The sequence below is a fragment of the Podarcis raffonei genome, chromosome 11 (assembly GCF_027172205.1).
Source record: "Podarcis raffonei isolate rPodRaf1 chromosome 11, rPodRaf1.pri, whole genome shotgun sequence".
Lineage (NCBI taxonomy): Eukaryota > Metazoa > Chordata > Lepidosauria > Squamata > Lacertidae > Podarcis > Podarcis raffonei.
The window spans coordinates 49,253,442-49,382,871 of NC_070612.1; the positions used below are offsets into that span (position 1 = coordinate 49,253,442).

General features: G+C 41.4%; 1 protein-coding gene across 2 annotated transcripts; it reads left to right on the top strand.

The window, feature by feature from the left end:
- Positions 1–5,760: 5,760 nt before the first annotated feature.
- MEGF10 (multiple EGF like domains 10) lies at positions 5,761–119,826 on the top strand. Of its 2 annotated transcripts, none has more exons than XM_053407941.1 (25): positions 5,761–5,868; positions 33,403–33,536; positions 35,664–35,765; positions 39,544–39,644; positions 46,711–46,803; positions 67,005–67,251; positions 69,017–69,137; positions 70,494–70,630; positions 76,240–76,452; positions 82,694–82,868; positions 85,037–85,157; positions 87,180–87,343; positions 88,685–88,787; positions 97,577–97,723; positions 102,655–102,789; positions 103,111–103,239; positions 106,051–106,179; positions 109,126–109,254; positions 111,251–111,379; positions 113,783–114,019; positions 115,222–115,349; positions 115,906–116,029; positions 116,395–116,439; positions 116,814–117,020; positions 117,484–119,826. In XM_053407941.1, the coding sequence occupies exons 2-25, from the start codon at positions 33,421–33,423 to the stop codon at positions 117,642–117,644; spliced, it is 3,393 nt and encodes a 1,130-aa protein (XP_053263916.1). In that variant the 5' UTR covers positions 5,761–5,868; positions 33,403–33,420; the 3' UTR covers positions 117,645–119,826. The 2 variants fall into 2 exon arrangements, with proteins under 2 accessions (XP_053263916.1, XP_053263915.1); XM_053407940.1 differs by having other exon boundaries at positions 5,761–5,853; positions 33,399–33,536.
- The last annotated feature ends 9,604 nt before the right edge of the window (positions 119,827–129,430 follow it).

Here is a 129,430-nt window from a genome sequence, read left to right on the forward strand (position 1 = left end):
ACACATACCTCTAAACATTTTGTAGATCTTTGTACTTTGGTCCATTTACTGAATTTATTTTCCCCAATTTGAACAATAAAATGGTGATTTTCTTGAGTCAAAATGAGAGTACATATTTTAATATAAAAAAGCACTGTCCCTACCTGGAGATGTTAGGGATTGAACCTGGAACCTCCAGCTTGTGAAACAGATTGCCTAATGCTGTGTATTATGCATTTCATATTGTATTTAAAAGGAGATTAGGGTGGTTCTCTTAGAAATCAAGATAATCTGAAATGGAGATATGAATATGAACAGAGATGTTTCAACAAGATGCTTCAGACAATCAGGTGCCTCAAAGTTCTGAAGAACTTTGAAGACTGAGGAGCAGTGTCCAGGTAGGTGGGTTGTCAAGGTAACAGGGACCTGCCCTCCTTTGTGACATCTTTTTCAATTCTGGCGTAAAGGTCACAAACCAGAGGTGTCCAGTCCAGGAGTCAGGAGTGGTAGGAGCAGTGTGAGAATGTGTCCATGGGCGTGTGAGAGAGGAGAAGAGGATTTATATTTTGTTTTGATATTTACACATTTTCATCCATCTTTTTATTTAATGCTTCCCATAGCCTTGTGTGTTTTTAGACTGATATTTAGGGGTAGGGGTTGGAGTAGCTTACGTGGGCTTTACAGAGGTAGAAAACATAGGTTTTGGTTGTGTGTGTTAAATTACCTTTCTACAGAGAAACGTCATAACGTTAAAAATGTAAGTAGGATTTCACTGGGTTAAAGACATCACTTGAAAGCTTGCCATGTATTACATTATATAAATAAAAGCATTGCATTCGTTCCTCGACATGCAAGCAAAGCTGGATGGCAAAGTTGGATGAAGACTATTGCAGACAGCAGATGGCCCTGTTTTCAAATACATTTCTACAGGCGTTTAACAAAACACAGTTATTTCTCTTTGGCTGATTTTTCATAGTAATGACTTTACCATTTGGCTTTCGATTAATTTTTTTCCAAAAAAAAAGTGTCCTCATTTGCAAAGCTGTTTGCATTCTAATTATTTGAATACTCTAGATTGATGCTACTGATATATAGAGAAGCCAGTCCCCTGAAACAGCCCATGGTGGTCTTGCCCTTGTAGAAGGGTTGTGGGTGAGTCAGAAAGTTGGCTGAAGTTCTCCTGTGCAGATAAACAAGCTTCCAGTTCCAAAGAGGTGGAATGTGCCCGCGTGTATTCCCTGTGAATATTGGGTAAATACTGTGTTCCGTCTACATTCCTGTGCTCTTCTCTTCTTCTTCTCTTTGGCGATCACTCGTAGCCGAGTAAGATTCTCTTCCATGAACACGGTCTTAACAGTGAATCAACAAGTGACTGTGGAGGCCAATTTTGGATCCACATGTCCTTCCACAGTGGGGGCATAGGTTTCTGGGCGGGAGTTGATCATGCCAAGCGTGCCTTCTTCTTAGCATGTTTCTCCCTTTCATTCAAGAGTTTGAGCTTCTTCAAAGCCCGTGACACCTTTGGTAAAAGGCTGTTCCCCAATTGGAGCGCTTGCAGGCCAGTGTTTCCCAATTGTTGGTGTTTATACTACATTTTTTTAAAAAACTGCCTTGAGAGAGTCTTTGAACCTCTTTGTCGACCACCAGCATTTCACTTTCCATTTTTAAGTTCCGAATAGAATAGTTGCTTTGGAAGATGATAATCAGGTATCCAAACAACTTGACCAGTCCAGCGAAGTTGATGTTGAAGAATCATTGCTTTGACACTGGTGATATTTGCTTCTTCCAGTACAGTGGCATTAGTTTGCCTGTCTTTCCAAGTGATGTGTAAAATTTTTCTGAGACACCGTTGATGGAATCTTTCAAGGAGTTGCAGATGGCGTTTAGAAGTGGTCCATGTTTTGCAAGTGGGACGCGGGTGGCGCTGTGGGTAAAACCTCAGTGCCTAGGACTTGCCGATCACATGGTTGGCGGTTTGAATCCCCGCAGCGGGGTGCGCTCCCGTTACTCGGTCCCAGCGCCTGCCAACCTAGCAGTTCGAAAGCACCCCCGGGTGCAAGTAGATAAATAGCGACCGCTTACTAGCGGGAAGGTAAACGGCGTTTCCGTGTGCTGCTCTGGTGCTGGTTCGCTGGAGCAGCTTTGTCACGCTGGCCACGTGACCTGGAAGTGTCTGCGGACAGCGCTGGCTCCCAGCCTCTAGAGTGAGATGAGCGCACAACCCTAGAGTCTGTCAAGACTGGCCCGTACGGGCAGGGGTACCTTTACCTTTACCTTTACTATGTTTTGCAAGCATACAATAAGGTTGGTAGTACATTAGCTTTGTAAACAAGCATTTTGGTTTCCCTGTAAATGTCCTCAAACACTCTGCACTTCAGTTGGGAGAAAGCTGCACTCGCCGAGCTCAGGCGATGCTGGATTTCGGCATCAATGTTCACCCTTGTGGAAAGATAACTATCCAGGTAGGAGAAGTTTATTTATGCATACTTTCCTGGGAGCAAGTCCCACTGTATTGCCAAAAAAATAGAGTCAGAAAAGAACAGTAGTGGAACAAAATGATGCAGAAATAATTAGGTGGTCGAGTATAAAGTATAAGACATTCCTACACAATGGTGTTGAATGTATTAGTTATAAGCAGTGCTTTAATCTGCTGCCTGACCTCCTTTGGCAATCCTTCTAGCTTCTGTAGATGTAATTTGGCTAAAATTGGTGGCCAGGAGTCCGTTGGTGTAAACTTATGTAAGGGCTCCCTCCATTTCCCCCATAACTTGAGCAATGCCTGTTGGAATGGCTGTTCAGTTAGGCAGCTACAGTAGTTTTGATCAGAATAACTTTATAAAATATAACAAGCCTATATTTCAGTATGGTATCCCATTGGCATGAAATCTACCGTGCCAAATCTTATGGATTCAATCTGGCCAAACAGAAAATTCTTATGAAGGATGACTGAGTTATAGCAGTTCAAAAACGTTGCTTTTGTGTTGTTGTTTTTTTGCGTGTGCCCATTTGTGGGGAACCATCCCAAGGGCTGCATTCCCTCATGGGCAGCTTTCTGAGGACCACATGCCAGTAGTGGTCTGGGCAAGGGACAAAAGTGAGTGAAGCAATGGAAGTGATTTTTTAATTTTGCCCACTCCTGCCATGCAAAACCCAGGTGTTTCTGCATTCTCACATCCATCCATCCATCCATCCATCCATCCATTCTCCACCAGGTAAGCAAGAGGCATTATCATAGTTCAAGGACACTGGCAGAAGCACTTGAGGAAGGTGTAATGAGGTTCCTCACCTCTGGTGTAAATTATGTTTAAAACAGAAGAATGCGAGTCTTCTTTTTGCTGGTTTAGTGTAAATCTGTTGTGTAATCCTAAAGTTTCATGGTATCCATTTTAATCGGTGATTAGGCTCAGTGCAGCTTATTCAGCTATGCACATGCGTGTTTCTCTGAGGCAGAGTGATCTGGATGCGTTTGTGAAATAATAATAAAATAATAATTTATTATTTATACCACGCCCATCTGGCTGGGTTTCCTCAGCCACTCTGGGCGGCTCCCAAAAGAAGACAATATGTGCTGCTTCTATATACGTTTGCTTGTAATTTGCTGCAGCGTGCTGCTTTTGATGTGCATTGTGCTCATATTTTCAAAGCCTACTTCTGCCTGTCCTTGTCCATAATTTTTGCTGCTACTGGTGTTGGCTCGCGTACTACAGCTGCTCATATTAGTTTGTTAAGTGGTCTTCCTGTCTTTTCTGTTACGTGGCATTGTCATGATGTGCTACTGCATGTTTGCTCATGTGCCTGGTTGTAAGCAACAAGCTGCTGCCTGGCAGTATATTAATTCACTCATGATGTGCTCTTACCTCTGTTTGCCAGTGTATGACCATATTGTGCTTTCTGTGTTTGGCCTGACACACATTGCTGCCCATGTTTTCTTGTGCTGTGCTAATGCCTATCTTTGCCTATGACATTCTGATGCCTTATTATTATTATTATTATTATTATTATTATTATTATTATGCTCTGTTGACCCATGATGTGCTGCTATCAATGTACTAAAGCCCATGTTTGCTTTTGTGTAGTGTTTGTCCAAGATGTACTGCTGTCCATGTTTTCTCATCGAAAGATCTACCCAAGTTTTCTTGTGATGCCCATTTACCCTTTTTTGCCTATGACATCTTGCTAACAACATTCAGATCTGTTGCCCATGTTTGTGTGTCATGTTGCTTCTTATTATGTGCTATTGATTCTCATGTATATCTACGATGTGCTGCTTCCAGTGCTTGTCTAAGATGTGCTGCTTCCCATGTGGGGCTGACTTTGTGTGTTCTTGCAACAAAATTCACCTCTTGTTGCTGAATTTCCATTGCAAGAGAGTTTTATTAGTAGTCTGCTTTCACTGTTAGTATTGACGGTATTTTAGCAATTTTGGGTGGGCTGCCTAGTTCATCAGTTGCTGGTCTCCCCATTTTATGAACATTTTTATTGAATGGTATTTCTGTATTTTATGATAAGCTGCCTTAAAAAAGCTTCCTCTCAAAGGAGGCATAGAAACTATTTTTGTGTGTGCCCAGGGCCCTGTTGTCTACATGTGCTGCTGTCTGGGATATGATCTTGCCCCTGTTTATCCAAGTTTGGGAGTGACGTGGTACTGTCCATGGTTAGCTTGTGGTCTAAACCACTGAGTCTCTTGAGCTTGCCGATCAGAAGTTCACCGGTTCGAAACCCCTATTGAAGTGTCAAAATGATTGTAAAATGTATAAACTTGACAAGTATAAACAAAAAAACAAAAAAACTTGACAAGTATAAACTATATCAGGAAGAGTGGATTAAATTTAATGATTACTTAGTTAAATATGTTAAGTTAAATTAACTGAAAACAGCTTGCAGATACTTAATTGGCTTAGGATTTTATTTATGTTAAGAGGTGAATTAATATGTTTAATTTCATAATGTGAATATTTAAGGATGTTAAAGTTAAATTTTATAAGAACTGTGATTTGGAAAACCGTTAAAAGGATATGCAGTGAAATTCAACCAAGGGGAAGTGAGGAAGTCACTTAACAATGTTAATAAGTGTAATTTTTAATAAGGCTATGATTTATGTTTGTTTGTCTTATGTGCTCGTTTGTTTATAATGTTGTGAAAACCAATAATTTTTTTGGGGGAAAAAAGACAAGTATGAACAAGAAGAACAAAAAAACTTGACTAGTATAAATAAAAAAATTTAAAGGGGGGGGGGAACTTCTTAGTTTCCCGCCATCGACCTGAGGGAACTTGAGGCAGGAGGGTGTCTCCCCCACTCCCGCCTCCGCCCCGCGCATGCGCAAAGTTGGCCGCGCGTGCTAACAGGCTCCGCCGCGACGGGGCGGGTCGAGAGATTTCGCCTTCGCCTCACGACCTCAGGCGGCGACACCTGTTCCTTAGGCTAAGCTAAGCGCGGCGGCGGCGACATTGGCATTGGTCGTTCTCGCGCTTCTCACTGCCGTGTCCGGGACGGAACTTCCTCGGCCGCCTCAAGTTGGCTGCGGGGCAGCCTCCGCCGCCGGCCACCTGCGCTCAGCCTCGGCCAGGGAGGAGCTGGGAGAGGCGCGAGTTTCCCCCCGGAGGCGCCGGTCGCCGGCTTGGCTCGTTTGTCCCCTCCGGCGCCCCGTCGGTTATCGCAGCCGCCTCAAGAGTCGCTTCACCTCAAGGCGGGCAAAGTTGAGGCTCCGGAGCGGGATTGTCGTCGCTCGGACCGGGCTCGGGAGGAAGCGCCATGGCGCCTCTGGCGAACGGCCTGTAGGGGAGCTGGGCTTTTTGGGGGAAAGGAAAGAAGTCGCTTCGCTCCGTCCGTCGCGGAGGAGCCTGAGGAGACGAGTCCGCCCGGCGCGCCGGCAGCTCCGCTTATAGCAGGTGAGGGACTGGCGAAGGCGGGAAAAGCGCAGGTGCCTCCGCCGCTCGCTTCGCGCCTGTCCGGAGGGGGAATCGCGGTCGCGGGTTGGGAGAAGACCCCACAGAAAGGGGGAATCCTCAACCCCACCCCGCACACGGGTATCGCGTGCGGAACTTTGAGGCCCCACCACTACCCGATCGTCCGAACAGAGCCGCGGACCGACGCGTGGACGCCACAAACACGCATCGGACTGCTGCTGCCGCCGTTCATGCGCACGGGAGCTGTCCGTTGGAGGTCAGGCGACGGGGCGTACACAGGTATTGCGTGCGTAACTTGAAGACGGCGCGCGTGTGTGTGTGGCGTCCACGCGTCGGTCCGGGGCTCCGTTCAGACGATCGGGTCGGGGGGGATGTTGGGAGTGCTGCGGCCGTTCACGCGCACGGGAGCTGTCCGTTGAAGGTCAGGCGACGGGGCGGAATTGGGGTGGGGGGCTAAGGTTCGGGCTAAAACTATGCCGGCCTCCCCTGGCGGTTGGTTGTCTGAATGAGGCTCGTTTGGGCCCGTCGGGAGAAACGCGGTAGGGGAGGTAGCGCTGCTTTGCGCAGGGGCGGACATCGGGGTGTCAAAATTCGGGGCAACCTCCCCCCCCATAACCATGGATGCAAATCTCATTACAAATTTGAGTGTCAAAATTCGGTGCCACACATCCCACATGGTGGGGGGAGGGAGCAGGGGGCAACTTCCTCCCCCCCCCAAAAAACAAAGGAAATAAATAAAAACGCCTAACTGAAAGTAGAAATTGTAGAAGGGCTTTGACAGGTGTTTTTTCTGAGCGCTTAGGGTGGGAAGGAAGTAATTTAAAACTGTTGCTTCCTGGCTGAGTTGGGATTTGAACCCAGATCTCCTAGGTCACAGTCCAACTCTCTTGTAGCCAATATACTGCACTGGCTCTCCCCAGAGACTCTGAGAAATTGTGCATGCATGTTCCTCTGCTGAAAATTTGGGTGTAATGTTCTGGTGTTTGTATTTAAAGTTCTATGACAAAGAAATAAATGTAATAATTGTAAGCACAGTAAAATAATAATAATAATAATAATAATAATAATAATAATAATAGAATTGTTGCTGAGCCATTTCATGCTGGATCCCCCAGGCAGTGCCAGACAGAGGATGGTGACAGGTGGGTGTCTTGCCTCCCTTAAATAAATCTTGGCTGTGCCAATGTCCCTCCCCCCGCCTCTCTTGCTCCGTTCTGAATAATAGTTGTGGGGTCCACCATGGTGCTCAAGGTGTGGTAGGGGTTGCAGGGCCACATGGACAAGCCTCGACCCTTGATGTCCATGTGTCCAAACTCTTTTGGAAGCGGTTATTTTGGTGTGCACCTGTGGAGCTGCTCCACGGGAGAAGGGGCCGCGGTGCGATAAAGGTCTCTCCCTGCTTGGAGGGACTCTGTGCACAGACCTTAGTGTGCAAATAGAACTCCTCCTGTGTTTTGAACACTGAGGAATGCGATTGCGGGGCATAGTGGCGACAGGAAGTGAAGCTTGCCTGCTGGTCCCAGGACCCTCTCCACATGTTTGGATACATGGAGGAGGTCATTTGAACCCCGCCTAGTCAACTGTCGAAAGAGACATGTATGCCGTTGGCACACACAACTTTCACACTAAATGGGACATCCCTGTAGGAACGTCATTGTGGGCAAAATAGTCTTGTGAAATGAACTTTTTTTGGTAAACAAATGGAGCACAGCGGCCTATGTATCTCTTCAAGTAAATCTGATAAATAATAGTTTTGCCTATAAAAGCTAATTCTCTACATTTCCAAGGCGGCACACTTTCTACTGCTGTCAGTGTACTGGGTGCGCTTTGCCCATTTGTCTTTGTTGTTCCACTTTTCCCCGTATCCATTGCGACTTTTCCCTCTATTTAAATGAGCTCCTTCTAACAAAAGGCTTGTTTTGAGAAAGAAAACTCCTTGTCCCCATCTCCTCACCCCTACCTTCCTAAGTTCGTGCAGGAATGTCTTCTACTCAGCATGCACTTTGCGTTTCTTGAGGGGTGGGCTGTCGGTCTGGGTTGTTTTGCTGATAGTTCAGCACTGGGTTTTAAATGCCTGGCTAGCTTAACATCCTATACAGCTGCTGCTTTGCTCTAGAGCTGGAGAGAGAAAACTTTTGACCGTAGCTGTAAAACTTGTTTGTTTTTCTTTCATGTGATCCATATATTTCTTGCTGAGAATGGCCTAAAAGGAATACTTTAATTTGTGGAAGCGTTGGTTTCGTTCCAAACTTTGTTGGCAATGCTTGTGAAATAATTAAAAAGAAGAATTCTCAGAACAAGTGCAGAATACCTTTTCCTGACCTAATTAAGTTCCAGGATGGAAAACAAGGTTATCTAACTACTTTAAGCCCCAGAACCCCTCTCTCTCTATTTTTTAAATTAAACTGTCTATGTATGTTGTAGTCTGGTTCCCTGCATCAAAACGTATCTCTGTCTTTTAACTGAAAGCTGTAAATGCTGCTGCTGGGTTTTGGTTGTTTTATCTAAATTACAGTACTGGGTTTGGTTGTATTTGAAAATATTTTTCCTGGAGCTAGCTTACTTTAAACTGGTTGTCTTATTGTACTTATGCCGCTATTTTGCATAGATGCTAACAACCCACTGGTGTAGTTTATTTGATTTTACAAGTAATGTAGACTTGATCAAACACTACAAAAGCTATCTGAGTTGTCAATGCCATCTATGCTGCATTGAGAATTACAACTCTATCCTTTAGTCTAATAGTGAGCAGCTGATTTCCCAGTGTTGATCCTTATGTAAACCAAAGTGCCAACATCCACACATGAGGGAAATATCAGCAGTCTTGGGGGAACCCCAAACTTTTCAGAAGTACAACAAATATAGGGAAAGCCCACTGGTGGCAGTGGGGAAACCACCCCAAACTGCCCATTGAGGACTGTGTATGCTCAGTGAGCAAGGACTGCCAATTGACTGCAAGGGGCAAGTGCAGAAACTCAGGGAGAGCTAATGGAGTATTCTGGAAAAAGTACATGGTTGGCTGCCTTGAACCCTGAACAGAACACTCCATACTGCAACATTTTGTTGCAGGCTTCATTCTAATAGCAGTGTGTTACAAAGTCAGAAGGTTTTAATTGCCCCAAGCACCACTCCATTGGCAGTATTAACCTTTGTATATGTGGCATGGTGTAGAGTTAGTGCTTAAAAACTATGAGTAATCATATACAAAACCAGGAATTAATGGAATGCTTCCACTGTTTCCATGGCCATTTATAATTGATGCATAATCAATCACATGAGCCAGCGGACTGCATAAAACACAGAGCAGGATGTGTTTTTCTTTCCTAGAGGTCAGGGTGGGAAAATGTCAGTGCCTTTCCCCTCATGGGACTGCTATATTGGAACTCTTGCACATCAAGCAAGAAAGAAGAGTTTGGATTTGATATCCCGCTTTATCACTACCCTAAGGAGTCTCAAAGCGGCTAACATTCTCCTTTCCCTTCCTCCCCCACAACAAACACTCTGTGAGGTGAGTGGGGCTGAGAGACTTCAGAGAAGTGTGACTAGCCCAAGGTCACCCAGCAGCTGCATGTGGAGGAGTAGAGACGTGAACCTGGTTCCCCAGATTGCAAGACTACCACTCTTAACCACTACACCACCCTGACTCTCTGTAATGTTTTCCCATTCTATGCTGTTTTTTGGGGGTGGGTGGGGGTTGTTGTCTCCTGAAGATTGATGAATAACAGAAAAACATGTTTCATAGTCAAGATCTATTCACATGGAGGATTTGCAGCAGGGAATAGATATTTCCTTGTTACTCAGACACATGCTGGGGACAAATGCGGCGGTGGGGGCAGCTGTAGTGAGAAAGCTAAGGTCATTTCTCTGTCCTACTACAAGCCTGCAACACCAACAAGCTTCTTTTGTGCCCCTTTCGCTGCCTGGGGCATGAGGCCTGGGCATCCTGATGGATGGCTGCACACAGTACTTCTAAAAGACTGAAAATGTGCTCCTTTTGTTCAATTGTAGATCTGGGTCAGGGGAAAAGGATCAGGGAGAGGTGTCATACTGTCTGTTTCAGTCTTCCTCTCTGAAGACCAGAAGCCCATTTCATCCAGTATCTTGTTCTCAAACAGAACACAGCCACTATAATTAGTTGCCACTGAGTCCCGTTAGGGGAAAAGGTGAGGTATGTATGAATTAATGAGTGAATGGTAGACTTTTTCTCAATCCATGAATTTTCCCAGCCTGCTTTTAATAAAACTATCCAAGTTGGTGGCTATCATTTCATCCCGTGGCAGTGAATTCCACAGTTTAATGATATAGTATGTGAAGAACTGCCTTCTCTTGTTTGTTCTGAATCTTCTAATATTCAGCTGCATTGGATGACCCTGGGTTGTAGTGTTAGGAGAAAGAGAGTAAAATATCTGTCTACCCACTTTCTCTGCATCACACATACCTTCATCATGTCATCACCCCCCCTTTTTTTGGAAACCAATGGATGGTGATGATGGGAGCCAAGAAGACATTGATCTACCTGGCCTCCCTCTTGCAAGTGCTTTGGTAGGAGATGCAGAGACATTAGCCCTGGTAGGGTGTGATGGTGGAGCTCTTCTCCAGCCTCAAGCATGAAGAATAGGGAGGATTCCAGAGGGTGGGGAGGGTGCTCACCAACTGATAATTGAGGATAAAAGAGGCACAGCAGTCTGAACTTTTATTGAACAAGGTTGGTTGTTAAGTGAAGACCTGTGCAGGTGTTGCACACAATTAGAATTGTATGAGGAGAGAGCAGAGTATGCTAGCTACCCAGGTGCCCCACCACCCTCTATGCATTGGAGGGCAAATGCCTGCAGTGAGGTGCCTGCTGTGCTCGCTGAGGTTTCTGGCATGATTTAGATCTCTCAATTATGCACCTGCAACATGTGGAGAGTGCTGGCATTGGGGCTATGATGCATAGGGTGGCTAATGTGTTCTTGCTCTCTCCCTGATCACAAGAGGAGGAGAATGCCTTCATAGGAGTGAGTTCTGAGAGTATCAAAGAGACAAACAGGTGCCAACATTTTTGTTCATTGAAAGCCTCCATTATGGCTGGCTTTGGGCTGTTATGTTGGGCTCCCCATTGATTTTGGTGGGAGCATTTTAATAGATGCCACTTTTGTTGTTGGCGTGTGAAGTTTGCATAATTTGGGCTAGGACTACTTCTGACTGAGAATAGGATCCCGATCAATTCCCCTGCCATGCCCCTTCATCCCTCTTCTTCTCTTTGCACTAGCACAATAGTCTTAAACCTATTCAGAGTCAGGTCCCACTTTCAACCCAAACACTCATTTGGTGACCCATTTCTTAACCTTCTATATATTGACATGGTGGCAGTGCTCCTGTTGCGATCCAACTTGGATGAAGCTGTGACCCACTAGTGGGCCCCGACCCACTAGTTAAAGACTAGTGCCCTAGCAGACTCCTGACAGTGCAAGGTTCAAGCCAGTCATTGCTTCTCCTCTGTCCAATGGCATGCATCTTTCCACTGATATAGCATTGTGCTCTGTTGGAATAAGGGTTTTATGAGCAATCCTATCCTGCCTGGTGGCTTTAAGATAGGACAGTGCTATTCATTTACAACTGCCTTCACCAACTAGGTGCCCTCCAGATGTTTTGACTGCAACTCCCATCAGTTCCAGTCATCACAAACTCTAGGCTTCTCTGTCTGGCCCTCAGGACTCTCTCCAAGCCATGCTTCCTCCTCAGCCACACCCTTTCCCTCGGTTACAGGTAGGTAGCAATTTGGTCTGCCCGTAGTCGAAACAAAATACAAAAACTCCTTCCAGTAGCACCTTAGAGACCAACTAAGTTTTTTATTGGTATGAGCTTTTGTGTGCATGTGCGCATGCACACGAAAGCTCATACCAATAACAAACTTAGTTGGTTTCTAAGGTGCTACTGGAAGGATTTTTTTTCTTTTCCCCTGGTCACATCTAGACTTCATTGCCTGATAGAGTGGAATGTGTCCTTGGTTGGCTGGATAGAGGATAGCAAGAGCTATGAGAGCAGCCTGCTTTACAAAGGCTTTATCAGTGACTGCTCCCAGACTTTGGCACTCTCTGTAGGGAAGCTAGACAGACTCCCTCCTAGCTGTCCTTCCACAGGTAGGTGAAGAATTTCTTGTTCTAACAGGCTTTTTGGAATTGGACTGCTTTTCATTAAAGGGAGGATCCCATGCGGTTTTTATTGTAATTATCTGTACGTTTTAAACAGATTTTATATGTGCATATAATTTAAATTCTATCACTGTTTAATTGTGTTTTAATGTTTGTTTGTTTTCTATGCTTTTGGTGTTTCTTGCCGGGGTGTAAACAAATATAATAATAAAAAAGTTTACATGTGTTGTTTTGCCCTTTTTTGCCTCTAGCAAAACAATAACAGTCTTCCCTCAAGGGCCAAGGCACTACTCTAGCCTTGTCTCCAGTCTAGCCGACCTTGCTGAGCATAGCTAAGAAACTTTGCAATTTTGATAAAACCAGACTGAGTTTGCATATTATGTGAGCTGAAATGCTCGTAGAAAATGATCTGAAATCCTGTGTCCCACTAAACTTAACTAGATTTATTTGGGGAAGTTGGCTTTGGGAAAGTTGTTCAGATGATGATGTGGTCTTTGGTCTGAAAAAAGTTCCCCACCCTGGAATAGACTTACTGGGTTGTATTCATCATAAAGGTAAAGGTAAAGGGACCCCTGACCATTGGGTCCGGTCGTGGCCGACTCTGGGGTTGCTGCGCTCATCTCACTTTATTGGCCGAGGGAGCCAGCGTACAGCTTCCGGGTCATGTGGCCAGCACTAAGGAAATTGCTCCACCAGCTGATGGAACAACCTCTCCCGCCTCCTTTATGAGTAGATTTGTGGAGGGTGCAGGGAGAAGAGTCCCACTGTGAGAGTGGGCATCATTGTGCTGGTTTCCACTTGTTCAGTGATTTAGTTGCATATGACCCACTGAAATCAATGAGCAAGTATACTGTATTAAGTTTCATAGATCCACTCTGTGTATTACTTAGGTCGATAGCACCCTATATTCTGGTGACACTCATGGGGAAGCTTACATTTGGCTCCATCAGGAGCAGGACCTTTTTTGTAACAGCGCTTATGCGCTGTGTTTTCTTCTGGAAGAGTCCATACAGCTTCCACCATGCTCTTTATGAAGATGCGTGTGAAACCCTTGCTTTTTTAGGTAGCAGCTGAGAATTGTTGATGAACACTGCTATGCCCCATTAACTTAGTACAGTCGTACCTTGGATCCCGAACGCCTTGGCTCCCGAACAAATTGGCTCCTGAATGATCGAAACCCGGAAGTGGCTTCCACGGCTTCCGATTGTCTGCAGAAGCTTCCTGCAGACAACTAGAAGTCGTGCTTTGATTTCTGAACATTTTGGAAGTCGAACGGATTCTGTTTGACTTCCAAGATACGACTATCAATGTTTGTTATGTCATCACTTCTGTTTAATTGTTGACTGGGCTCATGTATTTCATTATTTTATGGTTGATTTTTGTTGTGTTTTTTTTTTGAGAAACAGTTGTATAGAAGTATTAAAAAATAAAATAAATACTGGTTGAATGCAAATAAATCTAGTTAAGTTTAGTGGGACACAGGATTTCAGGTCAATTTCTACGAGCATTTCAGCTCACATAATATGCAAACTCAGTCTGGTTTTATCAAAATTCTTAGCTGTGCTCAGCAAGGTCAGCTAGATTGGATACAAGGCTAGAGTAGTGCCTTGAGGGAAAACTGTTATTGTTCAGCAACTTGGGATGGTTAATGACAAGTCTGGAGAAGTGAAAGTGCTCTGCTTTCGCACTGGATAAGCCACTCTGTTTTGTTTAAAAGAAATGTGTCCATTGACTGAGCTCTATATTTAATGCAAGACTGAAACTGAAAGCTGGCTTCACTCTTCATTTTTCCTTGTAAATACCCCTGAATGCCCAGTAACACAATTCAGGAAAAGAGCACACTTAATTAGCTATGTTTGATCTTCCTGATGTGCATGCACTATGGGATGCAACTACTGTAACTGGATTTAGGAAAATAGTAAACTGAGTCGCCAGCATATATGTTCTCTTATGCTGCTGAATAACTTGTTTACATCTTTCAGGCTCAAGTTAGGAATGCCAGTTGATTGGCTATGCTGTAAACCTTTTTATCTGAGTATGCAACATACCATGGACCATATTTTCTCAGGGTGCAGATTATAACAATCTGTACTCTTCAGCATGTGTTCTAGATTGCCAGTGAAAATTAATAGTTGATTCCATGTTTTTATTACATCCTAAATAGTATTACTTTGTATACTTTTATAAAATTATGACCTGTATTAAAACAATGTGGCTAACAATATTTCATTATTGAATAACTTTGTAAAACTGGCAAGTTTGGCTTTTAATTTCATCTTGAGCATAGTGGTTTACGTCTGTATTTGCCCATCACGTCCAAAATGAGCAGCTGCTAGTTATTCCCGGTTCTGTATAATATGACTAATTTGTCTCAAGCTTGTTCCCACCAAAGAAGCTTCTACATCATGTGACAGGAACTAATTTTGGTGTTATTTGCTTCAACACAGTAAATAAAAGAGAGAACATGGATACTCTTCTTTGTAGGGTGGAAATGGTAGTACTGGAGAACACAGAGCAAAAACAACAATCGTAGTTCATTACAATTTTCTGTGCCTGTTTCTACAGTACTACAGTTGGCTCAGGGTCCTTTTTTTTGTTGAGCAACAGCTGTTGTAAATAGCATGGGGTGACCCCACATTCTCAGGTTAGAGGAGAGAAAGGAAAACCTCTATCCATTTTATTCACTTCATGCTTAATTTTGTAAACCTCTGTCATGTCCTCTCTTGCTCATATTTTACACAATAGTCTGCATCTTATTAACATTTACAATGTTCAGGTTTTCTAATGGTGGAACGCAGTTTAAGTACCTGGCTTAGCTATTGTTCCTGTTCAATAATGTGATGCACTATTAGTGGCTGACAATTAGCCTTATTCCAGTGGTTTTACCACTTCATCATTTATCTCCTTCGGCTTTTCTTATATCATTGAAACATGAATTGTTTGTAAGTCCCCTTATCTGAAAGGCAGAATATAAGCTTCTCTTTGGCAAACTGTGTAGTATGTAAGGCATTTTGTTGAAGTCTGTAGGTTGTCTGGGTGAGCTTCTTTGCAGTTGTTTCTGTACGGTGTCACATAAAGCCATAAGGCTGTGAAAAGTCAGTTTGTAATATTTATTATTTGATTGATTTTATATGAATTGAGAGTTGCTGTTACACAGCAGACTTTCTTGATTTCCTTGCAGAAATCAAGCAGGGGTAATTCAGTCAGTAGAGCACGAGACTCTTAATCTCAGGGTCATGGGTTTGAGCCCCATGTTGGGCAAAAGATTCCTGCATTGCAGAGGGTTGGGCTAGATGACCCTCGTGGTGCCTTCTAACTCTATGATATTCTATTTTTTTGTTTGCTTTTGTTTTGGAGCTACTTGTTCTCTCTCTCTCTTCTTGAGAAAATGTTATTTTAGCTTTTCAAACAAAACTAAGACCCTCTCAACCTTTTTGGAGTAATTTGGACCATTCTTGTTTCCAAAGGATATGATTGCCTACAGCAGGGGTAGTCAACCTTTTTATACCAACCACCCACTAATGCATCTTTCTTCATAGTAAAATTTCCTTACCGCCCACCAGTGCTCGATGGAAGGAAGATTCAGCTTGTGCCGTAGAACCCCCTACCGCCCACCTAGAATACTGAAATGCCCACTACTGGGTGGTAGGGACTAGGTTGACAACCCCTGGCCTACAGCATCAGACAGAGTCTATTTCATAAATCAAATTAAGCATTTCTTAAATGGACATTTTACAGAGCTTTCTCAGTCAGTGGTCTCTGGTCAGAGAAAGTGGGTGTAACCTTTAATTATTTCCTGGTACCTCTCAAGAAGCAAAACCCACTTGTGCTGTATTGAGCCTCTCTTTCACAGTGTTACATGGTTGTTGTGTGTTTTTTTAACGGATATAAATCCGTATGTATACAAACGTATACACTATTAATATTTAAATTTTTCAAACTTAGGAGCTACTTTTAACTAAACTCTGGAACTTAAAACCTGCTTTTCAATTTTTAAACTTTCAAGTCAGTGTTTCTGACTTTCAGACGGGGGTCAGCAACATTTCTGGGCTAGTAGGCACTTTAGAAACTGTAGAAACTGTTTTGAGCACCACATGCACACACTACACCTTTTAAACACTCCTTTCTGTTTGCCTGTTAAAAGTGCAGGTGGCCTTCCTTCCTTGACATCTGGTATCATCCTATTTATATCAGTGCTACAACTTCCTTAGGCTGGGTTACAATCTGCTACTTGAAGAACAGTGGTCAAGGAAGCTTAGTCCTGTAGAAATATAGGAAGCTTCCTTACACTGAGTCAGACCAATGTTTCCGGCTAGCACAGTATTTTCTACACTGACTGGCAATAACTTTCCAGGATTCACACAGGGAACCCTCCCAGACCTACCTGGAGATATTAATGTTTGAATTTGGAACTATCTGCATGTAAAACAGACACCCTTCTTCTTAGCAATATCCTTTCCTTTGTGCTTAATATTCTTAGTAACCTGAGCCGTCTTTCCCATAGGGCTTAGTGGTGCGTTGCGCCAGGGTGCCGGCCTCTCAGGGGCCCCCCAGTGAGTGGAGGATATTTCCCTTTCCCTGCATGCCCACCTGCGCCCCGCCAACTGTATGGCTGGCAGGCATGCAGCTTCGTTCCCAAGCCTCTGCGGGGATTGCTCTCCTGCAGCAGCATGGGGGAGAGTTGCGCCCCCCCATGTCTGGCAGTGCACAGCTTCGCCCCCCCCCCACTGCCTGTGTTAATTTGGGGGTGCTGGATAGATATTTGCACCACAGCGCTGCATCTGCTAAGGATGACCCTGCTAGTAACAGACACATATATTTTTGGAAAGTTGAGATACCATAAGCGTTTAAGACCACCTGAATCGTAATACATAATCAAAGGGTGAAGAAGTCAGCTGTAGTTCTGAAATTCTTGTTTCTTCCACTCGATTGTATAATGCTTGTACACAGCATGTTGCTTCCTTAACACTTGAAATTTTGGGTCTCAGGTACAAAAACACAAGCCTTTTTATTCTGAGTCATTATAATCATGTTAGAAACTCCCTGAATTATCAGAACCGTTTTTATCACAGTTCTCCAGAGCTGCATTAATCTCCTAAACTGATTAACTATGAAAGGAGTACAACAGTATTAATTATGAAACACAGAAGTAGGTGGTCTGTTGGAAAGCATGCTTTCCATTTTAAGCCTGGAGTAACAATCATAGTAACACAACGCTGCTCATGTGACAGCTAGACAAAGAAGCCATTATGCATGGCTAGCTGGAGATGCAGCCCGCTCAAACCTATATTCAGGCAAAACTTGGCAGATCCAAGCTTAGAAAGTCTACTTTGTTAACACTCTTCCTTCTTCCAGGCAGTTCTTCCAGAACTCCTGGGTTTCTTTTCCTTGAGTTGACAAAAAAATGGGAGACTTACAGTATCCTTGTAATATTTGCTTTATGCAATATATGACATACAAATAAAGACAATTGAGATTTTTAATCAAGCAGAGGTCTAAAAGCTAGCAGATTTTCAGAGAGCAACTTGTGTGGCCACCCCCAATGTTGCATCCTTTGTTCCAGCTAATTCCAGCTAGAAGCTTTTAGCTTTCTCTCATCTTCTGCCTCTGTCTCAGTTTCAAACTCCAAAGTTAATTATTTCTTGCAAACTGTTTTAAGACTACCATAGATAGTCATTAAGAAATATTAATGTTATTTTGTCAGTACTCAGATCAACGGTGATCAAGGCAGCTAAACTCATAACAATATTATGGGATCAGTCACAGATTAAACCAAAGAAGTCAAGATTTGCTTTAATTATCCTGCTCATAGTGAGATAACAGGTGCAGGTCATATGCAGTAAGTTAGCCAATGAGTTACATTTTGATGTTCCATGTTCCATTTTTACCCTTTAATTTGATACTGTCTTCATTGGCTGGCAGTCTCATAGATCAGGCAATGAAGGGATTATCAAATGAAAGGTTAAATTGGAAGCTGTAACATTAAAATGTAAGGCATTATTGAACTTTTGCTTTGCTCCAATTTAGCCTTCCCCAACCTGTTGGCTTCCAGATGTTATTCCTGATCATTCCATCATTTCTGATCATTGGCCATGCAGGCTGGGGCTAGGAATATAAGAAAGCGGTGTTTGTTTTACTTCCTTTATGTTCAGCACATGCATCATTTTTTTCCATTCCACTGCAATTCAGCTTCTGACAAAAACTGTGTTATTCCTCTTGCTGTCTGCTGTGGTGGAATTTTATGTGCTTAATTACAGTTAATCATGCTACCTGACCCTGGTCCACCGCATTACAAATGGGGGTGGATCATCATTTATGTATTGTTTTGTGGACTGAAAGCGCCAGCAGTGAATACCGATAGTATTTGTTCCAGAAGTAAAAAATAAAAATCAACAAACACTGGCAATTTCCACTCCTATTTCTGTTTCCTTTGGAATTATCCAACATCCCTAGCTGCAGTTGATGGGAACTGCCCTCAAAACATACCATGTTGAAGATAGCTGCTCTTTTTTTATCCCAGTAATGAATCTCAGGGCAGTGCTATTTAACTTATCCTGCCATTTCTAGCATTTGTATTTTTGACTGTGTGTAAAACAGGCGTTATATGTGTCCTTGCATTCATGCAGTATATATTGAATCACCACCTAACAATGATTCCAAAATATAATTGGCTGGCCTATCTACGGGCATATATATTTGAAAGCAAGCTTTCATATCCCTAGCTCATTTATGTGCATTTGATATTTGAACCTAAAAAGCATGCAGTGAAGGCTACTATGTGATGAGATCATAGCAATAACACAAGAAGGGGAGAGAAAAATTCATTCATCCTGGATCCCCTGGAAAGATGACCAGCACAGTCTTCAGTGATGATCTAACTAGGGTCACATATAGGCAGCAGTTTACTGTTGTGCACATATACCGTTGGATTGGAGCCATTGAGTCCTTCCTTGCTTGTTGATTCTGACTTCTAGCCTGTCTCATGATTCCTGGCTCCTGGCTCACCTCACACTGTTGTCCTCAGTCCAGTTCTGACAGACACCATAGAAGACAGAATCAATACTCAAAATGATAGTCTGGAACTCTGAACTGAAACCAGGAAGATGAAACACTCTGGAGATGAATGCCATGCCTTGCATTTACGAACAAATAAATGAAAAGCCCTACTATAGTATGAAGGACACTGAGCTTGTGGCAGTGCACACAATCTAGGTGACTTAGTGGAATACAAGCTGAACATGAGCCAGTGGTGTAGTGCAGCTGTTAGAAAAGCTATTGCAATCTTTGTCTGTATCAACAGAAACACAATGTCTAAATTACAGGAAGTAACAGTCCCCCCCTTTTTTTACATACATATGAAATACTTTATCAAGTTCTGGGTGCCACATTTTTGGAAGAATCTGGATAAACCAGAGCATGTCCAAAAGAGTGGTCTGGTAACCCATGAAAAAAAAAGCCTTGTAGAAGAGTTGAAAAAGCTGGGTATGTTTTGCCTGCAGAAGAGAAGATTAAGAAGTGAGAGTCTTAAAATATCTGAGTGGTTTGTGGACATTTTGTACTACATTCAATTAGCCTCCGTTCTCTTTCATTCACTTTCCAATAGGTCTTTGCTGAATTTTCAGAGGAAAGAATGTGGTTCCACAAGTTGTGGAAAAAGGAGGTCCAGTCTATAGTTCCTCATTTAAATCTTTGACAGTTCAAAAGAGAAAAGATCTCACTCTTTAAACCCCACCATCCCATCTAGTCATAGAACTAGACTAGTTATGTTTTAATACTTGAATCAAATCTGATCCTATACACTTGCAGAAATGTTATCTTTTATTTAGAGTCACAATATCCAAGATGTAGTCAGAAATATTATTCTACTTTGTTCATAAGTTTTCATCTGGGGATTTGTTGTTTAGCTTTCTGGCATGGGAGAAGATAGGTTGAAAAACTTTGTTAAGCCTCAGCAACTTGATAGCTTAAATCAGAAGCCTTGCTGGGCTTGCTTGCAGGATTTGAATGAACTAGCAGCTCAGATTTAGCGAAGTTATCTTAATTAACCCTGACTTACACTACATTAATTGAATAATTGATGTTATAACTCACAAGGGTGTTTGCAGTGGTGAAAGGAAAACAAAAACAGTTTCTTTGTCATTGCCAGTGGAATTGTGTTAAATAATTTATCTTGTTTATTCAGTTAGCTGTCACTAATCTATTAAAAAAACTTTATTTATTTATATACATTTGGAAAAAGGTGTCAACAAAATTTGCTTCCAGGAGGATCATATAATCCACTGAGAAATCTGAAACTCTGTTTTGCTGTTTAGTTGTGTTACAATTTATAAGAGAGGGTGATAGCCAGGTAAGGCATATTCAGAATAGACCAATTGAAATCAATTTATATCAATTAAACTACTCAGTTATTTGGCGATATCAAACTAAGAGTAGTTTCATTTAAAGATTCTACTTTTTATATCATGAGCATTATTAAGAACAGAAATATGAGTTCTTACTGTTGTAATCACTACTTCCTATATTCTACAGACAGCACATAATTTAACACACTCTCCTAGATTTACCATTTTGGCCAACCTCACTTTTACTTATAATGACTGTAAAATATGATTAAAGTAATGCATGTTGAAATATGCAAATTTCCCAAAAAGCCTTACAATTTGGAGCTACTAACACACTTGAATCAAGTCAGTGCAAGTCTCTAATGATTCCTGAGAATTGCCATCGATGATTTCTAACTAGGGAAGTAATCATGGTAAAACACGTTCAATAAATTTTTGATCATTGTCAGCGGTAAAGGAAAAAATTGAGGAGAATGTTGACACACCACCAGGCCTGAACCCAGAAACAGAGCCTGTCTAGGCTATCTGCTTCAGACATTCTTTCCATTGACTAGATCCAGCCTCCTAGGAAAAGTGATCACTGTGACAACACAGCTGAATGGGTTAGAGTCGCTGGACGAATAAAGGCTTCACAAGTGTAGGGCTGAGCTAGACAGCCTGTTTCTATTCTGTAAGAGGCAACTTTGAAGAGAAGGAGCTTTATTTAACCATTTATTTTTTTAAAAAAACACCCTTGTTTCTGAGTCATGCAGACATGGCGGGTGGGGTGAGTAAAAGGCATTGTGTTCTATTAGAGAAGTACTTTGAAAGTGATGCCTTGGAGCTTTTCATGAACTATTGTTAAAGGGTGTTCTTGGGCTGCAGAACATCATTAATGATTTTAGTGGATTTTAATTATTGAGGGTTTTTTTCTGCAGATAAGTCACCTTCATTAAAATAATCACTTTTTAAAAAATGACAGTCACATAAAACTGGCTATTTAATGTTTGTAAGATAGTATGGGAGAGCTGAGCAATTATTTTTGAAAATTACTCAATATAGTTGTTTTCTAGTTTCACCATTGCTCTATTTTTATAGAACAGTACTTAATAGTTTTGGGTGGAATCCAGTGTTGTGCAAGCAGATTTCTGCTCAGGAGACAGGCTTTCATCTTCTCCCTCCTGCAGCCTTTGTGTGGCTGTAAAATCTGTTCCAGAGGGTCCCCCAGCCCTCTGGAGCAAATTTTGAAGGCCCACAGGGGGTGCAGTGGGTAGAATAGAAAGATGAAGTCATACTGCATGCATGGAATTACATTCTGCATGGGCAGCAATAGATAAACCCATGCCATTTAGACATCTAATTGCTATTATAGGAGCATAAAATCCAGCCATTTTTATATTTATGGTGTATAGTTGCAGAGATTGTTGGTGCATACAGATAAAACAAAGCAGTTGGCACTGTTTTTCTTCCCATAGAGCGAGACTGGAGTATTCCCACTTTCCCACTGCATTTACTTCCTAGGAAGTATGTTAGGGATTCCTGTCCAAAGCAGAATAATGAAAATACTACATAACATATTAATAGTGCCTATCCTTTGCGTGTTGTCTCAGAATTAAGATGCATTTGGTTCAATGGAACTAACTTTCAGATAAGTAGTACTACAGTCTATGAAAGATTCCTTAACATTTACACACATTTACACACTCAAAATGTGACTGTCGCCATGCTGCAGTTTGCTTGGTCACAGAAAACTACAGCCTGATGACAACCTTCAGAGAGCTGCCAGGCCTTCGCAGTAGTATTGGAGGGCAGTGTTGGTGGCAGGAAGCCCATGCAATCTGCAGAGGAACAGTCACAATAGTCCTCGGCAATTGTTCTGCTGCCACCACTGTCCACTTTACGGATGCCACCAATTGATCCTTCACTCCCAAGTAGGACTCCATGGTTGCCTGGGCAACCTGCTGCCATCTCTTTCCTCTTCATGGGAGGAAGTCTATAGGGGGTTCCTCCATAGGTCGCCTGGACTGCCCCCACCTCACTCGTGAGAGAAGGTCTAAAGGGGGGGGGTTCCTCTCCGTGGCTCATTTGGGCAGCTGCCAACTTCTTCCTTTTCACAGGAGGATGTCTAAAGGGCAAATTGCTTAATTGGCTCCCTCTCATAGATATTTTGGTATTCTAGATTAGACTGTGATAAGGATATGAACTCCACTCATTGAACTGTTACTGCAGTACATACATATGCAGAAAACCGTGAGAAAAAATAACCGTGTTGAAGTACATCATGAATGATATGCCAATCTCTTATGACGACTGTCTGCTACTCCAGTGTTGTAATCAAACATGGTAGCCATAGGTGACAAATGAGTAAGCTGGTGGAGGAGGGACAGAATACTCCATTCTACTATGCAGCTATCATAGAAACCAAGCTTGCCACCGGAGAAGGGACACACACTTTCCCCAGCATAAAAATGCATCGGGTTGTCTCAAAAAGGATGGAGCTCTTTGTTTCTCTATCAGTTCCCAGCAGGCTAGCAATACTTTGGTGGGCTAATTTGAAAGGTGTACCAAATGGAAGAAATGTGTGTTCACTAAGTTCATAGTATGGAGGCATGCTTCACCTATTTAACAAAGATATTCTTTTAAAATATGAACCTCAGCATTTGAATTTTCCTTTAAACTCAAAGCACATTTTCACAGCTGTATGTCATAAATTTGCACATCTCTCCTGTCATACACATCTCCTTCTCACAATGCTGAAATAAAAAAGCTTCCAAGGCCCAGTACACACTAGCAAAGCTTTGACAAATGCAAAAAAAGTAATCTTGCTAGCCAGATTGGTACTTTACTTGTTTAAGCTTTAGTAGTTTTAAGGGACAATTCATTGGATGACAGAGGCCTGTGTGTAAATTGAAGATACTGTGCCCATTGAAAGGTACATTTGGAAGGTAGTACTTCCCAAAACATTTTTTCTCCCACATAACATTACATTTATCTTGAACTTTCCTATGCATTATTTATATTCAGCCTGAGAGTACACAGGATTAATCACAGATTTTGGACTGTTTTCAATTGTACTTAAAAGAGACCTTTCTCTGTGTGCAAGATACGGAAACCCCTCTGAAGAGAGTGTCAGATGACAGAATTTACCAGTGTCACAGGAGTTTGGTGTATAAATTCACTGTTTAGCCTACTTTTATAATAGAGCTTTATTGCTACTTTAATCCACACCACATGCAGATGACCTGAGCAAACCCCACGGAAAGACAGAAGTCTTGTTGTGTGTATGTGAAACAGTTGCTCAAAATCTGATGCACCAGCTGTGGCTTGACTAGTTTGGAAGTCAAGGGAAACTTGATCTCTTAATCTTTTTTTTCCCCACCAGACAGATATTGTAAATAACAACTGTTTCCTAACTGTATTCTGTCAGTTAGGCAGAATACAAGGTTTGAATACAAGGCTTTAAAGAATCATGCTCAATGTGGTCAAAAAGTTATATAGGAAAAGGGCATTAAGAGAAAAGAAATTTATCCCCCCACCCCCAGCAATATTTTTGTCTGGGTTTATTTGTCTTGTTCTGTAGCAGCGGCTGAATATTATGAATGCAGTCCAAAATACAGTGGTACCTTGGTTCTCAAACTTAATCCATTCCAGAAGTCTGTTCCAAAACCAAAGTGTTCCAAAACCAAGGCGCGCTTTCCCATAGAAAGTAATGCAAAATGGATTAATCTGTTTCAAACTCTTGAAAACAACCCCTAAAACAGCAATTTAACATGAACTTTACTGAATAATGAGCCCATTGATCCATAAACTGAAGCAATAATCAATGTACTGTACTATAAAATAAATGACAGTATTGTAGATGATTAAAATTAAAATTATTATTTTTTCTTACCTGCACAGATGATAGTCATTGTTTGGATGGGGGGCATTTATCCATTTCCAGTCACACAATCAGTCAATCAGTCAGTAGCTGAACTGGGTTCCCCCCAGTCACAAAAACAAATTAACTGAAAAAGCCTCAAAATCAAAAATGCAAAATAAATAGCAAAAACAAAAGTGCCAAACTTAATCCATTCTGGAAGTCTGTTTGACTTCCGAAATGTTCAAAAACCAAGGCACAGCTTCTGATTGCTGCAGGTGCCCCGGAAACAATAGCCGACAGCCGCATCGGATGTTCGGCTTCAGAAAAACACTTCCGGGTTTTTGGTGTTTGAGAACCAAGGCGTTTGAGAACCAAGGTGCCACTGTATTAAGTGTGCTTGTGCTCCTGTTGAAATCAATGGAACATTGCTGGGTGATTATATTCTCAAATCCCACAGATGTATCTGGCTCCTACCCTATATATATATATTAACTTTAATGTACTTTGATGTAATAGGGACCATTAATGATGGTTTCTGAAGGTAGTAAATTAGGGTAATCGGCAACAAAAAGCTACCCAGCAATCAGTGTCTTTTAAGTCTTTCATGACAGAATCCATGCATAATATCTGGGTAGCTTTCAATGACTAACAGTATATAATGTGAAAGAAACCATTAATACCGGTTGGGATGTAAAGTCTGCTCATGTAGTATGTAAGCCTTTTTTTGGCACAGAGTTTGACACACACACACACACACACAATTCACACCCTCTCTCTCCAGTCAATCACTGTAAAGTGCTTCATAACACATGTTGCAATTAAGCTGTAGAACTTTCTCCCCCCCCCTTTTCTCTTAATTTTTACTATAGAGAATAACTTTAACAAAGTGCCTCATTAAGTCCATAGCCGCAGATTTTATTTTAGGAGAAATGGAATTGAAATAGCTGTAAAACTTGGATTATTGAATGCAGTATAACTCCTAGGTGCTTCCTTAGACAATGGTACCAATGACAATCCATTTTTGTAATGACAGATAAGCACCCTTTATCAGTACTATCCAGTTTCAAAAGGGGGTGCAGTCAGATTTAAATAATTCAATAAGTACTCTATAAGGAACATGGTTAAAGGACTGAAATCTTTTTTTTTTTTGCTTATGTTAATAAAAATACACTCATCATTCATTTCCCTTCAAATTACTGCTCACAGCAAGGAATTAGCTTCCAAATTCACTTTCAGAAGGTTTCAGATAACCTGAAACCAGAGCCAATTTACATATTTTAATAGGATGATTTATCTTGGAAAAAATATTAATTACAACAAAAAGTCTTTGATTGTTAGGGTTTCTAAGGCAATGCCTTTGTTGGATCCTTTTAATGATGAAGCAGGCTGTCTCTAAAGCAGATTCTGTTCACATTAAAGGAAATGAATGTGAGAGTTTAATGACATGGGGCATCTTTTTTCTTTTTTTAAAGTAGCATTAAGAAAAGTTAGATTGATATGAATAACAATTGAAAACTTTGATATCAAATTGGTATGAAATTATCAAAGTGTTTTCTGTGCATAATGTATAGGTTTGTTTATCACTATTAAATTAGTGTATATAGCATTATTTTCTATTTTAAATGCCAAATATCAGATGCTGTTTTAAAAGTAATTTCATTCATTCACCGGTTCCTCATTGTGGAATGAGGAAAGGTATGTACAGCAGGGCAGAACATGCTGTAGTGATGACATATCCCCATTCTGTATACTTTCATTGCATTTGTAGGCTCTGGATCATGAAATGTGGTGTCTAGTGGGCCACTTTCTTCCATGGCTTTCTGTAGTAGATCATGCAAGGAAAAAATGGCCTGGCTATACCCTTTGAGAATATGTGGAGTCTATTTTGAATTTTTTTTTATAAAAGCACAAGGTATGCTATCTCTGAGGAGGATGAACTCTGTTCTGTTAAAAGAACTGTTTGGGGAAATCCCTAGGTCAAAGCTTTTCAAACACTGTGTCGTGACACATTAGTCAGTGTGTTTTGCGAATGCTCCCCCACACTCCTTCCAGAGCTAGAAAAAGGTTAGTTTAACCCCCAGTTTGCTAGTAAAACTGAATTACTGTGTCGTGAAATGATGCATGTCTAAAAAGTGTGTCACCAACATGAAAAGTTTGGAAAGCTCTATCCTAGGTGAATTCATCAAACCAATTTTAATGTGAAACTGATGTAAAACATAATCCAAATAAATATTCTGAAAAGCTCAAACTTTTATATTGATAGGTTTGTTTTGTTTCTGCAAGCAGTAATTAACTTTTAGCTCTTTCATAAAATGTTTATTGCAGGTCTCTAATGTTATGTATAGCCTAAATTTCCTAAAGTTGCTAATACTTTTAACATAACTTCTTTTGGAATGCCTAGAAACAGAAGGACTAGTCTCTGTTTCTTTTCTGATATAATACCTGTTTTTGTTTATGTGCACCACAGTCTTCTATTATTTGTGGCCAGCATTTTTTAAAAAAGAAGATGCTATTGCATTTATAAAGAATATTACTCCACGGCTCTTCAAGTATACTGTTGTTTTAAAACTATTTTTTGAGCTCTCTTTTCTATATATTCATAGATAAGTTAGCTTGCATTTTTTCAAAATACAGTTTTGACATTTGATGCCTTAGCCTTCATTCTATGCCCTTAAAATACTCTTCATTATATTAACTTTATCAAATGCTTAAGGTATATTTTCCTTTATTTGAGATCGTCAGTAAAGAGCTAATGCTGGTTATGGCAGTCCTCCATACCCAATGAGTTAATGATTTGCCTTGCAAATTTATATTCTGCTTTATGTGCCATGAGCCAGATTATAAGGTATGTGACAGAATGCGAAAATATATACATGTGTGAAAATGATTTCCTAGTGCACTGCTCCTGCTGCATTTAATGCCCGTTATCTATTAACACTGCAAGCAGAATCGATAAAAGCAATCAAGTTTATTCATAGCCACAAGTTAACATGAGACTAATCATTGCTGACAAGATTGGGTCAGATACAAGTTTTGATAAGGTCAGCATTGGTTGCTTTAATTAATGTTTCTGTCTGTCAACAAAAGATAACATTTTTGTTTTTATGTCCAAAGTCCCACATTGCTGCCTTGTGTTCGTTGTTTACTGTCTAAGAATGCATTATGAGCAGAGATTGTGTACAGCAAAAGCCATAGTGAGGTTTCAATACCTGTGGGACCAGAATGTATGAAAGTGTTAGCAATAATCGTTGGACTGGTCCTGTCCTATAGACGCTGAGCATTTAGTGACCTCACTGCCCGCTGCTGCACGTTCTGAACCAGTCTGTAGTACATTTGCACATGCTTAGAGCTCCTGCCATGGGGTTGAAAATGCTGTTTGATGGGGTGTAGATGTACAATAATGTGGGGTGCTGGTTATGCCTCTGGATGCTGATGCATGTCCTAGGGATGCTGGTGGCACTGTGGTCTAAACCACTTAGCCTCTTGGGCTTGCCAATCAGAAGGTTGATGGTTCGAATCCCCGCGACAGGGTGAGCTCTCATTGCTCTGTTCCAGCTCCTGCTAACCTAGCAGTTCAAAAGCACGCCAGTGCAAGTAGATAAATAGGTACCACTGCTGCAGGAAGATAAATGGCATTTCCGTGTTCTCTGGTTACCACCACGGTGCCCCATTGCACTAGAAGTGATTTAGTCATGCTGGCCACAACACCTGGAAAGCTGTCTGTGGACAAACACTGGCTTCTTTGGCCTGAAAACGAGATGAGTGTCGCAACCTCATAGTCGCCTTTGACTGGACCTAACCGTCCAGGGGGCCTTTACCTTTTTTTAACCTTTACCTGCGTGTCCTATGCATGTTCCCTGTCTTTGCATTTTTTACCTTAGTTTGAGGATACCTGTGCAAGTACAGGTGTATGCACATAGAGTTCTCTACATCAAGTGTGGGCAACATTTTTCAGCCCCAAAGGCAACATTCTTTGGAGGGTAACATTCCAAGGGCCACTTTCCAGTGGGGAATGTGGGTGAGGCAGAAGCAAAGGTGGGAAAAGAAATGGATGTGACTCCTGCATTTGTACAGTATTGCAGCTATACAAAAGTCAGACGGGTTTATAGACATGCTTTGACATGCATCCCTCCCATCTAGGCAAGCAGGCTGGAGTGATTATCACAGTTCAAGGACTCATTCCAGCTAGGCAAAAGGACCCATGAAGGGTTTGGCCTGGGGAGAGGGCGCATAAACTGGAGGGCCAGAGGGAGAACCCTGGAAGGCCGTTTTTGGCTTATGGGCTTCAGATTCCCCACCATGAGGGTGAGAACACTGACCGGGATCTTCATCTCTGTGGAGGTAGCCCTGTGTGTGCGTATATCTGTGTTTGCGTAGTCTTGCTTTGAACTTGCATGGCCACCCTTCTTTGGGAATGATGCTGAGCATTCTACACTGGCTCCCAGTACGTTTCCGAGCCCAATTCAAAGTATTGCTGCTGACCTTTAAAGCCCTAAACAGCCTCAGCACTGTACCTGAAGGAACGCCTCCGCCTCCATCGTTCAGCCCAGACACTTAGGTCCAGCTCTGTAGGCCTTCTGGCGGTTCCCTCACTGCGAGAAGTGAAGTTACAGGGCACCAGGCAGAGGGTCTTCTCGGTAGTGGCACCCTCCCTGTGGAACACCCTCCGATGTCAAGGAGATAAATAACTACACAACTTTTAGAAGACATCTGAAGGCAGCCGTGTATCAGGAAGTTTTTTTATGTTTGATGTCTCACTGTGTTTTTATATTTTGTTGTTAAGTCACCCAGAGTGGCTAGGGCAACCCAGTCAGATGGGTGGGCTATTATTATTATTATTATTATTATTATTATTATTATTATTATTAAACAGGGAACATGATGCCAGCTTGTGTGTGACACAAAGGGAGCAGGGCTAGTCCACATATTCTTGCTTTCCCTTTCTTGTATTTAGTACCTGTGGTTACTGTATAGCAAGCAGCTAAATATTCTGATATAAAAGTTGTTTACTATTCCACTACCCTTATTGCACAAAAAGAAAGCTGTATGAAGAACAGCTTATGCCATTTCATACAGTTCTAGCTGTGAGATGCCTTGCGTATATTGTGGGGCTACAACTTGCATCAGCCTTAGCCAGCCTGGCCAAAAGCCAGGGAAGATGATGGATGTTGTAGTACAACAACATCTGGAGGGTGCCAGGTTGACTACCTCTGTTCTAGTGGGTCTGTAATAGCCCACCCCAAACACATTGTTGTTTTTCCCCAAACCAGTTTAGTGCTGATCATTTTGTAGGCTGCTCTGTGAGCAGAATAATCACCATTCTAAGTGGATGAAAACTTTAAACCTGCTATTCTTGCAGCTGTCATATGATGTGCAGCTGTTTAGATGATAGCTGGGCTCTGCGGATCATGGAAACACACTCCCATTTATAAAGTCCTTTAGCACACTACTGGGATTTCAGCTTCTCCAAAGTGCTTTTGAGAACAGAGCACCATTTCAATATATGATTAGCAAAGAAAATATTAAAATTGCACTAAAAAAGGTATATATGTGATCACAAAGGTAGACTGGTATGAGAATAAATTGTCATTGCTAATTAATTTTTTTTTGGGGGGGGATTCTTATTTTGAAAGAGATCTGGAGGGGTCAGCCCAAGGAAGTTTTTACTGTCCTATAATTTCCTTTCCCAATGGAAATATGTGGTGTTTCTTTAACTGTACAGTTTATTTTCCAGGGATACTAATGGAAAATCTAAACCAGTAATTTCTTTGCTTTTCTGATAATTGGGTGGATCCAGATAGCTGCCACATGCCAGACTAAGACGCCCTCGGGTGTCTGCCAAATCCCATGGGTTCCTGTCCACAGTCAGGACAACGGTAGACTTTAACTAGTGTTTGCAAATCCACTTCACGTTCTTGATTGTACTTTTGCTTGAAGCTAACCATGGTTAATATTAACAATGGTGCAAATGCAATGCTTTTCAAAAAAACGAATTTCAAAAAATGCAAACTCACATTTAAGAGGGAGGCAAAGAGTGTGAAAGCCCACAGTTCACTCACAATATCTCAATCCTGCTTATGGGACTGGACATGTTATATCTGCACTAGGTTTCATTCAAATCCAAGAAAACTAGGAAATCCCTCAGTGAAAGAGATTAGCGAGAGTGTGCCAAGCTAGTATCCTTGAATAAAAACCATCCCCCACCCATTACCTTTTTGTTGATTATTATGCAAGAGTGTGTCATCTCATTTCAGATCCTGTCCTCTTTTATGCAACTATCTACCACTGCCAGATTTTTTAAAGATTTTTTTTTTTACTACTGCAACTATTTCTCATAATCTCAAACAATGCTATCTTTCCACCAGTTATAGTGGGATAGTCAGTAGTTTGTCTCTAACTAAGTTTTACTCATAGTAGACTCATTGAAATTAATGGAGCCAGGTGACACGTCTATTAATTTTCAATAGGTCTACTCTGAGTAGGACTAACATTGGATTCTACCCAATACCTTTTATAAGGTAAAAGTGAAAGACCCCTGGATGGTTAAGTCCAGTCGAATTCAACTATGGGGTGCGGCGCTCATCTCCGCTTTCAGGCTGAGGGAGCTGGTGTTTGTCTGCAGACTTTTCCAGGTCATGTGGCCCGCATGACTAAACCACTTCAGGCGCAATTGAACACTGATGGAAGGTAGAGCACACAGAAACGCCATTTTCCTTCCCACTGCAGCAATACCTATTTATCTATTTGTGCTGGTATGCTTTTTAATTGCTAGGTTAGCAGGAGCTCAAACAAAGCTCTCAATAAGTATCAGCATTTACCTTGACATGCCATTTCTACTGTGACACTCGCTTATGTAATCTTCCATCTGGGGGTCTTGAAAAGTGGGTATCTTTTTAAAAATGTTCTTTATAAACAACATAACTGACATATGAAACTTTCAACCCCTTTATAGTTTGTGTTGTCAGTGTTGTTCATTCAGTTATGAGGAATCCTTGAGACCTTTATATTAATGGATCATTTAGAAATGTATTTCTGCATACTGTAGATAGAGTTAAATCTTCTACATTTTTTTTGCTAATATAAACACTTTAGCAATGCTAATCAGTTGTACTGATTTTCTGTTTTGATTTTCCTTAATAATTAAGCAAAAGAACTAGGATGCAATCAAGTTGTACACTAGGGGGTTCATGCAAATAGTTGAGTCTTCTTTTTTACATTAATCTTTTTTGTTAGAGGCATTCAGTAGGAAATTTATTGACATTTTAAGAAAAGGAAATACAATTTACCTGAATAATCTGCTTTAATAAGGGAAATCACTGCTTCATTGGAAATTAAACTGCAAGTGCACAACTTTTCATTCCTGGTTAATATAGCTCATTGACTACCACAGTATTAATGCTACTTAAGGAGCTTTCAAATCTTGACATGCATAGAACAAAGGGCTTGTGTAGCTGAGAAGTGCAGAAACCCATGAATGCAATTTAGCTCAGCCCAGTCTTATGCTGGTTTTTCCTCAACTGTGCTCTGATAATGGAAGCAAATCTAGAATGGATATTGCTGCTCACAGGATATTTGCAGTTCAATGGCAGAATGTTTGCTTTGAATGCAGAAGATCCCCGTTTCAATACCTGCCATCTCTAGATAGGAATGTTGTCTGTCTAAAATCCCAGAGAGCTGCTATTAGTCAGCGTTGACAATACTGAGCTAGATGGACCAGTGGTGTGGCTTGTTATAAGGTGGCTTTCTATGTTCCTAGGCAGCAGTCTTGCTTGCTGTGACTACATTGGTGTCTTGTGCAATAAACATAAACTTCTAAGAGCAGAGTCACAGCCCATGCACAAGCAAATATTTACCAGTGATCTATGGCCTGTTGGAGGGATGCGGGTGGCGCTGTGGGCTAAACCACAGAACCTAGGACTTGCTGATCAGAAGGTTGGCGGTTCGAATCCCCGCGACAGGGTGAGCTCCCGCTGCTAGGTCCCAGCTCCTGCCAACCTAACAGTTCGAAAGCACGTCAAAGTACAAGTAGATAAATAGGTACCGCTGTGGCAGGAAGGTAAACGGTGTTTCCGTGCGCTGCTCTGGTTTGCCAGAAGCGGCTTAGTCATGCTGGCCACATGACCCGGAAGCTGTACACCGGCCAATAAAGCGAAATGAGCGCCGCAACCCCAAAGTCGGTCACGACTGGACCTAATGGTCAGGGGTCCCTTTACCTTTACCTTTATGGCCTGTTGGAAACAAATGCATCTTAAAGGCCATTCACTGTCCCTCTCCCTCTGCCCTGCCAAGGGCTGTGTTAATCATCTATGAGTTCTGTTGATTATGTCCCTAGAAGCAGAATTAGAGCAGTGAAGGAAACCCATTTATAAATAGTCAGTGGAAAGTTGATTGAGGCTGCAGTCCTGTCTCTCTCCGTATGAACCTACCTGGACCCTGAGAACATCTTCTGAGGCCCTTCTTTGTGTGCCTCCTCCATGAAAAGTCCAGAAGGTGGCAATGTATCTTTTTCCATTTGTGGAATGCTGTCCCCAGGGAGAATCTGCTGGCGTCTTCATTATACACCTTTAGGTGCCAGGCGAAAGTGCTCCTCTTTAACCAGGCCTTTGGCTGATTGACATCCAATGACCTTTTAAAATGTGTTGTGGAAGGGGGGGGGTAATTGGGTTGTTTTTGTTACGTATTCTGTGTTCTTATAGTGTGATTTAATGTTGTGAACTGCCCTGAGACCTGTGGGTATAGGGCAGTATACAAATTAAATTAAATTAAATTAATTATTAATAGTTATTATGCTCAGTAGCTGGAAGTAAGTGCCACTTAACTCAGTGGGACCTACTTTTGAGTAGGCGTGCTATGACTGCACTGCATATTAAATAAACAAAAGTGACCTGTGTGATCTAGTCTGTTGCATCCGAGAACTGCATCCTAGAACATCCCCTACCTTGCTGAAGAAGATACTAAAACACAATTCTCAACTCCTTCATGTCACTGGAAGTATGAGTTCTTCCCCACTTATACAATGATAACCTGTGCCAAGTTTATTGTGCTTTCCACCATTCAGACACCAATTCTTATTTTCATATGTCCACTCCTATAGTCCCATCTGAAACAGGTTGCTTCATCCTCCATCAATGTAAGGTTGGACTTGGTTGTAACAAGTACCTAACAGTAATATTAGCAATTGTTTTCTCTTTTCACACAGGGCTATTCTGTGAAAAAGATGGTTCTTTATTTGGATTGGTTTGTTCACTTCCCTCTCATACTTTTGTACCACTGGGTGACCGCAACTTTATCCCTAAATCTTGAGGATCCAAATGTCTGTAGCCACTGGGAGAGGTAACATTTAAGAGCTATTTTGCTAGTAGTTTATGTCCATGTTTATGTTTATTTAAAGTGCATACTGCATGTATGAAAACAGATCTGTGTTCTCTATATCCCAAAGCAGCTATATAGAAAAAAATGCATCACTGAGACACACACACGCACATTCTACTTTTAAATATATCCATGCCTAGAATGGGAAATAAAAACCGTAACAGTGGTACCTTGGATTACAAACACTTTGGGTTACAAATTCCACTAACCCGGAAGTAGTACCTTGGGTTGAGAACTTTGCCCCAGGGTGAGAATGGAAATCGCGTGCCAGCAACGCTGTGGCAGCAGGAGGCCCCATTAGCGAAAGCATGCCTCAGGTTAAGAACGGTTGCGGGTTAAGAATGGACCTCCGGAATGAATTAAGTTCGTAACCCGAGGTACCACTGTATAAATACCAGACACACTATAAATGGATACCTTTAATCCAATTAACTCTGTGGGAGAATGTGCATATTCAAATTAGCCCTATTGGAAGCCATCCCGGTGTAATTATGAAGCTTTTAAAATCTACCTTAGAACTTGTTGGTTTAATTATTTTCACATGAGAGGAAAATACAGCTATAATTTCACTGCAGTGTGTCTTCCACTGGCAGCTCTGTGCATGCAAAGGGATGTGTGCACAGATCTGTCTCCTTTGCTTAAATGAATGAAGGAATTACATATACAGGAGGAGCACAGCATATCCACTGGAGTTCTCATGCATACAAAGAGTTGAAGGGCTGTGGGTGAACATTATCACCATACCAAGCTTGCAAAAGCAAATTCAGATGCTGTTTTTACTCATTTTGGAGCCTTTAATTTTTTGTGTCTTTTCATCTAAACATCTGAAGCATTGATTGCATGTTGTTTGATCCAGCGTTAGTTGTGCTTAGAGTAGACCTACTGAAATCAATGGGATTTACCGTAAGTTTGCCTAAACTTAAGTCTCATAGATTTCAAATGGTCTTCTCTAAGCATAACAAAGTCTGAATCTAGCCCCTAAAACTAGTAGAAACCATCATTTTATATATATATATATATGTGTGTGTGTGTGTGTGTGTGTGTGTTTGACTAGTGATTATTTCGAAACATAGTATTCTTTCATTCTTCTTCCAATATTTAGGGGTGTGGCAAAAGGGAAGAACATATAAACCACCATCTGGAAAGTTACCATACCACTAGCAGTTGCACTGGAATAGATGGTAGTCAACAAATTACACTTTTTTCTTTGGCAATGATAAACAGAAACAGCTGGCCTGTGTAATTCATGTAGGTGCTCTCCAAGGAACCTTTATAGTTACTGTATTTAGACTTTTCATACATATTTCTGAGGGGTATTCATTCATTTATTTTATTAAAAAAACAAAACAAGTTTATTCAGATGAGCTCCACATAATGAAACTGCTGTAGATTTGGAATTAAGGAAGCAGGATTTCAATTCTCACATATTCAAATCTAAGTGGCGAGATTGCTTTTCTGGGTGCAAATCACATTTTCCCACATTTTGTGGTCATCATTTTCACAGTAAGAATATTTGTATGGATCATCCAACTGTAGCACCACATTTGCTATATTATTGGAAATTTTATTAAAATGTTAACTATGAACAATAATGCAGAAAAGCATTCTGGTTCACAATCCATTTCTAATGTTTGTTGTGTTTCCCTCCTTTATCTGTTGGGACACTTCTGAACACAAATGGTAGAAGGTGGAAGAAAACATTGCCTTAAAAAGTGGAAAACTCCTTTAGTAGATGCTGGCTGAAAACAGGCACTTACTTTCTGGGCTGTGACAAAACATTAGATGAATATATGCACTTAGATCTGCACCAAAGAAAAAAGTTTGCTGCTCATCCTCATAGTTTACAATACTTTTCTTCAATCAGAGATGTAACTACTGTATAGTAAGCAGATAGTATTTGATGTAGAACAACTTAAAGAGTAATTGATTGGTTTTGTCTGAAACATGGTGAGTATTCACTTGCACAGATAATATCTCTGAAATGTTGGTAAACCTATATATTTGTTTCCCTCATAATTATACTTTATTTAACTTAACAATCATTCTAGTACAGTACATACTTAATATTTTTGTTTTGTTTCTGTGCAGCTATTCTGTTACAGTCCAAGAATCCTATCCACACCCTTTTGATCAAATTTACTATACCAGCTGCACAGACATTCTGAACTGGTTTAAATGCACACGACACAGGTGATTCGCTTTTAAACAATAAACTATGTTCTTATATTGCTTTGCTAGAATAATCCTTTGTAGGTGATTAAAGATTGTTTCACGTTAAAAAGAGTCTAGAATAATTTATATCAAGCACAAATGAGATCGTATGAGTGCAACCATAGTTTGCATGCCGGCATGTGTGTGCTTCTGGGTATAAGTTATCCAAAGTAAGACTATGAGGTAGATAATCCTCTCAAGTGCTCACTGTATTTTACAAAGGATTATTGGGCTGTGGAAGATTGTGTGAGGCACTAGTGTGAAAATATGTTCCCTTTCTTTAGAGAATTACAGAGAGACTTAGAATGTTGATGCAGTGGCTTATTCAGTTTTTACTATCTGAAAATAGGAATTGATCAAGCAGTTCTGTAGCATGCCTGCCATATATTTTGATGGATCTTGTTATATGGGATATAACCATAGAGGGTGGTCATTTTTCAATGCTTCTTGAACAGTAGAGAAATGAGGCCACTTCAGATTTTATGCTTGTACTGATGGTGCCATGAGCCACTGCAGTAACGTATGCTGTGACTCTGGCATGTGTTTTTCTCATGGTGGCCCCAGTTCCCTGGAATTCTCACTTTATTTTCTGCCAAGCCTCCCCAAATTACTGTATTTTATATCTGTTCTTAATAATGATAGGATTAATGTTTTTTCTTTCTTTCTCTACACCACTCAGGTATTCCTTGAATGTAGAGCAGTTACTAAATTCTGAAATAAATAAATTCCTCTTCAAGTTCAGCTCAATTAAATTAGTGGGTATAAGTGCACAAATTCTGCTGTGTTAACCCTGTGCTGGATCTTGACACCCTAAGAGGTAACGAATGTGGTGTTCTCCAGATGGTGTTGGATTGCAGCTCTCATCATCCTAAACTATAGATCCCCAAGCCAAACGGAGGACATAGATGATGCCTTCCTGGAACAGATGGCCAAGCATGCAAAAGGAAGGGAGATAGTAATAATGGGGGACTTCAATTACCCGGATATTTGTTGGATGTCAAACTCAGCCAAGAGCATAAGGTCAAACAGATTCCTCACTGGCCTTGCAGACAACTTCATTGTCCAGAAAGTGGGAGAAGCAACAAGAGGAACAGCCATTTTAGATCTGGTCCTAACCAATGTTGATGACCTGGTTAGTGGGGTAGAAGTGGAAGGATCATTAGGCGCGAGTGATCATGCTCTTCTGAAGTTTACTATACAGCGGAAAGGAGCAGCCAAGCATACTAGGACTCAATTTCTTGACTTTAAGAAAGCCGACTTCATAAAACTTAGGGAAGTGCTGGGTGAGATCCCATGGACAGTAGTACTAAAAGGAAAGGGAGTTCATGATGGCTGGGAGTTTGTTAAGAGGGAGATAGTAAAAGCACAACTTCAGGCAATACCAATGAGACGGAAACATGGAAGGTACCTAAAGAAGCCAGGGTGGCTATCTAAAGAACTTTTAACTGAGTTAAGATTAAAAAAGGATGTGTACAAAAAATGGAAAAGGGGGGAAACCACCAAAGAGGAATTCAAACAAATAGCCAGCACGTGTAGACACAAAGTCAGAAAAGCTAAAGCCCAGAATGAACTCAGGCTTGCTAGAGAGGTTAAAAGCAACAAAAAAGGCTTTTATGGGTATGTTCGTAGCAAAAGGAAGAACAAAGAAACAGTGGGGTCACTCGGAGAAGATGGTGAAATGCAAACAGGGGACACAGAAAGGGCTGAACTCCTCAATGCCTTCTTTGCCTCAGTCTTCTCCGATAAAGAAAACAATGCCCGACCTGAAGAATTTGGAGCAAATGATTCAGCAGAGGAAACACAGCCCAGAATAAGTAAGGAGATAGTACAAGAATACTTGGCTAGTTTAGATGTATTCAAGTCTCCAGGGCCAGATGAACTGCATCCAAGAGTATTAAAAGAACTGGCAGATGTGATCTCAGAACCACTGGCAGTCATCTTTGAGAATTCCTGGAGAACAGGCGAAGTCCCGGCAGACTGGAGGAGGGCAAATGTTGTCCCTATTTTCAAAAAGGGGAAAAGAGAGGACCCAAATAATTACCGCCCAGTCAGTCTGACATCAATACCAGGGAAGATTCTGGAGCAGATCATTAAGCAAACAGTCTGTGAGCACCTAGAAAGGAATGCTGTGATCACCAATAGTCAGCATGGATTTCTGAAAAATAAGTCATGTCAGACTAACCTGATCTCGTTTTTTGACAGAATTACAAGCCTGGTAGATGAAGGGAACGCAGTGGATGTAGTCTACCTTGATTTCAGGAAGGCATTTGACAAGGTGCCCCATGATATTCTTTTAAAGAAGCTGATAAAATGCGGTCTTGACTATGCTACCACTCAGTGGATTTGTAACTGGCTGACTGACCGAACCCAAAGGGTGCTCATCAATGGTTCCTCTTCATCCTGGAGAAGAGTGACTAGTGGGGTGCCACAGGGTTCTGTCTTGGGCCCAGTCTTATTCAACATCTTTATCAACGACTTGGATGATGGACTCAAGGGCATCCTGATCAAATTTGCAGATGACACCAAACTGGGAGGGGTGGCTAACACCCCAGAGGACAGGATCACACTTCAAAACGACCTTGACAGATTAGAGAACTGGGCCAAAACAAAAAAGATGAATTTTAACAGGGAGAAATGTAAAGTATTGCACTTGGGCAAAAAAAATGAGAGGCACAAATACAAGATGGGTGACACCTGGCTTGAGAGCAGTATATGTGAAAAGGATCTAGGAGTCTTGGTTGACCACAAACTTGACATGAGCCAACAGTGTGACGCGGCAGCTAAAAAAGCCAATGCAATTCTGGGCTGCATCAATAGGAGTATAGCATCTAGATCAAGGGAAGTAATAGTGCCACTGTATTCTGCTCTGGTCAGACCTCACCTGGAGTACTGTGTCCAGTTCTGGGCACCACAGTTCAAGAAGGACACTGACAAACTGGAACGTGTCCAGAGGAGGGCAACCAGAATGGTCAAAGGCCTGGAAACGATGCCTTATGAGGAACGGCTAAGGGAGCTGGGCATGTTTAGCCTGGAGAAGAGGAGGTTAAGGGGTGATATGATAGCCATGTTCAAATATATAAAAGGATGTCACATAGAGGAGGGAGAAAGGTTGTTTTCTGCTGCTCCAGAGAAGCGGACACGGAGCAATGGATCCAAACTACAAGAAAGAAGATTCCACCTAAACATTAGGAAGAACTTCCTGACAGTAAGAGCTGTCCGACAGTGGAATTTGCTGCCAAGGAGTGTGGTGGAGTCTCCTTCTTTGGAGGTCTTTAAGCAGAGGCTTGACAACCATATGTCAGGAGTGCTCTGATGGTGTTTCCTGCTTGGCAGGGGGTTGGACTCGATGGCCCTTGTGGTCTCTTCCAACTCTATGATTCTATGATTCTATTCTATGATTCTAAACCATTGGCCATGATGATGGAGTCTTGTGGGAGATGGAGTCCAACAACATCTGGAGGGTATTGACTACCTCTGGGGTAGATTGGTTATGTCTGATCAATCCAGTTTCCCACATATGAAGGATGCATTGCTGGCTTGAGTTCTAATAATTATTCAGCTTGTTTATGTTTGTATCTGAAAGTCTTAAGATATTTTTTGAAATAGTTGAACAGTCCAATATAGAATTAGTGAGAGGAATACTTAATTAACAAAGGAAAAGGAGGGTTGATTTATAGGTCAGCAATATCCCTAATTATCCATAGCTGGTTATATTCAAGTACTTGTTAACAAATTTTGCTTTCATGTGTTTTAATAGAATCAGTTACCGTACTGCCTATAGGCATGGAGAAAAAACTATGTACAGGCGGAAATCTCAGTGTTGCCCTGGATTTTATGAAAGCAGAGAAATGTGTATCCGTAAGTAAACTGATTTTTGCTACTATCATGTTAGAATTTGTTTAAGTAATCAAGATTTCAGTTCTATGCATACAACTCTTGGAGAAGTGTATTAGTGTTTCCCATGACTATCTGATCTCTGAGAACGAGTCCAAATGACCATTGCCTGAGAACTCAAATGCTTCTTTAAAGAAATGTGAGGCTGGTTTGGTGATTTGCTGATGAGTATCTTGACATCCGCTGTGGGGCAATTGAGGGGAAAGCACACAGTACCTGACGGGAGGCAAGGGTAGAGTCAGGGGCTGTCTTCATTTGGCACTGTGCAAGTGAGAAGTTGCTGACTGTCTATCAATCTGTGGCATTGACTGCTGACACTAACAGAGGCACTTAATCAGTTAGCAGTTTGTTTCCAAGCCCAATTCAATACACTCACATTAGTGTTCAAAGTCCTTAAACGACTTACGCCCCAAGTATATGGAGGGGAAACACCTCCTTCCCTACATATATTCTCAGGGTACAGATCAGCAGAGGGAGGTAAAAAAGGTAAAGGACCCCTGGATGGTTAGGTCCAGTCAAAGGCGACTATGGGGTACGGTGCTCATCTCGCTTTCAGGCTGAGGGAGCCGGCATTGGTCCACAGACAGCTTTCTGGGTCATGACTGAACTGTTTCTGGCACAATGGGACACCATGACAGAAACCAGAGTGCGTGGAAACGTTGTTTCCCTTCCCGCCGCAGCGGTACCTATTTATCTACTTGCACTGGCATGCATTCGAACTGCTAGGTTGGCAGGAGCTGAGACAGAGCAACGGGAGCTCACCCTGTTGTGGGAATTCGAACTGCTGACCTACTGATCGGCAAGCCCAAGAGGCTCAGTGGTTTAGACCACAGCGCCACCCGCGTCCCATCTTGAGGGAGCCATCTTGGTAGCTCCACTGCTCTAATAAGTTCAGTGTTTGTGTGGCTTGGGAGAGGGCATTTTCTGTGGCAGCTACTAGATGGCGGAATTCCCTTCCCACATAGCTATGCCTTGCACCTTCATTGTAAGGTTTCCATTGTATTTTAAAGACGGACCACTTTGCCCTGGCATTCAATACCTGAGATATACTTCTTCAGGACCCACCCTATTACTATGATTATAATTTGTTTTAAACTGTTTTAAAAATTTGATTTCAAATTGTTGAACCTGCCTTGGGACTGTAAGATAAAGGGCAGGTAAGAAATTGAATAGATAGTAGTCGCAGTACTGATATTTGTATGGTTCTGCTAAATGCCCTCAGCCTCCATCATTGCTTTCCAATTGTTTCTTGTAAATGACAATCTTTCCCCTTCTCACTTTATTGCCCCGCAAGGGCAGCTGGCAATTCCAAATATTTATTTTTCAGATGATTCCAATAATGGCCAGATAATAAGAAGTGGGCCTTCAGTAGTTGAACATTAAAATCTGGTAAGCAGGTTGACCTCTGTCTTGGCAGAATAGTCTATATCTTTCATACAAATAACCTCTTCAGGCAGACTTTTCCATGTCTGAGAGCACCAGTGCACACAAAGTAATGTGATTTGCATGTTTGGAGTTGCCTCTAACATGCAAGAGAAAATGAAGCTCATGTGTGAACCCTGATGGAGCTTTGGAGAGAAAAGTGTTTCGTTGTCAAAATTTTCTATTTTTCATGTCCAATATCTTCTTTGGTTTAAGGGCTAATGTAGTGTATCATTGCAGTACAGGCACTCATATCTGAAAAGAATATTAACTTTGCAGAGCTGAAAAGTATGTGTTAATTAGGGATTCAATTACAACTGCTAATACCTAATAGAATTCAGATAAAATGTATTGTTTGGATTATATACTGGATGACAGCAGTTGTTTGTCCTCAGGTAGCAAAGGAAGTATCACAGAGCACTTAATCGTCAGTGCTTCCCATCTTTGAAAGTAATTCTAGAATTCATTTAGTTTGGTATACTTTTTTTAAAGCTAGTAATCATATAAATGTTCAGTTCTAAAGAGGCTTGCTACAATTAAGTCTTTATTGGATTATAGCCTTAGTGTGTATTTAACTACAACATTTTTTAAAAAAAGATTCTCAGCACATAGTTGAGATTCTTAAGTGAAAACAGAAAAGGAGTCAGAAAAACAGGTCTAACATTATTGTGTTGGAGTTATCAGTATGCTTTCATATAGCTGTAGGATCATTTCTTTATGGAGCCCAAAAAGCATTGTGCCTGATGGAGTGACACCAATTGGTTACTGCTACATTAATCCAAACTTCAGTCCATAGTAGACCTTCCTGTGCAGGTGTCTTAGGGGCCTGCACGTCTGTCTGTCTTGACTTCAACAAGAAGATTTGATAGTAATTGAAAAGGCTGTATTTTAATTCACCCTCTCTGAATTCCTTTTCGTTGTAAGTGCCAATGCTGATGGATGCATAACTCTTCGACCGACAGCTCCAGTTGGCAGTTGTAAGTTCCTGTCTAGCATCTCTGGTGCCAGGATTAGAAGAGCCACTGATTATTTCTTCAGCTGTCAGTCAGCCAGGAAGATCCTTGTGTGCAAGATTAAAAGTGGACAGTGGCTTTCTCAGGCAAAAGGGAACAAAAATGTGGTCTCTTCCTGCAGAGGAAGGGATGGAGATGAATGTCTGAGATTCCATGAACATTGGCCTTGAGAGTGACATGACAATAAAGGGATTATTCTCAAGGTCCATCCTCCCTGATGCTTCCATCCGCTTGCCATTTCAAAAAATAAAACAAAACTCACTTTATTTCCTGGGTGCACATGGAATTTTTGTTGCTGGCTTCTGGCTTGTCTTTCTGTCCTGCTCTCTGGGATGGACTGAGATGACTCCAAATGTTGTCATCTCACTGCACATACTTGATTTGGATAATGAGCTTCCCTGGGGAATAAACTTTCTCCAGCTGTATTTGCCCATGTGCCCTGATAGTAGCAAAAGAAGCAGAAAACATATAGAATGAACACATAGATAATAACATTTATTGTTTGTTTCCTTTTTTCTAGTGCCAACTTTTCATGTTGGTCTTGTAAATAAAAACAGAGTGGTTTATTTTATGTTTTCCCTGGCAATAGCTGGTATTGAAGAAAATTACAACTTCTTGTGGATGTTTTAAATGATTATATTTGGCTCAAAGATCCTTTCAACTAGAAAGTAACCAAAGAGTGACTAGTTGAAGCCACTGCCCTACTGCTGCTGCCTTTTATTCTTCTTATACAGTGGTACCTTGGTTCTCAAACTTAATCCGTTCCGGAAGTCCGTTCCAAAGCCAAAGCGTTCCATAGGAAGTAATGCAAAATGGATTAATCCGTTGCAGACTTTTAAAAACAACCCCTAAAACAGCAATTTAACACAAATTTTACTATCTAACAAGACCATTGATCCATAAAATGAAAGCAGTAATCATTGTAAAGGTAAAGGTACCCCTGATCGTTAGGTCCAGTTGCGGATGAATCTGGGGTTGTGCACTCATCTCACTCTGTTGGCCGAGGGAGCTGGTGTTTGTCCGCAGACAACTTCCAGGTCATGTGGTCAGCACGACTAAGCCGCTTCTGGCAAACCAGAGCAGCGTACAGAAACACTGTGTATTGTACTATAAAATAAATAAGACAGTATTGTAGATGATAAAAATTAAAAATATTTTTTCTTACCTGCACTGATGATAGTCATTGTTTGGATGGATGGCTTTTATCATTTTCCTCAGTCACACAATCAGTGAATTAGTAGCTGAACTGGGTTCCACACAGTCACAAAAACAAATTAACTGAAAAAGCCTAAAAAACAAAACAAAAAACAAAATAAATAGCAAAAACAAAAGCGCCAAACTTAATCCGTTTCGGAAGTCTGTTTGACTTCCGAAATGTTCAAAAACCAAGGCGCAGCTTCTGATTGGTGCAGGCGCCCTGGAAACAATAGCCAACAGCTGCATTGGATGTTCAACTTCTGAAAATCATTTGAAAACCAGAACACTTTGGGAACCAAGGCGCTTGAGAACCAAGGCATTTGAGAATCAAGATACCACTGTAATTCACTCAGTATTCTATAGGAGATACCAATTCCACACTCCCCCCCTCTCATACAGGCCCCCTTAAGTAGGTATTAGGATTTTCTGTTCAAATGGCAAACTATCCGGCATTACCCAGTAGTATCAGCAAAACAGAACATGCTGTCTATACAAATGCAAGTCTAAAGCCATTGTTACCTGCAGAAGAAAATATAATCTGCAAATAAATTAATTTCTGCACACTTTTAGCATTAAAGAATTGATATTGACATGTTCTCCTTTGAGAAGGGAATACTTCGTAACATCTGTATCTGACAGATGTTTATAGGTGGACGGGCTTTAGAGCACCATACTAACAGTCTCAAATTCTATCCCCAATGTCTTCAGGAAATTGCAGAATGCACTAAAAACATACATTTCCTACACAAGAGACACAAAACTTTTTATTCCTAATTATGCTAAAGCTATCCAATAGCAGCAATAGAAAGAAACCTCTTCCCAAGTTCCTGAAGACACAACACTTGCCCAACACAAGATATTTTTCTATAGATTTACAAAAATGATCGGATGCAGAAAAAGGCAGATTCTGGTTTCCCGTCAAGAGTTGCAATAATAATGTTTATAACATTGTTCTATGCCTAGCAGTAATTTTCCAGTCGCTTTGAGAAAACCACTTTATTATGTTATTACAGGCAGTTAGATAACGCAGGTCAGGCTAGCCTCCTGATGCTGCAGCTCCTTGTATTCCTAATAGAAAACTGGACTTTAAGGCTTCAGTCCTCTAACCACACACCTGGGAGCAAGCCCCACTGAATGTATTAAGATATACCTTCGGGTAATTGTGTAGCATTGCATTGCAAGGTACACTAGGCTTTGTACTTCAACATTTTCCTGCATCTGCTCTTAAAATTTCTTGGCAAGCCATGATACAAACACATCCCCTTATACCTTCCTAAAACTCTGCAAGTCTTTGAACTCAGTCCAAACATAAATATTCTTACAGCTGCTTCTAGTGTGTGACATATCTCCCTAGCAGCTGTGCTATTATTTTTTTAATGTTTCCTAGCATATGAAGACCAAAATTTAATCTTGTTTTAATCAAAACTCTTCAGAATGCCATGGCCTTAGAAGCATGCTTAATATGCAGATTGGCACCATTTTACAAAAAATGTCATGGAATGCTGTGGTAGGAAGCAAGAGGGAAAGCACAACAGGGAGGACAACAGGAAGAGGGGATAATGACCCAGGGAAAAGGGAGGGTTCTATCTACTGTTTCTCACATATGTTCATGTCAGTTTTTAGGTACTTGTATTCAATGGATAGGGACGTGGGTGGCGCTGTGGGTAAAAAGCCTCAGCGCCTAGGGCTTGCCGATCGAAAGGTTGGCAGTTCGAATCCCTGCAGCGGGGTGCGCTCCTGTTGTTCGGTCCCAGCGCCTGCCAACCTAGCAGTTCGAAAGCACTCCCGGGTGCAAGTAGATAAATAGGGACCGCTTACTAGCGGGAAGGTAAACGGCGTTTCCGTGTGCGGCTCTGGCTCGCCAGAGCAGCGATGTCACGCTGGCCACGTGACCCGGAAGTGTCTCCGGACAGCGCTGGCCCCCGGCCTCTAGAGTGAGATGGGCGCACAACCCTAGAGTCTGTCAAGACTGGCCCATACGGGCAGGGGTACCTTTACCTTTACCTTATTCAATGGATAATTGCCCTTTTAACACCTTATACAGGGTAAAGTGTTGAGAGTAGGGGCTCTATCCCTTACATCTACAGTGGTACCTCGGGTTAAGTACTTAATTTGTTCCGGAGGTCTGTTCTTAACCTGACACTGTTCTTAACCTGAAGCACCACTTTAACTAATGGGGCCTCCCGCTGCTGCCATGCCGCCGGAGCACGATTTCTGTTCTCATCCTGAAGCAAAGTTCTTAACCCGAGGTACTATTTCTGGGTTAGCGGAGTCTGTAACCTGAAGCGTCTGTAACCTTAAGCATATGTAACCCAAGGTACCACTGTATTTGTTATTTTTTGGACTGCAACATTATCTGCAATGCTGATTGTGACTTTAGAACCAGGGATTAATTGTAGAGACCCATAGTAAGGATGTTCAACAGATACAAGTGTTAGGGGAAATGTTGAACTCACCTGCCCTGTAGGAAAATCTGATAGCAATCAATGCCACCCTTTTCATTCTTTACACCACTGGAATCTTTTTTTCAATGTTGTAAGAGAAGCTGTTGTATATATATATTTTCTCTTCTCTTGCTTTTACCTCTGAATGCAGTAGCCACAGGCTATCATATTCACCGATGATCATGACTGCAAAAATATGAGACTTACTGGTAAAATTAAGAAAAGACCAATAAATGGTTGCCAAATAAATGGTGTATATCACCCGCGTATGTGACACACAAAAAAGAGAGAGATAAAACAAGAGAGCAGGAACAGAAGGGGAGGGTAATTATGATGCAGCTTAATCATCACCGGAGAAGATGAATGCTTCTAGAGATGGCAGGGGGGCTCTCCTGTGGCAGAGGCCTGAATGGATAAAAGCTCAGAAATAGGGCACTGTGGGAGCAAGGGGCCAGAGGCTATGAATCTGTGGAATTAGAAGCCATGTGGATCATCCAATGGAGCTGGCACAGCAAAGATGGACAAAAAAACCTGTCCTTATTTTTCATCCTTACCAGCAGAAGTCAGATGTGGGTGTGACTCCCCAATTCTTCTCCTCCCTGACCTGGTTACGATTGCTCTGTCAAACACCTTTCCTCCTGCACGCAGTTGCTAATATAGAGTCACTAAAGGACAAGAGCTGCTTTTTCCTATCTGGATAGATGTATAAAGTTGAAGCAGCCATGGTGAAATTCCTTCCAAAATTCTGAAACTAGAGAGGACAATCCAAGGATATTAAACACCCAGTAAATGTGGGGAAGTTATTAAAAACTTTAAATATGCTAAATAAGTCTTTGTTTTTTAGGAGAAACCAGAGACAGTATAAAACAGCTGGATTATGGAAAGTAGGTGGTTTTAAAAAAATCAGTATTTATATTCTTTCTTTCTTTGATGATTTCCCTCTTTCTCTGACAGCTCACTGTGCTGATAAATGTATCCATGGTCGCTGTATTGCTCCAAACACCTGTCAGTGCGAGCCTGGCTGGGGTGGACCCAACTGTTCCAGTGGTAAGTCTACATCTGCTACTGTCTGTCTGTGGCTCTGTCTGTTCTGTTCCCCTTCTTTGCAGGGAGATTTTAAAATCTTGTGCCAGGAATCCCCAGTGCCTGTCTGAAAAGTTAGCTCTGATTTACATGAAGGTATAGGATCTCTTTGTGTATGATTGTTTCTCTGTTTTCTCTATATTAAATTAGGAAGTGCCAAATGTCAGCAGATAAAACCCTACATTAATTTGTTTCCTGGCACACAGGACGTGGCTTTTAGCACTTGAACAGATGATATGAAAAGCTGCTATTGCAACAAAATAGTTTGAACAACCATACCCTTTCAAACATCTAATAAATTCAGGAGAATATGGTTTCATATTTAGAAGCCAAAAGAAAGATGCAAGGGGGAGATTAACCACAGTTCAAATATTTTCAAAATTATTGTGTGTAGTATTTTAGTACAACTGATGGACAAATAAGAGATACTACAGAGTTTTGGACGTTAAGAATAAAAACAAACGTATTTTGGGGAAAATCCATCAATTATTAAAAATGACACAGAGTTAAAGACTACATGGTAAAATGGGCCCAAAATATTGGAGAAAATATTAAGTTGATGTGTGGGGAAAGCTTTCGTTAAATGCATGTACGGTAAGTTCTCCTTGAATATGGGCATAAAAGAGAACTGCTTTAAATTCTTGTCCAGATGTCACATCACCCCTGAAAAATGCATAGAATAAATAAAAACTATCTAGACATACGTTGGAAATATAAAAAGAAGGGTGCCCCCCCCCATGTGATAGAAATGTGAACTGGCAAAAAAAATATTGGAGCAAGATAAAGGATCCTCTTTGGGTGAAATGGCAACCAATTTCTCATGTTTCAGATCTAATTTATCAATGAATTTTTTTGCACTTTTGTTTGTTAAACTCACTGTGTAAAATGCTACATTCTTGTATACTGAAACTACTAAGTAACATAGATAAATATAGCAAGGACACAGATTTAGTTTTGTTATGGTGATACAAGAAAAAAAAGAAATGAGTAAACACAGCTATTTCACTTTAACTTGAGTATCACTAGGTGAATTCACGTTGTTATTTACATAAATTCTTGTGATTCATACTTGACAGTCAAAAGACCAAAAACTGGCATTAATTGATCATCCTTCTTATTATCTTATCACTTAACCCGTGAGTGTGATGAGCTTGTTGCCTTATTACTTTAACTCAATGTGCTTGCTCCAAGCAGGACAATAACAGGCCAATTATGGCACTAAATTGTATTTGAGTTTTATGTGAAGTGGGACCATTGAAATTAATGAACCTACATTTGCCATGCCGATTAATTTTAATGGGTCTCCTCTGAGTGCAACTAGTGTTGGATGCAACTCAACCACTCTAGCAACAGTCAGTATATGAAACTATCCCCAAACAAGGCACAATCGGCTAGTGGGCCAATCCTAAAATATGCTCTCAGGAAGGTATTTAGAATGTGGGGAGATCTGTGTTATTCTAGTAAAAGGGTAGCAGTTTGTTTGTTCTGGCTCCCTGGAGGTCTAGAGGAAAACACAAGTGTGGGTTCTCATGTGCATTTCTTTCATGCTGTTTTCTTGGAGACATTTTTACTGTTCCTTCAAATATTATTAAAACTGCAGGTGAAACTCAGTAGAATATGCCTATGTATACCTGCAAAATGGGGCTTTCGTTCTTTTTCCTTTGCTTTTCTAATACAGAAGAAAGCATAACAATTTAACCAAATTCAATTATCCACTGATTGCATTTTGAGGAACGAAGTCTTGTTGCTATGTTCTCCATAACTATTTTCTTCTTCCTTTCATTTGTGCTGGTGCTAAAGCTCTTTCTTCTGTCCCTGCTTTCTCTCTGTTCTTTTGCCACTTGCTGCTAATGTCATCGGGTTCAACAGTGCAGATACTGTGTTCTTGTCTCTGTGCAACAGAAGTCATGTGAAAGAGCCCTTGTTGCCGAGCCTGTACCTTGAATTGATAGATCCCCTGGGATGTTAGTGATCCCCTGTAAAAAGTTTTTGCATACGAATTGCAACTAACTTGGTGCTTAAAAAAAAAAACCTTCAGAAAAATTATACTTCAAGGACAGATTAGGAAAGAAAAAGGCATTTTGTTCACACGCAGTTGAGGCAGGGTTTGGGGAGAAGCAGCCTGGGCTTTCTGGCATGCCTCCATGTTCCCCTAGCAGACAAAAGAAGAATGAGATGCTGCTTTTATTGGATTGCCCTGCTGCAAATCAAATTGGCCATAGTCAAAACGAAGCAACGCTTTTAGCTTGCATAATTTGAGCTATGCTGTTTGTTATTATCTGAGCTGTAAGGCATGTGTGATTTTCTCATCTGTGTTGACAAATAGAGCTTTTCATTGTGAAGTGGTAGTAGGATTCTCACCAAATAAACGAATGAGTGATCCTGGGAGAAGGTGTGTGGACATCTACTCTGTCCATCTGTAATTGGTTCAATGCATACATAGCATATTAAAACTTCCTTTAAGATTTTTTAAAAAATAACTAGGCGACGTGTTCTGTCAAGCAAGACTGAACATTATTATCCTAATACTTGTTCCAATACATGGCAAATATAATCCTTTTTTCATCAAACTTATTTTCTTATCATCACAGTGTATAAAAATGTGTTGCTTTGTTTATAAATTCAATTGTATATTGTGCTTTAAGCCATTCAGAAATTGTTGGAGCAGCTGCTTCCACGTATATTCTTTTAAGTCAAACATATTTTGGGGAGATAAATAAAAGACCTGCTACTTATACAAGAATAGCTACAACTTTTCTTTTTCAAACATATTAACAATGTGATTTTGAACATGTCTAATCTGTTAGAACCCTATAACTATCATAGGTATTCCTAATATCTGTTTCCATGATACGTAGCTATAATCCAACTAATCATCACCATCATACACAACTTTTTAACATGTCAGAAAGCAAACTTTGATTTTAAGCACACAAACACATACACACACACTTTTTTCTTTACATCTAGTTTGTATTTTGTTGCTTATCGGTCTTGTAGATGATCATTTTCTCAGTTACTGGATAGCAAGTGAAGTCACATCAATTTTGAGTTCAGCAGAGTTCTCTTTAAAAGTACCAGGAGTTAGGGCCAAATGATTCATATACTGTGCTCAGTTCATCATAATATCTCCCAACACGCACCCTCCCACACCCAACAAATTGGCAGTCCCAGCCCAGCAGCTGTATTTTGGTTTTTGAAAACGTACATAAATCAGGAATTCCAATTACAGATCTCTCACATAATCTGTAGTATGGTCCTTAATCCCAGTTTCGGTTTAGTAAAAATAGCGCACTACTTCCTTAGGCTGCAGTTCTGGTGCAGCAAAACTGGGCAGGGTGGTGGAGCCTCACCAGATCCATAGCTCTCTAGTTATGCTGGTCAGGATGGAAGATGGTGGTAGTAAAAATTGCTGATGTTTGCTGCACCAGCTCTAGGCTTCTCCAAATGGAAGTCCCAGATTAGGTTTAGGCTAATCTCCATGTTTCAGGATTATTGCTGGCAATTGCTTTCACCCACCTGCACTTTTGGTAGATGCAGAGAGTATCCTCTGTCACTTCGCCACAGAGGATTGGGGTTAGGATTGCTCTGTTAATGAAATCTTTATTTACTATGCAGCTGATATGCAACATGTCTGAAACTCTTATTGTAGACCTTCTGATTTTTTGTACCCTTGCAGCTAAGGAAATGATACAGCTTTTTTCTTCTTCTTTTTGCTCTGGCACTTTCTTTACGAAAACCCGCTTTATAATGCTGAATTGGAACGAATGGTGTTATGTACTGAGTTGAATAGGATCCAAAATGCAGCAGTCTGATTGGCCCTAGAACAATAGGATTCAGAATGCAGCAGTCTGATTGGTCCTAGAACAATAGGATCCAGAATGCAGCAGTCTGATTGGTCCGCAGGAGCCACCCAATCCAACTCCGGGTGGAAGTGAATCCGCAACCTGATGGGCCTACAGGATAATCCCAGAATTAGCCAATCACGTGGGGCCCATTGTGTAAATAATTTATATAAAGCAGACATTTCGGGGGAACTTCCATTCCTCACTACTCTGAGCTGAATAAAGAGCATGAAACCCACACTCGACTCTGAGTATATTTCAAATGGTGATTCGAGTTTTCCATGGGTTGCTGCTTGCTCCTATTAACTGGCAAAAAGCAGGTTTTGTGGGGCCAAAATAAAGTGCTCGGACACAGTGCTTTAAAGCTTGGACCTTTGCTTAAGAACGCAGCACCAAAGGGAGTCTGGATGAGCCCTAACAGATAGCATGAAGCGTAATTAAAGCTGAGCTCTTACGTAGGTTGCAGCTATGTAGAGGATAAAGGTAAAACAAAACTCCCTACTGCCTTCCACCAACCCCCCCACTATGGAAAACACTTCCTTGTGTTGAAGTGGGGTAAGGTAAAAAAAAATGCTTGTTGTGACTGATAGATAACATGAGGTAGCTTACAATAATGAATGATGCATCGTGCAACAAAATTGCTGCTTTCTCATTGAGGGTCCCTCCAGACGTCATTTTTATTGTGCAATTATGATTTGTGCTCACGATAGTATCAGGGTGGTAATATATGATTCCGCTTTCAATACTGTTTGGACCTGCAAAAGTTTCAGAGTGAACATACTGCTTCATTCCCAGTCAGTGAATGTCCTGTAGCTTCCTGCTGAAATTATGTGACATGTCATATCACATACTGCAAAATTTTGTAGTGCAAAATTGCCCCTCCAACAACAATATAGTAAGCAAAATAATCACCAAACAACTAATAATGTTGATTGATGTGTGGACAGCCCAGTATAAACACACTCTAGTGCACTATTTTTGCAAGATGCATCTGCCGGGGCTGTTCACCTCTTTTCACTGCAACACCAGAGCCTTGTATTTCATTAGTCCTAGCAGAGAGCCACCTGATGTATTTTGCTTTCCTAGTCTCTCATTATAAAATGATTTCTAATCTCTTATCTGTTACGCCTGCATCCCTGCTTTACACATTATGTGTTTTTTCTTAGGTCAGCAAACATCTCGCTATACAATGACCTTTCTGCTGCTTCCAAACATTGCCTCTCCTACACCGTTCACAATTTCCCCTAAGCAACTCCAAGCACACAATTTTCTCCTTTGCCTTTGTTTTGAAATGGTAATTGCAGTAGTTTCATATTCACAAAGTATGAGATATCCACTCTGAGTCAAAGATTTAGCAGAGACGTCAGAATATGACATGCCATAGCATTCTCCAGAAATTATCATAGATGAAAAGTGATACTTTAGGCTTTTTTGTTTTTGTTTCTGTCTGATCTATCTTTGGCAAACATGTTGCCATAATAGTGAGTGTTTGTATTGCCTGAAGTGTATTTTGATGAAAATGGATGAAGGGGTGGAAAAGACACGTTACATTATGTAATGGGATATACACCTACAAAATATTCTCTTTTCAGCAAGAGGCTTGGCATTCATTGGAACTAAATTAAAGGATTATTGAGTGAATACTGTAGACAGATCGCTGTCATTTGAACTGGACACAAAACAAGTTGAAGCTATCCCTTGCAGCTACAGAATCAGCACAGCACACTGTCAGAGTCACGTCGGGGAAAATTGTTCACGAAGCTGTAATAGTATTGATTGATCTGTTTGTTTCCAAATAATATGAAGGGAAGGGAGATGGTTAGAACTGCAGTGGAAGCAGTTCTGTGGATCTCAGTCTTAATAAAACTGACTTAGGAAATGCTTTGTTTTTCAAAGCATTCAGATCATGTGAGGGGATTATTATTATATGGTGAAAAGGCAATGGCTACTCCCCAACTCAGACTTTAGCATTCTAAAACATTATTATTATTATTATTATTATTATTATTATTATTATTATTTATTTATTTTTTAAAAAATTATACTCCGCATATCTGGCTGGGTTTCCCCAGCCACTCTGGGCAGCTCCCAACAGAATATTAAAAACACATTATAACATCAAATTTTAAAAACTTCCCTAAACAGGGCTGCCTTCAGATGTCTTCTAAAAGTCAGATAGTTGTTTATTTCCTTGATATCTGATGGGAGGGCGTTCCACAGGGCGGGCGCCACTACTGAGAAGGCCCTCTGCCTGCTTCCCTGTAACCTCACTTCTTGCAGTGAGGGAACCCCCAGAAGGCCCTCGGAGCTCGACCTCAGTGTCCAGGCTAAACAATGGGGGTGGAGACGCTCCTTCAGGTATACTGGGCCGAGGCCGTTTACAACCCTTGGTTATACGGCTTCTGCAGCACCAACCTGGGCCTCCACTGCTCTCATCACCCCCAAGGGCTGATGTAGTGGGTCCCCTCCTGTACCCAGGCCTGAATGCTCCTCCCTAGTGGGTGGCAGCAGCATAGCCCAGTATTCACCTGTGATTCATTGTCACTATGCAACACGTTCCCCACAGTCACAAAAACAAAACAAAAAAGCAAAATAAATAGCAAAAACAGATAGACCTCAGTGTAACACTCAAAACGGAAGTGTGGCACTCAAATTGGAAGCCTAACACTAAAAACGGAGCACGTTTGGCTTCCAAAAAAAGTTCGCAAACCGGAACACTTGCTTCCGGGTTTGCAGTGTTTGGGTTCCAAGTTGTTTGAGTACCAAGGGGTTCGAGAACCAAGGTACCACTGTACTTTGCTCCCCTGATTTAGTGAGAGTGTTTGGCCAAGAAAAAGGGGGAAAAAGGAAAGACATTTTTTAAACTTGATATTTCATGTTGACAAAACAGACATGACAGATCAAAAGCAAAAAAACAAACCCTCCACATCTTTTTACTTCTGAAATCTACACGTTTATTATGGAACTTTACAGACACAATCATCTTGCTTCCCTGCAGTGCCATTTCCCATCAGGAATGTCTGTAAAGTTTGCAAGTTCCATACTCACAGTTATGTTTCTCACAGGATCTGGCAGACGCAGAAGAGAGGAGAAACAGGATCCCTTGGCACAATCTCTGTGGGATATGCACATGAGATGCAAACACTGCCAGATTCTCAGAGAAGCATTTAGTTTTTAATCAGCCCCTGAAAGTCTGAAGTGAATTGACATCCCAAACCCAGGGAATGCACTCAGCTAACTCAATAGGAGAATAACCAGGGAATCAAACCAAATCTGAACTTGAACTCAAAGCTGAATCTTGTTTTTAACTGAACCAGAACTGAACCAGAGCCATTATTGGAAATGTCTGTTGAGTAAGAAGTGGAGCAGATCCTTAAAAAAAATGGTTCTAGGACAGAAAGAGTTACAATTACAGTTGTAATACTTGTCTAATGAGAATTAATCACATGCCCTTGAACCAAATATTTCAGCGTTTTATTAAAAATTGTATACTGCCCTATACCTGCAGATCTCAGGGCGGTTTGTCCATATCTGTATGCTGCTGTTCTTCTGGACTTGGCAGCAGGAGACTAGATGGGAGTCCGATGCGACAGGGCAAATAAGTATTTTGATGTACGAATGGAAAGATGGCTACATTTATATTCATTATAAAAAGAATGCACTAACTATAGAGCACCTCAGCCATGAGGTAATGTTCAACCCATTTCTCTAACTTAAGGTCATTGCAACCCTTTCTATCTAATCCTTGATCTGAAGCTCAAAATACTGTATAGTTTTATGTAAACTGGTTACAATTTTATGTAGATCTTGTAATATATATATATATATATATCCTGGACCTAATCTGAGTTCCTCAGGACTCACAATTTTTAGATTCACATTTTGAATACCCAGTATTCAAACTTCAAGGGTTTTTACCCAAGGCTAGCATTTACCCAGCGTAGATTTATTGAAATTAATTGACCTTATTCTTTATATTGGGTTTTATAAACAAGAATAATGTTATACAGACAAATTTTATCATGTCATTTGTATATCACAAAAATAGCATAATAAATGTGGAAAAATATCTACAACATTTGTTTCATTATTAGTGGTCAATTAATTGACCTTTCTTAGTCAGGTTTATTAATTTCAGTGGGTCTACTCTGAGTAAACTTAGTTGAATATCACGTCAAGATAGGAAGTCTTCAGCTGACTTGAAGGAGAGAATCCAGCATTCAGAGGATAGGTGGAATAATCGGAGTAAGGAGTTTAATCTCTCTCCACCCCACCCCCCCATTTAAACATGGCAAGCTTGGCAAGCTCAGGACCTGCAAGAAAATCTGCTAGAGGGTAGAAAATAATGTTGCAAGGAAAAAACCCGTTTGTATAAAAAGAGACAAAGAGACATATTTTATAACACAATATATTATAAAGCATAGTATGTTATAAAAACATACACCATCCTTTTGCATCAAGTTCAAGTTTACAGATCTTCAAGTTCTGAAAACAAATTCTGTGTTTGATTGCATTCAACTGGAAGGGACAACTTAAAAAAATACAAGAAAGCCCAATATACCTAAATTTGAGATACAGTGGTACCTCGGCTTAAGTACTTAATTCGTTCCGGAGGTCTGTTCTTAACCTGAAACTGTTCTTAACCTGAAGCACCACTTTAGCTAATGGGGCCTCCTGCTGCTGCTGTGCCGCCGGAGCATGATTTCTGTTCTCATCCTGAAGCAAAGTTCTTAACCTGAGGTAATATTTCTGGGTTAGCAGAGTCTGTAACCTGAAGCGTATGTAACATGAAGCATATTTAACCCGAGGTACCACTGTATAGCATTTATGTTTCCAATGAAATCATTCATTTTCCTTCAATATAGGAACAACTATTTGTTTTGTTTGGTGCATATTCATATTACATGCAAGTCATTATCCCCAGTTCATTTATATCAGAAGGTAAACCAATTAATCAGTGACATATTGTTTAATCATACACAATAAGTATGGAAGTGTATTTTCATATTCTAAAAATGGTGGTGGGGTTCAGGCCACCCACTGTCATCCACACCAGCCTTGTGAGCAGCACGAAAAGTAATTCAGGTAGCCTTCATGGGTTTCACTGTTTCCTTGATATTGTGTGTATGTGTATAGCATCAACAATCCTTAACTTCCATTAAATAAAGAACTGTGAGATAATAAGAAACTTAAGCAGGGGAAAACCCGCCACAGATTGTATCTCGGTGATGAACCACATTCATATTTGTGGTTTTAAGTTTCCTGTCGTCATAATTATTCTCCAGTGTATCCTGTTTTTCAGTATATGAATAACAAAAAGAACTATCCGAACTTGCTTTAAACAATTCTTCAGTTCCATGTATTATATTCCAAAATGCCTTAAAGTGTCTTGTGAAATATATAGTGTCTGAAAGAAATACAATTGAAGTGTTTTTATACCTCTGAGCATTACATTTTCTCTTTTCTTCTACTTCATTGGTCAAAAAGCTTTTACAAAAGAAAAGAAAGAAACAGGGGAGGGGGAAGCTTAGATTCCTGAATACAAATTATTTCTTTATATACAGCAGTAATAGGGAAATGGCAGATACGCCAGAAGGTCGAAAGCCAACAGTGTAACATATGAAAGTGAATAGAAGGGGAACTTTACAAAATATGCAATTATTTCTGGAACAACAATAATTTTAATTTTTTTTATTTATTATTCATAGGCAAAGGCTGCTGACTAAAAAAATAAATAAATCATTGCAAGCAATGTATCACTTTCCAGTTATATAATATCAAACTTCCTTGCTTCTCAGTTTGCCAAGCACTGCAAGTTTAGGAAAGTGTAAGACTGGATCTCAAGTAGTGTACATTAGAGTTGGATTAGAATGTGAAATGCATCTTCAGATGTGCAAAAGTCCGAAGCATGATGTCTATTACATTACAGCAAAGTTTTTTTTTCTGGAGGAAAGTTTTGGTAACTTGGGATTGTTTCTGTGTATAAAGTTTTCATTTGTCATTGAGCTTCAGAGAGCATTTATAATTTGCCTTTGTTGCTGTTGATGGTAAACTGGCATTGGCTTAGAGTACTGTGCATTTTAATTGTGTTTATATAATGCAATATTCTTAGTCCCAAAGGCATCTTTTTCACTTGAGATGTTGTTGTAAGTGAAATGTTCTATATTTTGCATGATCTGCTGAATATGTACTACAGAGGACTAGAGCAATATTGCTCCCAAATGATCTGAATGTTTAAGGGGGGAAAGTGAACAAAAATTTAATCAAATGTTTTTATTTTCTTATAATATACTGTATATTATTTAAGAACAGTGTCTCTAAGGGGCTGTACTTGAGGTGCAGAATGCAACATTCCTGTAATACCTCAAAATCCTATTTTCCCTGAGCATTAAGCGGGAAGCACTTTACTGTACTTAAATAGGAGGAGAACATATAAGTTGTTGCCATGTGCCAAAATAATGGGTTGTTCTAGGAAAGAAAGCACGGAAAATAAAAATTGGTATACAAAGGGCCTGTTCAGATGGATGTATTTTCAGGAGGACTCTCATACTTGGCACAGCTAGGCTGATAAAGAAAAAGTGATTTATATGTGTTGTACGTGTGATATAATATTGTGCCATCAGATGACAATGTGGAGTCCCATTTTTCTCAACCTGTTTTCCCTGTTAAAATTTACATCGCTTTAAACTGAAACGCTTCTTTGATGTGTCTGGATCCAGCCGCTGTCATTCGTTTTGAGACTTTGTAAATTTCCTTCTCCTTCTTAGGTTGGATGGACTGGACTATACCACATTTAGTTGAACATGGCTTTAACTAAAGTAAAGGTAAAGGGACCCCTGACCATTGGGTCCAGTCGTGGCCAACTCTGGGGTTGCGGCACTCATCTCGCTTTATTGGCTGAGGGAGCTGGTGTACAGCTTCCGGGTCATGTGGCCAGCATGACCAAGCCGCTTCTGGCGAACCAGAGCAGCGCATGGAAATGCCGTTTAGCATCCCGCCGAAGCAGTGCCTATTTATCTACATGCACTTTGGCGTGCTTTTGAACTGCTAGGTTGGCAGGAGCAGGGACCGAGGAAGGGGAGCTTACCCGTCACAGGGATTCAAACCGCCGACCTTCTGATCGGCAAGTCCTAGGCTCTGTGGTTTAACCCGCAGTGCCACCTGCGTCCTGACTTTAACTAGGGCCACTTTATTAAGAACTTAGGAACTGCATAGGGGAAATGAAACCATATGTGGGAAATACCGTATTTTTCGTCCCATAGGACGCTCCGTCCCATAGGACGCACCTAATATTTTTTTTTGGGTGGGGGAAATAAAGGAATTCCCCCCCCTTTATTCCCCCCCAAAACCAGGTCGGGGAACAGTGGGATGGCGGTGCTGCACCTCCCCGCGGTCCCCCGAGCTTGTGGGGCTGGCCGATGTCTGCCTGGCACGCTCTGCTTCAGGGCGCCTGCGCGCCGGACAGCAGGCTGCTATCCGCAGCCTGGGGAGCCCTGCGGGAACGCTGCAGATGTCTGCCTGGCACGCGTGGCGCTCTGCTTCAGGGCGCCCTGCACGCCGGGCGTCAGGCTGCTATCCGCAGCCTAGGGAGCGCTGCAGGAACTCCCGCGGGCTCCCCAGGCTTGCTGATAGCTTCCTGAAGCCTGGAGAGCGAGAGGGGTCGGTGTGCACTGACCCCTCTCGCTCTCCAAGCTTCAACGAAAGCCTGTATTCGCCCCATAGGACGCACACAGATTTTCCCTTCATTTTTGGAGGGGGGAAGTGCGTCCTATAGGGCGAAAAATACGGTACTCAATTCTCTTTTTAGGCTCCTAAACCTGTCGTGATTAGGTGGGCCTAACCTGCAGGTGTGCCTTAATGCCAGCTCCTTACCTATGCATGCCACACTCCGGTCAGGTTTGGGGGATGTCTTCCTGGTTCTGCTCCCTGAATATGGCACCCAGCTCCAAACTGTTTAGGTCCCTCAATGCCCACCCTATTCACCTTCACCATTGCCCTTTCTACTGTATCCAGAGGAGGAGGAAGAGAAGGAGATGGGCAGGGATTCCTTATAAATCTTCCTCCCATTCATCCCCAGAACTATTGCACCCTTCGGGAGAGTGCTGGAAGTGGCTTTTTGGCCATCACCGTTCCTGCAAGTGAACTCCCAACTTGACCCCTTTTTGAGCTGGACAGAGATGCAATGGTGTGAGCTGGAATGCTACAGCTAATCTGTATGTTTTAGTAGAACCTAATTAGCATTGTTTACAAATGATTTTCATGAACACTATGAACAGATTGCATATTTTGCATACTTAAGCATTACAGTCGTACCTTGGAAGTCGAATGGAATTGGTTCCGGAAGTCTGTTCGACTTCCAAAACGTTCGGAAACCAAGGCGTGGCTTCCGATTGGCTGCAGGAAGCTCCTGCAGCCAATCAGAAGCCGTGGAAGTCACGTTGGACGTTCAGGTTCCAAATAATGTTCGAAAAGCGGAACAATCACTTTCACTTTTCGATCGTCTGGAAGCCAAAACGTTCGGCACCCAAGGCATTTGAAAGTCAAGGTACAACTGTATTTTGCTTGCATCTGAAAAACATGTCAGGTTTTTGAATTTTTTCAGTGAATACAATGAGGTATCAAAGCAGCTAAAGTTAATAAGGAACATTGACTGTTTTCCTTAAGGCGGTTTATGGTTTCGTTAGGAAACATTACCATAATCATGATATCTAGAAACTAGCTTCCACTGCCAATTTTAGTCTGTTTCCTCACATTTCTTGGCCCCATACAACTGCCCATGAGAGCACTGGGGGCAGGCAGTAGGATTGGGTCCACATGGAGATGCTGGTTGGGGTGGTTGGACAGGCGATGGAGGGCTCACATAAAGCCACTACAATTTACATGATAATGGTACACAAACTGCAGCAGCATCGCACCCACTCTGCATGTGAAGGTACTCCACTGTTTCCGTGAAATCCTGGCTAGATCAAAGAGCTCCTTCAAGGCCTTGCCAATGAAAAATCTCAGCCCTGTGATTCTCAGGATTCTAACAATATCCCCTGTTATAGAAAAGTGCTATGAGATCTGTGCACCACCTACAATCATGTAAATGTATCTACATTTTTTTTTAAATCATCAGCATTAGCAGTTCCACATTGTTCATTTTTGAGAGGCATGTTCTCATGGGTATTTTGGAAAAGCATAATGTGTTAATTTATAGGCTGTGATAATTCAGAGTATTTGTTCTTACAGCACCATGTTTTGTTCATAGAAAATAGATGCCCAAAAGGCAGCCCAAATTAATATTTGATCTGAACTATCCCTTCCAGTTGGTGCAAAAATATAATTCAATTAGATTGAACACGTTAGTTCACAAATTCTTCCTGGAGAACAGATTGGGTGTAGGGCCCAAGCTAGTAGACCTTCTTTCAATTCAGGGGGGAAAGAATATGGACATCATATCCGTGGCTGTCAAAATGTGGTGTTTATTGGGAGGCGGGAGAAGCAGAAGAAGGAGCATGTAAATCCAAGGCCTATTCTGAAAATTTGCCTGGGAAGAAATTCTGAAGCCAAAGTATAATATGGACTTCTTTTTTGTTTTCATTTAGGTCTGAATAAGAATAAGAATTTTATTATTTATACCCTGCCCTTCTGGCTGGATTTCCCCAGCCACTCTGGTTGGTTCCCAACAGAACACTAAAAATAGAATAAAACATCAAACATTAAAAACTTCCCTAAACAGGGCTGCCTTCAGATGTCTTCTAAAAGTCAGATAGATGTTTATTTCCTTGACATCTGATGGGAGGGCATTCCACAGGACGGGTGCCAATACTGAGAAGGCCCTCTTCCTGGTTCCCTGTAACCTCACTTCTCGCAGTGAGGGAACCGCCAGAAGGCCCTCGGACCTGGACCTCAGTGTCCAGGCTGAATGATGGGGGTGGAGACGCCGCTTCAGGTATACTGGGCCGAGGCCGTTTAGGGCTTTAAAGATCAGCACCAACACTTTGAATTGTGCTCAGAAACGTACTGGGAGCCAATGTAGGTCTTTAAGGACCAGTGTAATATGGTCTCGGCAGCCACTCCCAGTCACCAGTTTGGCTGCCGCATTCTGAAATCTTTCCCATGAGGTTTTAAAAATCATTATAGTGTTATAATTTGTAGAAGTTACTTTAAGTGGTGCTTCTCTCTCCCCCCGCCCCAAGTGACAAATTTGCATTTACAGTGTGCTCCTTCTTGACCTCCTTTAAGCTTGACTTGTAATTTGCTACCCTTAGCTTAATAGAAGTTAGGTTTTGTTTGTCTCCTCTGCCTCCCCTGTCTCTTACCTTGGAACAGCAATGAGTCACTATGGTACATATGCTGATTAACCCGCTGCCCAACAGTCTGTAACCTGAGGATAGTCATTAATTTGAAGACAGCCTGTTTTCAGCAGATTAACAGCCGTGCTGCTTCCATATGCTTTTTAATGTTTTAAATGCTACGAGATGAAGTAATGAGATAAAGCAGTGTTTTATTCATGGAGGTTTTTTTAGCACATGTGCTAAATAATAGCTTTCCACTGCAATTTTGCTCATATTTCTGTAAGTTCAAGTAACTATTCTTGACAGATCTCTTCAACTTGTCATCTCAGACCTTTTAAATGTGATTCCTGTATTGCAGAGACTTAAACTAGATGGCCTATAGTGTCCCTTCAAACTCTACAATTCTCTGAGTCTGTGAAGTCGTTCAGTATTAGACAAGAAACAACGTGACTTACTTGTCCTCTACAATAATATTATTTGTTCCTAGCAATGATGCAGGCTTTTTTGTACATTAGTCATGATACTTGGGTAGATAATGTTTCTTGGCTTTTTGACTCCACAGGCCAGATCCGTATCAGAATCCTGACAGGTAGATAGAAAGGCAACCTGGTGTGTATGGTTGCAACCAGGCTAGAACAAAGAGGTGGGACAACACAAGTGATAGGTTGAAATAGGGCCACATTTTTAAAAAATAATATATGCAGGTGAAATGAGAAGTATGGGAAGATACCCTAAACCTCAGCTTTGGACAAGCTGAACCCTACACTTTCCAAGCAGCATGACGAAGCATATCCCCAAAGTCCAGACATTGGGAGGCCTTCCTGCCCCACCCTCTCGTGTGCCCCACAACTCCAGGTAGGTGCAGCAGGTGAACCTCAAGAATATTCCATATCCAGGCTAAGGTACTCACAACCCAGGAGGAGCTGACCTCCAAGAACGTCCTTCACCTTCAAAGGCGCCGAAGGATGCTTATCTGCTCGCTTAGTTGACCTTAACCTTTCCTACACTTCCCTGCTAAGAATGTGATCTAATTCACCACACCATCAAATTAACTTATTTAACCGCACCCACAAACTGACACCCCCCCCCCAATTCACTGCAGTAGAAGCAAAAACACCTTGTCCAGCTCAGCCAATTTGCAGGTGGGCAAAAAATTGCTACTCAGCCCCAAAGCAAGTGGAAATCCTATACAAGAACAGAGGGTGGTGAGAAGACCTATCCAAGAGGCCCATAGGAGTGCAACAAATGCCTATAGGTCTGTGGCCACGCTCCAGACACAGGCCACCATGCAGGTGTATGCACATCAAGTAACCTCATCCTGCCTCCTACATGGTCAACCACGACAATGCTCCCAAAAGCAGTTTTGCGCAGCTGATGGGTGGACATGCTTTCAACTTGAACATTGCCAATTGTCCTCGTTAGAAATGCTCTGAAACTACTAAATGTCCAATGATAGATTCATATAAATTAACAGAAGGCTGCAATTCTGTACATACTTACCTGGGAGTAAGTTACATTGAATTCACTGAGGTTGAGCTCATACCCGTCTACTGCCCCAGAAAAACCGGGACAACTCTTTTCCCCCCATGAAAGTACAACGGCCATTTTGGGCCCCTTGCTCTTGCGCGATTTCGGTCCAAGATCACTTTTTCAGGTCTTTGATATTGCTTTGGTCATGTGACACTTGCAGAAATTCGTACCCAAAAGATGGTGTCTCAGATTTGGGCTGCATTGTATTGGAAGGTATGGCTCTGAGTACACATGCACAGGACTGCGCTGATAATCCTGTTGATTTCAAAGATATTAAGATATCAAAGATATTAAGATAGGTAAAAAGAGAGAATGCTCTGTTTCTTACACGCATTGCAAAAATAGGTAGGTATCCTTATGTACATAAGATACCTAGACAACATGTAGAACAGCTCCACATCTGACATTTGTTAACATGACTCTGAAGGGGTGGGGCGTTGAGTAAACTATTGCTTGTAAAGATGCCATGATAATTTCTCTGCATGTACATAATTGTAATGAGAGTTGGCATACTGTATTGTAGCCGCTAATTCTGTACTGTAGGCAGAATAATCCCTCTCACCCTTAGGCCCCCATATGCAATATGAACATACAGTGGTACCTTGGTTCTTAAACTTAATCCATCCCGGAAGTCCGTTCCAAAACCAAAGCATTCCAAAACCAAGGCACACTTTCCCATAGAAAGTAATGCAAAACAGATTAATCCGTTTCAGACTTTTAAAAACAACCCCTAAAACAGCAATTTAACATGAATTTTACTATCAAATGAGACCATTGATCCAAAAAATGAAAACGATAATCAATGTACTGTACTATAAAATAAATAAGACAGTATTGTAGATGATAAAAATTAAAATTATTTTCTTTTCTTACCTACACTGATGATAGTCTTTGTTTGGATGGGGGGCTTTTATCCATTTCCACAGTCACACAATCAATCAATCAATCAATCAATAGCTGAACTGGGTTCCACATAGTCACAAAAAGCAAAAACAAAAGCTCCAAATTTAATCCATTCCAGAAGTCCGTTTGACTTTCGAAATGTTCGAAAACCAAGGCGCAGCTTCTGATTGTTGCAGGCGCCCCGGAAACAATAGCCGACAGCCACATCAGATGTCGTTTTCCGGGTTTTCAGCGTTTGGGAACCAAAGTGTTTGAATCCCAAGGGGTTTGAGAACCAAGGTACCACTGTAATAATATCATTACAGGTTTATTGTGCTGTAAAAATTACAAGATTAGGTCTGTGAAGTTTGTTGAACATTCAAAGTGTGATACAAATATTAAGTATAAGTATTACGAATGTGTGTAGCACCTTTCTGACTTATGTACTTATGGGAAAATGAAATTCATGCTGTATCTCTCAATTCAAGTGATACTAAGCATGTATTTCCTCCCCTACACTGAAATGATATTGGTGTTGGGGAAAATTCATATGAGTAGCAGCCCTGATTCATTGATGACTTATAGCTAGAATGTTCACGGACCTGGAAAACTTGCCAGCAGCCACCTGCTTTATCTTTTAAAGGCGTCTACAATCACAATGAGCTACGCGCATCCAGGAAACCAATAAATTACATTCCTTTATTCAGAAAGATGATCCTACAGCTGAAATAGTTTAAATTTAGACATACGGCCATGCACAGTATACAACTCACCTCAACAACAGCAGTAAAGAGACAGGAACATGGTTTGGCATTTTGAAAAATGTCATGGGCTCAGGACCTATAGTTTATGTAAACCAGCCTGTGTTCTGTCTGGTCTACGTTAATACCATAGCAAATGTGGAGTGATATAAACTTGCTGTGGTAACTTTCCGAATGATTAAGCTGTCCCTCTAAACATCTGCATGACCATTGGTGGCTTGCATCAAATATCTTGCTTCCAGCAGTCAGTAAAACAATATGTGATGGGCTTTATGAGCCAAAAGAATTGTTTCCCTCTGCTGAAGTATGCCGAACATAAAGATACTGGGCCAAGTTCATACCTAGTACAGATCTACCCCAGGGATGAAAATGGTCCATTTTATTCCATGTCTGATGGTCACTTTTAAATTCTTCAATTCTCTATGGTGGTTTGTTCAGACATTCCAAGACATTGGAGTTCATTTTTAAATCTCTCTTGGGAGACTGGCTGAAACAGTCTTGTTCCACTTGAAGGGGGACTGTAATCTGAATACGCTAGGAGGTGTAAAGCAAAATTAGTCTGGTGGTCTTTCTAAGGTCTTTGGGGAACATAAGTCTGTCTAATAAACGCAATGCAAGCATACATATGTCTCAGAGCATTTTGCTTTCTGAGATGTAAGGACTGAATAAGTGTAAACATAACATTTTCTTGTCTGCCCAGACCCATTCAAAGGGCTTTATTTATTTATCTTATTTAAAGATACTAATCTTTAATTTCCAAGCCATAAAACTTTTCACAGTTTTTGAGAGCAATGTAATATCTAATTGTAGTGTGTGTGCATACAGTGTAGAATACAGAAATGAATTTGAAACTTGGCCAGTCTAGGGAGGAAGCATTTCAAAGTATTTATGAATGCTATAAGACCTTATCTAATGTAAGGAACTATCTGCCATAGTGGATATAGATCCAATTATTTCCATTGCACATTACAAATTATAAATGCCATTAGAGGAGAATCTTGTTCAATAAGAAATGGTCACATCAAGGTAATCTGTGATCTTATGATATATCTAGGTTACCAATCACATACGGGAAATGATCCTTAAAAGCGCCTGTCCTTTTTTATTTGCGTGGTCTGAATGGTTAAACCTTATGCTAGAGTAGTTTTCACCCTGAGGAGATGTCTTGAGTTCTTTGTGTCTCCTTTAAGAAAGTAGGTCTGTTCTCTGCCTGATTGCTCTGCCTCAGGAGAAGGCAATGAGAACAATAGCTGTCAGTCACTAAGCAGGCTGAGTGTGTATGATCATAAAGTAGTTGCTCTGGAATTTTGCCACGATACTATTGTTATCAGAACAACATGGAAATAAAAGGCAGATGCTCTGAGCGCATGTTTAGCAAAATCTTGGTGAACTCCATATGACCTTTTTATGGGTTACTTCTAATGCTTCCATTTTTATTTCTTTATTTAAAAAAACCTTTTATATTTTCTTGTGAAAGGGAGCAAATAGGAGATCTTAGGAGGTACTTACTATTCATATGTCAGCTTTCTGTGAAAGAATGGATTTGATATAATACACATTGACAGTGCACATTGACAGATTATCTATCACCTTAGGGCATAATGGAGCCATATCACTGGATGGAATAACTGCTTTTGGATGTTTTTAATTGTTTTTAGAATGTTTAAAAGAGTGTGTTTTTGTTTTTGATTGTGGATTTGTTTGCTGCCCTGGTCTCATTCTGGAGGAAGGGCAGGATATTTAATAAATGCAATAAATGATAATAATATTTAAGAAGTTTTGAATAAGTTCACAAAAATAATTTCAAATATGCTGTCCTATATTGATAAATACAGCCAAATAACTAAAGCAGTAATCAAGATAAAATTTTCACTTATGGGAAAATTTATCAAAGTTGTTACAGTTGCAGTGACTTGGTAGGGAATGATGAAACTCATCATTCCCCTTGTCATGTGAGCTGCTACCTTTTATAGGATTCAGAACATTTTGAAATTAACAATAAATGGAACAATGCATATAGAACATACTGAAGTTGTATTAAAGTTTCTCTTGAGGCCTTGCTAGAGGTTACACTGCGGCAAAAAATAATCACAATACATCAAAAAATTGAGGGTTTATTTTAGTCTCAAAGACTCCAGGGTCCATGCTTAAATCTCTCATTTAAACCAGTGAGACTGAAAGCCCCCAACTTTGAATAATTTTTACCAGTGTTAGCAATAAAATCTCTAGGGGGGGAGTCAACAAGAAAATACAAAGAAACTAGATTTAAACTTGTACACAGACATGGGTTCTTATTTCAGTTTTCTTGTTTGGAATATTTCTCAACATTTGCTTTAAAATGATCATCTTCATTGGGTTAATATTTCCTGCAATAAAGCATGGATTCTCTCTACATGTTCTTCCAGAGAGGTGTTTATTGTGGGATTGATAATCCTCATGCATGCAAATTTTTTTGTGTGTCCACGTGGCATTGCTGCCATCAAAATGTGAGCCCCTATTTCCTCTACCCCTTTAGTTTGGATTTCTGGGGAGAATCCAATAAATTTAAAAATCCTGTTTACTGTATGTCAGTAACCGGTTTGCAATAATGAACTGGATAAATATTGCAACTCCCCCCCCCCAGCCCTCTTTTTTATACCAGCACCTATACTCGAGGAAAAGTAATGCACAACTCAAAAGCTTACGTTTCCAACGTTGGGAACATTTATCAATCCAATGAAAAATCACATGGCTTTTTTAAAAAAGAAAAAGCAAGCAAATCACTTTCGTGTTGCTAATTTCAAATTGCTGAGTCGTAATAATTTAAGTATTGGGGAATAAGTGATTAAGGGAGCCCTTGTCACCCTTGCTTTCTGCTTTCCACTCAGCATGTGACAGTTACCACTGGGGACCGCACTGCAGTAGTCGCTGCCAATGCAAAAACGGAGCCTTGTGCAATCCAATCACTGGAGCCTGCCACTGTGCTGCTGGATTCAAGGGATGGCGCTGCGAAGAACACTGTGACCAAGGGACATATGGAAATGATTGCCACCAGAAATGCCAGTGTCAGAATGGAGCCACTTGTGATCATGTGACTGGAGAATGCAGATGCCCTCCTGGATACACCGGAGCCTTGTATGCAACAGTTGTATTTGTTATATGTGTGGAATAGCAGCATATTTCACGATACACGTCATTTATTGGCGTGGATGACAAGACGATCCATACTGCATCAGTGAGGGTTAAACAACTTGCTCTGTGCTTATGGTTGGGTTGGGAGTTGAATTTGCCTCTCAGTTCCAGGTCCAACTTGCTAAAACATAAGATAAAAATTAAGTACATTTGTACTTTGGAAGTTGAACAGAATCTGTTCCGGAAGTTTGTTTGACTTCCAAAATGTTCGAAAACCAAAGTGCGGCTTCTGATGGGCCGCATGAAGCTCCTGCGGCCCATCAGAAGCCGCAGAAGCCCTGTCGGATGTTCGGCTTCCAAAAATCGTTCAAAAACCGGGACACTCACTTCCGGGTTTTGATAGTTTGGGAGCCAAGGCATTCAAGATCCAAGGTACGACTGTAATAGAAATATGGCAAAAACAACAAATCTTAAAGACTGTTGCAGATTAAGCTTTCACGATCCGCTGCTTGTAGTGTTGGACTGGGACCAGGGAAGCATGGGTTCAGCTCTTTGCTCAGTGATGACTTTCATTTAATTATATTGAGCCAACCACAGTCTTTCTCAGTCTAACCCAGTGGTTCCCAACCTTCTTTTGACCATGCCCCACCTAAGCATCTCTAAAATCCTGACCCCCCCTCAATGTATAATTCGTATTATTCAAAAAACGAACTCATATTCACGTGGAGGAAGCCTAAAAGGCCATTAACTTGGTCTAACTCATGTTCGGAATTGCTCCCCTTAAAAATCAAATTGTCCCCCTATGTATGTGGTGGGGGGTGCCCCACGTTGGGAACCAGGGGTCTAACATATCATACAGGATTATAGTGAGTGGGGGAAGATGTTCTTAGTTCCTTAGAGAACAGTAGTGAATTTTTCTGTGGGCAGCCACTATGGCTGGCACTTTTTTGTTTTGAAGCTTGTACTGTACTTGTGGATCCCAGAGCAGAAGATATTCAAAATGGGTAAGATGCCCTTTGCTGAAACAATCTAAAGAATGATAACTCTGGCCACAGTACTAGCAAAGTATCCTCAGAAGACCAAAATTAGACAGTTACCAAATAATAGGGAATTGGGATTGTCCATGGTAAATTAGGATACTTGGAGCATGTGCTGATTTAGTACATACCTTCAGGGGAATCCAGGCTGATAAATAAAAAAAGCTGATTGCCCCAGGCACAAATCCGCCCCCCCCCCGTTCCTCAATGCACATACTAAAAGAAAAAAGGTAAGGTACTGAAAAGCTAGCTTCTCCTGGGGCACAGATAGAAGCACTGTACAATTTCTACACCAGCCTTAATATTTTTCATACAATAGGGCTAAAATCCTGCAAACATTACCACAATTAGATAAAGGGGCATTGCAATCCAACTAATACAGTTAATGCCGGCTAGAATTTTAACGTCCTGTCCCCCCCCCCCCCAGTGCAACTCAATTATAAATTGGACCAGAGAAGAAAAATTTGTAAGGAAGTAGACTTATTTCTGCAGTTCTTTAATTGCTAACATAGGGACAATTTACCAAGAATTACGTCTGCGTTCTCCATTGTAAGCTGGGGAGTTGTACTGCTTATGCAGCAAAACTCTTGGTGCAATGCTCCCTTTGTTTTTACGGATTAGTTTTGCATTCTTTAGCTGAAATAAATGTGTAGCCTATTAAAAGCACCAGAGAAATGCCAATATACTTAAAAGTATCTGTAATATTTAATATGCTTTTCTTTCTTTTTTAGTTGTGAGGATCTCTGCCCTCCTGGTAAACATGGGCCACAGTGTGAAGAAAGATGCCCATGTCAGAATGGTGGAGTATGTCATCATGTAACTGGGGAATGTGCCTGTCCTCCTGGATGGATGGTAAATATACCTTTATAAAAGAGTATAATCTTCCGTTACTGCGGGCCTCTGGAGAAAAATGTAATTGGAACCACAGCCTAACATCAGGCAAGAAAAGAGGAAATGTGTCAGCACACAATACTATCATAAGGGATCAGAACCCAACCATTACAAAAACATATGGTAATTGGCATCTACCAATTCGCATGAGCCTAGACAGGAAGAGAAAATGTATGCTTTCTGTCCCACACAAGATGAATCACTTAAAGCTCTACCAAGTCAGTGACTTGTATTTATCTAAATTTCTGTCCTTCTATAGTTGTATCGGAATTCATGCATGCATTTATATTCTGTTGCTCTATCCCTAAGGCTACGACCACTTATACAAATATTTACAGCTTTACATTTTGTACAGAAGACGAGGACCTAAAGATAATTCCCCTATATACTCCATGAATATCCTCTAAACACTTCATTGTAATTACAGAAAGCACCTGGCTTTTTGCTTTTTGCTTTTTTGGTAGACCTCCACATGGAGGAAGTTTTTCCAAAGTTTGTAAGCATCTTCCAAGAATGCGTCTCTTTTTGCCTTCCATTTTGTATTTTATGTTTAGGGAAGTTTTTAATGTTTGATGATTTATCACTTTGATAAAATCATCATCATCATCATCTGTTGGGAGCCAGATGGGTGGGGTATAAATAAATTATTATTATTATTATTATTATTATTATCATCATCATCATCATCATCATCATCATCATCATCATCATCCAACTTCTCTCTGAGTCAGCATACAGTTTGTTGTCCTCAGTTGTTTGTCACCATTGCTGTTTAAGCTTTATAGCTGCCATTCCATGAAGCCAACATACTTTTTAGAAAACGTTGATTAGATGAAGAATCTTACATATGCCAGGGGTCTGAGCAAAATCTGTGCAGCAGGGTTTTTTTAAAAAATAAAAATAAACTTTGACTTTAAAATTAACAATTGAAAACAAATTTAAAATAAAAAGATTGATGTAACAAGTTATCTTTCCCTTTGAAGCATTTTGACTCTAAAGTATCTTCTTGTATTACAATGTATGCATGAACGCAGAAGAGCTATATTTAAAATATCTAAATGTTTACTGTTGCTTAGAAATTAAATCTAGGATTAGATTTATTTTACAGAATGAACATTCCAACAAATTAGCACCCTAACACTTGAGGCAAACGTTTGTTGTGTTGCAAGCTAAAACGGTATCTGGCATTTTTAAGATGTGCACAAGCTGTCTGGTATACGAACATGTTAATCTCCTTGCTTCCTTCAGATCCCCCCTCGTCTTTCCCTCTCGCAGCTGCACTCCCAGGCATAAAACCGAGATTCTGTTTCCAAACAGGGCACAGTCTGTGGTCAGCCTTGTCCTGAAGGGCGTTACGGAAAGAACTGCTCTCAAGAATGCCAGTGTCACAATGGGGGGACATGTGACTCAGCTACAGGGCAGTGTCACTGCAGCCCTGGTTACACAGGCGAACGGTAAGCAGATATAACTTCGCCACTTTGTACTGTGGCTACTGAGCAGAAGGGAGAATTCCAATACAGTGGTACCTTGGTTCCTGAATGGCTTAGTAGTCGAACAAATCGGCTTCTGAACGCCACAAACCCAGAAGCAAGTGTTCCAGTTTGTGAACATTTTTCGGAAGCCGAATGTCTGATGCGGCTTCCGCTTGAGTGCAGGAAGCTCCAGCAGCTAGTCGGAAGCCGAGCCTTGGTTTTCGAACGGTTTTGGGAGTCAAACAAACTCCTGGAACAGATTAAGTTCAAGAACCAAGGTACCACTATACAGTGGTCCAGATTCAGTGGGGATGCTCAGTGGAGATTCCTCTTAAGTTCTAAGATTCAGTGTGTCCTCAAAATTCAGTGGAAATGCCCTCTAAATCCAAGATTCAGTGTGTCCTCAAGAGTTATTCAGTAAACACCTGTTGACTGAATTCCTGTAGTGGATGGGGGGGGGGCTGATACCACTTATCTGACCTCCTGGCTGCAGAGTTGCTGCTTACCAGGAAGGGAGAGTATGATGGCCAAGGGTGTTGGGAGGTTGGCTCTCTTCAGGTGCAGCGGCAGGAGTGGCATATTGGGATGCAGGTGATGCTGAGCCACTTGGGCTTGCCGATTGGAAGGTCGGTGGATCGAATCCCCTTGACGGAATGAGCTCCCACTGCTTTGTCCTAGCTCCCGCCAACCTAGCAGTTTGAAAGCACACCAGTGCAAGTAGATAAATAGGTACCGCTGCGGCAGGAAGGTAAACAGCGTTTCCATGCGCTCTCGTATCTGTCACGATGTTCCGTTGTGCCAGAAGCAGTTTAGTCACGTTGGCCATATGACTCAGAAAACTGGCTGTGGACAAATGTTGGCTCCCTCAGCCTGAAAGTGAGATGAGCACCGCAACCCCATAGTTGCCTTTGACTGGACTTAACCGTCTAGGGGTTCTATTGGGAGTCTATTGGCTCCCACTGTTGCTCCTGCTAAACAGCAGTGACTCCGCTGCTGGGAGCTCAGGAAAGTGCAGCCATCCCACTATTGGAGAAAATATATATATACTCTAGCTACTATAGATTTCTTTTTATAAAGTATTTTAAAACTGTTGTCCTGGAGAAAGACTGATTACATACTGGCTAATTATGACATCACTGCTCTGCTCCCCCTGCTGGTTCTGAGAAAGTTTGCAGCTCTACAATTACAATTTCACTTACCCTATTTTTCGCGCTATAAGATGCACTTTTCCCCTCCTAAAAAGTAAGGGGAAATGTGTGTGCGTCGTATGGAGAGAATGCAGGCTGCACAACTATGCCAGAAGCCAGAACAGCAAGAGGGATCGCTGCGCAGTGACGGGCTGCACTTCTCCCTCCTCAGGGAGAAGCCTGCAAGCGCTGCACACATGCTCCGCGAGGCTCATGAAAGGGAGCGCTGAGCAGAGCCTAGGATGCATACAGGCTCTGCTCAGTGCTCCCTTTAAAGAATATTTTTTTTCTTGCATTCCCCCTCTAAAAACTAGGTGCGTCTTATGGTCAGGTGTGTCATATGGATCGAAAAATACGGTATTTTCTGTTTTTATGGCTCATGTCAGGACCCAAAATCCTGGTTAGCAAGTTGAAGTCTTTTAGAAGGAAGGAAGGTGGGACCTGTTTTTCCCCCCAGCTACTGAACTGCAACTCAGCGTGTGTTTCCTTCCTTTTGTGATCAATATGCTGTTGCATTTTGCAGGCCACAAAAATATCGACTTGCAACGTTAGGCCTTTTGAGAATTAGAAGCTTGCAGTACTTATTTGGATGGGAGATGGAAGCACTCTCTCTTTCCTGACAACTAACATTTAAAATTCAGCAACGTTTTAGAATTCAAAGCTGACTTCTTGAATTTACAGAGTCTGCTTTTGAAATCTGGTGCTGAACGTATTAAGCTGCTTTAGGTGAATCTGAAGCATTTGGTCCTACATCTGCCTACTCTGACTGGCAGAGGCTCAGCAGGTATTCCCCTTGTACCAGAGAGCTTTTAACTGAAGATGTTGTCAGTAAAATCTAGCAAGAGCTAACTGGGAAGAGCCCCAAAGAGATGAGCAAGATGCCATATTAAAAAACCAAAAAAACTAAAGGGGGAGAAAGGGATGCTGGAGGGGGCCCTGAATGATGGATAGCAGAAAGCAGGAACTCCATATAGTGGTGAGGGCTTGATTGAAGCTCTTTTTTTCCTAGCCAGCACACATTTTTAGGCCACCTCATTTTTGGGCACTTCAGTTGTGGCTCAAAAGAAGGATGTAAGAAAAGCCCTGCTAGATTAGACCAAGGACACAGATAGTCTTGCATCCTGTTTCCTACATTGGCCAACCAGATGCCAAGGGGAAGCCCACAAAAGCAGGAATTGAGCACAAAAACAGCAGCCTCTCCACATCTGTTCCCAAGCAACTGGCATTATATGCTTCCCCAAGGTTAACAAAACATGACTAACAAAACCAAAATGAAACGTCTGGAAAAAGAAATGTCCCCAAACTGATGAATGCAACAACAGAAATCTACTAAAGTGGTACCTCAGCTTACATACGCTTCAGGTTACACACTCCGCTAACCCAGAAATAGTGCTTCAGGTTAAGAACTTTGCTTCAGGATAAGAACAGAAATCGTGCTCAGGCGGCGTGGCAGCAGCAGGAGGCCCCATTAGCTAAAGTGGTGCTTCAGGTTAAGAACAGTTTCAGGTTAAGAACAGACCTCCGGAACGAATTAAATACTTAACCTGAGGTACCACTGTAGAAATATTCAAAACCCTTTTAGAAATATAAATAAACATGAAAAAGTAAAACTAACTTATTTTCCCCCAGCAAACAACCTTGTCAGATGCATGAAACTTAAGGTTATGTATACTCCCCTACCCCAGATACTGGAAGTGAACTTGTCAGGTTGCATCTCAGAGAAAGGTTTATTTTCACAGCCCCATTTGTGAAGGAGGATCTGGAAGCACCGTCCCTTATCCTCTCTCAGCTAACAGAGTTTTGGTCTTCTGTGTTCCCTGCTTTCTGTGTGACATACCATCAGGAATCACTGTCAGAACTGGAGGGGAGGAAAAATTCTGACAACTTCCCCAAGTGGGTTTATTTGCATCCTTGCCAAAGAAGGAACTTTGGCTCTGCTCCTTTTCATGTCAGTAGAACTTGTGCAAGAGAACTTCCCAATGGATTATTCCCTTTGCTACTATGTACTAAGAACTCCCTGTGCTCCCCATTTATGTTTCATCAAATCGTGCATACTGTCTGTGGTGTTTGAAAAGAATGTGTAGCAGCTGGCCTTAACCCTGGCCTCTTTTCCTAACCGTCAATTATCTCTGCATAACCATTTTTGTGTGTGTTGGAAGGAGCACAGAACATTGGTAGAAGCTTTCTTTCTTAGTTCTTGCTCCAACTGCCACAGGAAATAACACACTATGCAGGTTTATTCATTGTGGATTTGATCCTGAAGTGAAGTGAAGGCACTTGTGTTTCGAGGGTAAAATGACTTCTCGTATGATGGATCCTGTTGGGTTCTGTGTGGAAGAAAAATTTGGTTTAAAGTTGTGTCTTATATTTCACATGTCAGAATTGTGGTAGAATTTTGGGTTCTAAGAAACAAGCATCTAAAGAAAATTCCCCATTTCCTCTGAGGTATTATAAGTGCTGCAACTAGGGAGATAACATAATGGGGTGAACTCTCTCCCTCCGCGGTAGCTGGAAATAATTGGCTTAGAGCAGGTCAGACTACTTGGCCGTCTAGCTAAGTATTAACTACGACTAGCAGTAACTATCCAAGGTCTTAAGCAGAGGTCTTCTCCATTATATGCATCCTCATCCTTTTAAATGGAGATACCAGGTTTAAAACTGAGACTTTATGCTTGCCAGGTGGTATGTACTACCATAGATTCCAGCGTATAAGACGACTTTTTAACCCCGGAAAATCCTCTAAAAAGTTGGGGCTCGTCTTATACGCCAGGTATGGGTTTGCTGGGCAGCAGCAGTGGGCAGCGGGCTCCGCTCCGCACCAGGAGGAAGCCACCCAGCAAAGCCGGCTTATAAGACTGGGCGTATAAGTCAACCCCCCGCATTGGCAATTTGGGGGGGGGGTCGTCTTATATGCCCAGTCGCCTAATACGCCGGAATCTATGGTATATCACTGATGTGCGGTCCCTTTCTAGGAGCTTCCTTCAGCCAATCAGAAGCCGCACTTTGGTTTTTGAATGTTTTGGAAGTCGAACGGACTTCCAGAACGGATTCTGTTTGACTTCCAAGGTATGACTGTACTCATTTCAATGTTATTTGCTTCCAGCAAAAAAAAAAAAAAAATCCATTTGCAAATAATATGGAAATAAGTGCTAAGCTTGAGCTATATTCCGCTATAGTTCTGGAAGTGGTTTTTACATTTTGTGAACGCTCAAACATCATGTGGAGACTAACAGGGGAATGTCCTGAAAATGGAATAAACTGCAATGTGAATGCTGCGCTATTCTCTCTAGGTTGCACACGTGTTTCTGGTCTGAATGATCTATGGTAGCGATAGTGTTGCCTTGCAACAAATGGATTCTTCTAGCCCTAACCTGTATGAAATAATCTGATTGGGAAGAACAGAGGTGGAATACTGATAAGACTTAAATAGTATCAGAAAGTGACCACATGGGACTTCATGTGTGGCTATGCATCCCAATCTCTTTGAGAAACACACAGACACAAAACCTGCTAAGGTCTTGGAACTGACCTGTTTGGGCAGTTTTTCATATAAACCAGGCGAGTCGTCAGCTCTTCATAGCCTTGGGTGGGTGGGAGAAATCAACTAGAAGAAACATATACATTGTTCTAGTCAGTACATAGTCATTCTAAAGAAAAAGTAGCTGGCTGTTATTTGAGTGGCGGAGATCTAACAATAGTGGGATCGCTTCATACAAATGGGCTTTAAAAGATTAACCATTGATTTAAATAGAAACAACAATCTTTTAGCATTTATCCTAGTCTATTATTAAGTAGTCCTTTAGCAGAGATTTGCTTTCTTCCTCTTGACTGTTTATATCTGGTAAAGAACAGTTGTTGTTTTTCTCTGTTGGTATACTAAGGATTCCATTTCCATCCTTTGTGTTCATGTTATATCATCGAACCATTGACCTGAATCATTTTAAAGGTGTTTGCAGAGGGACCTGCTTCACTCCCTCCTCATTCACATAGAAGTTTTGTACACTAGAGAACCCATCTGGTAGTTCTTCAGCAATTATTTTCTCATATTGAGCATGTTTATATCCTTGTCCCTTTGCACCCAAATTTACTGTGTAAGTGAAAGCTTGGCTTGAAATTTTCTTCCTTTTATTTTTTAGAGCTGTGCATTCCTTTCACAGCCTCCTACACACTATACCTTTAAAGCCCCCCCCCCCAATAATTGCAGTTTGTTAAGGGTTACTGTGAATTGTAACTCCATGGGAGGTAAACTAGAATGCCCAGAATTCTTTGAGGTACAGAATTTACTTTGAATGTGCTTTAAAGGTACAGTGTGGATGCAGCTATTGCCATTGTGGAAGGTATTAGGAATGGAGATTCCAAATAGAACTTCAAAATATTTTAATATCTCCCCGACTTTCTCAACAGATGCCAAGATGAATGTCCAGTGGGAACCTTTGGAGTACAATGTGCAGAGACATGCCAATGCATGAATGGTGGAAAATGCTATCACATTAGTGGTGCATGCCTTTGTGAGCCAGGATACACAGGAGAACGCTGCGAAACAAGACTGTGCTCCGAAGGTGTCTATGGTCTCAAATGTGACAAAAAATGCCCCTGCTATTTGCCAAATACTCACAGGTAAGCTTCTAGAACTTTTGGCAGACATTCTTGTTCTATGCTGGTCCGGGCAACTTCAATTGGCCAAATATAGAGGGAGCTAGACTAAGGTCTTATAAGACTATAAGGAGGTTCTGTGGCTTCTCTGCAGTATTGAGATGGCATTCTTGGTAGCTAATAACCACAGCTCTGAAGCTCCTTGGTTTCTAGTCCAATGTGCCAGTACCTGGTTAGTTTTCCCATTCATTTCTCAGAAAAGAATAGTGAAGATTGCTTGTAAATAGAAAGTCTTGACTGCCTCTTCTAAGTACCAGTCATCTTGTGCTGCAGTTTTACCAGTTGTGGGCGATAGGTAGAATTAGTTAAGTGATTGAATCAGGTTGAAACTGGGAACAAATGAAAACTCTTCTGTGAGAGAGCAGAAGACAGCTGCTGTTTCAAAAAGGGTAAGGGAGCACAACTGTATGCACACAAGCCTGGGCATGCATGCAGTGGGGCTTGCTGCATTTAATCCAGTATTTAAGATGTATATACATTTTTAAGCAAGATTTCTGTGGCAAGCAGTCAGAGAGCTAATCCTTACATGGTGGAATCCATGGTTTTATCAGAGTTTATGGTTCAACTGTTGCACCAAGTGGCAGAGAAGCTTTAAAAGAAATGTTTTCACTTTTATGTGGCATCATGATCAGCAAGGATTATATATTTAAACATTGTGATTGCTTGATGTGTTCAGTAATTGATGTGGGAGCTGGTTACATTCCTTTCTCATTTTCATTAATATGACTTTTCACTGGTGTGCTTCCTGTTTTCCCATGTGCCATTTCCCCATGGGCAATAGGTAATGTAGTAACTACCAGGTTGAGCCAGTTAAATGAAGAAAGTTTTACCAAACCAATGCACCTTGCTTCTGTTAAAATCTGTATGTAGGAGCTATAATTAAGCTTTTAGAAGATTAACTAAAGTCTGCTATAAACATTTTACATTTTACATTGACAAGAATGTATGGCACAGCACTGTGTAGCATTTCTGATATTTCAAGGTTAATGCTTGATTCATGTTCAACACAGCTGTTCCTTCATTTATACCACTGGAAAGACAGCTTTGGTCAAGTCAAACTGCAGATGTTCAGATGTAAACAGAAGCATGTGACTATTTTTGAACATGTTTTTGACATTTCCTCTTTTCTGTGACAAATGGAATGGACTTAGAAATAATGTAGGCGTGGGAGCATCTGTTTGTTAATTCTACAGTTTACTTCAAAAGAGCAAACGGTTTAAGTTGGCAGTATAGGATGAAAGCAAAACATTTCAGTTATGCCTGAACATATCCAAAATATATTCACATGTCTCTTTAAAAAGTGTGTGTATTATTCAATAGCATAAAAACATTGGATTTCGCCATGGGATAGTCATACGTGGGTGGCGCTGTGGTCTAAACCACTGAGCTTCTTGGGCTTGCCAATCAGAAGGTTGGCGGTTCAAATCCCCACGACAGGGTGAGCTCCCATTGTTCTGTCCCAGCTCCTGCCAACCTAGCAGTTTGAAAGCACACCAGTGCAAGTAGATAAATAGGTATTGCTGCGGCAGGAAGGTAAACGCCGTTTCCGTGTGCTCAGGCTTCCATCACAGTGTCCCGTTGCACCAGTAGCAGTTTAGTCATGCTGGCTACATCACCCAGAAAGCTGTCTGGACAAACACCGGCTCCCTTGGCCTGAAAGTGAGATGAGTGCCGCAACCCCATAGCTGCCTTTGACTGAACCGTCCAGGGGTCCTATACCATTTCCCCCCTCAGCAATAGGCTCTACTTTGCCTCCTCCCAAAGAACTGGGGCATGGAGGCAAGTTTCAATGTACTGTATTGCCGACCTCTGCCATTCAGAGCTTTGACTTTCAAAACAGTGCAGCTGTGCCTTCATACCCTGTTTGTCTCAAAGGCATCTGGCTGGTCACTGGAAAGCAGGATGCTGGACCAGCTAAGCCTTTGGTCTGATCTGGCCATACCAGCAGAATGATACGCACCATCCCTAAGAGTATAGGCACAATGTATCTGGCATTTCTGCATAATTTGTCACTGGCAGTAAAATATTTGATTAATTGCAGATTTAGATACTAATTTGATGTCCTGCGTGCTAGCAGATTCCCTAAGATGTGAACTTAAGAGATAAGTAGGTGCCGCATTTCTTAACATCTGTGTGCACTGTGCATTGCCAATTAAACTAACTAAACACGAGCCATCAAAAGCTTCCAAAGTGTTTCTGCTTCCTATATTTTAATTACAAATTACAGAATACTAATTTTGGTGTCAATCAATATGTGCGCAGCTATGGCTTCCTAGCACACTGTGGCTGGGGAACAGGGCTACAGAATATCAATGTCACAGTTTGACTTCTACTTAAAGAAAAAGAGAGAAAATGAACGAAGAGGGATTTCTTATTCCCCAAAGACTTAAAGAAGAACAAATGGAGCTGTGCATATTCAGTGGGGCTTTCCTGGCTTCTACTGCTGCACCCGATGCATCTGCTCCTGAGAGTCAAGGGGCCCTCTGGAAAACTGTGGGATGAATCTCAAGGAATGTAGCGGGACTTGGGAATTTGCAGAATGCTGTTGAGGCCTTTGTTGTGCAAGAAGTGATAGGGGAAGCAGCCATAGTTCAGTGGTCAAGATCGGTATTATCTACACGGACAGACAGCAGCCCTTCAAGATTTCAGACTGGGGTCTCATCCAGCTCTACCTAGAGATGCCAAAGATTAAACCTGACACTTTCTGCATGCAGAGCAGATAATGTACAACTGGGCTACAGTCTTTCCCCTTTAGATACTTAGACGGCTAGCCTCACTTAGATTTGCTTTTACTGAGCTGCGATTCAAGCTATGCCCTCCGCCATCCTGGACAGACGATATAGCAAGTTACCATACAAAGACAGACTATGTATATGTGGGCAACCGCGGGGAAGACATCTTGCACTATTTACTATTTTGCCCACTATACATTGGACCCTGAAGGTGATTTCTCACCCTACTGTTGTCCGTACAGGAAAGATGCCTCTCCCCGTCAGAGAAGGTCCTATGGCTTCTTAGCGATGTAAACGCTTCAGTGACTCATAAAGTCACCCACTTTTTGCTTTGATGGCCAAAAAGATCGGAAAGAAGGCACTGGACAATATAGGTGTGAACTGTAAGGGAGACACAGAGATCTAAATGAAGGTAAAGGTAAAGGGACACCTGAACATTAGGTCCAGTCGTGACCAGCTCTGGGGTTGTGGCGCTCATCTCGCTTTATTGGCCGAGGGAGCCGGCGTACAGCTTCCGGGTCATGTGGCCAGCATGACTAAGCCGCTTCTGGTGAACCAGAGCAGCGCACGGAAACGCTGTTTACCTTCCTGCCAGAGCGGTACCTATTTATCTACTTGCACTTTGATGTGCTTTTGAACTGCTAGGTTGACAGGAGCAGGGACTGAGCAACGGGAGCTCACCCCGTCGCAGGGATTTGAACTGCCGACCTTCTGATCGGCATGTCCTAGTCTCTGTGGTTTAACCTACAGTGCCACTCGCGTTGCTTGTATTTCTTTTTAATTCAGATTTGTCGTGGCCAATGGCTAGTGTGATAAAGTTATTTAGATTGGGTCCTTATATGGAAACAGCCATCTTTTTACCCCTGAGACAATGTCCATGGGAGGGAACACATGTCATCATCTCCCCTCACTCCCAGGATTATTTGTCACCCCCAGGATCATTTGAAATGTGCACACCAGGAGCTGCAATTTCTCACTATGTGGAACGGCTATTAGCTCTTTAAGAAGGTTTTGTTTATTTTTTTAAAGCAGCATTTGGATATTGGGGATAGGAGCGCTCTTAAAGTTGGAGTACTCCTTGGAATGGAGCTGTCGTCTTGGGTTTTGAAAACAGGCTACATGCAGCACGCCTGTGTAGGTGAACACTTCGTACATGCCTCTTCTCATAAGGAGAACTGAGCACCATTGCAGCAAGCCCACTACCCATATCATTTTCTCTGTCCTTCTCAAATGGATAATAATAATAATAATAATAATAATAATAATAATTTTTGTGCCCCGCCCATCTTACTGGGCTGCCCCAACCACTCTGGGCAGCTTCCAGCATATATAAATACATAGTAAAACATCAAACATTGAAAACTTCCCTAAACAGGGCTGCCTTCAGATGTCTTCTAAAAGTCAGATAGTTGTTTATTTCCTTGACATCTGATGGGACGGTGTTCCACAAGGTGGGTGCCAGTACCGAGGAGGCCCTCTGCCTGGTTCCCTGTAGCTTCACTTCTCTCAGTAAGGGAACCACCAGAAAGCCCTTGGAGCTGGACCTCAGTGTCTGGGCTGAATGATAGGGGTGGAGATGCTCCTTCAGGTATGCTGGGCCGAGGCCGTTTAGAGCTTTAAAGGTCAGCACCAACACTTTGAATTGTGCTCAGAAACATACTGGGAGCAAATGTAGATCTTTCTCAGCTGACTTTCTCAAATGGAATATTATTATTATTATTATTATTATTATTATTATTATTATTATTATTATTATTATTATTATTGTCTCAGCTTCTGCTCCCATTCACCAGTCTAGCCAACGCACTCTGGATTAATTATGAACTGCCTTGAAAACCAAAGATTGAAAATTAGGATCAAATATTTCAAATAATCAAATAGTAACGAATAATCTCAGTCCGCTATTTTTCCCAAGGATTTCAGAAACATGTAACACATAATATATCAGCTAGAAAAAAATGTGCACATCCTGCTTTGTGCAGATTGGAGTTGAATGGAAAACTTACTTTATATGTGTGTGTGTGCTTTTATGCTTTTTGATTTACTCTCATAAGAAAGCCAGTGTCTTTTGGTGGTCACAGCATTTAGTAATAGTGATAAAGAACATCAAGCATTAAGGAAGTTATATTAAATGAGCAAGGAGTCTTACAGCGAGGATTTCCCCCACAAATCACTGAAGGAAGGCCATCTCCAGCCATAATTCATTTGATGTGTCTGGATTTTGGTACATCCTCCCCCTTCAGGATGCCTTGGGGAATATTACTTCAATCAGTGATCAGAGTCCATCTTTAAACAAGCTGTCTATTGTAAACATAATTGATCTGGATATTAAGGCTTCCCTTTGGTGAGCGTTAAGCTGAGTGCTTTGTCTGCCAGAGAACCACAGAGCACCCCTTTGTGTCCACTTTCCCGGCACATATATCTTAGCGCAGCTGATGGTGTCCATTTGTTACAAGACAACAGCTGTGTGGCTGTTACTGAATGAAGCTGCTATTGAATGGAGCTGCTGTTTTCAGGTAAAGACAGCTGGTCTTTCACCAGGTATGGAAACCACAGGCTATCCATATTCTCCAAGGTTGTAAAAGTGCCCCGACCTTTCTTCTGTAAAAGTGATTTGGCGTCATTTCAAGGAAGGAAATCTGTTGCAGGCCAGCACACCACTTTAAGCGAGGGGAAGCATATATAGGTTTCTTACTCAGGGCCAAACTACACATGAGTTAAATGCATATTTGCACAGGATTTATTTATTTTTTAAATTCAAATTCACAGCATCAGCTGTGAGGGCAGGTATTATGGCAAGTACAGCAGACATGGAAACAATTTAACCCTTTCTTCCACTGCTGTAGGAATCCCTGCTCTGAAGCTCGTATTTGCTTTGGGATGAAATTCCACACTGCACATTAAATGCAACAATGCCTTTTAATGCCATATCTTTAGTTTTAACTCACAAAGAAGCTCATGGATGTATCATAAAGGAGCACTAAGTTTCAATATGGTCTTCATAATAAAGCAGAATGCAGATTACGAACATGAGTTTAGTGGTAGTCAGTTTGTGGGAGTAGGTGGGTGAGTTGCACCCTAATGAGCCATCAGTGAAACACAGAGGTTTTTACACTTCATTTGAAAGGATATTATGGTTGTTTATTTGGATTACTTTTGTCACAGCCCACCCCAGAAATTAATTCTAACCATACCCATGTGACAGGAAATTTTCCACAATACAAAAGGAATGTTTTTAATTATTTAAGATACGAAATAAATAGAAGTCCGTTTTACTATTACATAGGTAACATAATATTACAGCGTGTGTTCCTGTATCCCCACCCACTCCAATGCATGCATTTTCATTTTATTTTTAAAGCCCTCTGTGTGAAATCCTTTTATAATGTGTCTGTAAGAGTATTTTGCTGCATTGGATTCTTGGTGTCATATTTAACTCCAAATGTTTTATTCCTTTCATGCCTTGGTCACAGCTGTCATCCTATGTCTGGAGAATGTTCCTGCAAGCCAGGCCGGTCTGGACTCTACTGTAATGAGACATGTTCCCCGGGATTCTATGGAGAATCTTGTCAACAGATCTGCAGTTGCCAAAATGGTGCTGACTGTGACAGTGTGACTGGAAAATGCATCTGTGCCCCAGGATTTAAGGTACACGATTTCGATTGTCATTGACTATTTCTCATTGGCTGTCTCAGCAGCTATCAGTCCTTTGGACACAGTGACTGCATTTTCCTGACGCTTCCTACTTGATAATTTTTATGTATTATGTGATCTGTCAAATGTCATAAAGGCCACTTCTGAGAATCTAGTGGAAGTCTAACGTCCATTTCCACATTAATTGCCTTCAGGAAAAAAATAAAATCTGTTTACAATCTCATTAACCCGAAAAATGGTTGGATGAAAGAAATTTGGGGTACAGGTCTTTCTTGCCATTTTCATGTCTGAATCATGGGGGAACAGAAGAACATAAAGGGTGCCAGCGTGTCACACCACACTCATCGGTGTGAATGAAATTTAGTGTGCCACGGAATGTTAGAAATCAAGACAGAAGCAGTAGGTAGCATTGTAACCAGGAAAACTAACAAAATATCCGCCACCTCTGAATGTGTCCACTGAGTTGCTTGTAGTGATAACACACTTTTTCCCCCTCCAAAAATGAAGGGGAAATGTGTGTGCGTCCTATGGAGCGAATGCAGGCTCCTTGGCTTCAGCGATAGCAATGGGAAGCCTCCGAAGCGCAGAGGGAGCGCTCCCTCAGCGCTCCGGAGGCTTCGCGTTGCTTTCACTGAAGCCTGGAGAGCTCTCCAGGCTTCAGGCAGCTATCCGCAAGCCTTCGGAGCGCAGCAGGAGTTCCCCCCGCACTCCGAAGGTTTGCGGATTGCAGCCTGAAGCCCGGAGAGCGCAGCGCCAACTCCCGCTGCACTCCCTGGGCTTCAGGCAGCTATCTGCAAGCTCCGGGAGCGGCGGCAAGGCTGCGCGCAACCTTGCCGCCGCTCCTGGACCTGTTCTGGGGGCTGGGGTCAGGGGAAGCTCGGGCTTCCCCCACCCCAGCCCCACGGCTAAAAACGAAGCCAAGACAGCAAGCGGGATCCATCCCGCTTGCTGTCTTGGCTTTTGCCAAAGCCGCGCGCAGCCTCTCCTGGCTGGAGAGAGATTTTTTTTTCTTTATTTCCCCCCCTAAAAACTAGGTGCGCCCTATAGTCTGGTGCGCCCTATGGAGTGAAAACTACGGTACCTGGCTGGCAGGGCCTGTGGAAAAGAATCAGGGAAAACTATGGGAAGTTCTGATCCAGGGATTTAAGTGACAGTGTGTAATTCTCATTATAAATTGAATTATTGGTGTAAACCTGACATCTAATGTAGCAACCAATCACCTGTGTTTATATAAAAATGTAATGCTCATAATACAATCTTAAAAGCAATGATACTTTTTCTTGTCAAAAAGTTCTGTTATACTTTTTGCTGTTCTTCTTTTCCACCTATTTCTACTTCCACCTATTTCTATTGTATGCCTTTACTTGCCTCTGCTTATAGTAGAAGTAACAGGAATAAGGGTGAATTGTGAAATGATGCATTATCTTTCATGCCAACTAATATGAATTTAGTATCTTTTATTAGGGTGATGTCGCAGTCTAGCAGGTTTGGCTTCCGCTATTAAATTTCCTTTGTGTCAAAAAGAAATAGCAACAACTGGATGTATAAGCTAAGCCCCTTAGCTAACTTGCCAGAGCTTAAGTAGGGGGACATAACACTCAGATGTGCATATGAATTTCCATGAAATTGAAAGCAGTAGGCACCACATGCACTTGGGTGCACATTATTCTGTGCATCAAATTTTCACCTGCAGTTCCTAAGAGCTAGGGCATCTGAGACACTCTGCAGAGTTTCTGCATATCATGACAGAAAAGAGGAAAACACTGTGGAAATGCAAATTTTACACATTCTTATTTATTATAGATTATGCACTTCCTAATATTTGCACAATTTCAGAGTGAGCAAATGGATATCTGGAATGCACTAAGAGACTTTCATATATTATATTCTTCCTGCCTGGGGATAATCTCAGTAAGAAAATATGTTTATGTTGCATGTTTGTTTGTTTGCTGTGAATATGTTATGTGCAACCAGTCAGTAGGTGCAGATTATCTCTTGCGCAGAGATGTAGGACAATGCATATGAAGATATATGCTCTGCATTAAAATTCAATAATGGCAATTATTCATTCAGAGACTGCTTGTGTAGTCATTGAAATCAAAAGGCCAACAACTTTCCTTTCAATTGCAATATGGCTTTTCTTTTTGTCAACCGTGTTTTAGGGTTCTGATTGCTCTATTCCTTGCCTTCTGGGAACATATGGAGTAAAATGTTCCTCAACATGCAACTGCAAAAATGAGGCCATCTGTTCCCCTGTGGATGGTTCTTGTACCTGCAAAGCAGGTAGGATAAATAATGTACTACTTGTAATACGGGAGTCATATGAAACATTAATTTATTTTTTTAAGGCAAGAAGTGGGACATGGATCACTTACTAACTTACTAACTGGATGTTGAGGCAAAGGGCTGCTGAGACCTTCTAATGTTACCAGAGGTGTTAAATATAAGCAAAACTGCAAAATGAAAAAGTAAGAATGGAATCCCCCTCCCCTCTTCTGTGGTTTCTAAGCACTGCTCATGCAACCAAGCTCTTCTCAAAATCTCAACAAATTTGATCCTACTATTCTGCAGTCCTGAGGAGTTGAGACAATCAAATGGAGCACAAATACATGATTTTCAAATAATGTTTGGGGATGCTAGCATCATCTCAGAAAGGACCTAAATGTCCAACATAACAAATAAGCAAATGGAAAAGAGCTATAAGATAACAATTGTAACCAGCCCTTGACTATAGGAAATGCATTTTTATTTATTGTTAAGTGCACAGTGGCCTGCGCCAACAAAATGCCTTTCCTAAACAGCTAATTGTGCAGCTAGGGACTCTGGTCATGAGACAAATTCATCACAGAACATGTGTTTTGAACAACATATTGATTAGATTCAGCACAGAGTTATTTTTCTTCCCCTTGCTGTAAGTGAAGTATAAAATTAGGAATCCTGTTTGTGTCACTATTGATTACACAGAATTGCATTTATTTTTAATTTTAACTAGACTGGGCATCTCAACCACATTTCCTATGCTTTTATGGACCAAAATGCCCACAAGTATCAGCTTAAAACTAATTGTTCTTGGATAGCTCAGATCCTTTTTAACAAAGGCTCCTTTCCCTTCAGCTCTTATATATTTGTATCTTACTTTCACATACAATATTTAGGGAAAGGTAGTGATAATCCCTACTGGGTAATTTCTAACATCTTTCCCAACACAAATGGTTAAAAAAAAAAAGCTGTGTGTTATGCTAAAATTCTCAGTCAAAACTGTATCTTCACATCAGAAGTCTATCTGGCCCTCAGGACTCTCCCTAAACTGGCCTGAACCTGCCATGTTACTGCATAGTGACCTTTCCAGCAGTTCACTTTTGATAGTAGCAAAGCTCAGCTCCTATCCATGTCCATTTGGCATCTTAATGTTCCTAAAATGTAAGCCAGCCCCCACCCCCCGGGCTGGATAGGTGTGCGGGTGTCTGATTTCGCATGACTAGAAAGTAACCTATTGTACAGAGTCACATTTATTGCTCTGTCTGCTTTTGCCTCTCAGACATGCAGTCTCCAGACATGTAGTCCCCAGAAAGTTGTTCATAAGGGAATTTGGCCCTCCCTTATCTATAGGCCAGGGGTGGTGCTGAGGGTTAAACCACAGGGCCTAGGACTTGCCAATCAGAAGGTCGGCGATTCAGGCCCCGCGATGGGGTGAGCTCCCGTTGCTCGGTCCCTGCTCCTGCCAACCTAGAAGTTCGAAAGCACGTCAAAGTGCAAGTAGAAAAAGTAAGTGTACCACTCCGATGGGAAGGTAAACGGCGTTTCCGTGCGCTGCTTAGTCATGCTGGCCACATGACCTGGAAGCTGTACGCCAGCTCCCTCGGCCAATAAAGTGAGATGAGCGCCGCAACCCCAGAGTCGGCCACGACTGAACCTAATGGTCAGGGGTCCCTTTACCTTTACCTATCTATAGGCCAGAACATTGCATTACAGGTAAATTAAAATGGTGGGAAACCACCATGGATAGGCGTTCAGCTTGGCTCTGATTCAGTTATGGCACTGCTGCCCACCATCCACTAAAATCCCACCCAGGAAGTCAGCAGGCAGGGTGGTGAGTGGCACTGTTGGTGCCACTGCAAAGACAGCAGTATATAAGAAGAAGGGGAAAAAGACAGTTGTGGCCATCTTTCAGACAGGGAGCCCATTGATTGCGCGGCACTAAGCATCCTCTGAAATCTGACATTGATTGTTGGAAGAAACAGGCAGGAAGAATTTGAAAATTAGAACTCTCTACTGAAAAGAGGTGTTTTGTTTCCATTGTGGTAGGATGGCATGGAGTTGACTGTTCTATAAACTGCCCTAGTGGGACGTGGGGTCTTGGCTGCAATTTAACATGCCAGTGCCTTAACGGAGGGGCATGCAATACTCTGGATGGAACTTGCACCTGTGCTCCAGGATGGAGAGGAGAAAAATGTGAATACCCTTGCCAGGTAATTAAACACATTCCACTAAAAGGTGGGGTTGGTGAGTTTCAATATTCATAGAAATGTTTAAACTGTCCTGCTAAATTTAAGATGTTACACTGTTTAAAGGGGTGTATGGAGTGCTAGGGGAGAGGGTAATACCTCTGGTGAGAGACATGTTGTCTTCCTTCTGGGGTAGTTTTGTCCACCTTTGGTCCCCACCCTACACTCTGCTCTCACCTGTGGTTCCTAAAAGCTGTCAGCATGCAACAGAGGCCGCACCCTGGGAAACAGCTTTGACTGGCCGGCTAAACCAGGTGAGGGTAGCCAATGGGTCTTAAACCCTCAGTGAATTAAGGATTTCCTGTGCATTCAAAGACAGGCTCCAACAGATTGAGTGGACGAGACCAATAGCGGAGCCAATGGTCAAGAAGGTGGTTTCTGCTTGTGCTGTAGAGGGAAGTGAGGGGCAGGTGGGGCTCATCAACCTGGAATGGTAGCCCATCTAGGAGAAGGAAAAGTCTGATCCTGAGCTGCCTTGTGGGGTATCTTCAGGAAAACAAAAGGCTAAGGAGTAAACTCTATACAAATCTGGAGTGGAGTCCCTAAAATGGTCAAATGGCGGCTTGTATGCTCCCTTCTGGCTCCTCCTGCAGCCAAGCTGGTGACAGACGTATTGCTCTGCTTTCCTTTAGACCACATCAGTAAGGCCAAAAGTGGGGTCTGGTTGTCTTGACAGCCCAGGACCTCCGTACACACTCCATCTAGTGTGGGCGAACTGGTTGCACTCCCCTAAGTCCGCCTCTGAATTATAGCTGTTCTTACAACGGTTAATCTTTGGTGGCAAAGATTAACCTGTAGCTAGATAATCCAGTCAACAACTCACACCTCTTTTCATTTCTTTTAAATCTACCCATGGTGTTAGTGTGCACTTGTATGAATGAGAGAGCAATTGGATCAGAACCCCACGCTGTTTCCCCTGATCAAAATCCCCCCTTCCGAGCTGCTTTAAGGCCCGTTAGGGCAAAAACATAAGAACATAGGAAGCTCCCTTATGCTGAGGCAGACCATTGCTCCATCTAGCTCAGTAATGTCAGTGCTGACTAGCACCATCTCTCTGTGGTTTCAGACAGTGGACATTCCTAACCCCACCTGGAGAGTCTGAGGATTGAGCCTTAGACCTTTTGCATCCAAAGCAATTGCTCTGCCACTGAGTGATGTCCTTTCCCTGTACAAATATATGGAAATCAGCCAGGAATTGCTTGTTATCCCATCACTTGGAGCCCTGAAATTTGAAGCTCTAAACCACTTGCATCTAAAATTTACTGTTTACATTCAGCATTATTTTGTCTTCTTTTTTTCTGACAGGATGGCACATACGGGTTGGACTGTTCAGAGCGCTGTGACTGCAGCCATGCAGATGGCTGCCATCCCACTACTGGCTATTGTCGCTGCCTCCCAGGATGGTCAGGTACATTTAAAATGAGTGGGGCAATAGTACATCCAAAGTATGGTAGGGTTTTACCATTGTTCTCTAAATCAGGGGTGGGGAACCTTTGGCCCTCCAGGTGTTGCTGAGTGGCATCTCCCAGCATCCCTGTCCATTGACCATGTTTGCTGGGGCTGATGGGACTTGTAGTCTAGAGCATCTGGAGGGCCAAAGGTTACCTAACCATGCTGTAAATGGATAAGATCTAGATCCGTTTATTCAATGGACAACAACTATTGCCTGCGCATAACAAGTATAAGAACCAAATGACACAAAATGTTGGAAATGGTTTGAAACCAGCATACTTAACCAAGACAGTTATATTTGGGGGGGAAATTGAGTCACGGGTCTCCAATCCAAAATAGGTTTCCCATCTTGATCAGGAGCTCATGCCAGTTTTTAAAATAAAAAATTGCCACCTCCCTGTTTGCTCCAAAAGTAAAACAGTATCTTAGGGGGCAAAATGAAACCAGGAGGGAGTGACTTTCAGTACAAAAGGGGTACTTTCTCTCTCCTTTGCCTCTTTCAAGTAAGGTAGCTGTAGGACAGACTGCATCTGCTGAGGACCTGGATAGGCAATCACCTGGGGATTCTATGTATGCCACTCTTGAGTTACATGAGGAAAGAAAACCATGATATAAATGTACTAAATATACATAAATAATCCTGTTCATGGAGCACAAGGATTCTACTCCTTTTCCGTAATGGCAGATAATCTCATGGTTATTCCAGGAACTGAATGTTACGGGAAGATCACTTCCTGGTGAGTTGGTGGCTGGCACTAACTGTTTCCCTCTACAGCAGTGGGGGGGGGGGCTATTATAATGGTCCACTCTTAGAGGTTGATAGAATCTGATGGGAGTCTCTGAGACCCGTCAATGAGTTTTCCCTTGGCATGGTTCCTGTCAGGAGCCATGAGACAGTTTAGTAGTGAGAACTGATGAGCAAGGCAGGACCAAAGAACAAGCCAGGAATCAGGACCAAAGAACAGCTGGGAATACTGGAAGACACCATTGCTCAGGAAGACCTACTTACCTTAGCAAGACTCAGCTAGAAAAGGAAGTCCTTTATACTCCTTCCTGCCCACTGCCCAGAAAGATCCACTTTGGATGGGCATAGTTAGCCCAGAAGGGTTTTCACTGAGAAGACGGCTGGCTGCAGTTCACTGGCTCTTGACATGGGGCGTCCATTCAGCTCCCTGGTTTACCAAGAACTTAGGGGCAATTAAGCAGATAGGGATATGGCTTGAATGCAAGTAATAGAAAATGTGGTGTGAACCTACCCAGACCCTGAGATTATCTTCTGAAGCCCTTCTTTGTGTTCACGAGAGGTCCAGAGGGTGGCAACACAAGAACAGGGCCTTCTCTGCAGTGGCTCCCCATCTGTGGAATGTTCTCCCCAAGGAAGTTCACCTGGTGCCTTCATTATACACCTTTAGGTGCTAGGCGGAAATCTTCCTCTTTAACCAGGCCTTTAGCTAATTGATATCCGATGCCCTTCTATATGTGTTGTGGGAAGGAGGATTATTAGGTTGCTTCTGTTTTTATTTTTATGGTGCATTTTGTGTTTTTTATATTGTAATTTTATGCTGTGAACCACCCTTAGATCTACGGGTATAGGGCGGTATGCAAATTTTAATAATATCTCGTCTTTGAATCTCTCTGGTGCTAGTCATATGCTCTAAATTGGGTGAGGAACGTGTGGCCCTCCAAATGTCGCACTACAGCTTCCATAATCCCTTACCACTGGGGCTATGGTAAAGGATGACAAGAACTGAAGTCCAACAACAATTGGCAAGTTCCCCATCTCTGTCCTGACCCCGTACACCAGACTTGGCTCTCAGCAAGCCGGTGTGGATTTGAGGGTTGGGATTTTATGTCCTCACTGAACAATTCCACCTCTTCCGAAAGCAGCCACGTTGATGTCGTGCTTCAAAGTATGTCTGTAAGATCAGCAAATCTGGACTCTGTTTGACAAGGATTTTCCATTAAACCGTTATGAAAAGCACAGGTTTTTGTGGAAAGAGTTGAAGCATTTTACAGGTCATGGCACATTATTTTTTGCTGTGCTGTGACATTTTGTGGAAAATGTCAGGGCTTGCTGATAACTTTGGTGCAAGAGCACTTAAAAACTTATGTTAGGTCTCCAGTTATGAAGTTTTACTAGTGTACTATGAGGCATTATAAACACTGGTAGCATAGCAGACTGTAATACTGATTTATGGATTAGTCCTGTCTGTTTTAAGGCAGCAAATTAGACTGTGGACTCTATGTTTGTCTACTGTAAGATTTTTGTTTTTGTTTAGCACAGCACTGTTTTGCATCCTGATTGAGAGACCTGATAAAAGCATGTGCCCTTACCACTAGTGCTGAAGTAGATACACAACAGCAAGCTGCTGGACCACCAATCCAATACTTAGCCCCCCCCCTTCCAATTCATGTGCAAGCAGTGCACCTTTTTCATGTTGTTTGTGTTTGGGGACAAGGTACAAGGTTGCTCTTCAACCCATTGCAAATACTTAATTTGAGGTTCTCTTGTGGGAAATGGAACAATGTATCTTGTACTTCTTTTCCTATGCATTTGCCAGCAATACAAAAAATGGAAGCAAAGGAATTGCAGTTTGTGGCATTAATACAGCCTCTGAAATGATACGGGTTCTAAAATTAGCAACACATGGACCTCTGACGAAAGCAAAACACACTTTTTGTGTGAGTTTGTGCCTTTGTTTTGTTTTCGGTCGACACCATTCTTTCACCAGCTCTGTTTAGGCCTCTCCCTTCATACCATTCCATGCTCTCCTTGTGGCAGTTCCACTGAGTTTCTCTTTCTCTTAAATTATCCTTTCCAGCTGCCTCAACTCCTTGCTTAAGTACACACTCACACTGCACTCTGGTTTTTGTTTTGTTTTTTTATGTGCCTGCGTTGTTCTGCTTGAGAATACTCTCCTGAAGTTTTTTCTCTGAAGGATGCACCTGTGTTCCCTTGAGTGCCTGCCCTTACTTTAATAGGAAAATAGCTTTAAGGAGTTAGAAGAGGTGTTGAAACTTTTTGTAAAAGATTTTCTGAGACCTCAAACCAAGCATATTGACCTCAATAACTGTTTTATCAGGAAAATCAAGAGTTCTGTAGCACCTCAAAACTAATGGATTTATTATGCTAGAAGACTTATGAAGTTGATTTCAACACATGCATTTATATATTTTCTTACTCTTTATATTCTGCCTTTCTTCCATCATGAAGCCTAAGGCAATATACATATGTTTCCTAGGCAATTGCCCAAACCTAGACAGACTTAGCTCCAGCAAGGGGTATGACCTCAGACCGTACTACAGGACTTCTTTCTTTCTTTCTTTCTTTCTTTCTTTCTTTTGCTGCAACAGATGAACATGGCTACACCTTTGGATGTGTTAATCAGGAGTTAAAACAGTTCCTGTGGGCATATAGCAAAAAATACCACATATCGCTGACAATAAAAATATTCTGGGGATAAATTAATGGAGTAACTATAGTTTTCAGTGTAGGACTTACTTTGCTTTGCTGTATTAGCATCCTCATACCTAGTGTTGCTTGGAAATTCTTAGAAACAAAAGAAGTGTAAAAAGTGTGGAAATCATTGGTTAAAATCAGTGCAGTTTTGAAATGTTCAGTCCACGGTTTTGATTCAAAACAGCATCCAGTTGTATCCAAACATAGATGAAAAATCTGCTCCTTGATCCCAAGAACTACCATGCAAAATTTGGTTATGGAATCATAAGAGCTGTCAAAATGCATAGTGAACAAACAGCTTTTCAAAATATGTAGTGGAAATCAGGGGTGCCAATTTGAATGGAATATTGGGGTGTAGATAAGCCCCACCCACATAATCACAGGACACGGCACATCTACACCATTTGAATGGCAAGGCCCATCAACTTTTGGAGGGGCAACCCCCTCAAATATTTTATTGGGGGAGTCAGACCCTAGGGACCTCAGCCCCTAGGAGCTGGCCCCTATGATGGAAATGTTGGTTTTGAAGAGACCTTTATTGTGGCTTTTCAATATGAGAAATTTCTCCTGATATTCAGTCTACTAGCTGTTGGTGTGAACTAGTTACTGGGTTTCCAACAGCAATGGAGGTGTGGAGAGTTGAGTCCCAGTGTTGGGATAGGTTCTCCTTTGGGGTCAGTGTCGTTGGCCTGGATGTTATGTTCCACAGCCTCAGTGCAGTACATCACATTTGCATTACTAAAAGTATTTCACAACACGATCCTATATTTACCAGCTCATAAGTCAACCCCACTGAGTTCAATGACACTTCCTTCCTTGTAGGTGTGTGTATAATTAAAGTCTTAATATATATAACATCATAACAACATAGATGTTACCACTCAAAGGATTATTTACTTCTTTCACACAATTACAGATGCTGCAGGAATGCTAATTTAGATGTGAAACACTTGGCATAGTCCTTTGAGCATTAAATGCATGAGGATTTCTTCAGAGCTGCTTAGCTGAAGTTTATCATGACCATTTAGCTATTGCCTAGCAACTTGCAAAGGCCGTCAAAGAGTTCTTTGTCCATTATGCTGGCAAAAACTTTTCCTTACCAATCTGCTTATCAAGAATGAAATTTGCGTACCAACTTATTCATAATTCTTTTGTTTCATAGGGCACATTTTAAACGTTCAGAGCTTCCTGGATACATTATTCATATTGATTTTAGTTAAAATTGTGTCGGTAGACTTGCATGCAAATTACCCACGCAGCTCTGTTGTCTGCAGTCTTAAATCATTCAAAAAAATAAGGCAGAGCTGTTTGCTGACATTTGTTATTCAAAATCTGAGCATGCACACGTCTGCTGCAGATACAAATTCTCTTAGAAATTTTCTGTGTGAGCTATACCGAGATAAAATAAATATAATAGGTTAATGTTTATGGACAAGAACCTAAACTCATAAGAAAAAAATCAGATTAGCTGTATATGTGCATATACACACACAGGTTTTCTCTTAGTCAGACTGATAAGCTGTGACAGCCAATACCTACACTGTACATTTAAAACACATTTCTACCCCTTTCACAGTCATGGCTTTTGCCAAAGAATCCTGAGAACTGTAGTTCAATCCTCATAGAGCTACAGTTCCCAGCACCCTTAACAGACTTCAGTTCCCAGGATTCTTTGGGGAAAGCGATGTGGTTCAAATGTGCTTTAAGTGTATTGTGTGAATGTAAGTGAGCCTTAGACTTTTATATGTGTGGCCACAAGGAGTTAATAAGCTTTCATTTCTGTTTGTAACTAACCACAGCTTGTTGTAATGTCTGAACTTGTCTTAAGTTGGCTTACCAAAGCACAACAACTTCCATTGGTAATTTCTGAAGCTTGTTCATTTATATATTTCTTTAATGGCAACACAAAAATAACAATCAAATAGTTTGTTATATACAGTGGAACCTCAGTTTTTGAGTGTCTCTGAAGCTGAATGATTTAGAACCTGAACACCGAAAACCCGGAAGTGAATGCTTCCGTTTTCAAGCACACCTCGGAAGTCGAACGGCTTCTGAGGCGCTTTTCTCCACTGAAATTGCCTACCGCCTATTGCCCCTCAGTTGTTGAATGTTTCAGAAGTCAAATAGTCTTCCGGAATGGATTATGTTCGACAACTGAGGTTCCACTGTACTCCGATCTGTGTCACAGAGTATGTACATTGCTTCAACTGGTCTTTATTGCATTTTCTGCATATTTACATATGACTTCTGTAATCTTTGAACATCTAAACTTAGCTTAGATAAGCCATCCAAAATTAATTCTGAGAATTAAGGGGCTTCAGCTCCCCAGGGTTAGAATTACTAAAAGAAAGAAAAGACAGCCAGTCTTCATGTAAAGGATCCTGGTACATAAGGATCAAATCATTCATTTCCTAATAGCGGCTTGTGTGGAAATTTCATTTTATTGTAAGAATAAGGATTTTGCACTAAGATGATGGCAGTTAGCACTGGCTGATGAATTCACACAGTACTGTAGGCTTATTATGGCAGGGGCACTTTTAAGCTTACTTGCTTCTGCAAACAATAGTTAAAATAAACCACAGTTTAGGGTTTGGATGTAACACAAAACCGTGATTAATAAAAATGGAAGCGTATATGTCCATACTTATCATGGTTGTGCCAGAAGGGGAAGAGGGGGGTGTAAAAGCTGTTCAGAATTACATGCAAATGCAGCCATGAACTTCAACCAGATGATGAGATGTCTGATAATATGTTTAAATATATGTCCTTTAAATCATTTTTACTTAAAATTCATTAAAATATGCCACATTGACCACCCAGAACTCTTTCAATTCACCTTACTAATGTGCAACTTAACACATGGCCATTGGAGAAGTCAGGTGGAAACCAGTAAAAAGGCAAGTGAGGGCTATATTACTAGTTTTTCTTTGATGGGTTCTACTGGACCCATATTTTTTTGCTCAGCCGTTTTCACTTGTCTCCTCCAAGCTTATGCACATGAATTCCCACATCTGAGCCTGTATTTTAGAACTTTGCAGCATGTTCATGTTGTTTTTTTCAGGTGCTGCGTTCATGCAGCTTTCAGTGGCATATAAGGGCCCTCAGTATCTTTCACTTAGGAATCTCATTCAGATGCAAATCTAGGTGCCTCTGTTTAGGTTACAAGTTGAAAAAGGTTGTTCTAAGCTGTTGAAAAATAAGGTACTTTGTGTCTTGATTCAGAAAACTCCCGTTAGCTAGGCAGACAAAAATCAGCTTGTAAAATGCTGATAGCATAACGAGTCTTCTGTGTCTTGGCAATCAGTTCAAATTCCATTCAAATTTGCGCATTCACTCAGGAAAAGTAGTCCCTTTATGGTTGTTCAGCATCCTGTGCAAAATTAGTTGTTGAGTTCTTGTCAAATTTCAGTGTGACGCACTTCCCACTACAGTTGCCTCTGTGGCAGCTTCTCTGACAGCCTTAAGTCAGCGTCAGGGTCAAAGTTGCAAAGGTTTTGACCTTCATTCACCTTTCTTCCATCGAACAGGAAATATTTCTCAGACAGGACACATCCCCTATAGAGCAGGTGGGTGGCACTGCTTATTGTACAGGCAGCCGCAGTAATGAATTGTCTTGCAGTCTTTCCCAGTTCTTCAGCAAACTGTGCAAAATAATTACTCTGGGGTGATTTAAATAAAGCTTCCTGTGCAAAAACCGGGGGGAGGGGGGAGTCTGTTTTCCTGAGTTGCTCGTTTAAGAAGTCTAATAGCAAGTGGAGCTGAAGCACATTTTTCATGAAATACTTACAAAGCTAGTCATTCTTCTGGATTTAGTCCCCTTTTTCTTTAGCAGAATGATTCATTCAGTAGCTGTACGCTAATAATAAGTCAATTGATAATAGAAAGCACTGTAGACACAATAAGGTCTGAGAGCTGCAGTGGATTCCGACTGGCATTTGACATGAAAGGAGACTTCTGAGAAGTAATAAAAAACAAAGAAATCAAGGGAGTTAGTTTTACTAACTGTAAAAGAGGGGCGAAAAAGACCTATGGTTCCTATGAGCCATTGTTGTGTTACTGTGGATCCAGAACTGGCCTCCACAGTCACTTACGGACTCACTGCTCAGACCGTGTTCATGGAAGACAATCTTACTCGGCTACGAGTGGTCGCCAAAGAAGAAGAATATGTGCTGGAGTTCTGCCCATGTTGTATAAACTTTTGCAAAAAGCAATGAGGCAAAACATTGAATGACCAAGGTCCTTAGCATTGCTAGCATTTTGAATCTGTCTTGTACTTCGCTTATTTCAGTTGGGCAGGAAACCTAGCAGTAATCAGATTACCAGTGCTTTTTTTCTGGGGAGGACACAGAGGTACACTTACCCCTAAACATTTTGTGAATTTTTGTACTTTTGTCCATTTACTGTTTTTATTTCCCCCGATTTGAACTATAAAATGATTTTCTTGAGTCAAAATGAGAGTACCCCTAAACATTTGTTTTTAGAAAAAAAGCACTGAATTTAGTACATAAGTGGGTTTCTTCAGTAGCTGTTGCCTTCAGATTTTCCTCATTCAAAACAGAAAAATAATAATCTGAAACTGAACTCGGTTCCCCTCCCCCAATGGAATGACAGGGCCAGAAAAAGATAGGAAGAAAATGACTGGTTTTTTTCTGGATAAACAACAAATGTCCTTCTAGCTCAGTATCTGGTCCTATTCAGGATGGGAAATATCAGTCAATTTCCAGTCTGTGCCATTCCTGCATTAAGTGCAGTTAATAATAATAATAATCCATGTGAAAATTCATATTTATATACTTAAATATACACAAAATATCTGTTTAAATGCTTATTCTTACCATAATGTATGTATTTCTAAATATATTGGGTTGTATCCAACACAGTGTGAGCAGCGTTCCACTAGTGCAATGACACTTCCTCCCCTCTCCCCTCACATAGTCCAAATCAGCTCTAGAGAATCCCCCCCAACCCTTCAGAGCAGCTTTGGGGATACACAAGGGACTGCAGGAGAGAGAAGAGGAAAGTTCCATTGTATGAGTGGAAGTCTGTTTCATGAGTGGAATGGCGGAGTTGCGTACAACGCATATTTTCTTAAAAGCACACCATTTGAATGCATTATGATATGTTGCCTAAAGCATTGCAGAATAAACAATCCCTTTGCGTGGTTCTTCCTTGCGTCATATTCCTTCTGATAGCTGTGCAGTGTTAGCAGCCTCATGCTTGTGATACCTTTGATTTGAGAGTTTTCCTGCAGTTCGTGACAGCTCTGTCTGCTTGTACACTTGTAGGCATGCATTGTGACAGTGTATGTACTGAAGGACACTGGGGTCCAAACTGTTCGCTGTCCTGTTACTGCAAAAATGGAGCATCATGTTCGCCAGACGAAGGGATCTGTGAATGCGCACCTGGCTACAGAGGCACTACTTGCCAAAGAAGTAAGCTTCTAAGTCTCTTGTTCTTCTATTTACTATGGCTGTGCTATAATGCTGAATGGTAGTATTGTAAACTACTAGTAGTATTGTAAGCTACTGAGGGACTAGGGTGGCGTCTAAACCACTGAGCCTCTTGGGCTTGCCAATCAGAAGGTTGCCAGTTCGAATCCGCACAATGGGGTGATCTCCAGTTTGAAATCATACCAGCACGAGTTCATAAATAGGTACTGCTGTTGCGGGAAGGTAAACAGTGTTTCCGTGCGCTCTGGCTTCCACCGTAGTGTTTCATTGCGCCAGAAGCGGTTTAGTTATGTTGGCCACATGACCCAGAAAGCTGTATGCAGACAAATGCCAGCTCCTTCAGCCTGAAAAGCGAGATGAGCGCCGCACCACATAGTTGCCTTTGTCTGAACTTAACCGCCCAGGGGTCCTTTACCTTTTTTTTACCTTATTGTAAATGGAACCCAGTGCTAAGTACTACAATTTTCTGTAATTAGCACAATATGCACTTTCACTGTTACTAATATAATTTGCTGTGGCAGTAATCTTGTTACTATTGTTTAATTTGTAATTTTGTATATTATCTATCCAACTACCCAACATCCAACAAGACTGGCGTCTGATGCTGTGGAAAATGCATATGGTCACAGATACTATTGCCAACCGCCTTTGTAAAATGGCGGGGGGGAGAGAGATAAAAAAGTTAGGACTGCTCCAAACATTGTACCACCCACGTAAAAGCTAGTGGGAGAGAAACCTCTCTTTGATAGCAACCCCATGCTGGGGCTATAAACATTTCTAAGCTGTTTGCCATATGGTTCAACCATAGTTCTAGGTGGAATGCTCCTGGCAGCTGCTGGAACTAGCACAGCGACTTCCTGTACAATTTGGCTGATTCATGAGGAAGTGGTTTTTGGCATCCTTAGCGCAGATCCATAATATTTGGCTTTGTTTTAGTTGGAAGACAAGTAGGACAGATTCAGACACATTGAGAGAACGGTTATTTCTGGGGAAAAAAGTGGAAGAGGGCTAAGGGGAAAACACACCAAAAATACAACAAATTACATATACAAATCTTGATTTTTGCCAAGATAATTTACAACAGTGAGGGGAACCTTTGGCCTGCCTGTCAAGTCTCCACATTTGGCCTGCAAGGCCATTTTGGCAAAGCCATACCCACCTGTCCTACTCCTGATGATAAGGGACACAGGTGGCACTGTGGTCTAAACCACTGAGCCTCTTGGGCTTGCTGATCAGAAGGTCAGTGGTTTGAATCCCCACGATGTGGTGAGCTTCCGTTGCACTGTCCCAGCTCCTGCCAATCTAGCAGTTAAAAAGCACACCAGTGCAAGTAGATAAATAGGTACCGCTGCGGCAGGAAGGTAAACGGCATTTCCATGTTCTCTGATTTCCAACATGGTGTTCTGTTGCGCCAGAAGCGGTTTAGTCATTCTGGCCACATGACCCGGAAAGCTGCCTGTGGAAAAACACCAGTTCCCTCGGCCTAAAAGCAAAATGAGTGCCGCAACCCAATAGTTGCCTTTGACTGGACTTAACCATTCAGGGGTCCTTTACCTTTCCTCCTGGTCATGTTAGGTATAGAGAAGGTGAAGACACTGCTTGGGCAAAAGTGGTTTTTCAGGCGCCACCAGTCAGCTGATTGTCACCACATGCGAAGTTCTGTGCAAACACCTATGCAAAGCACTTGGCGAGCATGGGCATGGGCTTACAAAGCTCTGTGCACAGTGTTCTGCAAAAATGATTTGCTTGATGTCATTGTGATGTCATGTGATTGACTCCCCTACCCCAAATGTGACCTGGGGTGGGTGGGGCAGATAAGGATGCCCAACCCCTGATTTATATAATAATAATAATAATAAATTTTATTTATATCCCGCCCTCCCCAGCCGAAGCCGGGCTCAGGGCGGCTAACAACAATCAAATAATCAAACAATCAAATAAACCAACATTCTAAAAATATTTCATTATAAAAATTAATTAAAATCAAGTTATCTTGATATCTTGTCTCCTAATGCTGCGAAAAGTAATGGATGTAAGAATTTCACCAGGCAGGGGGCCTTCTTGGTAGTGGTGCCTGCCCTGTGGAACGCCCTCCCATCAGATGTCAAGGAAATAAACAACTATCGGACTTTTAGAAGACATCTGAAGGCAGCCCTGTTTAGGGAAGTTTTTAATGGTTGATGTTTTATCATGTTTTAAATATTCTGTTAAATATTCTGTTAAAGCTACAAACATCCTTGATGGATTGTTTCCATGGCTAGCAGCAGTTCTCACCATCTATAATGGCTCACAATTAATTGTTTAGCTAATATAAAGACACTGATGTAATGATGTTGTATCATCACGATAATAATGCAAAGCAGTGACTTTTCCCCCATTACATTTCTGAAATGTCTATTTAAAAGAATCAGGCTTTTCAAGACTGCCAAGGTATCTTAAGTTGCGCAAATCCAGTTTGGACCGTAAGGAGAAGAAGGAAAATAATAGGACTGGCCCACTACTTTATTGAAAAGACATGAGGGTCTCTGGACTCTATTTTTGATCAGGCAACCTGTTTCAAGCATGCCCTCAGGCGGGCATGCTGACTTCTAAATGACTTCAAATTATTTAAAGGCAAAAGTTAGCTTTGTAAATGTTAATTGCTGCTTAACAACAGGCACTTAACTTGAAGCATTGCTTAATATACTAATTTGCCAGTGAAAGAAATTCCAGGAGAAGCTGAAGGAGTAAAGAGAGAAATTCTCCCCAACAGCTTCTTTCTTCCTCTGGCAATCCAAATGGTGATGTATCTGTGAAGAAGAAGAAGGAGCTAGTGTATTTGGCATAAAAATGAATTGAGCTGCTTTGTTTTTTAAAGTCCTGAGTTGAATAAAAGCAAGGAGCAGTGTATAGTTGTCTGCACTTTGATTGCCCTTGAGTTGGAAACAGAACTTTAAACTTGTGTTCCATCAGGAACTGCCAGGTTACAGTGATTCAGCCCTGTGCAGTTGGAGAGGAAAAATATTACACAAATGATAATCATAACAAATAATAGCATAAAGATTCAGTATTCTATAATGATGTTGTTGAAGTTGTTGTTTGCATGTGCCATATTCATCATAATCATTAACAACAATTGCCTCCCCACCAGAAAAAAGACATGAAGCAATTAAAGAGATGCCATGGCTTTATTATTAACAAATCTGCAATGAGTTAATAATAATAATAATAATACCAGTGTAGTGTAGTGGTTAAGAACAGTAGACTCATAATCTGGGGAACCGGGTTCATGTCTCCGCTCCGCCACATGCAGCTGCTGGGTGACCTTGGGCCAGTCACACTTCTCTGAAGTCTCTCAGCCCCACTCACCTCACAGAGTGTCTGCTGTGGGGGAGGAAGGGAAAGGAGAATGTTAGCCGCTTTGAGACTCCTTCGGGTAGTGATAAAGCGAGATATCAAATCCAAACTAATAATAATAATAATAATAATAATAATAATAATAATAATAATAATAATAATTTATACCCCGCCCATCGGGCTGGATTTCCCCAGCCACTCTGGGCGGCTCCCAACAGAATATTTAAAACACGATAAAACAGCAACCATTAAAAACTTCCCTAAACAGGGCTGCCTTCAGGTGTCTTCTAAAAGTCAGATAGTTGTTTATTTCCTTGACATCTGATGGGAGGGCGTTCCACAGGGCGGGCACCACTACCGAGAAGGCCCTCTGCCTGGTTCCCTGTAACCTCACTTCTTGCAGTGAGGGAACTGCCAGAAGGCCCTTGGGGCTGGACCTCGGTGTCTGAGCAGAACGATGGGGCTGGAGACACTCCTTCAGGTATGAAGTTCAGTGCATAAATTCAGTACATAAATACAAGCAGTACAACTGGAAACAGTAGGCACCAACTGCTCACCCAGCCCCTACCAAGGACAAAGGGACCCAGCTCAGGTCATATGCTGAGTTGTGTCCTTCTTCACCTACTGTGAAAGAGGAGCTGAGGGGGCACCCCAGTAACCCCCTTCCCTGTTGCTTGGCATTCTGTGTCCACAGAATCTAAAAAAGACCTTCCCCTTGCATCTTCACCTTGAGCTGGCCAATCGTGAGATTAATTTAGGGGGCTGTCTCTTATCTTGCCAGTGCCTCAAAGTTCTTGCGATTAAATTTAGCAAATCTATTATTTTCTGACCATACTTGTGGCAAGCCATGATCAATAGGTAAAACGGTAAAGGACAGTTAAGTCCAGTCAAAGACTACTGTGGAGTTGCGGTGCTCATTTCGCTTTCAGACCAAGGGAGCTGGCGTTTGTCCACAGACAGCTTTCCGGGTCATGTGGCCAGCATGACTAAACAGCTTCTGGCGCAATGAAACACTGACGGAAACCAGAGTGCACGGAGATGCTGTTTGTTTTCCTGCTGCAGCAGTACCTATTTATCTACTTGCACTGGCATGCTTTCAAACTGCTAGGTTGGCAGGAGCTGGGACAGAGCAACAGGAGCTCACCCCATTGCAGGGATTCAAACCGCTGACCTTCTGATTGGCAAGCCCCAGAGGCTCAGTGGTTTAGACCACAGCGCCACCCCCATCCCCCATGACCAATACAATTTTGCCAGACACGTAGACTACGTCAGGTAGTGATGTTATAATCATTACATTGAAATATTAATAGCAGCAGCAGTTGTTGTTATAGACATATGTCATTATTCATCAGCATCAACAGCAATGCATACTAAGTTGTTCTTCTAAACTGTTATTAAAGTATTAGATTTGTTAACGTGCCACTACGGCAATTGCCTTTGTGAAGCAGGTGACCTGCATAAATCAGATTTCTCAAATGTTTTCAAGACTTCAGCAGTGAACTGAAAGCAACTGTATTAGATTTGGCTTTGTTATGTACCAATGTAAGGTGAATATGATAATATATTTCTGCTTTCAGTTTGCTCTCCCGGATTTTATGGCCATCGCTGTAGCCAGGCCTGCCCCCAGTGTGTTCACAGCAGTGGCCCATGTCACCATGTGACTGGTTTGTGTGACTGTCTACCTGGTTTCACAGGAGCTCTCTGCAATGAAGGTACAAATCACAATTATTTTCGTAAACTGCTTTGAGATGCTTTTACAATCAAGCGGTACATGATTTTCAAGAAATAAATAAATACACTGTAGTGAAATACCACACTGAGTACAATAGTGTTTTCTCCTTTTTTTCCTGTTTATAGTCAAAGTTATATTTTTCAGATAGTAGCTTCGTATTTTTTTAAAAAAAAAACTTACTGTGTATAGAGCCCATTCTGAAACTAAATAAAACTATGGGAAAATAAAATTTGATAATCATTGGTCTAAATGAACTGCAAGAGTGCGGAATATTCATGAGTTCTATGGTTTCCTTTTACAGTCTGCCCCAGTGGCAGATTTGGGAAGAATTGTGCAGGAATTTGCACATGCACCAACAATGGAACCTGCAATCCAATTGACAGGTCTTGCCAATGTTATCCTGGCTGGATTGGTAGTGACTGTTCTCAGCGTAAGTACAAGTATTTTATTTATTTTTAGGGGGTTCTTTGGAATTAATATAACTTTTAGTTTTGTTTATTCCCCCCCTCAAAATTGCCACGTGTAAACTGCTAATAGATCTCAACCTTTTGTACTTCAAAGAACATCAGTTTTGCATGGCAGTGTCACTTTTTTGGGGGAAATCAGACTTCCTAACACAGTCAGTTGTATAGATTCTACCAATAGTATATTGAATGCCCCCACTCCCCAAGCATTAATGGCATTTTATGCATAGAAGAAAAATACTGCGTGACAAAAAGATGCCAGTAGAATGAAATGGAATCTTTACCATGACTGACCTTTAGACAAGGAAAAGGGTAATTTTTATTTGACTTCCATTAAGACCTTTAGTTCTTATGCTATAAGGCTTACAGAAAGTACTGATCCCATTAGCTTAAAGTTACTTCAGTGTGACCTCTACGAAGACTTCTTAAAGATTTCTGCGTATGTTACTTAACAGTTCTTACTTGTTGAACTGTTCACCAGCTTTTCCCCATAGAAGAATTAGAACCAAATTGACAAATTAATTATTATATTTTTTCCAGTTATAATTTTAAAAAAATGGGTCTGAGAGCCATGGACACTCGCCCACCCCAAATGGCACACAAGCAAACTATATTTGCTGTAAATAACCCTACTCTGCGTTTGTCCTTAGATCTGTACAAATCAAATCTGAATGTGCATAATGGTTCTTTATTAACTTGTTTACTGCCCTCTCATGAAATATCAGGGTGGTGTTGTACAGCTATGTAGCAGCTCATTAACAACAGTACAGTTGTCTTGATTGTTCTATAAATAAAAAGCTATGACATGGAAAGACTTATTGATTGGGGAACTGATGAAAACAAAAATTAGTCCCCAGGCAAAGAACTGTGATCCTAACCTCATTAGTGGCTTCCAATGAAGGCTGTTATTCACATTGATAATGTGTTTTGCTGGTGTGGTTCAGTGGATCTGAGGGTTCAGATGACAAGTCCCTTCCCTTTATGGTATATTGTTCATAATTAATATTGCCTGGTCACAAACAGGTAACTTTAAATAACAATTTAACAGTACCCAGCCAATAACAGTAATACTCAGCCAATAAAATGGGGTGCAGAGGGGAGAAAGAGAGAGAGGTTGGCATCAAACTGGTACCTAGGAATAATTTACAGTGTGACAACACAAGAAGAAAAATTGCCAGATTACCAGTTGTCACGTACTGCTCCCAAACAAAACCATTCCAATGTATTATCCAAAAGCCTGTCTTGGGTGGTGCTGTGGTCTGAACTACTGAGCCTCTTGGGCTTGCCGATCAGAAGGTTGGCGGTTCAAATCCCGTTTCTCTGTCTCTGCTCCTGCCAGCCTAGCAGTTTGAAAGCATACCAGTGCAAGTAGATAAATAGGTACCACTGTTGCGGGAAGGTAAACAGCACTTCCGTGCGCTCTGGTTTCCGTCATGGTGTCCCGCTGCACTAGAAGTGGTTTAGTCATGCTGGCCACATGACCTGGAAAGCTGTCTGTGGACAAACCCCAGCTCCCTCAGCCTTAAAGCAAGATGAGCACCACAACCCCATAGTCACCTTTGACTGAACTTAACTGTCCAGGGATCCTTTTCCTTTATCTTTTACCTTGGGTAATAATACTTCTTGATTACAAGACAGAAGGGCTGTTACTGCTTGCAGACAGAGCCCCAATTTAAAACAGTGGCTACTTAATAAATATCCAGACCTAGAGATCTGGATGCCAATTCTGTATTCATATCTGCTTAGGCAGAATAATCACAGGAACTAGTAAATGTCTTGCCATTTTGTCAGGAGCTTCATTTTCAAATATGGCATACAGAGATGACATGTGTATGTGTGTTTATATATATAAGAGAGAGAGAGTTTATGTATATAAAAACTATAACTGCAACCCTTGCAGGAAAACCACTGTATCTAGCCATTTGAAGTGTGGCAGGATCCTACCCTTAGAAGGGATTGCCTTGCATGCACATTTCATTCAATTCTGCCCCCAAATTAAAAAGTTATTGATGTTTCCTTTTCTAGAAAAACTTTAAATGTGTTTGTTCAAATCAAAAAAGTCTTGGGACCCATTTGCCTGTAATTTAGCAGGTTTTATTCACTGTGCAGTAGTTCACATGCCTGCAAATATTACCCGCTTCTGTCAAAAGGAAAAATAGTTACAGCCGTTTTTGAATTTCCCAGTAGTGAAAGGGCAAAAGAAGCAGTCTCTAATGGATCCCAAATGGAAGCAGGCAGTCTACAAACCAGCTTGGGCTGAAGTGGGCTTTTTTCAGCAGCATCAGACAAGGGCCCAAACAAAATCTTGTGGTTGTTGCACACCTTAGTGTATAAAGCTGAAGCAGTTGTAGTTTATTCACTATGACATTTTGGGGCTTAAACAGAAAGAAGGGGGGAATGTTTCTGCTTTTTACTTGTTTCCCCTGCTCCATAATTTGTACACACGGAATTAGATAAATACAATTTTGTAGACAAGAAAATCAGCCTTACACTGCAGCAGGGATAAATATAGTCACTATTTAAATGTATATATTGTGCTGCTGTAAATACCAAAATCCACGTAGGGAGCTGATGGGTAAACATTGTAAAACTATAATAAAAATCTGAGTTCAACTGAGAAATCACATTTCTAAATTATGTTCTGATTTGAAATTATAAGATAAATAATATTCACAAACACCTGTAGTGACCTGGGCTAAGCAGCAAAGTCCTATAGAGCCATGTTATTGTTTTGTCAAATAAGACTAACGGGGTGTGTGTTTTTTTAATTGTTTCAGCTTGTCCACCTTCCCATTGGGGCCCAAATTGTATCCATACCTGCAACTGCCATAATGGAGCTCGCTGCAGTGCCTATGATGGGGAGTGTAAGTGTACACCGGGATGGACTGGTCTCTACTGCACCCAAAGTGAGTTTCCTAATATTTCTCTCCGTAGTGGCGTGTTAGAAAGAGTTTGTTAGTAGTGCGGAAAGTATAATCCAGCCAGAAGAACATGCATGCACCTCTGGGTAATTTCAAATAAGGGGGATACATTCAGGAGCTGTTTGCAGGCAAGACAGCAAGTAATGGCATGTGTACACTCAAACAAGATACAGTGGTACCTCTGGTTAAGAACTAAATTTGTTCCAGAGGTCCGTTCTTAACCTGAAACTGTTCTTAACCTGAGGTACCACTTTAGCTAATGGGGCCTCCCGCTGCCGCCGCTGCGTGATTTCTGTTCTCATCCTGAAGCAAAGTTCTTAACCTGAGGTACTATTTCTGGGTTAGCAGAGTCTATAACCTGAAGCGTATGTAACCTGAAGCGTCTGTAACCCGAGGTACCATTGTACACATTATTTCATTCTGTCAGCAAGCGCAGTTTGCCATTTGCTGTTCCTATTGATACCAGCCAGGCCTCTTCACTGTTTTCCTTTTGACCTGCTGAAGACATTCTTATTTAGACAAGCCTGCCCAGATGTTTAGAAAGCTTGTAGGAGTTTTCATTTATTTTAGTCTATTTTATTGGGATTTTAACCTTCTTTATGTTTTTATTTTATTTATTTTTGAAATACAAAGTTTTACACAAAGAATAAAAAAAAACATATCCATAAAAAGAGATTCCTCTGAATCTCAGGACTTCCTCCCGCCCCCTCCATGGAGTCCCGTTTTAAACATTTTATTATTGCATATTCTTCCATACTCCAATTTTTTAATCAAACCATATTATCCATGGTAATTGTTAAACTACAAGTGAGATCAAAATCCTGCTAATGTTTCCATCCGCTTACAGTGGTCTCCTAAATAACTTACAAATTTCCCCCATTCTTTTATAAAGTTATTTTTCTCTTGATTTCTGAGTTTTCCAGTCAGTTTTTCCATCTCTGCATAGTCCATCAGCTTGATTTGCCACTCCTCTCTGGTAGGGACTTTGTCTTCTTCCTATCTCTGGGCTAGTAACATCCAGGCGGCTGTTGTTCCATACATAAAGAGTCTTTTCTGTTCCTTTCGGATGTCGGTACCTGTAATTCCTAATAGAAAAGCTTCTGGCTTCTTAACAAAGGTTATTTTAAGCATTCCCCCCCCCCATTTCATTATATATCATCTCTCAAAAAACTTTTGTTACCCTACAAGTCCACCACATATGATAAAAGGTACCTTGGTTTACTTTACATTTCCAGCAGGTATTTGTACTTGGCTATACATATTTGCCAACTTGGCAGGAGTCAAATACCACCAGTACATCGCCCTTCTTTATGTTTTAAATTACAGTTGTGATTTTTAAAGTAGTAATTCTACTGCTCTGTCTTTTTCGTCAACTGCTTTGAAGCCTTTTTCTGCAATTAAGCTGTATATAAATTTAAATAAATGGAAGTCCCCTTGTACCATTGAGAATGAAGATTGTTTTGCATGTCAGCATATTTTTCCAAAAGATCTTGGCCGCTGAGTGCCCTTCACCCACGCTTATAATAATGGCATGACTTCACTTTTTGAAGCACACAAACTCAATAATGCTGGGAAGAAGCCCATGTATTTATTGCAGAGCCATATGGTTGCTCTGTGCTGCTTGAACCATCAGTGCTCGGGATTTTTTTGCTTGCTGGTTTTGAATGACGATCTCTCTATGTGTAATTAGGGATGGGCGGGGGGGGGGAATTCACTTGGGCAACAATTTGAAGCAAACTGACCTAATTTGCCTAATTGTATGCAGACAGGAATGTCGCTGTCAGTCAGATTGTGCACTTCTCCAAATTTTGCAATGCAGTTTCAGTTCTAAAGAAATGAACATAAATATGCTATTTAGCAGATAAATCTGTACAAAAATGTATATTTTAGGAGACACACAAAGTGCATATTTTAGGAAAAGATGAGTAGAATCTAAATGCTATTCTTTGTGCATTTCTGTAATTTTTAAAAGTCCACCAAATAACAAAAGTGGGACAGAACAAACTGGCTCAAAATAGAAATTGGCTGAGTCTAGCATCTCTGTGAATAATAAGTCTTCAGATTGAAATGGAATATTTGTGTGGGATCCCCTCCTCAGTCTTGTGCACCGGAATTCTCTGTAAGATATGCACTGGTACCTCGGGTTAAGAACTTAATTCGTTCTGGAGGTCCGTTCTTAACCTGAAACTGTTCTTAACCGCCTCGCAATTTCTGTTCTCATCCTGAAGCAAAGTTCTTAACCCGAGGTACTATTTCTGGGTTAGCGGAGTCTGTAACCTGAAGCGTCTGTAACCCAAGGTACCACTGTATGTCCAAAGAATGGCATTACAGTGGTACCTCGGTTTAAGAACAGTCCTGTTTACGAACAATTCGGTTTACGAACTCCGGAAAACCAGAAGTAATGTCCCAGTTTGCGAACTTTACCTCGGTCTAAGAACAGAATCCGAATAGTGGAAGGGCACCGAAGGTGGGAGGCCTCATTAGGGAAAGCATGCCTTGGTTTAAGAATGGTTTCAGTTTAAGAACAGACTTCCGGAACAGATCAAGTTGATAAACTGAGGTACCACTGTACTGAAAAGTCATCCCTTTCTCTTCTTACTTGAAATCCCACGGGCGTTACATTGAAAGTCTAAGGAAGTAGTAAGAATCACAGCACTGTATTATGTATGCTTACCTGGGGCTAAACATCTTTAAACTCAGTAGGTCTTGCTTCCCACTAAATTTACACTAAATCCCGCTACTTTCTAAGTAATGTGACCAGTGTTATTCACATAATCACTTTCAGGCTTCATATCTTGTTTGGCAAATGAATTGGGAAGTATAAATTCTGTGTGTCAGTTATGGTAACATTCAATATATTATTAAAAAGCCACAAAGCTAGTTTTAAGTATAGGCTGTTTTATTTTCTCTCTCTCTTCCTTTCTCCTACAGGATGTCCTTTGGGGTTTTATGGAAAGGACTGTGCATTAATCTGCCAGTGTCAGAATGGAGCCGACTGTGATCACATCTCAGGGCAGTGTACATGTCGCACAGGATTCATGGGAAAACACTGTGAACAGAGTATGTTGGCAACAGGGTCCTTGCACATAGTGAAAGGAAAATTAATAAGTGGATTAGATCTTACATAGCTGTTTTTCATACTCAGGACTAAGCCAAGACTGTGAAAATTCCATATTGACAGCTAGTGGAGGTTTTCTGTAAGACGCATCCATAGTATAGGCTTGCAACTCGGTGTTACACATATTGAGTTAAGTGAAACTGAATGCATAGTAAGTGGTTGAGTCAAGACTTCGCCTTGCGAGGCTCCTTCAGTTCACAGATTTGGTGGAGGGCCTTGGTGACTTTGCTTATTCCCCCCCCCCATCTCCCTTGAAATCAATGAAACTAAAAGTAGATAGGTCCAGAGGGTGGCAACACGAGAACGGGGCCTTCTCTGCAGTGGCTCCCCATCTGCGGAATGCTCTCCCCAGGGAAGTTCGCCTGGTGACTTCATTATGCACCTTTAGGCGCCAGGCAAAAACGTTCCTTTTTAACCAGGCCTTTAGTTGATTGGATTGGGTTGTTGGTTTTTGTGATACTGTCTTTTGTGGGTTTATATTTTGATTTTTGTTCTGTGAACCGCCCTGAGACCTCTGGGTATAGGGTGGTATATAAATTCAATCATCAATCAATCAATCAATCAATCAATCAATAAAAATAGATAGTGAAATGCTTGAGGCTGCAACCCTAACCCAGAGTCACAGGGAAGTAAATACCACCAAAGCAAATAGAGCTTACATGTATAAGATTGGGCTGAAGGCTTCTTCTACTCCAGCGGAACCCAGCCTATCTGCACGCCATACATTTAAATCAGATAATACATTTAAAGCACACAAAAATCCTGGCAACTGTAGTTTACCCCTGTAGTCTAGCCCCCCTTTAGAAACTGCAGATCCTAAGACTCTGGGGGGAAAGTCGTGTGCTTTAAATATATGGCATGTATGTAGGGCTCCTTGCAGCAGTGTCTTAGTAGATTGTGTTCAGGATTTTAAGAACTTCTAGAAGACCACTGGTGACTGTTAACATCCTTTTTCAAAGAGTTACTTTTGTTTCATTGTTTTGAGAATAATTATTTTTTGACACACCGCAAAAAGGAAGCAAATCGCTATAATTATGCTATTTTTTTCTTTTAAATTGTGCATTTTGGGGGTACAAAATGTTTACAGTTATTAGCCAGGAGACTGAACTTCAATCTGAATAAAACGTATCTACCTAGGCATAACTTGTAAAATAGGTGGCACCAGAAGAAAAACTGAAGAAGTTGTTTTTGTTCTGTGAGCTTGCCATTTGTCTGGTTTCTTAGCCGCCTAACACTCTGGATTTGAGTGGCGCTTTCTAAGAAGCACAGTGTCAGCTTCCCTCTGTTACTGAATAAATGGAACCTCTTTAAGCCTATATGCTTCAATCATACTTGATATGCATTTGTGAACATATTTTAAACACATCGATTGGGGCTGATTTTTTTTGAACTTGCAGAATGAAACACTGCCACCTAGGGATAGCCTGTGAAATCTACAAGATTTCTTGCAGTGAACTATAAAAAGTACAGTAGGTGGTTTGAAAATGGCAAATTGTAGAGTTTTTAATTCTACACAAGCCAGACTTTCAGAAGAGCAACAATGGAAAATTAATTCTAGTGTTATATAAGATGATGGCCACATTCTAATTTGGGAACATCTAAAAGTTTCATTAATAAAATAAGATAAAAACAATTTATTCCATAAGCATATTACATTAAATCATAATACATTTAATGCCTTATTCATTGGCCTTTCTCTAGAAAACTGCAGAACACCTGGAGATAGAATTGTTTGATGTGTTGCAGCAATGCTCTTTAATCGTATGGTGTGCTCCCTCCTCATTTTCCATTGCTAACCAATTAAAGATTTCAGTTACACACAGTTCTGATTTACTCAATCATGGTTACCATCACTGAGAGATTTCAGCTGAGCACAAACTGGAAAAGGCTAAAAGGGGTGGGAAGCTGCAGTTCATACTTTGTTATTCTTTTTTACAGAATGCCCCTCAGGTACATATGGATATGGCTGCCGGCAAATTTGTGACTGTTTGAACAACTCAACTTGTGACCACATCACAGGAACCTGCTACTGCAGCCCTGGGTGGAAAGGAGCGAGGTGTGACCAAGGTAATATTTTCCTATAATGCCAAAATAAAAACGAGCTTTGAAACGCTGGTATTTATGCAAGAAGAATTGCAAAATGATGACAAAAATGCCACGCCTAACTTCCCCGTCCCCACCAAAAAGAAATAAAAATATGAGAAGGGAAAAATAGGATATTTCTTCTACTGGAGTACCCTAATTAGACAAGTGGTCAGTGTTAGAAACTGAGATATGAAAGCTAGGAGCTAAATGGCAGCTTAAACCTAGGTTATGGGTGCAAAAATGGAATGTCTAGGTGCACTTCTTAAATAGCAAGAATACAAAGCTAAAAATGAATGAACTGCAGCTAAAATCTTAGATTCATTTTTCACACCGTCTAGTCCTTCCCCTGCCCACCCCTCTAATATTCTTAAGAGGGTCTCTTCTCCAGTCTTCAGAGAGTAGGTGGAAGCGTGGAGGCAGAAAAAGGTCCTCCTTTCCTTCCACTCTGCAGTTTTAATCTGAAATCTTAAGCACAGTACTGTGCCCAGAGCTCAGAAACTATTTGCGCCAATGAAATTCCCTGCCGCAAAATGCGCCTGGAACAATTGGAGTTTCGAACACTGCAAGTGGTCATGCTAGGGTGATGCAACATGCCATTGTAGGGCAATCCTTTGCATATTTATGCAGACACAAGTCCCGCTGCTTAATTGCAAGTATGATCAGAACTTCAGCCTAACAGTGCAATCGGATCCATATTCAGTCAGAAGCAAGTCCCGCTGTTCTAACAGGGTTTACCTATAACTAAGGCCACAATTCTGTACTCAGTTACCAGGGAATAATTCCCACTGAACTCAGCGGGCTTGTCGATCAGGTCAGTGGTTCAAATCCACACGATGGTGTGAGCTCCTGTTGCTCTGTCCCAGCTCCTGCCAACCCAGCAGTTCGAAAGCACACCAGTGCAAGTAGATAAATAGGTACCATTGCGGCAGGAAGGGAAACGCCGTTTCCGTTTGCTCAGGCTTCCGTCACGGTGTTCCATTGTGCCAGAAGCGGTGTAGTCCTGCTGGCCACATGACTCGGAAACCTGTCTGTGGACAAATGCCGGCTCCCTTGGCTTGAAAGCGAGATGAGTGCAGCAACCCCATAGTTACCTTTGACTGGACTGAACCATCCAGGGGTCTTTACCTTTTTACCTTACCTTTATTCAGAGTAGCTCCACTGGAATTAATGGGCCTAATTTAGCGATGCACATTAATTTCAGTGCTCCAAGTAAACCTTAATTGAATGCAGTCCAGAGAAACTTAATTTCTGTGTAGGCATGTATAGGATTGAGTTGTGGGCAGTTGTGGTCAAGGGCATAGCATTGTTCACCTGACTTCCCAATGTTGAGTGCCACTGCTGGTTACCGAGAATACAGCATGGCAGCATAGCTAATCCAAAAATCCTGCTGGCGTGCCCCTTCTAGCGTACCTCTGCCCTGTCATCTCACCTGTCTCTCTCTCAGTAACTCTCAGTGCCAGTGACACTTGGCTTTGGGAAGACTACCCTGCTGATCGCTGCTGGTTGTAATAAATAATAATATACATATTTTTAAATTTATATCCCGCCCATCTTGCTGTGTTTCCCCAGCCACTCTAGGCGGCTTACAACATATATAAGAACACAACAAAGCATCAAACATTAAAAAACAAAATATCCTCTACAAGAAACAAACAAACCATAGAAACCAACAACAATAACAATATTAAACAGTTTACAGTTATACCCAAATTAAAATAACTGCCAACCCCAACTAAACAAAAAGAAAACAGAGGAACCAAAATTAGAGCCGTTTGAAACATTTTAGCCAGTTGCCCCAACCCAAGAGCGCAAGCATGAGAAAGTAATGTGGGGGGTATCTAGATCTGAATAACGAATGACATGATTTCTAACTTTGATGATGTTGCGTCCTGATGACACATGCTTTGGCGATCCTCTGATACATACTTAGTGCATATATCTTTCTCCCACTATAATATACGTCTCCGATGTTATTTCCTTCTTCTTTGCGAACATTACAAATAGCGACAGAACATATCAGTGCTGGTTAATGCACAAATGGTTGTAGGTATGTTTCAACTTGCAGTCTTAGGTACTTCCTTCCTTCCTACCTGCTCCTAGAAATGTACAGTATTCTAGGCTGCCTGATAAAGTGGAGTGGTAATTTGGCTCCCAAACTTCATGTTTCTGTGTGGATCATTTTGCTCGATCTTCTCTGCAGCACTTGCACTTCATCAAATTGTGTGGAAATCGTCTGCATTTTATTTAACGAGTGTTCACTTTTTGCTTAGAGGATGTGGCACTACATTTAGTGTATTAATATGGAGTAAGCCCCATTGAACATATTGAGTAGGCACTGAAGTTAAAACTACGTCTTACATGCATCTTGTCTTTCTTCTTTCCCAGCTGGAGTAATTATAGTGGGAAATTTGAACAGCTTAAGCCGCACTAGCGCTGCCATCCCTGCTGATTCTTACCAGATTGGAGCCATCGCGGGCATAATTATTCTTGTCCTTGTCGTCCTCTTCCTGCTAGCACTATTTATCATTTATAGGCAAAAGCAGAAGGGGAAGGAAACAAATATGCCTGCAGTTACCTATACTCCTGCCATGAGGGTCATCAATACAGACTACAGTATTTCAGGTAGGAACACAGTGATACAAAGCTTAATCCTGTCTATGCTGAGTGCATACTTTAGCAAACGGCAGGTTTTCTCTGACTTTCAGAACTGTTTATCCTCTTTTAGCTTTATCAAGTTCATATGCTGTGTATTTTCATGCACTTACAGGTGTTTAGTAACACTTTACTATGTCAGCAATTTCTGTAGTGACACAGTGCCTATAGCAAAGACTCTATACAAGCAGCACCCCTTGTCTGTTTATTTTTATTTTATTTTATTATTAAATTTGTATACCGCTCTATACCCATACATCTCAGGGCAGTTCACAATATAAATACTTTTGTTTATTAAACTATTTACCGTATATGCCACCTTTCAGCGCAAGTCTCTCCAAGGGTTAGGTTGCTCAGTAGAACACGAGGCTCTTAATCCCAGGGTTTTGGGTTCGAAACCTACGACTGGTGGAGGATTCCTGCATTGCAGGGGTTGGACTTAGATGATCCTTTCAACCCTATGATTCTATGATTCTAAAAAATGTTTTTGCCAAGTTTGCCCATGGTTTTTGGCTACAATAGACGCTGTCAAACATGGCTAGCCAAGGACTGTACCCGTCAAGATGCTTATCAGAGAATCACTCTACCATTTTGCATTCTGGCTTAAGGAAAAAGCTGGTTAGCCTTAACTGAAGTTAATATTCCTTCCAGTAAACTTTCAACTGTGGTTAAAGGAGGAAGGAGAAATTTAACTCAGGGAAGTGGGAGGGCTGTGTGAAAAAAGTGCCGTAAATTTCCCCAAGGCTGACTCCCAGCATGTGAAGCAGGGAGAAACTAGCAGGATACCAGTGTTCTGTGTGGCTTGTCTCATAGAAACGGTTTGGAGAGGGAAGACAACATATCCGTTTTTGTCTGTATCCTGTTTAAGAGGTTAGTGAAACAAGCAGACAGCAGTGGCTGAGAGACTATAAGTAGCTTGAGCGACGACTGGAGGAGAAAGAGAAGATATATAGAGACACAAGAAAGACAGGAGATTCCTATCAGTCAAAATCTGAAAGGCAGTGGGATTGTATCATATAGAGGAAGATGCATTTTAGGAACAATCTGTATTGATCATATAAATCCATATTGTATTTTAATTCTAGGCGAACTGTTGGCTTGTTCTTCAGCATAGTTGCGTAAGGCCAAGGATGAGCAATGACGCAGCACTCACTTTTTCATTCCTTTCACAGAGACGATGCCTCACAGTAATGGTGGCAATGCTAACAGCCATTACTTCTCCAACCCAAGCTATCACACTCTAACGCAGTGTTCAAACCAAGTGAATGCCAACAACATGGACAGGATGACTTTGGCAAAGGTAAAAATATAGATTAGCTACATACTTAAGGAATGTTGTTCCTGGTATGTTACATGTATAAAAGGTTAGGGGACGCGGGTGGTGCTGTGGTTTAAGTCACTGAGCCTCTTGGACTTGCCAATCAGAAGGTTGGCGGTTCGAATCCCCGTGATGGGGTGAGCTCCTGTTGCTCTGTCCCAGCTCCTGCCAACCTAGCAATTTGAAAGCACACCAGTGCAAGTAGATAAATAGGTATCGGTGCTGTGGGAAGGTAAATTGCATTTCCATGCGCTCTGGTTTCCATCACGGTGTCCTGTTGCGCCAGAAGCGGTTTAGTCATGCTGGCCACATGACCCATGCTGGCCACATGGACAAACGTCGGCTCCCTCAGCCTGAAAGCGAGATGAGCGCTGCAACCCCATAGTCGCCTTTAACTGGACTTAACCATCCTTTACCTTACCTTTACATGTATAAAACACCATATCTTTTTATTTGCACTACAGTTGCTCTCTCTATGACAAATGTTGCCGAGCAGTTGCCATCTTCATTCTCTGCCTTCTGTCTTTATTTGAAACAGTCAAACAACAACCAACTGTTTGTGAATCTTAAAAATGTGGATTCTGGAAAGCGAGGCCCTGTTGTGGACTACACAGGAACCCTACCTGCTGACTGGAAGCATGGAGGCTACCTCAATGAGCTTGGTACAGAAATAAATAAATAAAATGATGATGATGATGATGCCGCCAGTTTTGTGCATCACAATTTGTGTTTTATGGGGGGAAGACAACATGCGTCATTTTTTGCAAAGAGAATATGGTGATGTTTTCCAGCTATCTCCCCAAGAGTATGGCTTCTGGGAATTTAACTATGATATATAGGCAGATTAATGCAGGCTCTTAATATATGCAGTTATACAGACCTTAGGGTGGCAACAATGTCCGATAAACTTGTGCATTAAAAATGAAAAGACTAAATTGCAATAGATTTTTAAAATGTCTGTTTTGGGAATTTAAGTCTGCTGTTTTTATCCCAATTTAATGCCATCATGCCTCTCAATATTTTACAGGAGCTTTTGGAATCGATAGAGGCTGTACAGGGAAATCTCTGAAAGGTGAGTTTTCTTACAGATCTAAATATATTGGAGCTCAGATATTGGTCTTGGGGCATCTTATGTTGCAGCCTTGTTGAAGCTAAGCAGCCTGTGGGCCTGATCAGTCCTGCATGTGAGCTCACCTGGAGCTCCACAATAGACTGGGTTAGAGTCTAACTCCAACTTACTTGAAAAGGAGCGTTGTGGATATCATTTTGTTCATTAGTTTGTTTCACTGTCTTAAAATATGAAATCCGAAAATGTCAAAGGAGACTTGCCAAAAAGCAAAAAGATCGTTTAATTTTTAAAGATCATATGCGTTTTGCTTAATTTTGTCATTAAAATATATTATTCTTTGAAGAGAACAATTAAAACATTTTTTCCTGTTTTCTCAGATCTAGTAAAGAATTCTGAATACAATTTAAGTAACTGCTCCTTAAGCAGTTCTGAAAATCCTTATGCCACTATTAAAGACCCGCCAGCACTGACACCAAAACATACAGAATGTGGATATGTTGAAATGAAGTCTCCAGCACGAAGGGATTCTGCCTATGCAGAAATTAGTAACTCTGCTTCCACCAACAAGAATGTCTATGAAGTTGGTGAGTCCTGACAGAGTGTTTTGCCATCATTGTACACACAAATGCACATCCTGGAAGCGTTTCTCAAGTTAAAAATAATACGTATTTTACGAAGTGTGGCTGAACTGAAAACCAGGCATAAGCTCACAATGCGTAATAGATGAACATATGAAAAACAGTATTTCATTCATGTCTTTATTTAGTATAAATAATTCTAGCCCCTTGCCCTTCATCCATATACGGTACATACTAGGGTATGTTTAATTTTGTAGTTAACTTGCATTTTCATGAATATACTGAGTTACAGTTATTTCACAGTCTTCTTTAATGTGACTGAAGATTGTTTGATGCTGTATCAGAAATACTGAAGGCTTTTAAAGTACAGAAAACCACAATGGGACTACTACGTTAATTTTCATTAAATGTTGTGATTGTTCATCCAATATCGGAGCACCAATGTGTTTGTATGTTTTTATTATTACAGAACCTACAGTCAGCGTTATCCAGGGAACGTTTAATAACAAGGGACCTTTCAGCCAAGATCTTTACGATCTGCCAAAAAACAGTCACATCCCCTCTCATTATGACCTGCTGCCTGTTCGCGATAGTCCTGCATCTTCAGAGAAAGACGAAAGCAGCGAATGACACCGGAGGCACATTCTGGAGCACAGCAGAGCTCTTACGGAGAACTAGGATCTAGTGATCCCTTTTCTTCTACTTCACCATCTGCATTCAGTAAACATTTTGCTGTACATTAAACCAGGAGAAACAAACTATGGTTTGTATACACTCATGGCAGATGGATAGATGCCAGGCTTGGAAGACCCTGTCAGTTTTTCCATTGCAATTAATGTTTAGAGAATGAAATGCCAAACCTGTACTGGCTCAAAGGTACAAGCTTGAGAACAATTCTTGTGCCAGCTGTGTTGTTGTTCCTACAATGGACGGCAATTTTCTTTTCACTAGCTCAGCTTGCATAGTTGACATGCAGCCAAGACTGTACAACCTACCAAATACTCACTTAGCCACATCATCTGAGTTACTAGCTACTCTGGAAAAGAAAAGAAACCAATGGGTTGCTGGTTTTTCTTTCCACGTGCAAGGAAAGATGCGGTCTTAGAGCATATCCGATTACAGTGCTGGATTGATTTGGGAAAGCCAAGGCAAAATACTTATTCCATTGCTGGTAATGGAAGTATAATACAGGAGTTGTTTGGAATGTCTGGGAATTCCTGGATAAATACGGCTAAAGGTTATGTGCCACAAAATGTGATTGTTGGCACCGGCGCTTGCCAAATGATGGGCACAATTGAGACTCACGGTTAGCAATTCCGAGTAAAGTTTCTGCTCTATGCAAGTAATAATGCATAACATATCAGCAATTGTTCCATAAACATGTGCATTAGATGGTTTATTTTTGTTTAAATGGATTGAATGAGTGGGTAAGAGAAAAGGCAAAGCGTAGTGTATGCTGTACATTTTAAATGCAAGAGAAGGTTTCAGTTTTATAAACAAGTAGCATTTGTAACATGGAATAAGAACAATGTTTGATCAATCTTTGTGCGTACTTGTTAAAAAGGCACCTTTTCTTTTTGTAATTGATTTAGGGAAAATATGCTTAAGCTGGTCTTTTGCATTGCTAATATCTTGGCACATATACCCCACATTTCATTAAGTTGTATCTCTATTTTAAAATAATGTAGTTATGTTTTCTAGTGCTTTAGAATAACAGTGCAGAAATATAATATTTTTGACCCTTGTAGTTTTGTCAATGCCCCCCCCATTATGTCTGCTTTAGAAGCACTGTTTTTTATGAAGAAAAAATATTTAGATAATGTCAGTTTCTCCACCAGAGATAGGCTAGGAAAGTAATCTTAAAGTAGTGTGTAAACTGTTGAAATTATTCAGATTTTTTTTTAAAAAAACCCTGATTTAATGTTAATGCAAGGGATAATGTTCATAACAAGAAACAGTATTAAAAAGAAATAAATCAAATTATTTCCCATCAACAGTTTCAATGCTTTCACCCTAGAAGTGTCATCTTTCTGTTCCAAAGGAACATTTTGTGTGAGCCAATTTATAGTTGAAGTGTCATTGAAAGATAAAAATCGCAAAGAAATATTTCTTTCTCTTTCCCCTGCCCCCTCTCAATGTAGACAATTTAACTTTCCATTGCTAGATTATTTCTAGCCATAATGGGGACAGAGAAAGATGTATTAAGTCTAATCGTTTATGTTTTGTTTAGTTTGCAACATCTCATTTCATCTCCATGGTACATCTGAAACCTAAAGCTGATAAGTAATAAGTTAGGTCTTTTAGGTTACCACTGCTGAGCATGTTAGTAAAATGTTCTGCTATTGGTTCTCAACCTTTGTACAATATGCTGGGTTCCCAGTACTAGATCTGTTAAATTCAAAGAACTATTGTGACTATGATCCAACAAATGGAACTGAAAACAACTACTGATGTAAAAGCTTTTCTTTTTCGCCACTATGTATTCCTGGGGCACTGAAATTGAAATATGCCCTACTTTGTTTTACTCAATGTTATTTAAGCTACTCTCCATCAAAAGGCATTGTCATAGCTTGTTTCAGCCCTTGGCATCCTGCCTCTTTACACGTACTAAAGGTGTGTAATCTTTGTTGGACCATGCAAATATAAAAGACAAAAATTGAATTGGGGTTGTGGGGTGTGGTTTTTTTTGGAATTTGAGCAACACAAATACCTTGCTGTAGAATAGGTTTGGTATGGTGTTGGAATAGCTCTACAATCTTTTTGTATTGTGTTACAGAAACTCACAAATAAAGCCTATCTTTCTTTTCTTTTCTTTTGACGTCGTGATTACAGTTTTATTTCTAGCCATTCCAAAGCCGCAAGAAATTTGTATGGCGAATTTTTATTATTTATTTATTTAATTTATATACTGCCCTATACCCGGGGGTCTCAGGGCGGTTCACAGAATAAAATCAAGATAGAAAACCACAAAATACATAATAAAAACAAAAACAATAACAACAACAACAACAACAACAACAACAACAACAACAACAACAATAATAATAATTTATTATTTGTACCCCGCCCATCTGGCTGGGTTTCCCCAGCCACTCTGGGGAACAACAACCCAATAACCCCCTTTGCCCTTGAATCCCACTTACTGTTAAAGTGTCATGAATCTCCAAAGTTGGATGTCGACTGCTCACTCCAATCCCCAAAGAGCTACTGATGCAAAACTTCAAGAAAAGGGAATGTGTAAAAATAGGGGCTGCCTCTACTCCTCATATTGCTTTCCAACTTTGCTTAGATCCTGGCAGCCCCTATTCATCCCTTTAGAGCTCACCCCAAATCCACCCCTCCATCCTTATAGCAGTGGCTCAAATCTTTTCAGGCTGGCAGTCGAGATCTTTATTTCCCACCTGTAAAGGCCCAGAGATGACAGGAGCTTGGGGCTGTCTCCCGATCGATTACCTTATATTATTTGAAGCCCTGATTGCCAGGAATATTGTTGCAAAACACAGAGCTTTCAAAGTGCCCCTTTGTAAAGAACCCTTTGCAGGGGTGATTTCAGAAGGCTTTCAATCCTCACTGGGGTTTGAAGGAAATGGGGCCGGGCACTGAAGGAGACAGACATGTGGGAACATGCCTTCCAATTCATCCCCACACACTTGCATGGCAAGGCCCCGGGCCCCGTAGTTCCATTATTCAGTGGTACCTCGGGTTACAGACGCTTCAGGTTACAGACTCCACTAACCCAGAAATAGTACCTCGGGTTAAGAACTTTGCTTCAGGATGAGAACAGAAATTGCGCAGCGGCAGTGCAGCAGTAGTGGGAGGCCCTATTAGCTAAAGTGGTGCTTCAGGTTAAGAACAGTTTCAGGTTAAGAACGGACCTCCAGAACAAATTAAGTTCTTAACTCGAGATAACCACTGTACAGTCACATCTCATGTTACGTTTGCTTCAGGTTGAACATTTTCGGGTTGTGTCCGGCGGTGACCTGGAAGTACCGGAAACGGTTACTTCCAGGTTTCACCACTTGCGCATGCAGCCGCGCAAAATAACGTCACGCGCATGCGCAGAAGCAGCAAATCGCGACCTGCAGACACACAGACGCGGGTTGCGTTCTGCTCATGTTGCGAACGGGCCTCTGGAATGGATCCCATTCACAACCAGAGGTACCACTGTATAATAAACAGACACGGATGATTCAGGTTAATGGGCAAAAAACAGGCCACAACTTTATTGGTTACAGATGTGAGCAGTTTAGCTTAGGCACTGGGTGAAACCAGACTATATCCCAACTCCTGCCCGTCTGCAGGGAGTCACACTAAGGGTAAACCAACGGTAGGGGGAGCTCTATGACATACATCAAATCAGGGCACCCCCAGGGTCCCTGATGGGTCATGGCATGGCCCTAGATCCACACCCAGGCTTTGGACAGGATCCACACCCCCGGATCCTTTTAACAATATACCCTTATTGAGGAGGGGTAGGCGGAGGCTACAACCTCCCTTCCTATCACAAAGGCTTAATGGTAATGGTAATGGTACCCCTGCCCGTACGGGCCAGTCTTGACAGACTCTGGGGTTGTGCGCCCATCTCACTTAAGAGGCCGGGGGCCAGCGCTGTCCGAAGACACTTCCAGGTCACGTGGCCAGCGTGACAAAGCTGCATCTGGCGACCCAGCGCAGCACACGGAAACGCCATTTACCTTCCCGCAAGTAAGCGGTCCCTATTTATCTACTTGCACCTGGGGGTGCTTTCGAACTGCTAGGTTGGCAGGCGCTGGGACCGAACGGCGGGAGCGCACCCCGCCGCGGGGATTCGAACCGCCGACCTTTCAATCGGCAAGCCCTAGGCACTGAGGCTTTTACCCACAGCGCCACCCGCGTCCCCCACCACAAAGGCTTACCCAATGCCTATCCTTACAAAGTTGTGACGATTGCTACAAGGTAGGCGAAAACCAAGTGGCTGGTGCCAATATGCCAAGTGGAAAAATTCCTACCTGGCCCCAACAATATGGTGGCTGACATATGTCCATAGCAAGGTCGCCGCCATAGAAACGCGTAGAAAGAGGGTGGGTGGGCGGGGAGATTCGGCGAGGACTCAAAAGGAGGATGCCCCCCGGCCGGGGATCCCTATGACTTGGGCAGCACCCCCCTGCCCCCAATCTGACTAAAAATTGGTACAATTGAAAACATATGAGATATGCTCTTGACTGTATTTGGGTTATTATGATTGTAAAACCTGATGTTAAGACTGTATAAAGTTAATAATCATAAAGGGGGGAAGGGGAAAAAAAGAAAATGTTCTCAGCAGAGCCAGCCTTTTTCATATATATACACAACTTTGCGGAAACCCGGGAACTTCTCTCAATGGGTTTTTTCTCTTTCCAATGCCTTGTGCACACCTGCATATACAGTGTATTAATAAATGAGATACAAAGATTCCAACGTCTTTGTCATCTTCCCTCTGATCCAGAAGAGGGCAGTAGTATTACAGTATATTATGCATAAAGAAAACAAAACAAAACATGAACTGCACAAGTGATCCTAATTTAGAATATTTTCTGCTGCTTTAATATGGGTCTTTATATAAACCGTTGTCAATTGCCGTATTTTTCGCTCTATAACACGCACTCGACCATAACACGCACGTAGTTTTTAGAGGAGGAAAATCCGTAGGCATGCCACCCGTAGGCATTCCCTCCATAACACGCGCAGACATTTCCCCTTACTTTTTAGGAGGAAAAAAGTGAGTGTTATGGTGCAAAAAATACGGTAATTATGAAATCAATTTGCTATTTGTTTTGTCGCTGCTTTTGTTGTAAACAAAAATTGCCCCTTTACCTTATGGGGTATCCAAGAGCCCATATAGAGTCCTTACATAGGTTCCCTATTGGTAGGAGAGAATAACAGAGGCCAACCAGAGAATATTGAGAAGCAAAGCAGCTAGTAAGCTTGATCTTTATTGATCTGTTGCAACAGGGTGCTCCCCTCACCTGCAGAAGAGAGGAGGGACCCAGAAAAATGGCGTGCAAGGTCTTATACTTTTGAAATTGCCACCCTGTAGATCAAGACCACCCCCAGATACATCATACATACATCACAGAAGGGGTGTTACCTAAGACCACCCCTCAGATACATCACACCCACATCACAGAAAAGGTGGTCTAAAACAGAAATTTGAATATTGTTTTTCTCCTGTCGTTGTTTATCTCCTGTCTGGCAGGTTACTTGATTGGATTGCCTGGGGAGCCCGGCCATTCTTTTGTAGTGATAAATACTTAGTTCCTGGGCCAGGTCACAGGCTCACACCCTATTCATATCTTAAATGTGCCCTTAAGACAGGATTTGTGAGGAAAGAGACAATGGGGAGGTTTCCCACTTTGACCTTGCAGAGAAAACATTTGCTCAGTTTAGGAATCAAAATGGTTCCAGGTTGGTCTTCCTGTGCTAATCTATGTACGTGCTTGGTTAGTACATTTATGAACATTTCCATATATCTAAGACCTCAAAATTCCTATCACACTTTCAAACCTGCCGCCCGAAGAAAACAAAAGAGATGCTAACGATTTGGGAATCCTGAGCATCCCCTGCATATGTATCTTGTCACATGTTTTGATTTGTTTTGCAGATAGTAGGAAACCTCTCGATTCAGGAGCTTGAATCACACCAGAAAATGATTTGGGGTTAAGGAGATAAGTTGGGGGTACTCTGCCTATCCTGCTGACTACCAATTTCCTGGACTGAACTGGCCAAGGCTGTCTCTGTTGTGGTTTTGGAAGAACCCAGGACTCTTGTCCCAAGCAACTTCAATTTCCATGCCTCAGATGCCTCGGGTTCTGCTCAGGATTTTGTAACAATAGAATTTAAGGTCTTATATACAGTGGTACCTCGGGTTAAGTACTTAATTCGTTCTGGAGGTCTGTACTTAACCTGAAACTTTAGCTAATGGGGCCTCCTGTTGCCGCTGCGCCGCCGGAGCACAATTTCTGTTCTTATCCTGAAGCAAAGTTCTTAACCTGAAGCACTATTTCTGGGTTAGCAGAGTGTGTAATCTGAAGTGTATGTAACCTGAAGCGTTTGTAACCCGAGGTACCACTGTATATAATAAATGTTCACAAATGTACCAACCAAGCACGTACATAGATCATCACAGGGAGACTGACCTGAAACCATTTTGACTCCCAAACTGACCAAATGTTTTCCCTGCAAGGAGGGAGGGGGTCAGGGAGCCTTCCCATTGTCTCAGGAATTGGGAAATCACCAAAGGGTGACAGACTACCAGGAAAGGCAATCAGATAAGGGATTATCAGATAACTTGGCAGACAGGGAAAAACAACAACATTCAAATTTCTGTTGTAGGCCATCTTTTCTGTGATGTAGGTATGATGTTTGTGTGGGGTGGTCTTGGGTTACACCCCTTCTGTGATGTATGTATGATGTATAGAGGGGTGGTCTTGAGCTCCAGGGCAGGGAATTTAAAATGCCTATATAATAAGGGCAGGCAGACCTTTGTTTGGGGTCCTCATCCTTTCCTGCGTGTGAGGGGAGCACCCTGTTGCAACAGATCAGTAAAGATCAGGCTTACTAGCTGCTTTGCTTCTCAATATTCTCTGGTTGGCCTCTGTTGACAGCTATGGTCTGTATTTCAGGATCTAGAAAGGTAGACATTAGGAAAAGGGAAGTGTGAGGCCTGCTCAGTATTGTAACCTAGACTGAGACCAGGAAATTAATAAAGGCGAGAGAAGGAGACTCGGCTATACACAAATTATCTCAAATGCTGAGGTGCCTACAGGTTTTGTGAATATGCAGCCTGAATTATAATGAGAAGAGGTGAATGATCAACGTTCCGCAATTTCACTTTTTCTTGGTGCAACCCACAATTTCGGAGTCATAAAGTCATCCCAGCAGCCTCTGGGAAGAACTGACTCAGAATCATAGATTTCATCAAGATGTATTCATTAGTCCCTGTTTCGTAGCAGCTTTTTATTTTAGCAAGGTGATATCACAGGGATATCGGTCGGGGGCTAAGAGCTGTTATCAAGTTTGATTGTTGCAAAAATGCTGCATATATAGAACAAGGTGCTGTGATTAGTGTGATCATTAGGGATGTTATCATTGAGGATTCAGGGAAGTGAGAATTTTGCCACCACAGGATTAGCAGAGACCCTCAAAACTCGGGAGGTGTCAAGACAAACACATTTAGCTGTCCTCAGTGGCTAACAGAGAAATATCAGACTTCAGTAATTAGCTGCAGAGAGTGCCACTGAGCTAGCTTTAAAAGACCCTGATGGCTTGCATTTGTTTTGTTTCTTTTTGCAGCCTTTTCCAACTCTCTAATATCAAAACAAAACAAAACATGATTTAAATCACTATTGAGCAATCACACTTGAGACTGTCCCTTCTTCTTCACCTTGCCCTGCTTCGTCCAGAAGTGCTGTGGAGTTTTCCACTAAAAGGGAAGAATTTGTTTACTGCATGCTGTTCGTTGAAATGATGTATCGTTAGTATCCCACACTGAGTAAAATTGCTAAAATGTACAAAACAAGTTCAAAACTGTGTTGGAAATGAAAAGAGAATGAGGGTACTTTCTACCACATGTGTGGACATGCACATTGGTAAAGGGAAATGATATATGATGAATTAAAGAAAATGTTTAAAAATACATCTGTTATAAAACCAGAAGCCTTTTTACTAGGTATAATAGCTGAAATTTTGCCTGAATCCCCCAAAACGGAACTTTCCTCCCTAAAAAAAGCTCAACAATCGCCCCCCTCAAAAGGGGTACATCACCGCTAGTTGTTTTTTTCTGTGAGTAGATTGCAGTCTCTTGGGAGTTGGACGTCCCTGCTGTAGGGCATTGTTTTCAACATGGTAGCATCCTGTCTTGTTGCATGTCCTGATGCTGCCAGGGTCTGATTCTGAATCTGTGAGAGTCAGGGGAAGAGGCTGTGGGTTTTACACAGCAGTGTTAGCTAGCATGGTGATTCTGTTACTGGATCTTTCTGTCCATATGTATCTATACTTCAAAGACCAGATATATATATAGTAGACTAAATTGTATAGAAATTTATTTATGCATGCTGCTACAGCAGCAAGAATGCTACTTGTCCCAAAGTAGAAAGAAGCAGAAGTCCCAGTAAAGGAAGAATGGATACAAAAACTCACGGAATATGCAGAAATGGTGAAACTTACAGGAAGAATAAGAAATCAAGATAACAAACTTTTTTTATATGAAATAAAAGAATGGAAATGGTTTATTGAATATTTACAGATAAATTGTAAACAGATAAAAACATTAGTTGCATTATTGCAATAACCTGCAGTTCCACAGGAGTATATATTTAAAGTAGGTAATTAAAGGAGCAAATTTAATGAACTTCGATATGCAGAACATATTAAAAAATAAATTTAAGGAACCGCAGAAAGAAGGGGAAGGAAGTCAAATTTTGAAATGTTAAATTGATTGTAAAACTAATCAAATGTATAAACTTGAAAAGTATAAATAAAAACTTTTTTAAAAAAAGAATATAGTAGATAGTAGTAGATTGTCTTGTGTCTGAAAATGAAAATCACTTTATTACTTTGAACTGTGCAGAAGAGGAGTTTTTCTGTTAACCAGGGACTCTGGAAGAAGCTGTCTGCTAGGAAAAGGAAATCTCTGAAATATCTGCTGGGCTTTTGCATCTTCTGCTGTTATATCACACTGGTTGAGGTGTGGTGAACTACCAACTGACTTCCACAAGTCACTAACACCAGTCAAACAGCTGTTAAAGGCACAAGGCATTGTTTGCTTTGTTCCTTTGCCTGTACTTCTTGCTGCCAGCTGCTCCTGTTAGAACAGAGCGAATCTCTTCAGCGAGAAAGATACGGGAAATGCCTCACACTCCTTCCTTCTGATTGCTCAGCAGCAGTGATTAAATGACTAGCAGCAGCAGCAACTTTGCATCTGCCGAATAAGCCTTAGATCGTTGCCTCCACATTTTGCTTTCTAACTTTCTTATATATAGCCTTTTTTTTTTTTACATAAAAGCTGTGAGGCCCCCCCCTCTCTGTGTGTGAATATGAAGATGAACTTGAAATCATTCAAACTGCTACCCCAAAATGAACACAATTCACCTTTGGTTTACCCTGTAATTAGGAGAATTACTCTCAGATGTACTTCAGAGATTTTTTAACTACAGTGGTACCTCAGGTTACATACACTTCAGGTTACATACACTTCAGGTTACAGACTCCGCTAACCCAGAAATATTGCTTCAGGTTAAGAACTTTGCTTCAGGATGAGAACAGAAATCGTGCTCCTGCGGCGCAGCAGCTGCAGGAGGCTCCATTAGCTAAAGTGGTGCTTCAGGTTAAGAACAGTTTCAGGTTAAGTACGGACCTCCGGAACAAATTAAGTACTTAACCCGAGGTACCACTGTAGTTCAGTTCATTCAACTGCACTACATCATTGCTAGCACTGATCAAATCACTCTCCTCCCGAAGTTCTAGGGAGGGGCCAGGGGCCATCTCCCATCTCCTGCCCGTCACTGCTGCCTGGCACCCAGCGCTAACCACTGCTGGATGCTAACCACTTCTGGGTGCTTGCCACCTCCTGTTCCTCGACCCCAGTGGCATCACACTCATGGATGGCATGCCCCATCTACTTGCCCCAGGGCTTCCTCAAAGAGGGTGGGCAGGAGTAAGAAAGTAAAGTGGCCCTGAGTTGAGGATGGGCTTAAAATCTAAACAATTAAATTTCTGAAAGAGGTGTCACACCTATATCAGAACAAGAAATATTGGGTAGAGCACCACTTCCCAGACTTTTTGCTGAGTAGACGTGGTTTCATTAGTAACACGACTCTATTTCTCTCTCCAATATTTTTGAGAGAAGGATAATTATGTTTGTCTAAAAGGGAGCAATTGTATGTGCATTAGTTTTCAGAAGCTCTGCGCAGCAAGGCAGACTGTACCTGATTACTGTGATTGACATGTTGTTCTGTCTCCCAGTGTGTCTGCCATATAAAACCACGGAAAATTGTATAAAAACACTAAAGCCTTTCAAGGTAACAAAAATGGGATAAACTCGAATGAATGGCAAACCCACAAATTATTTCAACAGTACTGGATTGTACCTATTGTGAGTTACTGCGCAGTTCAAGTATCAAATTGGCAATTTTAGTTTGCAAAATATAAAATAATAATAGGAATAGTAATAATATGAGACAGAAAGCAGCAACAGTCATCTATTATCATGGCAACCAGATTCAATTTATGTGTTTGAATGCCTAGCCTGGACCATCTCAAAGGCTTGGAATTAAAAATTGTTTTAAAAAGCAATTTCCATTGTCTGCTTGCTGTTAGTAAAAGACTCTGACACCATTCAGCCAATCTGTATTAACATCTATCACAAGGGTTGCATAAGTACAATACTGAGGCTGCAAACCTAAGGATGCTTAAAGGTAAAGGTAAAGGGACCCCTGACCATTAGGTCCAGTCGTGGCCGACTCTGGGGTTGCGGCACTCATCTCGCTTTATTGGCCGAGGGAGCCGGCATACAGCTTCCGGGTCATGTGGCCAGCATGACTAAGCCACTTCTGGCAAACCAGAGCAGCGCATGGAAACGCCGTTTACCTTCCTGCTGGAGCGGTACCTATTTATCTACTTGCACTTTGACGTGCTTTTGAACTGCTAGGTTGGCAGGAGCAGGGACCGAGCAACAGGAGCTCACCCCGTCACGGGGATTCGAACCGCTGACCTTCTGATCGGCAATTCCTAGGCTCTGTGGTTTAACCCACAGTGCCACCCATGTCCCTAAGAATGCTTACTTGAGAGTAATTCCTATTGGAATCAATGGCACATACTTCAGAGCAGACATGCATAGGTTTGTACTATTACTTTAGCTGAATTTAAGCATTTGTCGGAACATATTATCAGTAAAACCAGATACAGTGGTACCTCGGGTTACATACGCTTCAGGTTACAGACTCCGCTAACCCAGAAGTAGTACCTCGGGTTAAGAACGTTGGTTCAGGATGAGAACAGAAATCGTGCTCAGGCGGCGCAGCGGCAGCAGGAGGCCCCATTAGCTAAAGTGGTGCTTCAGGTTAAGAACAGTTTCAGGTTAAGAACGGACCTCCGGAACGAATTAAGTACTTAACCCGAGGTACCACTGTATAGGGACAGGGATACAGACACAAACTGTGATTCCGGCATCTCCAGGCGTAGGGGCTGCCCTTCAAAATGCCAGAAGTTTAGCACTAAGTTTGTAAGAGGGTTTAATTTTAGCTTGTCACTATTAATTATTCCTGATGTGAAACATATCAGTAAGGTTTCCATAGCTGATACACAAATATAAAAACAGTGATTCCCCAACAAAGTATTAATCTAATCAGTATTAGAGCTAAATTTTACTGACCTCATATTTCTGAAGGAGTCTACTGCTA

Excerpts from the sequence above, each read along its gene's own strand:
- MEGF10 (XM_053407941.1), top strand. The coding sequence starts at position 33,421 with ATGGTTCTTTATTTGGATTGGTTTGTTCACTTCCCTCTCATACTTTTG. Across the intron at positions 116,030-116,394 it reads AGGCTACCTCAATGAGCTTG|GAGCTTTTGGAATCGATAGA; the intron begins GTACAGAAATAA and ends AATATTTTACAG. Across the intron at positions 116,440-116,813 it reads TACAGGGAAATCTCTGAAAG|ATCTAGTAAAGAATTCTGAA; the intron begins GTGAGTTTTCTT and ends CTGTTTTCTCAG.